Source organism: Lacerta agilis, chromosome Z (assembly GCF_009819535.1).
Source record: "Lacerta agilis isolate rLacAgi1 chromosome Z, rLacAgi1.pri, whole genome shotgun sequence".
In the NCBI taxonomy this organism is placed as follows: Eukaryota; Metazoa; Chordata; class Lepidosauria; order Squamata; family Lacertidae; genus Lacerta; species Lacerta agilis.
This window is the reverse complement of record NC_046331.1, coordinates 19214181-19358359: the sequence shown is the minus strand read 5'-3', so window position 1 is coordinate 19358359 and position 144179 is coordinate 19214181. Positions and strand designations below refer to the sequence as shown.

Here is a 144179-nt window from a genome sequence, read left to right as displayed (position 1 = left end):
AATAACCTTTTCCTCCATGAATTTGCCTAATACAGGCAATCCTCACTTTGCATGGAGGTTCCATTCCAGAACCCTGTGTGCATTGACAGAGTGTGCATAAACCCGCCCCTTCCATGATGCCTTTATGATGTTTTGGAGCGACTTCCAGGTTCGGTGCCATGCGCGTGAGCACAATCATGCATCTTCAGATATGCCTAAATTGGTTGTTGCCTGTACTCTTTCAAAGCCATCCAAGTTGATGGCCATTATGGACTCCTATGGGAGTGAGCTCCATAGTTTAACTATGTGCTGCGCAAATGATTTTGGAACCATTATGCCCTACCATTGTATGCAGAATTAGGACTAGCCTCAAGAATCATCATGGTGAAGCCGAGGATAGCCCAATGGACCTGCTTCTCCCTTTTGCCACTGCAACCTCTGGTCCAGGCAACGGTGGTGAGGAGGAGGAAGAGTGAAGCAGAAGGGGAGCAATAGAACCTCTGCCCAGAATGAGTCATCTGCACTTGGGTAGACGTCATTCTATGAGAGAAAGAGACATGCCACTTTGCAGATGACTCCTTCTGGGCAGAAGTTCTATGGCTGGCAAATGTGAGTCGAGTGGGTTGTCTGGCACAGCACAAGTTCAGGTTGCTGCAGGAGCACTCACTGTTGCTGCGGCTATTCTAAAAATTTTCAATGGCAAATAACTCCATACTGCAAGGATCTAGGCTTTCATGAGAATCTGTGGCTGCATCGACATGGCAGTTTATTAAATATTCCTCAGGTTTCATCAACTGTTGATTTCCACATTATATCTGAGCTTTCACACAATGTAAAAACCACTTCCAGAAATGTAGCGCAAATTTAGTGCTCATTTCTATGTTATTTGCAAAAGGTGTTTTTTTTTCCTTCCTGGAAGCAAATAACATGGAAATGAACTAGATTTGTACTATATTCTGCCACAGAAGTGGCTTTTATGTCATCTGAAATATATACAATGCAGAAATTAGCTGTTCAAGGAAACACTGGGAAAATGGAATAAACTGCCTGTATCTTGTTTGATACCCTACCCTGGTAACATGTATCAATCCTGTAAGTGTGATATGACACCTTCCAACTACACACTTTTCCCCTTCCACATGAAGCAGGTCCAGGTTGGGAAAACTCTGAGCATAGTGATCTCACATGCTGGTCATTATGGATTAATATACGTTACCAAGGGAGAAAGGATGTATGTGTGAGGAGACAGCCTTGCAGCTCTTCTCCTGTCTGGGGCAGGCCTAAAGCTGCAAATATGTGCCTGAAATTGTGCAGGCCATGTTCAAAGCACAATCCCACCACTGACACCAGTGTCTCATGGACTCCTATTGCCAAGCTGTGAGAGACTCCAAGGGTTCCAGCGCTGGCTCGGGGTTTGGTTTCTTTGGAATGAAGGCCAGAAGTGTCTTTAGGATATATGGTTTCATTGACGCATGTACAAAACCTGAGCACAGGATGGAAAGGCTCACAGCATCAATACTTCAATGGATTTTGCTACAAACTGGACCTGAAGTGAACATCAGATAGAGAACACCTTGACATAGAGCAGCCCATTAAATAGAAGACTGCCCCCTGTAAAGGAAATATCCATCCTAAATCTCAGGGAGAACAAAGCAATCTTCCTTGAAGTCAGTGTACGAGGCTTCAATGCCCTGATGTGGCTCATGCTGGGTGTGGAACTTGCTGCCTCCCCACGCAGCCCACCAGGGTGGGTATGTGTGGGAGAATTGTGAATGAAGAGGAAAACTTGTTTTTCTTTAGGGTGGGGGAAGAAGAGAAGCAGATTTGGGGCTGTCAGGATTCCCCCCCCCCAATGGTCACCTCCCTTGACTTCTGCAGAAGCAGGGGAGGGGGTGGAGAGAAGGGATGTTCTTGGCAAATCAAGAAAGCTTTGTTTATCTTTAGGAAGATGCATTATGCTTAAGTCTGCTCCCCCCTCAAAAAACAAACAAACAAACTCCAAATCTTTTCATGGTAGTTGATTTTAGTCTTGTCTCTTTGGAAAAGGAAAGAGAGTGTTGTTTGAGAATCCTTCCCTTCTTTTAAAGGAGAGGCAGTATGCACTTGAGCTAGTATTGTTCTGACACGCTGTGTTGTAAAAATCTAAATTCGGCCATAATATGATGTATTATTATCACCACCACACTATTGCATTTGCAGTCCTCCTCAGTCTGAGAAGCTCAGAGTGATGTGTTAGCCTAAGCTCCCTCACTATAACACTGTGTGGCTAAGAGATACTTTGGGCAAAGCCTCTGAATGCAATATTCCATGGACTCCCACAACTAATAAAAAATTGTTTGGGGAGCGTGTTTGCTTCAAACAGTAGTATATGGTGCTGAAATATGAACATCCTTTGGAAGTCGGCAAATGTGTCCTCTTTCTTGCTCTTCAAAATATGGTAACCCTACTGTAGTATGCAACAGTGAGCACACAGTGAGCAGGCACACACTTTGTCCTCATCACTGCCACCCAGTGGGCATCTTGATTCACTGATCACTTGATTCCATCATGCAGCCCTTTGCTAATACAGTAGTGTACGAAGCCCAGAATATCTTAGTATACAAAGCCCTGAACAGCAACTGCACTCTTTTTGGTGCCTACAAAAAACCCTGTCCAGACATGTAGAATGTTGATATACGTTTTAATCCATTTTTAGCTGATTTTATGGTTTGAATGTTTTCAAGTGTTGTTTTTACAGATAATTTTACTGTTCCGTTCCCTTTGTAAATCATTTTGAGGCTGTGGGGGTTGTTGTTGTTGTTGTTGTTGTTGTTGTTGTTGTTGTTAAGCAGTATATAAATTTTGTGAAATAAATAAATAAACGTTTTAATGGTATTGTACAATTCACACTGTAATACAATAAAATGCAATATGTAATTTTAAAAAATGTGCAAGAAATAAAAGATGCGGTAAGAATACAATTAAAAACATCCTGCACTGTTACCATCGCTGTGACAAGTGAAAAAAGCATTAAGTGGTCTACCTAACAATTTTTGAATGGGGGGGGGAAGTTGGGGGTCTGCTGTACCACTCTGTTGTTTACACATCTTAGGATTCCAGTAACCTTTTTGTTGTTGCTACTGCATTGCACTGCAAAAAGGCATGGAGGGGGAGATGGAGGGCACTGCGAGCGTTTAGAGGTTGCACAAGGATGGAAAAATGCTACCAATATTACCTTGGACAGGTGCTTTCTAAAAAAAAAGCTCTGTACATTGCTAATGTTAGGAAACTGCCCTATCAGCTGAAGGTTTTGAAGGGTAGAGCAGAAGCAGAGGGCTTTGCTGCTCTCTGGTGGACCTGTGTAATGCATATGAATAAGCAACTTCACAAAAACCTTGGGTGAGCTAAATATGGCACCTTTTGGAAATACTCTCAGTGTGCTTTTATTTATTTTATTTTTTGCTGTGAGCTCTCTAGAACCTGCTGTTCCTTCTTTTGTCTGATTAAGAGAATTGGAGGAAGCCAATCTCTGCATTTCTATCTTCCCAACCTGCAACAAAATGATAGGTTTTGTTTTCTTGTTAATTATTATTATTATTTTGCCATTTTTACACTGCACTTGCCTTTTGACATCATTATATATATATGTATGTACACACACACACACACACACACACACACGAAAGCCATCTTATTACAGAACTACACAGGGCATGTACTTGCTTACCACTGTACCATACCATGACCTCCATTGTGTGTCCCGGTCCTCTTGCTATCTCGAGCACCTGGCTTTTCTGTGGTGGTGGACTCTCCTCCCTTGTAGATTTTTAAGCAAAGCTTGGATGACCATCTGCCACATATGATCTAGTTGAAATTCCTGTATTGCAGGGGGTTGGACTAGATTGCCCTCAGGATCCCTTCCAACTCTACCATTCTATGATTCCCCTTCAGTGCTTGGTATGAGGATTGAGCGATGTTCTGCAGGGGACACCTGGCTCTCCATTCTAAAGAATTGAAAATAATTTGACTTTGTTTTGCTTTATAGTCTGTTGGAAATATTCAAACATGGAATGTTTTGTAATCTGCTCTAGTAAGGCATTATCCAAGTCTTCAGTCTGGCTTGGTGGTCTCTAGCAGACACCCACAGTAAGGTCACTGTTGTTTCTCTCTCCTACAATTTTTACCCTCAATCTGCTTTCCATGCTCCAGCTCATGTCATTGATGTCGTCACACGTGTACACATCCTTTACATACAGTGCTACGCCTCCCTCCTTCCTGTCTGGTCTATTCTTTTTGAGCAGGTTGTACTCTCAATTCCCAGATTTCAGTCACGAGTCTTACCCTACCAGGTTTCAGTAATGCCTACTAGCTCATATTTGCCATCTTGTATTAAAAGCTCCCATTTATCTTGCTTGTTTTCCATACTCTGTGCATTAGTACAGAGACAACTGAAACCATGAGTCATTCATTCCAGCTGCTTTCTTCTTGTAGTTTCTTGGTGGTCTATAGCAGACACCACAGCAAGGTCACTGTTGTTACTCTTTCCTATAATTGGTGTGGTGGTTAGAGCACTGGACCAGCACCTGGGTGACCCGGGTTCAAATCCATACTCAACTATGAAGCTCACTGAGTGACCTTGGACCACTCACCATCACTCAGCCTAACCTACTTCACAGGTTGCTGTGAGGATTAAATGGAGAGGAGATGGACCACACATACCACCTTGAGCTTCTTGGAGGAATGAATGCCATAAATGAACAAATTCAAGCCGAAGGGCAACACTTTCCACTCCTATGGTTTCCAGCAACTGGTACTCAGAAGCATTGCTGCCTCTGGAGACAGAGCATAGCAGTAGCAGTAGCAGTAGCAGTAGCAGTAGCAGTAGCAGTAGCAACAACAACACCAACAACAACATTATTTCTATGCCGCCTATCTGACTGGGTTGCCCCAGCCACTCTGGCTAGTAACCTTCAATAGCCCTCCTCTCTATGAATCTGTCCAATCCTCTTTTAAAGCTATCCAAGTTGGTGGCAATCACTGCCTCCCATGGAAGCAAGTTCTGTAGTTTAACACTGCACTGAGTGAATGACTTTTTATCTATCCTGAGAGATCCCTATATTTCCTGATATTTCCTGATACTGTCAGCATACCCTCCAACATTCCTCAGATGAAAATAGGAAAATTTCTTACTCCCCCTGCAACGGACACTCCTCAAGCCCCCATTTTTGTTCCCCGTCCTGTAGAGCATTTCCTATCAGAAGATGGGCAAGTGCCACCACCACTACGTCAATGGGACACAGCACACCCACCCACCACTGTCCAGAGAAAACCCCTTAATCCCATTTTTAAAAAATTCTTTGGTAGATTTACAAAACAAACAAACAAACAAGCCTTCATTATTATTTTTTTAAACCAAGACTCCTTGCACTCCTCTCTGCTCCCCCTTTCTTCCCACCCAGGATAGCCCAGCTCTCTGCCTGCCCCTCACAGCAAGCATGTCATGCAGGGCTGGGGCTTGGCAGCAACAGCATCTCCTCCTCCTCCTCCTCCACCCACCCTCCAGTAGCCACTACAAGCTGTCCAAGAGAGGAGGTCAGCAACGGCAGCCATGGAGAGACCATGAAGGGGCCATAGAGAGGTGAAAGGATGCTGTCTTGCAGCTGCCACAGCTGCTGCCACCACTTGGGGCAAGCATTGGTGGCACTGGTTTGTGCTGATGCGAGAAATAGGGACATTCCAGGACTAAATCAGAAGCCGGATGACTTTTGTAATTCCAGGACTGTCCCTGGAAAATAGGGACACTTGGAGGGTATGCGTTAGCTTACAGAGCCTTCCAAAACTGTGCTTTGTCTATGTCCCACTTGAAAAACCTGTTCTCCACTTCTTTAGCCTTCTCTCTTGCAATAAGAATGAGTTGTTTCCTTCAGCCATCTGCTAGCCTTCTTGGGATCAAGAAACAATTGTCTTTACCTGCATCAAGAAACAATTGTCTAGGAATTACTTCCTATGGAAACACAATGCCTATATATCAGGCTACTGATACTCCTTTGCCAAAATCCAATACTCTGACCAGCTGTTGTCTTAAGACTTAAGGCAAGGGTGGGTAAATTTCAACCATCCAAGACTCGTCAAAGGCCTATTGTCCCTGACCATTGACCATGCTCTTTGGGGCTGATGGAAACTTGGAGTCCAGTCCTGTCCTGAAGGCCATGGGCTCCTCATCCCTGCTTCAAGGCTAGTCAAATAAATCGTCCTATTAACAAAAATCTGATAGCAAACATTATTGCAATAATTGTTTTTTTTGTATAATAATAATAATGTTGAAATTATCTACCTTGGAACATGAGAAATGCCTCTGATGAGTAATAACTATGGACGCTTTCAACTGAAATCTATTAGTATGATGTCCATTTAATTTCTGAAATGCATCCTATGAAGCATCTCTGAAGAATTTCACAATGCAATAAAGCATATCTACACTTATATAAGGCAATTTTGAGATGAACTGGGGACTCAGAAGAGCTCGGACACCTTATTACCTGTACTATCGAGGCAAAATGAAAGCGGGCACAGAGGGGGTGCAGAAGCCTGCCCCCCCCATTGCCAACGGTATGGCTGTTTCAATGAAATTCAGAGCCCCCTGTGGCTGGATTAAAGCACAAACAGGAAAGCTGGGAGACTGAATTGTGGTAAAGGGTGTTGTTTAAGCTGTCAATTTCTGTAATTTTTTCAACCCCATGACATTCTTTTAAGACCAAACTAATGCACAACATTCTAAATGTGACTGCACCATAAATTTATTCTTACATAATCATCCCCACTTATATAAGTGTTTACTGGCAGAGAACAGAACAGGAAAGTCCTAGAGGGAGGTCAGTTTTGGAAGTTTGCCGATTAGTTGGAGAGCTGGGTTGTTGCATTAACTAGCGCTCACTGTGCATTTACAATGGTGTTGCAGGTCCTTCCTGTTTATGTATAATTAGCTCCAAATAAGACAATATTCAAGGCTCAGAAAGGACAGGGCTTCAATTCAAGGTAGGCCATCACTCTAATGAAAGGTAGTATCCTTCCATATTGAAGTGTTCTGACTTCGTCAAATGAGAGCTCTTCTAAGTGGGAGCTCTGGGAAAGGCCAGAGCTCAGCTAAATGAACAAGACATTTGCATAAAGAAGGTCTTCACCTCCATCTCTAGCACCTCCAGATAGGACTGGGAATGTCCTGAAACCCTGAAAAGCTGCTGCCAGTTAGTGCTGAGTTAGCTGGACCAATGTTCTGACTCATTCATATCGTTGAGTTCATCCGCACTTTGGCTTGGGCCCCCCTGCATTTTGCTTGTGTTGTCCGAGAGCTTTTCTCATTGTTCCATAGCTGTGCCATGTGAAAATCTGATCTAATCCACAGAAGTGGATCTTAGCAGATGCATGGGAAATCTGAAGAGTAGTTTTGCTTAACAGAGCTCCAATTCAGCGGGTGAGGTGGGATTTTTGCAAGGCACTGCAGTGAAAGAACGAGAAAAGCTCTTGGACCCAAGGGAATTAACTGAGCAATACGATCTAAATATGGGTGGTTAAACAAAAGTGTGGGTGAGACCTCAGTGTAAGGCTGAGCATTGCTGAGCGTTTGTTGTTCCTGCTAGAGAAATGTAACAACCTTGGGTAATATATCCCCCACACAAAGGCTGCTGTTTAAGGTCTACTTGCAGGGTCTCACTCTGATTTACTTCGTGCCATTTTCCATGAGTCAGGCAGTCCTTGGGAACATCCAGTCAGTGTGGATGTTTATGAACCCTTTGAAAAAGAGGGATGTGACTTGTTCCTGAGTCACCTTGGCAACTCTTTGTGAATGAAGGTGAGAGCCAAACTGGAGTCCCTCCTCTCTCATTTTTAACGATAGCAAAGCTGTGAGGAGCTCAGAATTGGATTGGAGCAGCTGTGGAAGCTTAACCATTCTTTTGCACCAACTGGTGCCCACAAAGAAAGCCACCTAGGACCTGTTTCCACACCTGCAGGAGCAGAGGTGTCAGATCAACATATCAAGAGTAACGGACCAGGGTTCAAATTCCCACTCGAGCACATGAAAGCTCAATGAGTCTGGTCTTGGGCCAGTTGCTGCCTACATCACAGGATTGTCATGGAGATCAACCAAGGAGGGAGAGAACCACCTGCACCATCTTGAACTCCTTGCAGGAAAAGGTGGACATCTTATGCAGGGGTTCGTTCCAAGGAACATACATGAAAATTGCCTTTACCAAAACCCTTGAAGTCACCAGGATCAGGGGCAACCCCCAAACCAGCTAGGGATACAGTTTGCCATAGTTTTTAGCACCTCCACAGTTGTTGAACGTGGCTGTTGTCAAACTGGCTTCTGTTCAGGGCTGTCCCGAATCACCGGCGACTTACTGCAACAACTTCGTGGTGAGTTCCAGCACCTGTTTTTCTTGGGTGGGTGGGTGGGGGAGAGCACTGATTACAAACATAGCAAAAGCATTCATAAACATTACATAAAACATCGAAAGTACACAACCAAATCAAGCAATTTCCACAGAAATCATAATAAGATCTAAAACCATTCTCTACCTTAGAACGTATCTATACCATCAGGTGCCACAGAAAGGCATTAGATACATCAAGAGACCCATCGCACCCTGGTCACCGTTTCTTTGAGATTCTGCCATCGGGACGGAGATACAGAACAATGAAGGCGAGAACGAGCTGTCTCAGGAACAGTTTCTTTCCTAAAGCAATTTTGGCCTTAAATGGAAACTCTGGACTCTGAAGTCATTTTATTTTATTTGTTATATTGTCTTGTATTGTACTGTGTTTATTAGTATTATTAAATTATGTGGAGTGTCTTATTTGAGTTGATATAGGAACCGAGGAATTTTGTTGTTTCCCACAAGGGGACAATGACAATAAAGATCTATTCTATTCTATTCTATTCTATTCTATTCTATTCTATTCTATTCTATTCTATTCTAAAATAAAGATACAATAAATTAATATCAAAGCCAGCAACAATTCACCCCCACCCCAACCCCCCTAAACAATACCCCAACCCAAGAGTCTGTTCTGCAGCCTCAGCTTTCATAGCTGGAGTCAAACAGGGCCCCACCTTCCCAGACCAGGTTGTGGGGTGGGAGTAGGGGTGGGCAGCCTGCAAAACAGGGATCAGGTATTCCAGGGACTAACAGTCAAGATGGTTCAACTGCATATTGTTGAAACTGTGCAAGTCAAATCTGCGTAGGTTGTGATCACACTGTAAATAAATCAATATCTGGAGCGAATGTGGTCTCAGGCTGAAGAAGCTGGCTACTTTGTTTTAAAGGTTCTGCTGTGCTCACAGCCATAAGGGTGTTTTTGGTTTTTTGGTCATATTTCGCTAACAATTGAGTTTTATGTCTGGTTAACATCTGTCCTTGGCATATGCTGGCACCTTTCAAGTCTGAATGACTCAGCCAGACTCATCACCAGTCAGATACTTTCCTTAGGCATCTCTTAGGCAGAGGAAGCAGTGGAAGCTCAGGGTCAGGGCCAACTTGGCATGACATCTAAGAGTTACCACCCAAAAGCCCAAATCGTTTTTTAAACTTTGGTAAACACTGGAGGGGGCAGATTTTGTAGGCACACAGAAGCATATTGCTGAGGACACTTAGAGCAGGCCATGTGTTTCAGTTTATTGATTTACTTGGTCCCACAGGTTATAGACACAATTACCTCTAAAGTTAATAATTACCTCTAAAGTTAAATCTGCCAAGAGTAACCATCAAGTCAGAAAATTTTCTTACACTTTTTTTGCTGGGAAATGATGGTCTTCACCAGGTGCCAGGCATCCAACAGTAAAGTCCAAACCTTCCCCATACTCAGATCAGTTGAGTTGGGCTCTTCCATTAAGACTGCTCTGTAAACTGTGGTTAGAAAGCTTGAGAGTAAGTGCTGTGCTCTCAACCTCTTCCCCTCATGGTGAGTTGGTGCAGCTAGGACTGGATATTGGGGCTGACAGACAGAACACCCAATTTAGGCGTTAGATACCATCTAATGCCTGAAAGAATTGCCAAAATGAATAAAAGTAACAGTAACATCTGCTGGCGATGCAACTCTGCAACAGGCACTATGATTCATATCTGGTGGAACTGTGCAAATATAGTTTTGGGAATTTATCTATAACAAAATGAAAAAAATGTTCAGATACTCATTTAAGAAAACGCCAGAAGGTTTTTTTGTTGGGAATAGTGCCAGAAAATTCAAAGGAAGCAGACAAGGTATTATATTTGTATGCAACAGGGGCTGTGAGGCTTCTAGTGGCGGAAAATTGGAAAAGTGTCCTGATACCAACAAAAACAGAGTGGCATGGAATGTTATAATTTGACTAAGTTAATGGGAAATATTGGAAGGGTTTCAGAAGATAAAATGGAGAAGGAATGGAAGATGTTTAAAGGATATATACAAAATTATATTGAAAAGCCAGAACTTCTATCAGAATAAGAAAAGTTCCGTGATCAATATAGGGTGAAAAGAAAGAAGTAATCTAAAATATTAGAATATAAATACCAAAATATTAGTTAGTATTTATAATAATGAGATATAGAAAGATAAGAAATGTATAAAATTAGCAGTATGCAAGAAGAAGTAATGGAAATTAAAAGACATTGCAGCTGATGTGACTGGAAGCCTAGCACAGGGTGAGATGAGGGGTGGTGGTGGGACAAGGAAGTATGTATAATGTTTAATGTATGAATGTTTTTACCATATGTATGAAAGAGTGCTTGAATGAGTGTATATAAAATGTATGTAGAATTGTTGAATTTTTCATTTTTTTTAAAAAACAATTTAGGAGGGGGGCAAATGACCACCCAAAGGGCGGTGATTAAGGGAAGCCATGGGAAGCAGGTCCAATGTCACTTGCACTGATTACAGCACCATCTTTCCTATTTTCTTTTCAAAAACAAACAAAAACAAGCAAAAAACCGGGGTGGTTAACTTGTTTTCAGCCCAAAGGCTTGCATTGATGGTCTGTCACTCCAACGAAGGCCTTGGTGGAGGATGGGCCACACACACTCACACTACTAGACAGGCAGGAAGGCAGGCAGTGTTCTCTTGCCATGTCTTCATTTCACATAAATGCAACCTCTCACACAAAAACATGTACATACACACATGTCACACAGAGAGAATACATACCCTCCATCATTTCTCGGATGAAAATAGGGACATCCTATTCATTAATAAAAAATAATTTTATTATGGTTGCCCCAGCCATTCTGGGCATCTTGCAGCATATATAAAAACATAAGAAAAACGTTAAAAAAAATTACAGGGATGCCTTCTGATACAGGGATGCCTTCTGATATCTTCTAAAGGTTGCAAACTCATTTCCTTGGCTCAGGGGTTGCCTAAGTCTATATCCCCCAACATTTATCTGATGTGAAAACAGGGATGTCCTAAGGAATAACAGGCCATTCTGGGATCAAATAAGAAACCGGGATGACCACTGTAAATGTGGGACTGTCCCTGGAAAATAGGGACACTTGGAGGGTCTGAGAGAATAGCATTTCCAATGCTCCCCATTCCAGTGCTGGAAATGCTGTCTTTACTTCACACAGATTGTTCTGTGCAAAGTAAAAGACAGCATTTATATCTACCCCTCACAAACTCCAGTGCTGGGCTGTGCCCTTGTCAATGTTGTCTTTCAGTCTTCCAAGAGCAGGGAGGTTTTATTAGCACTCTGGTACTTAGCACTAAGTTCCAAGTGCCCATTAGAGAGAGCCTTAAAGCTGTGGGGGCAGGACTGGCCAAATACATGTTGTTGCCTGAGATGAAGGATAAGGCAGCACCTCCCACAGTTCATGTACAAAAGGCAGCCAGACAAAATGCTGGTGCAGGATAGCATCCTCCAATCTCCCTGAGGGCAGCAGGGCAGCTTAGAAACTGCAGTATGGGCCATGTGGCACACAAAGCCATGTCCCACCCCTCACCATTTGCTACCTGAGGCAGCTACTGTATATTCTGGCGTATAAGACTACTTTTTAATCCAGGAAAATCTTCTCAAAAGTCGGGGGTCATCTTATACGCCAGGTGGAGAATCTGCGGTCAAGTAGATCTCAAACTCTATATTTTAACTGGGAAAGTTGGGGGTAGTCTTATACGCCCGGTCGTCTTATACGCCGGAAAATACGGTACCTCACTTTGTCTCACTCATAGACGAGCTGGCCTTATTGTGGGGGCTGCTGGATCCCTTACTACTACTACTACTACTAGTTATGTCTGCAGGTCTCAGGGCAGTTCACAACATAAAGCCACAATATAAAAAACACAAAATGCATAATAAAAACAAGAACGACCCAACAATCCCCCATTCTTGTGGTTTGGGAGGTCGGGTCCAACCTGCAGGCCCCCAGGTTAGCTACCCCTGGTTTACTGTCAGGGTTATGTCAGGCAGGCATGCTCAAGGTGACAGCCACTGGCTTTATCGTTTTTACTTAAAATATGCATATTATCATTTTGTGTAGCAAAGCAAACATATGTAGCATCCAAGTAGAAGAAACAAACTCCACTTCATTCCTAGGTGGTGGTGCTGTGATTTAAGTGAGTTTGAAATGTGAACCTGCATATGATCAAAATATTTCTTGTTAGAAAAAAATCAGGATTGCCAAGACGGACCCCTCCTTCTGCTCTAATTTCTCATCAGCACTCAGAGGTCAGAAACTATGTGCTTATTTCTCATCTCTTAACAGCAGTGCAGGGCTGTATTACCTAATCATGGAAGACATTTAATCTTAATAATTTGGATTGCTGGTATTCAAGATTGCTGTTGTTCTCAGGTCCTGTTTGCCATCTTCCTATGTCCAAAATAGGATTTGGGACACAAGGTCTCAAAACTTTAGGTGATTTGTTTAATGTAGCAGCAATTCATGAAAGTACAACCATAGTCACCGTGCTGCCATTTCTTAAGAGAATGTTGCAAACACAATTCTTCTGGAATATGCCTTTCAAGGATTGCAACATTGATTTTTATTTTTATTTTCCCCCCACCTAAGGTGCTTGTGAGTTACATAATACCCACAGAGAGAGCCCAGAGCCTGCTATGATTGATGGTTCAGGCTGCAAGTTCTGCCTTTTCTGGGAAATCATTTTTAAGAGGTACACAATGGCAATTCTGAGCATCAGGTTCTGTCCAGTGCACAAAGAACATAGTTTCTTGTTTCTTTTTATCTTTTAAAAAATGTTATTGCTTTATTATTAGGGGGTGGGTGGGTGGGGGCAGAGTGTAAACACAGCAAAAAGAAAAGAAACAAAGAATCAAAAAAGGAAAACCAAAAAGCAGCATAGCCAGGTAGGACAAAAGTACAAACATACAGCACAGCTCCAAAGGAATAATAAAGTTTCAACTCATACAAATATCCTATTTACTCCACCTATATATTCTCCACCTATGAGTTCCATCATTATTACATACATACATACATACATACATACATACATACATACATACATATCTTTTATTCGACCGATAGTCAGAAGAAACATTTCTCAATACAAAATTATACAACTAAAAAAAAAACCATCAGAAGAATACCACCATTATTGAGAATAAAGGTTCTATATAGTCTTAATTAAGCCAGACGTTTGCATATACTAGTGGCCCTGAATATGTGCCTCAATATTCACATATGAAACAAAATTATATCATATATATATATGGGGGGGGGAATGGTCATCAACCTCTGTCCTTAATATACTTGTAGTTTATGAGGTATCATTTTAAGCAGGGCCATTTCAAGAAAGCTTACAAAATGTTATACAATGACCTAATTATTCACCTGCCACCACCTACTAGGTTGGAAATGGCCAAGCATTGGAGATCTCATTCCCACTTCACCTGAAAGGATGGTGGAACAAGGTGTGGCAGTTGGCAATTGTAGAAAAGGAGCAGAACAGACAGCTTAAGGCTTATCCACACTTAACTTTTCTCCACTCTCTCCAGGCATGGTCCACCATTTAAAGCTCTGTGTCAGAGTATCCATTTTTGCCCTGAACTTTCCCAGTGGAAACCTGCTCTTTAAAGCTCAGTCAGAGCAAACATCAATCCACAGAAAAACCCAGAAGTGACTTTTGCTCTGATTCAGCTTTAAAGACCAGGTTTTTGGACGGAAGGTTGTGTGTGTGTGTGGGGGGGGAATAAATGCTTTGAACTGAGTGTTAAAGTGTGGACCTCTGTCTGGAAAGAGCAGTGCAAAATATAAGTGTGGATAAGCCCTTTTGAGAAATCGAAAACATCCTTCTCTGCTGCTTGGTCTCCTTTCTTCATCTATTATGGACTGGTACTATATCTAAGCATTTTGACCTCTAGCCTAAAAAAAAAATTGTGAATTACCGTATATACTCGAGTATAAGCCGACCTGAATATAAGCCAAGGCACCTAATTTTCCTACAAAAACCTGGGAAAGCTTATTGACTCGAGTGTAAGCCAGTTCACCTTTGCTGCTTTGGAGGAGGAGGAGGAGGAACAAGCAGCCCGAAAGCAGCCCTTTGGGCTGCTCCTTTCTCTTCCTACTTTGCCGCTGTGGAGTTCACCCCATCGCAGGGATTCGAACCACCATTCTTCTGATCGGCAAGCCCAAGGCTCTGTGGTTTAACCCACAGCGCAATGTTCCCTTGTGTTATACAGAGAAGGCTGGGATCCTGTCCTGTTTAAGCAGGAGCCAGGGAAAGTGAGCACCTGTGGGGTTTTAATACTTCCTTAGCTGATAGGCTTTCTGTCTTCTGAGGTCTAAAGTTTGCATTTATGTGAGCAGTTCAGGAATGGAACAAGCTGCCTGGGGAGAGTAAAGAACCGCCATTCTTATACGCTTCTTAAGGAATGGTTGACTGAGGTGAGCAAGCGGTGGTGGTGGCACGAGCGGAGAGAAAGGGCTTCTTTCTTGCCGCCCCCACCGCCTGCCTCACTCGAGCATAAGCTGAGGGCAGCTTTTTCAGCACAAAAAATGTGCTGAAAAACTAGGCTTATGCTCAAGTATATAAGTACTCCCTTCAGTCTTCCAAATGGCTGTTTCTTCATCTTACATATTTTGTGATCTCTGGTTGCTTCAGTTTGCTCCCCTCCCCCATCAATGTGTGGTGCTGGCACCAATATCACAGTCAGTTCTTGTTGTATATAGTGCTATAAGGTTCTCATTTAACATTAATAAAAAGGGAGGGGGGAAGAAGGGTGATTTGCGTTCTTTCTGTCAGGTCCATTTGCTTATGTTGTTTTGTTTGCAGCACTGACCCTGGAATTATTTGTGGGCGTTGCAGCCAACAGGAGAAATTTGTTGTGTCACACCCTCACCGTGGGGTCTCTCAGTTGCTGCTCATTTCTACCAATTACATTCCAATGCTCAAATTATGACGAATATCTCATGCACAACTTCAGAAGAGCCAACGAACATAGAATGGCACTCAGTGCTTGCTGCTCAGCTAGCAATTTTGCTGAATATAAATTAAATTTACTATATTAAGTTCCAAGCCTCGTACTGTGCTTGCCTAATAAAAAAAATTACATTCATATTTTATTGATGAACTATTAAAAAGGCAATAGAAAAGTTTTTCTGTAGGTGCAAACACTTTTGTTAATCTCCCAGAGTAGATTTTGCTCAATGCTATGGGAAGCTACAAGCAATCAGTGTTGAGAATATGTGGTACTCTCTTCCCATAGAAACAAGGCAACACAGGGAAGGATTGGGTTGTTTTTGATTTTATTATTTTTTGTGTTTTTATATTGTGATTCTGTGTTGTAACCGTCCTGAGACCTGAGGGTATAGGGTGGTATAAAAATTTAATAAATAATAGTAATAATAGAAGGAACTGCTTTTGGCCCATACTAAAAACTTTTCTTCATCACCTATTAATACAGAACCTTTTTTTTGGGGGGGGGGTCCCAACTACCCCTGGTTTCACTGGTTCAGTAGGCTTCTTCTCATAGACACCACATACACAGGATCACATGTTTGGAAGGGACCCAAAGATACCATCCATACTGACCCTCCAAACTCATAACAGTATTTTTAACATCAAGTAATTTTAAAATATTTAAAAGTAAATTAAAAAAAATATTATGAGGGGGCATTAAAAAGGGCAAAGTTACTCAGTGTTGGAGGGGAGCTTTGTCGCATATGTAAAAAATCGGGGGGGGGGGAGATACTTAATGCTCCCAGACCTAAACATATTTCCTCTGAAGTCCTATTGATTTTGGTTGTCTGATCCAGCCTTCTGCAACCTGGTGCCTGTTTTGGACTACAACTCCCATCAGCCACTGCCAGACAGACAATATAAGGCCATGGCTGATGGGAGTTGTAGTCCAAAACATCTGGAGGACATCAGCTGGAGAAGGAGCATTTAAACATTTAAGCAAGCATGCTTAGGATTGCAGCCTTATTTTAATATTATTATTTGTTTATCATTTGATTTTGAAAAATGAACCTTTCCTTCAAGTTTCCACAGCAGTCCAAGGATGGGGTTGGTGAGGTACATCTGCTTCTCCTCAGGCTCCACCTATGCAAAATAATTAATCTTCTCGTTCCTCTCCCAGTTGCTGACCCAACATGCCAATCACTTTCCCACATGCATCCTTTTTTCCTATCTTGATCTTCAGTTTTGAGATACAGTTTTCCAACCAACCAATGTTCACAAAATGGATATATTAGGGGAAGGTGCATAAAATTGAATATATGTGAAAACAACATACAAATTAATATTAGGGAAGATTGCCTGCAGAAATTATGTCCATTAGTCAAAACTGCATGGAAAAATATGTTTATTAGGAGAATGTTGATGCATTTTCATGAGGATATTTGGGTTAAAAACAAACAAACACAAATTGCTGCAGAAATGTAGGGAACTGAATTTAAGATTAGAAAAAAAGTGAAACGGAGAGAACCAAAATTGCCTGATCCATCCATCTATATTCAAATCCCAGATGAATACCAAGACAACACAAGGACCCATCATGACTACAGCATGTTGGTTTGAAATTGTATTCAGAATTACGAATTTTATAAGAGACAGAAAGTGAAATTTGCTCTTATTATCCCTCATATTTTGCCTTATTATTTTTGAGTCCTTTATATGGGACATTTCTGAGGAAATGCTTCTGAGGCAACACAAAAAAACCCTTTATAAACTTAGGTCAATTTCCAGGATTGTTTGACATTTGAGAATTGACACAAGCTGTTGTCAAAGCAGATGATAATAAATTGTATGCTCTCAGAGAATGCATTTTTGACACAATAAGAAACTGGAAGCCAAAGCAAACTCATCAGATGTGTCTGTAGGAGTTTTAAGCAAATAAAGATTGGTTTTTCTGTTTGCAAAAATTACAGATAAAGTTGCAAGTCAAGCAACATTGATGTATGCAGGTTTGAGAATTGTAATTTCACACAATGTAAAACTGGTTCTATTGGCCATGCAGGCTGGAGCTGATGGACATTGTATTCCAACAACGTCTGGAGGACGACAGTTCCTTGCCTGTTTGACAAGCAAGGCCATATGGTGATTCACTTGTTCAGACAGGATGGGTGTGTTTTTGCACTTGGTTCTGGTGATCTGTGTGTAGGTATATTACATGCCTTGAAGGGGTTGCATTCCCCTTGAAGTACTGACTGTGCATTCTCGGGGTATTCCTAGATACAATACTGATGTTAGAGTATTGTTAGCTTTTACATTGGGTGGAGTATATGTGCATAGTTCTCTTCCAGGACTAAAAATGTCCTCCCCCAACACACACCTCCAGTAACAAGGGTTCCTTCCCACACCCCAGATGGGGAAAATTGTTGGGATCATCTATTGGTTGCAGAGTCTATCTGCACTGTATTCGCTGAAATGTTCAACAAGAGTTTGGAATGTTTATATACAGTGGTACCTCGGGTTACAAACACCTTGCGTTACAAACACTTCAGGTTACAGACTCCGCTAACCCGGAATTAGTACCTCGGGTTAAGAACTTTACCCCAGGCAGCGGCATAGGAAGCCTTTTCGCTGCCCGGGGCGGTGGTGTGGAGGCACCCCCTGGGGGCGGGGCATCACAGAGCATGCGTCGTGACGCCACGACGCGTCAGATGCACTGGGCATGCCCGGAATTTCTGGGCATATGTAGTGGATCCAGCCAGTGCTGCTGCGAGCCAGCAAGCAAGCGGCGGGTTGGGCAGCCCCACGACCCGCTGCTCACTCGCCGGCTCACCGTGGGAGCAGCAGTGCTGGTCGGATGCACTACGCATGCCCAGAATTTCTGGGCATGTGTAGTGGATCCGGCCAGCTCTGCTGTGAGCCAGCAAGCAAGCGGCGGATCGGGCAGCCCCACTGCTTGCTCGCCAGCTCGCCGCGGGAGCAGTGCCAGCCGGATGCATCCGGGCCAGCGCTGCTGCTCCTGCAGTGAGCCGGTAAGCGAGCGGTGGCTCGTGGGGTGCCCCGTCCAGACGGTGGGGGAGGGGCCGGGGAGTGTCACCCCCTCCCCTGGAACCTGGGGCGCAGCACCCCCTACACCCCGCCCTTCCTACACCACTGGCCCCAGGATGAGAACAGAAATTGTGTGGCTGCGGCGGCAGCAGCGGGAGGCCCCATTAGCTAAAGTGGTACCTCAGGTTAAGAACGGTTTCAGTTTAAGAACGGACCTCTGGAACGAATTAAGTTCGTAACCAGAGGTACCACTGTATATGCATCTGTAGTTTTAGATGTTAATGTTGCACAGCACAGGCCCAAATCAATCTTGCTCAAAACTGAAATCTATGAAGCTGCTCCTTTGAGAAGCTGTAGCTGTGTCTAGCAGGAGGAAAAGTCTCCTGTGAAGTATCCTTGTTTAGTGCTGAAGGCAGGCACAGAGGTTGTACAAAGGCTAATAGGCCACTAATGAGCTTTTCCAAGGCAAAGATTCCCATTAAATATAATGCAATTTAGCAATTCAGTTCCTTGAAAGGTCATAAATGCATTACAATTGCACTGTTTTTGCTTCTCAACAAATCAACAAGCTATTCCCTGGCAACAAAGAAGGGCACCTAGATACAGCGTTTTGGGAGGTATAGGGCAGAGGCACCAGGTCAGAGAAGCATTTACAGGAACCTACATCGGGCAGTCTTTCTCCATGAAGATCAACAGCAGGAATCTTGGGTGCAATCTAGAGCTACAAATTCAATAAATGCGTGAAATGAGAGATGCTGCCTGGAAGGAACAGCTTTTGCTCCCGGAATGCCTTTCCTCTAATTTCCAGTGTTTTGTGGCTGGTTTGGTAAGTGAAAACACAACTTACATTTCTCAAGGATGTGTCTTCTATTATGCACCAAGGTGCAAAGTGCCACTAGCAAGGCCCACAGGTAGCTCCTTTGGCCAAAGGACTTCGAAAGGTTGATGCAAGTGTGGTAGGGAAATGATTGGTATATACATACATTGACAGATAGTCTATAATGTATGGGAAGTAAAAGAAAGTGTTAGAAGGATGTTGTAAAAAGAGCTGAGATTTCTATGAAGATGTGTGAAGGAATTTACTAGCATTGATGGATAAATTTATGGCCTAGTTCTTCCTCTGTTCCTGTGATTTTATTCTGATTTTATTCTGTCAATCGATTGTTTGATTTTATATGTTAATGTATTGTATATTTTGACGTTAGCTGCCCTGAGCCCAGTCTTGGTCAGGGAGGGTGGGATATAAATATATTATTATTATTATTATTATTATTATTATTATTATTACCTTTTGCTATTCTGATAAGGTCATTGCGTAGACACCTAATTGTAACCTCTGCCTGCTACGTGACATAGAAAGTATGCATGTGCTTAGATGTGTTAATCTGGAAGCTTATAAAAGTTGACCTGCTGTTGGAGGCCTCTGAATTCATTCCCCAGAGGCTGCTGCTTTGACTGAAATAAAGGTGACTTAAACATCAAAGCTGGTGTAGTTAATTGAACAAAATCCACGGCACATGTCCAAAGTGAGTGACATCCTGCATTGACATAATGTAGCCGATGAATCACTCAGTCAGATTCATTTGCTAAAAGCCACTGATCATCGCCCAACACCCCCCCTAGTTCATGCATTGGTTATGGCAAGACTGGATTACTGCAATGGGCTCTATAGGAGTCTTCCCTTGTGCTTGATCTAGAACCTGCAGTTAGTGCAAAATGCTGCACCACGATTGTTGAGTGGAGTTAGGCCTTGTTGGCATATAACCTCCTGCACAGAGTGCTGCACTGGTTGTCAATTTGCTACTGGGGCAAGTTCAAAGTATTACTATTAGTATACAAAGTCCTTAACAACTTGGGATCTGTTTATCTGTGAGACCGTCTTACCTCATACATGCCCTCTCAATGTTTGTTGTGTGTGGTGCCCACAGTTGGCTCTCCAGTTTGCAAATGGGACAATGGGCCCCAAAGGTTTAATGACCCCAAAGACTTAGCAGTTTTACTTTTGTTGGGAGAATAGGCATAACTAAAGAGATGGTCAAGTGCAGGCTGCGTGTCACCATGGACACTAAATAGCTGGAGATTCTTCAGCAACAGTCAAGACAAAAAATCCACCAAAACAATTAATACAATTCCAAATTACAGTCAAGAGAATAGGGTCAAATGGTTGCAATGCAAGAACTTAAACATACCACGTTACAGTAATTTGTTTCAACTTATTTTTATATTGTAATTTTTAAAATTGTTTCAGCCAACCCCAGGAAATCTAAATAATGACAGCAACATATAATCCGTAGTGAGCAACATCTTCCATCTCTCTCTGACCAGAAAGGGATAGGCAACAATTTACAGGTATTGCAGTAGTGTGCACCTTCTAAGTCTGCTATGGCCATTGATTGAAATCCCAGGGCGGTAAATGACAGATAAATTGAAAAACAATAGGGTGGTATTTGACGCTAGTCCTACTCAGAGCTAGATGCATTGAAGTTACCGTACTGGGTGTGTCTAACTTGGTTTCATTAAGCCTAGTGGGTCTACTCTCAGTCTGGAATACCATAATCAAATTTAAAGTAATAATAACATGGCGAGAATTGCATTGTTTGAAGAGAACATTGACTTAACAAAATCCCCCACTCCTTCGCTCTACTTTTAATGCTCTCAGATCATAGTACAGTTGGAAAGCACCCAAAGGGTCATTTCCCTGCAATAAAGGAACCACAGCTAAGGTATATGATGGTCTTGTTGGTCCAAATTGGCCCAGGGGGCTATGTGTGTATGGAGGGAGCCTTGCCACAGAAACTCCTGGAACTGAAAACCCCTTTGTAGGAAGTCAGGATTCTGCTGTGTGTTTAAGGGCAGCAATGGAGACTCCAGAATCCAAAAAAAAGTGTGATGTGTCAGAGAAGGTCAGTATGGGTCTGATGAGCCAGAGTGTAAGTCATTTCTGGTTCCCCCTTCCACTATTTTACCTTGTGGTGAGATAACTTTGCTTCTCTAATGAACTTCTGGATTCAGAATGTTTGACTGCAGATGCCGGGGCCTGTTTGTTGATGTAAAGGTTGCTCATCCAATGTGGCTCTTTCATGTATTAAGGAGCACTCACCAATCCAGCCTTGGGTTTTGTATATACAGTTCATAGGACACCTGCAGCATAATGAATTGCTTGCTTCTGTGAAAAATGGAAATCCAGCGGAACCGATTCTCTGGCCAGCTAGTAAATGTGGATAATTGAGCCCATCAAATGCTAATATCCATTTGATAAAACTATTTTTATCAAATGGCTCAGACTTTCCACTCCAGCATCCAGAGGACTTTATTAAATGGTGAGGCTGATGTTTACAGGGTTTTCTGTATCATTTATGTAGGTAACTTCTGCCCCAGCCCACCCCCCCAAAACATTTTAATTATATAGCAACAAACCGTCCAGGTTTCCCCCCCCTTTTATTCCTATGGCTGGTAACTGAATTAGCAGCCAGTTATAGACTGTTTCCCATGTTGACTTGCAGAATCTGGATCCATATTTATGAGCTGATCAGGTCCCTCTCTCTCCAGGCTGTCCCTCCATTATTGAAGAGGATTTAATCAGATGCTAAAAGGGTTTATTCTAATACTGGTTTTGAACGAAGTGTGAATGTGAAAATGGTGTAGATGTATGCTAAGGAACATTTCAGTACATAGTGCTGTGCTCCTCAAGTAAACACCATTATATTAATTATTTTTACAGAAGACCTTTGTGCTCCAGTTCCTGACTGAAATTTTCTTTCAAACTACTTTCCAAAACAAATTTCTCTTTTACATAAGAGTTTGTGGTGGCCAGCCCAGGGCAAGCCTATGGCTAAACTTGTGCATGTCAAATTCCTTGGCAGCTGGTGCAGAGAACTTGTTGAATTACAGATTTGGCATAGGACATTTTAATTATTGGCTTTGCCTGAATTTAACCCCCACCAGTCTACTACCCCTAGTATTGCAAGACTGTCACAAGAGCACCTGGACTAAAATTGTCATCCAAAAGCTTTACTCCTCTGGTTTATCCCAACAGTTATTATTACTCGGCTTCAACAAAGCATATAATTTAATTAGACAGCACTTTATATATCAAATGACAGAATAATTTGGCCACAGTAAAGGAAATTTTGTCCATGGTATGATTATTTCCCACCTAGTCATCTTGACACATTGACACCCTACTTGCAAAATTTAACAGCCCCAAAATACAGATTTACTATCACTTATGCAAGATTGAACATACTGCCTTCTGCTGTTCTGCAGGGTCCGTTTCAAAAAATTCCACTGAAAAACCATTTATGTCCATGTGGAGATGGCAGTATTGAATCAGTAGCTCATGTACTGCTAGATGATACTCTTTATAAAGATATGAGGAGTTAGGTTATTACCCTTCTACTATACCAGGTTACTCAACCATTGCTTGCTATTATGTCTTTTCTTCTGACAGATCAAGATAACCAGGTGACAGCAAAAACTGCAAAAAACTAGCAGGTGCAATTAGAATAAGATCTAATATTTGATTAATTTTTAACATTGTTCAGCTCATTCATACACACACACACACACACACGATTTCTTGGTTTACAAAATTATGTGCAATGTCACTTTTTTCAAGTTACATTTTCTACAGATCAGTTTCATCTGTTGGGTCGGGTGGCAATGCTTCTATTCTACTTAGTGTGGGGTTTTGTGTCAGTGTCGCTTGTGTGGGTTCTCTTTACTATTCACCTGTATTCCTTTGGTGGTGAGAGATGTTGGGGTTGGCCTAGGGTGTGGTTGTTTGTTTGTGATTGGCTGTGGTGAACTTTGTATTGCTTTGGTGGTGGGTGTGTAGAAGCTTCTGGCTTCTGTGTGGCCGGAAGGAAGCCTACTTCACAAAGGCAAGAGTCACTGCTGCTACTCTGTCCACTTTCTGCCTCAAGCCCTGTCCAGATGGGAGCATGAGCAGAGCTTACAAATTGCAAGCCTCCTGCTACTTAGAACAGCAAATTAATGTGCACCTTCACTCATTTGCCCCATCTAATGTTTATACAACCACAAGCCATCAAACACTGATTCCTCCATTTCATTTAATTAGCAGTCATGACTATTTTACTGCAATGGCCAATTAGGAAGAATCACCTTTCCCCCCCACAACAGAGATAAACAGAAGTCACACTGTAAGATTTCCTTGTTTTTACTTTCCGTGCATGAAGGGATGGGAGGAGATAGAAGCAGATCAAAGCAGGGAAAAGAATCTGCCATTAGAAAAACAGTCCTATAGAGAAAACAGTCCCATGGAGTATTTGTTCCCTCCTCCCCCATGCTTCCCTGGGAAGATTCCTTCCCACATATGTTGTTTCTCTTCAGTTGGCTGATAAGTCCAGTTAGGCCTGCTGGAGCAGAGAGTAGCCAAGCAGACTGTCTGAAACAAACTGACTAGGAGCAGAAGGAGAGAGAGCAGCAGGATGGGTGGCTTCCTTGAGCAAAAAAAAGACCAAGGGAATGCTGCAGATCCAGGAGCTTTGTTCCACAGAATCATAGAATTATAGAGTTGGATGGGACCCCCAAGGGTCATCTAGTCCAACCCGCTGCAATGCAGGAATCACAGCTAAATAGTCCCAAACAGATGGACATCCAACCTCTCTCTAAAAAACCCCAATGAAGGGGAGTCGAATGCCTTCCAAGGTTGTCTGCCCTGCTGCTGCAGAGCTCTTCCTGATGTTTAGCGGAATCTCCGGATTGGTCCTTGCTTGTCAGCTGACTCCCCAAGTTCAGGAGGAACCCAGGATTATTGTATAAATATGCCTGATTGAACTTATTGTGGCTTAATTTGAGTCCTGAGTAGAAAGTAGAAAACTAGGCACTGGGTGGCACTTGGAGGTGTTTCTTTTTTTAATTTTCCCTAAGAGGACAACATCATGGGTGGTTTTGAAACATAGCTCCCAAAGTGATTTTTTTGTTTTGTTTTTATTTTGCAAAAGGCATTTAAAGGCACTTCCTCCTTGCATGCAGCTAAAAGGTCACAAAAACCTCCGCCACTCCTCTCCAGATGTTAGTGCTTTTTTGTAGACATAAGCTTGAACCCTTCGTCTAGTATGGACCTCCTGTTGCGTCTCAGCCTCTTTTGTCTCTGCAGGTAAATTATCACTCCCAGAAAGGTGCAGGCAATGAGGAACAGCAAGACACCAGTGACGGCAAGGAAAATAATGGTCGCCTCTACTTGGCTATGCGCCAGTTTTGACCCGAACAAAACAATGTGATGGCCATTGTCTTCATCTTCAGGAGGTGTCTCTGAGGACAAATGGATGATGAAAGGTCACTTTTTGTGGGTGGGGGGTGGGGAGGAAATGAGATTGCATACAGAAGTTAATAGTACAGAATGACAGCAGCAAACAACCAACCACTCTGCTCTCTTTTCAGTTTAAGAGAAAATTCAAATTTTCCAAGGAAAAACAGGTACCAAGTCTGCAAAACCTCTATGCAGTTAGATAGCTAGGTTAGCAATAAGGCTAGCAGAGGAATCTTTTTCATTATCAGGCCAAGTTCAACCTGTTACTTGTACCATGCAAAGAACTTGGAACCAGTCCTTAACCCACTCGACCACTTCGATCGGTGGAAATTATTTATTTATTTATTTCCCACCCTTCACTCTTAAGGTCCCAGGCCAGGTTACATCTTTAAAACACAGTATTAAAAACAATGTAAAACAACTTACAAACCATAAAGTAAAAAGGGGCCTGAAAACATACATGTCAAGTGTTTAAAAGCCAGGGTAAAGAGATGGGTTTTCAGCATCCTCTGAAAGGAAGGGAGTTACATGGCCACACAGAATGTTATCTCTCTCCCCCCACCCCACCCCACCCCCGGCTTCTGAGGGTGGAGGAATTTCCAAGAGGGCTCTCTCTGCCAATCTCAGCACCTAAGAAGGTCTGAAGCATGGGTAGGCAAACTAAGGCCCGGGGGTCGGATCCGGCCCAATCACCTTCTAAATCCGGCCCGTTGATAGTCTGGAAATCAGTGTGTTTTTACATGAGTAGAATGTGTCCTTTTATTTAAAATGCATCTCTGGGTTATTTGTGGGGCCTGCCTGGTGTTTTTACATGAGTAGGCTAGAATATGTGCTTTTATTTAAAATGCATCTCTGGGTTATTTGTGGGGCATAGGAATTCGTTCATTATTATTTTTTCCAAAACATAGTCCGGCCCCCCACAAGGTCTGAGGGACAGTGTACTGGCCCAGAGCTGAAAAAGTTTGCTGACCCCTGGTCTGAAGGGAAGGAGACAGCCTTTCAGATATTTCAGGCCTGGTTCACTCAGAACTGGCACTATACAAGATGCCACATAATACTCATTCCACATTTGTAAGAACTCAATCTTTTGGTGTGGTGGCACCTAAACTTTGAAATTCCTTGGGTATATGTGATTTTTGTGTATAATCAAACCTCGGTTTCCGAATGGCTCCATTTCAGAATGTTTCGGCTCCCAAACGCCAAAAACCCAGAAGTAAATGCTCTGTTTTTCAAGCATTTTTCAGAAGCTGAATATCCAATGTGGCTTCCGCTTGAGTTCAGGAAGCTGATGCAACCAATCGGAAGCCATGCCACGGTTGTCAAATATTTCGGAAGCCAAACGGGGTTCCGGAATGGATTATGTTCGACAACCGAGGTTTGATTGTATATGCATAGCCCTTGAAACTAACCCAGCCCACCCTCATATAAGATGCAATCAGGGCCGCAGCTAGGGGGTGGTGAGGAAGGCCCCTGCCAGGGGGCAGGTGGGGGGTGGGTGCACAAAATCGACTAAAAGATATGTCCATAAAAATTAAATATTGGATTTTCTGTGAAAGAATTCATTACAAGGTGAAGTGTGTGAGGAATTGAATGGGTGGGGGTGGGGGGTTAGAGGAGAGGTGGAAAGAAGAGATAATTTTCCAGTGGCAAGGAGGCGCAATCTGGACAGTTTTGCCAGGGTTGCAAGATCACCTGGCTACGGCTCTGGATGCTGTTGTATTGTTTTACAATTTGAATTACACGGAGTTTTACGTTTGCACAGATGTCAGCCATAACAACGGCTAACCGGGCTTCCATCTTAAGCAGAGTTTGAACACTGTTTGCAAACCATGGCTAAGAGGGAATCTTCTTAGCATTAGATGCAGTTAGTCAGTGAAGAGGTAATAGCAAACCATGGTTAAAGCTGATAAGATAATGCCTGCTTACCTGGGAAGCAGCAGTTTGCAGCCTGGTGCAGACATGGCCCAATTTGTGGGCCATCTTTGGCACAGCACAACCACTGAGGGACGTTAGCACCTCCCCTCATGGCCATGTGGCTTGGCACCCAAACTCTTTCAAATGGGCCAATTAGGAGGCTGTGTGTGAGAGATTGGTTGTGGCAACAGGCCTGTTTTCACTCAGGTCTATCCCTTTAGTATATATCCAGGCCACAACCAGACCCCTCCAACTCAGATTGCCGTGGAATTTCATCTTAAGTCTGAACATAGTTTGCAAACCATGGCTAAGAGGGAATTTTCCTAGCATTAGCTAGTCAGAATCAGTGAAGATGTAACAGCAAACCATGGTTAAAGCTGACAAGATAATTTGCAATGGTTATGGAAGAAGGGAGCGGGGTAGAGTGCACACAGAGAACACTGACTCCCAGTTTGTACTCATAGAATCATGGAGTTGGAAGGGACCCAAATGGTAACCTAATCAACCCCATGCAGTGCATGGGGTTTGCAGGGAGCCAGCAGCACTGGACCATGGGGTGAACTTCAGGAATGAAAGAAGAATAATCATGGACAAAAGGGGTGCCTTGCTAGGCTTCACACCAGGAATTGTCTTTATTCAAGGATGCTCAAAAGGGGTATAAACCTGAGATGCAATGACAGTCATACCTGTATAGGAATTGGTCTTCAGAAGCACTGAATCTGAAAAAAAGAAGTACACAATTTAGTAGGAAGCTTCTGGGAAGCACAAAAGGATGGCATAGGATGCTGTGTTCTACTTAGACCAATGGTGTCCATCCAATGTAACAATTACTGGAAACAGATCTCTAAGGTTTCAGACAGGGGACAACTCCCAGTCCTACCAAGAGATGCTGGGGACTGAATCTGGGACATTCTGCATTCAAAGAAGATCTTCTAAGCACCAAACAGTGTCCCTAGTACTGGGACACTGTACTAGAAATATTTTTATGGGGGAACGGTTTTTAAATGTTCACATTGTTTTTAATAGTTTTTACACTTGCTTCTTGGGCTGCAAACTGTTTTATTTGTTTTGTAATTGCATATTTTAACCACCCTCTGACCCAGTGCTGAAGGGTGGGTAAGAAATGAGACAAAACAAATAAGCACAAGAGATCCCTGTGTTCAAGCCATATAAAATGGGTGTCTGTTGCATCACATTCTAATATTAAGAACACAAGAATAGCCTGCTGGATCAGGCCAATGGCCCATCTAGTCTGGCATCCTGTTCTCACAGTGGCCAACCAGATGCCTGTGGGAAACCAAAAAGCAGGATTCAAGCACAAGAAAACTTTCCCCTCCTGTGAGTTCCAGCAACTGGTTTTCGGAAGCATTTGCTCCCTCTGACTGTAGAGGGCAGGGCATAGCCATCAATAGCCCTCTCCTCTTCCACGAATTTGTCTAATAATCTTTTAAAGCAATCTAGGTTGCTTGCCATCACTGCCGCCTGTAGAAGAGATTTCTACAGCTTAACTGTGCTTTTGCACTCCTCTAGGGACTTCGTCCATGGCCACCAGGGCTGGCTCTGCTCTGCTTTTCCTCCTCCTCTTCTTCCATCAGTCCATCTGTCTGAGTGCATGGACAGGCAAGGCGGGCTCCTAGCCACTCGGTGCCAGAGTGGAGAGGCACGACTTTTGCGTGTCCCTCTCCCCCCCTGGACCTGCGCCCTTGGTGGGGGCCAACCTAACCAACCCCTAGGTACATCCCTGACAAAGGCTCTAAATAAAATAATGGTAATGGTAATGGTAATGATATAATGATAATGATGATGATAACCAACCAACCAACCAACCTGCTCTCTCCTTATCGTGCTTAGGAAAGACTGTGAAGAGGGTTTCCATTCCAGCATGGATGTGATCGGCCACGTGGCAATGAAGCAGCCATGTTCCAGGATTGCCAACCAGCATCTCCACCACTTCAAAGGTCCCAGGGAAGAGGTCCACCACATCTGCTCTGTACGTCTTGCCACTCTGTCATGTGGAGAGGACCCAGAGAGCAAACATTACTTTGGAACAGGGAGGACCCTGCAAAGCTACTGCCTGCACCAAGAAAAGCTGGGTTTCTGGGCCAGGAAGGTCGAATCATGTGACTTATACCTATTAGGTAAGGTGTTTTTTTAAGGTAAGTTTATTCTGCAATCTTGTTGATTTTTAGGTAAAGGTAAAGGGACCCCTAACCTTTAAGTCCAGTTGCGGACGACTCTGGGGTTGCAGTGCTTATCTCGCTTTACTTTTGTCCGCAGACAGTTTTTTCAGGTTATGTGGCCAGCATGACTAAGCCGCTTCTAGTAAACCAGAGAAGCACGTGGAAATGCCATTTACTTTCCTGCCAGAGCGGTACCTATTTGTTGTTGTTCAGTCGTTCAGTCGTGTCCGACTCTTCGTGACCCCATGGACCAGAGCACGCCAGGCACGCCTATCATTCACTGCCTCCCGCAGTTTGGCCAAACTCATGTTAGTAGCTTCGAGAATACTGTCCAACCATCTCATCCTTTGTCGTCCCCTTCTCCTTGTGCCCTCCATCTTTCCCAACATCAGGGTCTTTTCCAGGGAGTCTTCTCTTCTCATGAGGTGGCCAAAGTACTGGAGCCTCAACTTCAGGATCTGTCCTTCTAGTGAGCACTCAGGGCCGATTTCCTTGAGAATGGATAGGTTTGATCTTCTTGCAGTCCATGGGACTCTCAAGAGTCTCCTCCAGCACCATAATTCAAAAGCATCAATTCTTCGGCGATCAGCCTTCTTGATGGTCCAGCTCTCACTTCCATACATTACTACTGGGAAAACCATAGCTTTAACTATACGGACCTTTGTTGGCAAGGTGATGTCTTTGCTTTTTAAGAGGCTGTCTAGGTTTGTCATTGCTTTTCTCCCAAGAAGCAGGCGTCTTCTAATTTCGTGACTGCTGTCACCATCTGCAGTGATCATGGAACCCAAGAAAGTGAAATCTCTCACTGCCTCCATTTCTTCCCCTTCTATTTGCCAGGAGGTGATGGGACCAGTGGCCATGATCTTAGTTTTTTTGATGTTGAGCTTCAGACCATATTTTGCGCTTTCCTCTTTCACCCTCATTAAAAGGTTCTTCAATTCCTCCTCACTTTCTGCCATCAAGGTTGTATCATCAGCATATCTGAGGTTGTTGATATTTTTTCCGGCAATCTTAATTCCGATTTGGGATTCATCCAGCCCAGCCTTTCGCATGATGAATTCTGCATATAAGTTAAATAAGCAGGGAGACAATATACAGCCTTGTCGTACTCCTTTCCCAATTTTGAACCAATCAGTTATTCCATATCCAGTTCTAACTGTAGCTTCTTGTCCCAAATAGAGATTTCTCAGGAGACAGATGAGGTGATCCGGCACTCCCATTTCTTTAAGAACTTTCCATAGTTTGCTGTGGTCGACACAGTCAAATGCTTTTGCGTAGTCAATGAAGCAGAAGTAGATGTTTTTCTGGAACTCTCTAGCTTTCTCCATAATCCAGCGCATGTTTGCAATTTGGTCTCTGGTTCCTCTGCCCCTTCGAAATCCAGCTTGCACTTCTGGGAGTTCTCGGTCCACGTACTGCTTAAGCCTGCCTTGTAGAATTTTAAGCATAACCTTGCTAGAGTGTGAAATGAGTGCAATTGTGCGGTAGTTAGAGCATTCTTTGGCACTGCCCTTCTTTGGGATTGGGATGTAAACTGATCTTCTCCAATCCTCTGGCCACTGCTGAGTTTTCCAAACTTGTTGGCATATTGAGTGTAGCACCTTAACAGCATCATCTTTTAGGATTTTAAATAGTTCAGCTGGAATATCATCACTTCCACTGGCCTTGTTGTTAGCAAGGCTTTCTAAGGCCCATTTGACTTCACTCTCCAGGATGTCTGGCTCAAGGTCAGCAACCACACTACCTGGTTGAGTGCATGAGACCTCTATATCTTTCTGGTATAGTTCCTCTGTGTATTCTTGCCACCTCTTCTTGATGTCTTCTGCTTCTGTTAGGTCCTTTCCACTTTTGTCCTTAATTGTGGTAATCTTTGTACGAAATGTTCCTTTCATATCTCCAATTTTCTTGAACAGATCTCTGGTTTTTCCCATTCTGTTATTTTCCTCTATTTCTTTGCATTGCTCGTTTAGAAAGGCCCTCTTGTCTCTCCTTGCTATTCTTTGGAAATCTGCATTCAATTTCCTGTATCTTTCACTATCTCCCTCGCATTTTGCTTGCCTTCTCTCCCCCGCTATTTTTAAGGCCTCATTGGACAGCCACTTTGCTTTCTTGCATTTCTTTTTCATTGGGATGGTTTTCGTTGCTGCCTCCTGTATAATGTTACGAGCCTCCATCCACAGTTCTTCAGGCACTCTATCCACCAAATCTAAGTCCTTAAACCTGTTTTTCACTTCAACTGTGTATTCATAAGGAATTTGATTTAGATTGTATCTTACTGGCCCAGTGGTTTTTCCTACTTTCTTCAGTTTAAGCTGGAATTTTGCTATTAGAAGCTGATGATCAGAGCCACAGTCAGCTCCAGGTCTTGTTTTTGCTGAGTGTATAGAGCTTCTCCATCTTTGGCTGCAGAGAATATAATCAATCTGATTTCGATGTCGCCCATCTGGTGATGTCCATGTGTAGAGTCGTCTCTTGTGTTGTTGGAAAAGAGTGTTTGTGATGACCAGCTTGTTCTCCTGACAGAACTCTATTAGCCTTTGCCCTGCTTCATTTTGAACTCCAAGGCCAAACTTGCCAGTTGTTCCTTTTATCTCTTGACTCCCTACTTTAGCATTCCAATCCCCTATAATGAGAAGAACATCCTTCTTTGGTGTCATTTCTATAAGGTGTTGTAAGTCTTCATAGAATTGGTCAATTTCAGTTTCTTCAGCACTGGAAGTTGGTGCATAAACTTGGATTACTGTGATGTTAAAAGGACTGCCTTGGATTCGTATCGAGATCAATCTATCATTTTTGAAATTGCATCCCAGTACAGCTTTCGCCACTCTTTTGTTGACTATGAGGGCCACTCCATTTCTTTTACGGGATTCCTGCCCGCAGTAGTAGATATGATAGTCATCTGAACTGAATTCGCCCATTCCCGTCCATTTTAGTTCACTGATGCCTAGGATGTCAATGTTTATTCTTGCCATCTCATTTTTGACCACATCCAGCTTACCAAGGTTCATGGTTCTTACATTCCAGGTTCCTATGCAATACTTTTCTTTACAGCATTGGACTTTCCTTTCGCTTCCAGGCATATCCGCAACTGAGTGTCCTTTCGGCTTTGGCCCAGCCGCTTCATCAGCTTTGGATCTACTTGTACTTGTCCTCCGCTCTTCCCCAGTAGCATGTTGGACGCCTTCCGACCTGAGGGGCTCATCTTCCAGCGTCATATCTTTTATATGCCTGTTGTCTTTGTCCATGGAGTTTTCTTGGCAGGGATACTGGAGTGGGTTGCCAGTTCCTCCTCCAGGTGGATCACGTTTGGTCCAAACTCTCCACTATGACCTGTCCATCTTGGGTGGCCCTGCACGGCATAGCTCATAGCTTCCCTGAGTAATTCAAGCCCCTTCGCCACGACAAGGCAGTGATCCATGAAGGGGGTACCTATTTATCTACTTGCATTTTGACGTGCTTTTGAACTGCTAGGTGGGCAGGAGCTGGGACCCAGCAATGGGAGCTCATTCCGTCGTGGGGATTCGAACTGCCAACCTTCTGATCAGCAAGCCCTAGGCTCAGTGGTTTAGACCACAGCACCACCTGCGTTTATTTGGGTTCAAATCCCCACTTGGCATTAAGCTTTGGGGGCCAGTCACTGCCTCCTAGCCTAACCTACATTACAAGGATAAAATCAGGAAGGGGGAGAACAATGTATGCCACTTTGGGATATAAATGTGGGATTTAAATGCCATAAAAATAAAATAAAAAAGGTTTTCATCCCCCCCCCCCCCAGCTTATAAATAAAAAAGGTAAGTTCTCATTAGTGGCATCTAGAAGCAACACAGGGATTGCCATAAGAACATAAGAGCCTGCAGCTGCATCAGGCCAATGGCCCATCTAGTCCAGCATCCTGTTCTCACAGTGACCAACCACATGCCTGTGGGGAACTTGCAAGGAGGATCCGAGCACAAGAGCCACTCTCCCTTACTTTATTTCCAGCGTCCGGTATTCAGAAGCATGGCTGCCTCCAGAACTATGGAGGCAGAGCACAGCTGCTGTGGTTAGTAGCCATTGATAGCCCTCTCCTCCATTAACTTGGCCAATCATCCTTGGAGTCATCTTCCAAGTTGGTGGCCATCACTGCCTACTGTGGAAGTGAGTTCCACAGTCTGTGTGCTGCATAAACAAGGCCTTTCCTGAATCTCCCAACATTCACCTTCATTGGGCATCCAGGAACTCTGGTGTTATGAAAACTTTCCTCTGTCCACTTTTCCTCCATGCCCTGTATAATTTTATAAATGCCTGTCATTTGCTTGCTTTTTCTTTAAACAAAAACCTTTCATGTTAACTTCAGGGGAGGGGGTGAAGCTGAGAAGGACACTGACCCCACAGTTCTACATATATGGGCAGAGCACTGCATGGATTCATTACACTGGAAAGCTCTGCAGACTGACATTACATAGTGTCATAAGGTTATTCAAGCAACAGCTTCAGATGCTCACCCGATAAATGAAGGTCTCAGCATGGAAATGAACCGTGTGGATGTCAATCTCCTGGCCCATTCCCAGCAGGTACCAGTTCACCCAGTCGCCTTCGTACATTGTCAGCCCAGGCAAGTTTGCATAGAGTTTACCATTGATGGCTAAGCGGGAGGAAGGAAGGAAGGAAGGAAGGAAGAAAAGGTCTGCTTATTGAATGAATGGAATCCACCCCTCTTTGGTTCATGAAATATTGCAAACTGCTGCTAGGGGGCAATGTTGGGATTTCCATGGGTTCATACAAGCAGAAAGATGGGGAAAGTTGATTTCTGCAGGTTACATGCCTTGTAATGGCACAGAGCTGCTATCCATAAAGATGGTGGCAACTCACCTTGAAGCCTAAAAGTCAGAAAAGATTACAAGGTTTCAATGCATCCTAACAACATACATTTTTTTGTCCATCTTATACCCACAGGGGTACAGTTATTGACTGGGGCTGGTGGAAACGGTAGTCTAAAACAATTATGGGGGCTAATAGGTTGGGGAAGGCTGAAATATTTGATCTTAAGATCCTCACTTCTCACTTCTGAGACACCAGGAACTATTACAATCTCTTGGGATGCTTCTGTGGGTGGGATATCCCCCCCCCCAATGGGATCTGGTTGACCACCCTATCTGGGAATAAAGAGGAACCTCCCTATAATGTAGCTACATTACATTACATTACATTTATATCCCACCTCTCTTCCAAGAAGTTCAAGGTGGTATACGGTACATAGTTTTATGTCTCCCTTTCTTATCCCCACAACAACCCTGTGAGGTAGGGTAGGCTGATAGACAGTGACTGGCCCAATGTCACCCAGTGAGCTTCATGGCCAAGTGGGGACTAGAACCCCAGTCTCCAAGGTTTTAATCCAATACTCTTGACCACTATGCTATATTGACTCTTCCCTCTCTTCTTTACAGAAGTCATCTCAGGTGCTTTGCTCCTGCGTGTCCTCCTTCCTGCAACACCCCTGCTCTCCCTCCTGGCAAGGTTCGGGGGTTCTGGGTTGGGTTGTTTTGGTTTCATTAACATTATCAGTGGATTCTATCTTACTCAGAAAGGGCATCTAAGGTGCAGCCAAAAGTTAAATCCTAGCAACTTCTGAGTCTTTCACGGATTACTTCCAGGAACTAATCATGTGCAAATTGCCACACAGCAGGCTTTTTTTCTTCCACAACTTAGCAACAATTAGAGAGAAAAGCTAATGGCTGAAAGTGGCAGGTTCTGAAGTCTGTGCTGCTGCACTCTTCCTGTAAAAGGGCGCTCCCCTGTGAAGTCTGAGATCCTCCCTTACTCCTCCCTCCTCAGAAGGTGTGTTTAATGGTCCTGAGTGCAGGGTGCTAAGCAACACCTTTTCGACTCTTGAAACACTGGGTGAGGGCACAAAGTGGAAGTGAACCTTACATAAAACAGTTCTCTTGAGTTCTCTGCCAAGCTTCCCCAACACAACAGGTAGTTGGTGTGACCAACCTCATCACACCATTGTGCTGTGGGCCTCCCCCTCTACCCTCTGAACATCAGAAGAGCCTGCTGGATCAGGCCAACGATTCACCTACTCCAGCATCCTCTTCTCATAGTGCCCAACTGTATGCAAGCAGAATTTGAACACAAGTCCGCTCACCCCTTTAGGTGAGGAAGCATTGCAAGACGGCAGAGGCTTCACTGCTCCCCCCCCCCGCCCACGAGGGAACTGGAACAGCGGTGCCCTTCTTGATAGGAACTGGATCCTAGCTTGCACTCGGCTTTTTGATGGGGATGCACACTGGGACGTGGGCTGTGCCAGGCGGCGGAGCGGATGGAGCTGACAGTGGGCTTCCCTTGGATCTGCCCCTTGCCCATTTAAGCAGCCCACACCTAGGGCACTACCCGTTTGTTCCTTCGCCAGGTTTTTCACTTGCCCACCCACCTTTGGTCAATGACTTTGCTGTGGCTATGGTGGTTGCTGTTCTTTAAGGGGCCGGGTAGGAATTTGCCCACCGGGCTAATTGGCTCTGACCCGGTAGTTTTGCCTACCTCATAGCAATCGTCATGACTGCTTGGGCATAGGGGCAATCCTTTTGTCTTGGATGGAGGCGAGGTTGTAGTTTCTGCCTGCCTCTCCAAATGCTGGGGTATCCTGTTAAAGGGATCTGGGGGGAGTGGCCATGTCTGCGTGCCCAGAGGGGCCAGGGTCGAAGGCATTGCCCCAGATGGCGGTCCCTGTTGGGGTCACCCTATTTGATGTAAATTTTAGGAACCCACATCTGGATTGGCCTATGCGTCACTTCAGGTGGGCAGGCTGGAAGTATTTTGATTGCCCCATGCTGAAGCCAAACCTCTTCCATCTGTATTCAATAAAGTTGTGGCCTGTTTTGACCCCCCAGAAAACCCCAGCCTCATTGGTCTCCTATTTGCATGGGTTGGGGTAGGGGAGCCTGATGCCTGGTCCTGAAAGAGCATCTCTCCCCTACCCTCCAGGGGCTTCAGAAGTATTGCTGCCTATCTTATAAATATTATGGTTATTGCTGCTGTTATCATTTATTTATTACTAGCCCTTCACCAGCATGTCCTAAGACAGTTTGCTAAAGTTTAAAGTTAAATACTAAAACCAATTAACACAAATTACAGTCATCAGAATAAGGTGGGTTCTGAAAACACATAATACCTTGGTTGAAAGGCGGTAGAGAGGTCCCTTTCTTTCCCCTACCCCCATAGCCTTTCCAGTGAGAAACCCAAATAAATAAATGAATATGAACATTACTTTTGAAAAGATGGTGACAGTGGGAAATAAATGGCCCAGGTGTTGTTGTTGTTTTTTAAATACAAACAATTCTAGGCAACACTTTGCGATCCAGGGCAAAGGCAGCCAGCCATGCAGGAAGAAAAAGTAATAACACAAAGTCACCGTGCATTTTGTTGCTCTCCAGAAACTCTTCGTCCTCTCGGTGGGAATGAGCCCAGTCCCCTTGGGCATACTTTTGCACATTCTCCTCCAGGTACCAGGACTGATTTTCATCAAAAATCAAGAAGAGGAGTGCAAACTCCTTGTTGACACCTTTCCTTCTCCCATCTAAATCCAGCGTCCCTTTACGGCAGATCTTTAGGGGGCCAATGAGACCACTGAACACATCCTGGGGGTGAAAGGGCAGAGAAAAGTTGGGAAGCCTACCCTTGGCTCTCACATGCAGCAGTGTTAGTTACAGACTCCTGTTAGCTGGGGCAGCTTCTGGAACCAAAAGAATTCTCCAAAGGACATTTCTACAGGCTACAGCCATGGATTTCTATAGACCAGGGTTTCCCACACTGCCATATGTCTGGATTTTCCCAGACATTACTGGGATTTCAAAGGTGGAATTGACGTCTGGGGGTGGGTGGGGGGTTTTCTGAAAGATGGCACTTAGTCTTTCTTTGGCATTTTTGTAAAATGAAAGCTCAACAGCTTTGGGGTGTCCTGGTTTTTACTTTTTAAAATATGGCAACCCTATTGCCAGGCGTGAGGAATTCTCTCCCTCTCCTGATGGCACCAAGAAGCAGGGAGGAAACGAGAAAGTTCTTTCTTGTGATTCCCCCCCCCCAGTCATCACGGTGAAAGGCAAAGAATCCAGTCATTCCTCAATGATGGCATTGCTCGCACTGTGCTCCTCCCTCCTTCCCTCCTAGCAACAACACCTGCCTCTGTGGCATACATCCACGGTCAACTTTGTTCTTGCACCCTTAACAAACGTCGCATTTTGGGAGAAGGGGGGTTGGTTATGCTGTCCAGTGACGTGTCAGCTAACTGTTCTGCCTCCCCTCCTCCTTCTCCTAACACCTCATAACTCTGCTGTTTGCCTCTCTCTAAGCTGTTATCTTGCTCAAAGTCCTGCTGTAATTCGAGACTGCCATCCTCTTCTCTGGGAGGTACAGGAGAAGGGGGGGGGTGACCTTCACCATCCCTCCTCCTCTGCCTAGTCCCTGAAACCTGTACAGTGAACACAGATCTTTTGCTTGAACAGTGTAAGCTTAGTAAGAATAAATATCCTGGTGGGGAGCTCCATCGCACGGTGGTATAATCCTCTTACAAAAGCTAGAGAAAAACTGCAAACCTTTACAGGATCCACACTGGAATAGTAGATCCAAGAGACACAGGCAGAATCATTTGGTCCTGGGCCAGACCTTTCAGGAACATCCCATCGATAGGTGACAATTTCACCTGAGACAGAGACAGACAGAAAATATTATTATTATTATTATTATTATTATTATTATTATTATTATTATTTTAGAGAGAGAGAGAAATTGACATCTTTCTACTTCTGTTCGGAATCTCAGCAACTTATTTTTTTCATAAAATTTATACTGTAATGGTAAAGGTAAAGGTAAAGGACCCCTGACAGTTAAATCCAGTCATGAACGACTCTGGGGTTGCGGCGCTCATCTCGCTTTTCTGGCCAAGGGAGCCGCCGTTTGTCCACAGACAGCTTCCGGGTCATGTGGCCAGCGTGACTAAGCCGCTTCTGGCGAAACCAGAGGAGCACACGGAAATGCCGTTTACCTTCCCACTGGAGCGGTACCTATTTATCTACTTGCACTTTTGACGTGCTTTCGAGCTGCTAGGTTGGCAGGAGCAGGGACAGAGCAATGGGAGCTCACCCCATCGCGGGGATTCAAACCGCCGACCTTCCGATTGGCAAGCCCTAGGCTCAGTAGTTTAGACCACAGCGCCACCCACATCCCTTATACTGTACAGCGCTTAATTATATTTTTAAAAAAACACCTCAAAAGGGTTTGCAAAAGAAGGATAAAACAATACAATTACCAATGTGGAAAATTAACAATAATTTAACATTTTTGAAAAGTTAAAATAACAATAGACTAGAAGAAGATTAAAACTTGTATCACTTTCTAAACATATCTTACAACTAAGTCGTTTAAATATCCAGTTATGAAATGTTTCTTATTGAAAATCAGGGGCTTACCCACAATTACCTTTTGCCCTGCTCTTCCCAGGCACAGGCCTGCACTTTAAAACTCTGTGTCCGAGCACACACACACACCCCTTCCTTTCCCTCTGGAGCTTTCTCCATGATATGCACTCTTTAAAGGAGCGAAATGGCTCCTTTAATGGGAGGAAATGGCTATTTGGGTTTTCTGTGGGTTGCCGTTTGCTTCCATTGGGCTTTAAATAGCAGGTTTTTATGGGGAAAGCTCAGGAGCAAAAAACAAAACAAAACAAAACCCTCCTAGGAAGGAGAGTCTACCACCTTCCAAGGGTGTCTATTCCATAGTCGAACAGCTCAGAAAGTTCTTCCTGATGTTTAATCCGAATCTCCTTTCTTGTCACTCTAGTCCATTGGTATGGGTCCCAGACTGTGCAAAATGATAGGGAGCCCATCCAGCCTCTAACCATACAGGTGCCTGAGGATGGACTCCAGGTGGTCTCTGTGAGCACTGCGGGGGGGATAAGAAGCATGGCCGCTATACATGACAGAGTAGTCTAGACAAGGCAACTCACAGCAGAGGGCTAAGACTCACCAGGCACTGCTGCTTCTGAGCCTTTGTTGCTGTTCCTCTCCAGGACTCCATGGGCATGAAGGGAGTAAGGCCGTGTGGCGTTGTTCTTGAACACAATATTGAGGACGTCTCCCACTTCTGCCCAGATGAACGGACCTAGAGGCAAGGAGATGCTTTAAGGAACAAACGCTGTTGGGAATGTGACTAGGAATGGATGAGAACAACTTAAAAAGATGTACACTTGAAAGCAGTGCATTGAAAGCAATACGTGGGTGGCAGAACAGTGCTCATACAGTGATGTGCATGTGCTCATGCAGTAGCTGTGGCTATTGCTGGGTCAGTACAAAGAATTATCTCAATGTTTCCACAGTCCAAGCTATTGGAAGAAGTGGGTCTACTCAAGCCTGCCAAGACGTGTAGGGTGAATTTGGGACCCAGAGCGCCCCCCCACTTGCTTGCTTCCCAAAGTAAGTCCCCACTCACTAAGTAATGAGAGTTCTGAAGTGAAATACACAGGGACTATTTTAACCTGCTGCTTTGGGAGAAAGCAACTCCACAGGCCATGCCTCTCAGTTCTGCACAACCCTGCCTGCTTTTACCTGAGTGTGCTTGATTTAGCCTGCTATACATGGGCATATCCGGGGGGGGGGCAGGCAGGGAGGGATAGTTGCACCCCCCAAAAAAATCAATAAAAATACATAGCTAACTGAGGTTCTGTCACCCCAACAAAAGGCCTGCCCCCCCAAACCTTGCTACACCCATGCTACTATCTGAAGAAGTGTGCATGCAAACGAAAGCTCATACCAAGAACAAACTTAGTTGGTCTCTAAGGTGCTACTGGAAGGATTTTTTTTTTAAAAAAAAATTTATTTTGTTTTGACTATGGCAGACCAACACGGCTACCTACCTGTAACCATGCTACTATACTCATCTTTGCAAACAATTTTAATTAGCTAAAACACTGAAAGGCATGAGGAGGCTGACTTCTCCTGAATGAACTGGTTAGAATGGTGCCTGAATATCTTGCTTCAGAATCCTCATTCTTCAAGGGGAAGAGACTTTTACAAAAGGAAAGGAAAGCTACAAAAATGGGGAAACTAAAAATCCCCCTACTGCAACTAATTAGCCAAGAAAAACCTGGCAAAGTACCTTAATGTATAAGAAACATGGATGCAGCACTTATTTTACTCCTCAGATTAAGAACATAACCAATAAGAACCACATCCTCCATTTATTATTGGCAGCTAGATTAGTGATCACAAAGATTTGGAAAACTTTAAAGGCAAATCTTTTTGAAGGCTGAAGTTTGCAAGTATGGGACATCATGCTTATGGACAAACATTTCACAAAAGGAATATTGACATAGCTGTCAAGTTTTGGATTTGAAAATAAGGGATCAGCAGTCTCACCTATCCTGGGGACAGTCACATGTCAGTGGTGGGCGGAGCCAGAAGCAAAAGTGGGTGGAGCAGCAATGTAAACTCCAAGCGGGCTCGGGCTCGGAGCGGAGCAAAGAGGAGGGCAGCCATGTGCTCTGCGCAATGGAGCCCCATCGTCTTCTTGTCTGATCCCATCTAAACAGGACAGGAAGCAGCAGCTGCTCAAAGGCAGCCAGGCTCCGCCCGCCAGCTAACCCTATTGGCCGGCTGAGGGGCTTGGCGGCAATGGATAGGGGCTGATGCAGGGGGAGAAATACACCCCCTTGTAAGCACGGGAAACGGCTCCCACTTGCTTTGAGGACTGAGGCTTTTCTCTCCAAGTAGGTGAGGTCTTCCCACCCAGTCCCTGCCCAGCAGGGGAGGAGCTGCTTCCATTAAAAACGGGAAATTTAAGGGAAATAAAAAATAAGGGAGAGCAGCGGGAAACTGCTTAAAATAAGGGAGAATCCCAGGGAAAATGGGATACTTGACAGCACTGAATATTGATCCAGTGGGATGGGAGGACTTGCACTTTCTATATATTGGCTTTGTTAAAGCAATCATACATGGTTTTCACTCTCTACAGACTCAAGGAAACGTATGGCGAGACACTTTCATTTGATTGTCTTTCTTGGAATGTTTAAAAATACAACCATCAGCTGCTATTTATCTTTCCTTTCTGTACGTCTACTGAGCCTCATTTTCCTTGTTTGGGTATGTTTTGTTAATTGAAATTAAAAAACCAATTACCAAAAAAAAAACCGAAGAAAGAAAAAATGCAATTTGAAATAATTAAGAAAACAAAATGTATTGAGAAGTTCTTACATTTCTGGATGACAATGTAAACGGATGACATTTTTTCCTTTTATTAATTGCCCCATAGAATTTTTTTATTATATTATCCCTTCCGCCTTCCACATCTCATGTTCTCCCCCCCCCCTTTCTAGTTAATTTGTTTTCTTTTTTCTTCTTAGGAAACAAGAATGCTTGATATATAATAGCTATGGCAATGAATTGCAATAATAACGTTAATAAAACCATTTTTAAAAAGAAAAGGGAAATAGGAAAGCTGAGAGTCTGGGCCCCAGATTTGTTTTGTGCCTAGTACAGCTGTGCTCCCCTGCAATTATTGTCAGTCCTGAGCAGACCCATCTCTTCTGATGGCTTGCGCTGTGACTAAGCTGTGATACGTTATTTGTACTGACCCAGCTACTGTATTTTCCCATGTGAGGGGGAAAGGCATGGGAAGAAAAGAGTGGGCACGGACAGAACAGTCCATAATACGCAGCACGTAATAAATTTCCATCTCTACCCACAGTACACCAAAGAGCCACGGAGGGGGGAAAGCAGAAAAACTTCTCAAAAGAACACAGCACTACAGAGATACAGTCCACGTTCACGCCATGCCATTAAAGTTCTATGATACCAGTTTAAACAGTCATGGCTTCCCCCAAAAGAATTCTGGGAGTTGCCTTTAAAAAAAAAAAAGAGAGAGAGAGAGTGCTGAGAGTTGTCTCAGACCCACCCACCCTTCTCATTTCCCACCACAGAGGTACAATTCCTAGAACTCCTTGCAGAGAGAGATTGATGATCAAACCACTCTGGGAATTGTACCTCTGGGAGGGGAATAGGGGCTTCCTACCAACTTTAAGCACCCTTAACAAACTACAGCTCCCAGAATTCTTTTTTTTGGGGGGGGGCTGTCGTGACTGTTTAAAGCGGCATGGTGCTCAGATGCTGCTTTAAACGTGTGTTGTGAAATGTGTGAATGTTGCCAGAGAGAGACTCCCATCTACATCTGGAGAGGCATTACAATGGGGGGAAAGACCCTCGAGTGCCTAGACATCCTCAGTTCTTAAAGGTAAAGGTAAAGGGACCCCTGAACATTAGGTCCAGTCGTGGACGACTCTGGGGTTGCGGTGTCCTTCTCGCTTTACTGGCCAAGGGAACCGACGTTTGTCCGCAGACAGCTTCCGGGTCATGTGGCCAGCATGACAAAGCTGCTTCTGGCGAAACCAGAGCAGCGCACGGAAATGCTGTTTACCTTCCCGTCGGAGTGGTACTTATTTATCTACCAGTACTTGCACTATGATGTGCTTTTGAACTATTAGGTTGACAGAAGCAGGGACCGAGCAACGGGAGCTCACCCTGTCGCGGGGATCTGAAACTCCAACCTTCTGATCAGCAACCTTCTGTGGTTTAGACCACAGCACCACCCGCGTCCCACAGCGCCACCCGCGTCCTCAGTTCTTACTACACATTTATAATGGGAGCCTAAGAACATGATCATGGTGATAATTTGAAGTCCGAGGCTGTACATCAGGCCCAGTGCTATTTTTCTTTTTTTATGTAATAATTTTTATTAGTTTTCAGTTACAATAACCCAATAAAAGCCTTGTTGTCAATACCAATTTATAATACCAAATCATAATACAATTAATAATGCCAATTGTTCAGATGCCAAATTACATTATTTTGTTGGCCCCCTGCGTGCTAGAATTGATGATTTGATAATTTACTTTAACTCTGCGTTCCAATTACACACCAGTCAGAATAACAAACCCTTATGCCTCCAGTGCTGTTTTTCTAGAAAAAGAGGTGCCAGAACTCATCACAAACACCTCCCCTTGTTCCCTTAGAACGGCAATGGCGCCCACCTAGGAGGTTCCAGAACTGGGTTCCGGTGAGCTCCGGCTGGAAAAAAGCCATGACCGGGCTTGGTTTACACACACAGACATATGAAGTGTTAACAGCATGGCAGGGTTTTGAGGTGGTAGAATACAATGTACCATTTCAGACCACAAGGCATCCTATTATTTTTTGAACACTCTCCTAGAGTATCAAACTAAACCAAACCATTAAAAACCCCACCTCTTATTAATTAGAAAACTGGTAAATCTAGCAGGATAGCTGAGTTAGCCTATTGCTGTGAAAAATGAGAGAGTCCTGCAGCACCCTACTGCATTAAAATTCATTTGCAGAAAATGTTTTTACAAAGGGGCTGATTCAGAAGTTATACCCCCACCTGCTGTCTGAAACGGTGCAGTGCACTCTACCATCTCTAGCTTTAAAACATCTAATTCTGCTGCACGTGTAGACCAGGTGCATCTGGACGGGTGTTCATTGTGGGTTTTTTTGCACAGTGTTTTGTTTTGTTTTGCAGTGTCCACGCAATGCTGTTTTCACCAAAGTGGCAACTGGCACCCCACCAACCCAGATACATTTAATTTATATTCACCCTTTTCTATGGAAGTAAAAAAAAGTAAAAGCAAAAGTAAATAAAAAAAGACCCCTGTGGCCAAAGGCCTGTTTCTGATTGTGCTATTTAACAAATTTGCTTGCAGGTTAAACCCCAACCTTGTTTGAATGGAACACAGGAACAAAAGGAGAACCTGCTGGATCAGGTCACTGGGCCATCTTATAAACCCATCTAAGTTGGTGGCCACCACTACCTCCTGGAGAAGTGAGAGGAGCAGCACCTACTTTGTGTACAATCCTTCTCCTTACCCAGGATCCCTAAGTGTTCCTCGCCATCTGTCCTGCTCTTTGGGGTCTTGAACGTCCCATTCGTGTATTCCCTGTACACTGCTTTCTTGTACCGGGAGCCAAGGAGTCCGTTCTTGCCACTCAGAAACACATCGCTATACCTGTGAATGTTGAAGTTCCTTTGTGCGTTAATGATGCTCTGTTGGCATTAATAAAATAATAACACACGTCTTGTCTGTGCTGGGCGGGTCATGGCTCTAGGGAATCTGGTTTCTGGAGATGTGAAGCCCGCTGAGATGAAAGGCTTCGGGAGATGCCTGGGAAAGGCTTAGCATAGGGGGACCTGGGTACGGGTCAGCTATGAACTAGCAGGGGAACTAAAAGTGGTAATATTCTGGTGCGTGCCCTTGGTGTTGGTGGTGGAATAGTTTTGTGAGATCCCTCCAGCCAGGGATTTCAGGGCTGCATTCCCACATGAGCAACTTTCAAGGGGCCACATTTCAGGGATCAGCAGGGCCAGAGAGGCAAAAGTGGATGTGGCTGTTACCTTTCTGCAATCAGCTGCATTCTAGCTGTGCAAAAGTCGGAAGCTTTTACCCACCCACATGTCTTCCCAGCCTCTGTTCCGGCAAGTGGGAGGCATTCTGTTGAAGGACACATTTCACTTAGGCAAAAGCACTCAGGAGTGTGCGGGACTGAGTGGGTGGTTGGAGCCCTGGCTGGTGAGGCCCAGAGAGGGCCTCCATTGCCCTTCAGCCTTAGGTTCCCCACACTTTTCCTTAGGCCATATTGCTGCGATCCGCACATTTAAGGCCTCAAAAATCTTCTGTTAAAAGGCCAGAGGGCACACCATCCCTTTTCTGTGCAGATGTTCAAGAGGTTTGGAATGGTTTGAAACACCAGGAAGACTGAAGAGGGCAAATGCCTGGGATTTCAGCAGGAGCAAGCAGCCAAGTTGGGAAGGGGCAAAGAAAAACAGGGGAAAGGAGAGGAATCTGCCTCATTTTAAACTAGGGAGCAGGAGGTGGGATGGGGTGTGTGTGAAATGTGTCCCAGAATGTTATCTGGGGAGGGGGGACTGAGGAGGGGGGGGACTGTGATTCAGCCTTGCCTGGTTTTTGGATCACTTGGGGTTATTACTCAGGAACCACCCCTAATTCTTGCCTGCGTCCTTGTTCTACTCTCTGAGCATTGCGACTAACCACTCTTTGGCCTGCATTCCCAAGGCTTAGTAAAACAGTCTCTTTCTCAAGAGACTTTCCTTGGGCTGCGCTGCTACTGATAAAAGACAGGCACCTTCACCGCTGTCTTATCGGCACCTACAAGATATGTATTTTGTTTAGGCTAGCCTACCCATGCATTTACAAAGTCAGTGTGAGTCTCAATTTGTTTTTAGTTTATTGTCATTTTGATTTGGTTCTGCTGGATCTCTCAGCGGCCTTTGACACCATCGACCATAACATCCTTCTGGACCGCCTAGAGGGGTTGGGAGCTGGGGGCACTGTTATACAGTGGTTCCGCTCCTTCCTCCTGGGCCGAGTCCAGAAAGTGGTGGTGGGGGTGCCTCAGGGTTCCATCCTCTCCCCCATGCTTTTAAATATCTATATGAAGCCGCTGGGAGAGATCATCAGGGGGTTTGAGCTGGGTGTTCATCAGTAAGTGGATGATACCCAACTCTACCTCTCTTTTAAATCAGAACCAGTGAAGGCGGTGAAGGTCCTGTGTGAGTGCCTGGAGGCTGTTGGAAGATGGATGGCGGCTAACAGATTGAGGTTGAATCCTGACAAGACAGAAGTACTGTTTTGGGGGGACAGGAGGTGGGCAGGTGTGGGGGACTCCCTGGTCCTGAATGGGGTAACTGTGCCCCTGAAGGACCAGGTGCGCAGCCTGGGAGTCATTTTGGACTCACAGCTGTCCATGGAATTGCAGGTTAATTCTGTGTCCAGGGCGGCTGTCTCCCAGCTCCATCTGGTACGCAGGCTGAGACCCTACCTGCCTGTGGACAGAGTGGTGCATGCTCTGGTTATCTCCCGCTTGGACTACTGCAATGCGCTCTACATGGGGCTACCTTTGAAGGTGACCCGGAAACTGCAATTAATCCAGAATGTGGCAGCTAGACTGGTGACTGGGAGTGGCCGCCGGGACCACATAACACCGGTCCTGAGAGATCTGCATTGGCTCCCAGTACGTTTCCGAGCACAATTCAAAGTGTTGGTGTTGACCTTTAAAGCCCGAAACGGCCTCGGTCCTGTATACCTGAAGGAGCGTCTCCACCCCCATCGTTCAGCCCAGACACTGAGATCCAGCACCGAGGGCCTTCTGGTGGTTCCCTCACCCCGAGAAGCAAAGCTACAGGGAACCAGGCAGAGGGCCTTCTCGGTAGTGGCGCCTGCCCTGTGGAACGCCCTCCCATCAGGGGTCAGAGAGATAAACAACTACCTGTCATTTAGAAAATACCTGAAGGCAGCCCTCTTTAGGGAAGTTTTTAATTTGTGACTTTGTATTGTATTTTAATATTTGTTGGAAGCCGCCCAGAGTGGCCAGGGAGACCCAGCCAGATGGGCGGGGTATAAATTATTATTATTATTATTATTATTATTATTATTATTATTATTATTATTATTTCCATATACAGTTCCTTAGCTTAGAATCACTGAATTGTAGAGTTGGAAAGGGCCCCAAATTATTGCAGTTAATTCTTCTTACTTATAATTTTATTGCTTTAGCTTTTTCATAAACAGCTTTGGGGTCGTCGTCCCCCAGAATAAAGCAGCATAGAATTTTTTTTTTTATGAAACAAATAAAAACGAACAATATCACAATAATTATAACCACCACAGCAACTGCGCTTAAAACACACTGCTGTTGTTGTTACTATTATTAATAAACTGACATGGAATGTATGTTTGTGCTCTTTGCCCCAAAGACTGTCAGGTCAGGAGCTTCACAGACCCTTATATTTCAAGGCCCAAACCTGGGACGCAGGTGTGGGCCCCAGTGATGTCATGGGGGGAAAGGTCTTGGTGACATCACTAAGTCTATGCAATAATTTTCAAAGACAGAGTCTAACTAGAAAAGTGGGGGAGGGAGGGGGGAAATGAAGATATCCCCAGAGAGTTTGTGCAATGATTTTCAGCTGGCTCCTTCTAGGCTGAAGCTTGCAAGCTGCACTCACAGTAGTAATAATAATAATAATAATAATAATAATAATAATAATAATAATATTATTATACCGGGTATTTTTTTCAGGTGGTCTTGTCCACCTGGAGATTCAAGCTGTCCCATCCCCCTTCCCCCTGCCACCTGGTAATGGCCAAGTAAACCTGGGAACTTCAGGAAAGTCCTGGGGGTCTGGCAACTTCATTGCCCCATTGGGTTAAAAGGAGAAGCTGGGTTTTAAGCTCTGTTTTTAAACTGTAACATTATTTTGTGGGTATGGACTACTAATTGTCTTATGCTGTCTCTTTATAAAATTGCATATACCGTATATACTCGAGTATAAGTCGACCCAAATATAAGCCGAGGCACCTAATTTCCCTACAAAAATGTGGGAAAGCTTATTGACTCAAGTATAAGCCGGTTCACCTTTGCCACTGTGGTAGAGGAGGAACGAGCAGCCCAAAGCAGCCATTTGGGCTGCTCCTTCCTCTTCCTCCTTTGCTGCTGTGGAGCTCACCCCGTCGCAGGGTTTCGAACCGCCATTCTTCTGATCAGCAAGCCCTAGGGCTCTGTGGTTTAACTCACAGCGCAATGTTCCCTTGTGTTATACAGAGAAGGCTGGGATCCTGTCCTGTTTAAGCAGGAGCCAGGGAAAGTGAGCACCTGTGGGGTTTTAATACTTCCTTAACTGATAGGCTTTCTGCCTTCTGGGTTCTAAAGTTTGCATTTATGTGAGCAGTTCAGGAATGCAACAAGCTGCCTGGGGAGAGTAAAGAACCGCCGTTCTTGTACACTTCTTAAGGAATGGTTGACTTGAGTATAAGCCGAGGGCAGCTTTTAAAGCACAAAAAGTGTGCTGAAAAACTAGGCTTATACTCAAGTATATAGGTATATATATGAAATTATGACACTGACTATTAGCCTCCTTATGGAAACGTTTGTTTTGAAAGGTGGCATACAAATCCATAATGTGAGAGGAGCCAGAAGAACAGAAGAGCCTGCTGGATCAGGCCAATGGACTATCTAGTCCTCCTGCTCCTTTCTGAAGCAGACCAGTTACCTCTCCTCCGCAGAGCTGTTGTATCTTTCCAGCGCCCAATGGTGATCCATGGCATAGTCCCACTCCACTTCTTCTGCCATGATGTAAAGGGTCCTTGCTTGCTCATATTGCTGGTCCGGAAACAGTGTGTTCTTCCCACACTGCTGAACTGAGTAACGTCCCCTCATCCCAGACTGGTAGTGGTTGCTAGTCTGACAGTATACTTCAAAAGTCCCTAGTGGGCAGCATAAACAGAGATGTGCAAGATGGTGGCAAACAGGTCCCTCCAGATGTTTTCAATCAAAACTCCCACCAGCCCCAGCCAACACAGGAAAACTCCCCCCCCAGTACCATATGGCTGCATTGGCTGTGGCTGATGGGCTTTGTAGTTCACCACAGGGAGCTCTACAGTTCAACCCAGTCAGATGGGGTGGGGTATAAATAATAAATTATTATACTGTAATATTATGATTAACTGTCTGCTTTGCGAAGGACTTCCTTTCATCTGTCTGAATCTTCCAACATTCGGCTTCATTGGATGTTCACAAATTATAGATTCACGTGAGAGGTAGAGCAACTTTTCTCTATCCACTTTCTCTTTGCCAGGTATAAACTTCAGTCATGTCACCTCCCTTCCCTTGGGTTTGCATTTGCAGGACAGACTTGTGTTCTATCATATAAAGCCATGGGTCTAACTAACGAACCCTCATTTTATCCTCACAACAATTCTGTGAGGTGGGTTAGGCTGAGAAGCAGGGAGTAACTCAAGATAGCCCACTAAGCTTCATTGCTGGGTGGAAATTTGAACCCTGGCCTCCCAGGTTCCAATTCAACTGCACTATGCTCTACAATTCTGTGATTCTACCACACTGACTTGTGCCTCAAGCACATTACAATGTTGATGTTTTACTGAGCTCGAAAGCAAAACAAAACCCACAAAAATTCGTTGGTGGGGGGGAAACTGCAAAACTTCTCTAGGGATTCAGGAGAGGGATCTTGCATATCCAAGGTCACTATCTGTACATGGCTTTTGTTGAAAGCTTTCATAACTCTTTTTCCTTGGACAGGAAAGGTTATGATTAGCTTGAACATGTTTACTGTGCTTCTAAACTGACTACACTGGTCTACACCATACATTGGAAGGACACACTTTCCCCCCATAGCGTCCTGCAAAATGTAGTCCATGCCTCACAGAGCTATAATTCCCCAAGACCCTTAACAAACTATAGTTCCCAGGATTCTTTCGGGGAAGCCTTTTGCTTTTAAGCAAGCATAAAACTATATGGTTTGGGCATGACCTGTGTCTCCCTTGATGCTGAAAGAAACCCCATGATAAGCCTTAGAGAGAGAGAGAAAGCTTGCAAATGGGTTGAGGCATTTACCTTCGCTATCCGGCCGCATGAGGGCTGTGGCAAATGTGTGAGGGAAGAGACTGGCTCCGTCTCGCCTCATCCCATTCATCAAGACCGTATTTCCCTGGAAGGTTGCGCCATGGACGTCGGCTTCACTGCCAAAGCCCAAGAGATGCCAGGAGACAGTTTCTTCCCTGCAGACATCTAGGAGAGGCATGTTGCTGAACAGGAACCCATTAATGGCTTTAAGGAAGAAGAAGAAGAAAAAGAGTTTGGATTTGATATCCCGCTTTTCACTACCCGAAGGAGTCTCAAAGCGGCTAACATTCTCCTTTCCCTTCCTCCCCCACAACAAACACTCCTTGAGGTGAGTGGGGCTGAGAGACTTCAGAGAAGTGTGACTAGCCCAAGGTCACCCAGCAGCTGCATGTGGAGGAGCGGAGACACGAACCCGGTTCCCCAGATTACGAGTCTACCGCTCTTAACCACTACATCACACTGGTGTAGCAACGACAAACAAACCCAAAGGAATAGAAACAAAAAGGGAGACATTTATTTATTTGATTCATGCATAAACCATACCTTTTCATATACTTCTTTGAATTTGGGGGCACTTTTTTTTTTTTGCAACCAAGCGGAGTATAAATTTTACAAAATAAATAAATGAAATAAATAATAACATTGTAAGAGCCTGCTGGATCAGGCCAAAGGGGCCCCATCAAATCCAGCATCCTGTTCTCAAAGTGACCAACAAGATCCCCCAGTGGGAAACCAGCAAGCAGCACAAGAGCTACACTTTCCCCTCCTGCGGTTTGCAGCAACTGGCATTGAGAAGCATTGCTGCCTCCAACTTGTTAACGCAGAGCATGGTCATCATGGCTTGTAATAATCATATCATAATAGTTAATTATTTATAGGCTGCCCATCTGGCTGGGTTTCCCTAGCCACTCAGGGCGGTTCCCAACAGAATATTAAAAACATGATAAAACAGCAAACATTAAAAACTTCCCTAAACAGGGTTGCCTTCAGATGTCTTCTAAAAGTCACATAGTTGTTTGTTTCCATGACATTTGATGGGAAGGCGTTCCACAGGGCGGGTGCCACTGCCGAGAAGGCCGTCTGCCTGGTTCCCTGTAACCTCACTTCTCGCTGGGAGGGAATCACCAGAAGGCCCTCGGAGCTGGACCTCAGTGTCTGAGCTGAACAATGGGGGGGTGGGGAGACGCTCCTTCAGGTATACTGGGCCAAGGCCATTTAGGGCTTTAAAGGTCAGCACCAACACTTAGAAACACAATGGGAGTCAATGTAGGTCTCTCAGGACCGGTGTTATATGATCTCAGCCGGTGGCGGAGCAAGCCCAGATTGCACCCGGTGTGGAATTTTTTTTTGGCACCCCGTACGGAGTGCGCATGTGCGGCTTCCACGCATGTGCATTCCGTATGGGGTGCTGCTCGCGATGGCAGCCTTATGAGTTACCGCTCGCGAGCGGCAACTTGTAAGGCTGACGCGCGCACTCCGTACAGGGTGCTGCTCACGCATGGCAACACCCGCCCTTAGCTTCTGCCCGGGAAGAAGCAAAGCGCACGCCAGCCAAGCAGGTGAGCGAGGAAGCCAGCCGCCGCTGACTCGAGCGAGGCTTTTTGCTGGGCGGTGGGGCTTGGCTTGGGAGTTGCGGGTGGCGCGCCGGGTGTCACCCCCCTCCAGGGTGGCACATGGGGCGACCTACCCCCAATGCACCCCCTTGCTCTGCCCCTGGTCTCGGCGGTCACTCCCAGTCACCAATCTTGCTGCCACATTCTGGATTAGTTGTAGTTTCCGGGTCACTTTCAAAGGTAGCCCCACGTAGAGTGCATTGTAGTAGTCCAAGCGGGAGATAACTAGAACATGTACCACTCTGGCAAGACAGTCTGTGGGAAGGGAAGGTCTCAGCCTGTGAACCAGATGGAGCTGGTAGACAGCTGCCCTGGACACAGAATTGACCTGCGCCTCCATGGACAGCTGTGAGTCCGAAATGACTCCCGGGCTGTGCACCTGGTCCTTCAGGGGCACAGTTACCCTATTCAGGACCAGATAGTCCTCCACACCTGCTTGCCCCCTGTCCCCCCAAAACAGTACTATAGGTTGTAGCCATCAATAGTCCTCTCCTCCATGAATTTGTCTAAACCTATGGGTTAGTGGCCCACCCTTGGCTCTTCTGGGAGCAAGTTCTGCAGTTCAGCTATGCGCTGAGTGAAGAAGTCCTCTCTTTAATCTGTTCTTAATCTTCCTGCATTCAGTTTATTGGATGCCCATGCGTTCTGGAGTTATGAGAGAGTGGGGAGGGGACTTTCCTATATCCATTTTCTCCATGCCATAGATTGTTTACAAACTTCTACCATGTTGTCTCTTACATGCCCTTTCTCTAAACTGATTACAGAGGGGTTGCTCCATACCCTTAATCATTTTGGTTGCCCCTTTCTGAACCTTTTCCAACTCTATAACATCCTTTCTGAGGTGATAGCTCAGAGTAGATATTTCAGACAGGTGCTCCAATTAATTTCTAGGTAATCCAATGTTCGACCAAGAGTGGGTGTGATGACATACCGTGCATCCTGTTGGATTCCTTGAAGTCTTGATCTTGAAAAGGATGGTCCTTTCTCAAGAAGTACTTCAGATTTGCATCCAGACACCAACTTAGATTTTCATCAAACACACCAAACAAGAGATAAAACTCCTTCTCAACACCTTTCTAGGATAGCAACAACACACGGGATGTCAGGCTTGAAAAATACAGCCTGACATCTGAAAAATACAGATTCTCATGCACTAATCATTGTTGGTTATAATTGCAAGAGCATCACTAGTCGTTCCCTGAGTTGGTGAGGCTCATTTGACAACAATGAGAAACTAAGCCTTGAGTGTTATTGGTCCTCTCCTGAGAGGATGGGCAAGATATAAGCAATAAAATAATCCCCATCATGTTCCAAGTCCACCCACCTAACCACAACCCACTGTCAATCAAGTAGAGAGCCAAGGAATTCAGACCCTGTAGGACTGGCGGTTTTGATGGTGGTCACATGGGAGTACTAATGTAGGTTGAGTCTCAAAAAATTACCCATCTCCACTCCCTTCTGCTGATACTGGTCAATGGCACAATGGCAAAGCAACAAAGCATACCTGCTTATTATGTTCATCGAGAGTCCCAGGTCGACATATAAGCAAGGGCCCCACTAAGCCAGAATTGGTGTCTCTGACCGGGTCTGCTGCAGAAGAGTACATCCAGGTCAGACAAGGAGGGTCGGTGGCTGTAGGCCCAACATGCTGAGGGACAGTCCAGTGGTACACAAAGCTCCTCAGAGGCTTCACAGCAGCTCCATTCCTGGATAAGCCTTTGAAAAGCAAGGAAGGTTATGCAACTCCTTGTATCATTAGAGCTAGTCATGGTGTAGTGGTTAGAGTGTTGGAGAGACCAGGGTTCAAATCCGCACTTGGGCATGAAGCTTGCTGGGTGACCTTGGGTCAGTCACTGCCTCTTGGTCAAACCTACCTCACAGTTGTGGGGATTTGATGATGATGGGGAGACCATGCACACCACACCTCAGGCTCTTTGAAGGAAAAGGTGGGATATAAAAGCAAAAAATAAATAAATGAAAAATTAAAGCTGTTCATAGCAGCTGGGGGGAGATAGCATGGACCAGGGAAAGCCTGCTTAGTGTCCTCCAAATACTGCGGGACTCCAGTTCCCATGAGTCCCCACAAAGATGGTCAAAGATGATGGGAACTATCTGGAAGGCGCCAAGCTGGTGAGAGACAGTGCTGTGAGGGGGTTAATTTCATGTTTGGTTAGAAATGTTTTCTCTTGTCAGTCTGGATCTTACTGACCAGTGCTGTTCAGCAATCTCCTGAGTCTAAGAATTATGATAGGCAGACACTAATTTCTCAAGCTACATTTTCCATACCATCCATCATTCTATAACCTCCACTATTTCCCCACCTGCCTTACCCTCAGAGGCCTCAGAAACTTTCACACCCACTCTTAGGAAGAGTTCTCCAATCCCTTGACAAATTGAGTTGTTCTTTTGTCCACCTTTTCGTGGCATTGTGTCTTCTTAATTTTTGTGGTTTGGCTCATTTCCCCCACTTCATAACCAAGCTGTAAGCGCAGCTTGCAACAAGAACACAATGGGGTGGGGTGGAGAAAGAGAAACCCCTGAGCTCTCAGACCCCATGCTCTGAGTGGGCCTTGCTCCCTCCCCCAGCTTGAGGGCTGCATTCTCTTCCAATCAGGTTTCCAGGAGCCACGTATCAGTGGTGGGTGGGGCTGGAGGCAAAAATGGGCAGGGGAGCTATTGATGGCTCCTAGGCTGGATAGCCATGCTCTGCCTCCAATGCTTCTGAATGCCAGCTGCTAGAAACCGCAGGAGGGGAGAATACTGCACTTGTGCTTTGATCCTGCTCGTGGGCTTCTTCCCATTTTGAGCCAGGTCCCTTGGAAACTCTAGCTGAAAAAGGTTTCCTCATCTGGTTCCCAGCAACTGTTATTCAGTGGCAGTGACACTAGAACATTGCAGGTCACTCGGCCGCATGCCTAGAAAGCACAGGACAAGAGGAAAACCACTCGGTCTCATACTTTCTACACATGGGACAAGTGGGAGCATGAATGAGCCCTATGTGTCAACTTTCCTCCATCCACTTTCTCCGAAATGCCATGCACAATTATGCCGACTTCTATCATGCCATCTCTTAGGGCTCATCCACACTTATCAAGCCTCATGCTTTCCAGGCAGATGTCCACACTTTAAAAGTCAGTGTCAAAACATTTTTTAAAAATATGCTCTGCTGCTTTCCACAGAAAGACCTGCTCTTTAATGCTGAATCGGAGCAAACAGAATCCTGTGGAAAATCCAAATGGCTGTTTGTTCAGATTCAGCAGTAAAGAGCAGATTTTCACGGGGAAAGCACCAGGGGGGAAAGTGTCAGACATGGAGCTTTAAAGCAGAGACCTGATCCTAAAATATGTGGCACAAAAAGGAAGTCTGAATGATACCTCACTCCAAACTGGAAAGCTCCAACACTGCAACCCTTTCTCATAGGGAGCTCTTGTATTAAAAGCATTGTGAAACCTGCTCTTTCTGAAATAACTGAAAACAATCTCTACTTTTTCACCCCAAGAGATATATCCTGGTCTTGCTAAGCAAGTGAAGAGCACCGTTTTTAAACAGCTGTTGCTAAAATGAAAATGTGCATGTAAGAACTAACCATCCTGGTAAGCAGTTCCTTCCCATTCCTTTTCATAAAACGCACCATGGGGCTGAATGCTAAAAGGCCAAGAGGCTTTGTTTGCAAACGTAACCTGGATAGTATCTCCGACTTCAGCTTTGATCACTGGTCCTGCAGGGAGAAAGAGAGGAATCATAGGTCATAGAATTGTAGAGCTGGAAGGGACCTAGTACAACCCCCTGCAATTCAGGAATCACAACTAAAGCACAACTAAAGTTTGCCCCTTCTGCAAGCCATTTTGTTTTCAAACAGCATGAGCATGCCTTATTTCCACTGAACACTGCATACAGAAAGCACCTATTTACGAGAATTCTGGCATAGGTAAATATCAGTATTGTGCAAGAGCTCTATATAAGGGGTCAGCAATCTAAGGCCCATGGGCCAGAAGCGGCCCACAGAGGTAGTTTGACCGGCCCACAAGCCACCCACAAACCGAGCCGCCAGCTTGAGTGCCGTGCTAAACCGGCGCAGCACGGTGTGGTGACTTGCTTCTGTGGCACCGAAAATCGTGTTTACGCAGACGCCGAAAATTGTGGGCACACACGTGATGTAGCCCACAGAGGGATCTCCGTGGGACCGATCCGGCCCAGGCAAGATAAACCTTGCTGACCCCTGCTGTCTATTAAAAAGCAAAAAAGGAAACGTGTGTCCCAAAATAATAGCACAGGTCTCCATAATAACATAAGCAGAGCCTACTGGATCAGGCCAACGGCCCACCTAGTCCAGCATCCTGTTCTCACAGTGATCAACCAGAAGCCTCTTTTGGGAAAACTGCAAGCAGAACCTGGGGCAAGAGTACTCTTCCCTCCTGTGGCTTCCAGCAAAGGAGGCAGAAGCATTTACTGTATCTGGCCATGGAGGCAGAGCATAGCCATCATGGCTAGTAGACATTGATAGCTGTCTTCTCCTCCATGAGTTTGTCTAATCTTCTTTTAAAACCATCTTAGTTAGTAGCCATTGCCATCTACATTTTGCCTGTAGTGAAGTATGGTAACTAGGAGCTGGTAACATTTGCTGTTTTCCACTTGCACATTTCTGGTTTTGTTTGTTTGTTTGTTTGTTAAAGGTGTTCGTGCACAGGTGCAGAAATACCTCCATGCATGCCCAGAACAGGCAAAGGTAGTAGAAAACAGGAGAATAATGACTGAGGGTGGGGGCCAGAAAACATTGTATCAGATACTATCTATTGCTGTGTGGACAGGAACTAGCAGAATGCATATGAATAATCTAAGATTAAAAAGTAGTGTGTATGTTAAAGTTTGTAATTAAAGACAGCTGTGAAGAAGCAATTGAGAAGCTGTCAGGCAGCCAAATTGGCTGGTGCACGTGACAAGGCTGTTTGCCTAAGCCTAGCAACATGCTGTGATTGGATGAAAGTTCCTAGATAAGCAGCATGACTCTGCAAGGTTGTTGTTGGGTAGTTTTTGGAGATAGTTGGTGTGTGTCAGATGAGAGAGCTGTGTATAGAAACTGTGCATATAGTGTATATAGTAACTTGGAGAAAGTTGCTCTTTATCCTGCTGTATATAATAAAGACAACTACAACTCAAGTTACTGTTCCTGAAGTCGTGTTCCTGAATCGGTATCCTGGACTGCAACATCTCACAGAAGGTAGCAGAGGGCTTGGTCTAGATCCTTCAACAGTGTATTGATAGTCAATCGTGCACACAGAAAAACTGGATTTTGTTTGCAACAAAATGTGATTGTCCCCAGATTGTTGGACTCTGCCTGCCTAGGGAGGGTTGGCTGATTCGTCCTTGGTGGTTTTCCACTGCCTTGTGAATACCATTTTTTTTTCCTAGTAGGCATTTCATCTTTGGGGCTGCTCTTGTTTTTAGGTTTTTGTAACACTGCACTGGCTTTTGAATGACTATACCTGTTTCCCAGATCATAAAACATTTATAGTTGATGTGAGCAGCATTGAGTGTCTCTGTTAGGACAGAAAGAGTGAGATACAAATCTTCCAGATAAATAGATAAAACTTCCCACCGTGCCTCTCAAAACATAACAAGTCATAGCCCATATATCTGGCTGGGCAGGAAAGTTAATTTTGATGTATTACCAAGTATTCCAAGATGCTTTTCTTCTTTTGTCCGCCCCTTCTCCACCTGAAAAGTTCCATCCATGTATTCAGTGTATTGGACCTTCCAGTATGTTCCCCCAATCCTAGTGGAATTCTGCTTGAAAAACTGCTCTGAAAAACTAAACACAAAGAAGCAAACATGTGATTCTAGGATGCAACAACAACCAAATCTTCAGCTTTTGCAGCTTTTGTTGATGCTTCTGCAAATCCAGCTGCATCAGCCAAGGTCCACAGTAGCTTTCATGCTGAACTATGCAAGAGACTTGGCAAAAGAAGACAGTTTTCATCGTTAACGCTGTCTTTTTGGGAAAGTGGGAAGGGTGTTTATGTGTCACATATAAAGGCTGATAGTGCAGCTGGGCTGACAAAAAATCCAGCTAATTGTCTTTGGGGAGAAGGGCCAGAGAGGCTCAGTAGCAGAGCATCTCCTTAGCAAACAGAAAGCCCCAGGTTCAACCAGCATCTCCAGGTGGGCCGGGAGGGGGGGCAGACAACAACGACCCACCTCTGAGATGATAGAAAGCCTCTCCTGCCAACCACTCATCCACACTTCCGCTTGTCCCTTGCCAAGAAAGCATGAGTCTGAATGATTTTCTGCTTGTCCTGCACTTTCTAGCCACAGGTCCAAGAGGTTTTGCCTTTGCTTTGCTGCTTTCCCCTGGAAAATCTGTTCTTCAGCACTAAATTGGAATAAAAGGCAATCCACAGAAAACCCAAGTGCTGTTTGTTCTAATTTAGTGCTAAAGACTGGATTTCTCCAGGGGAAAGCAGCTGGGCAAACAGAGGTGTGGACAAGCCCTAAATTAGATGGACCAATAGTTTGACCCCATGAAAGTTGGGTTCCTAGGAAGTAGGGAGCATTTCCCCTTTGCTAGTCAGCTCATGCCAGAGGTGGATAATGTCATAAGAACGTAAGAAAAGCCTGCTGAATCAGGCCCTGTGAGATCTTGCAAGAATCAGTGGGCGGCTGCCTAAGCAAGGCAGAGAGCTGAAAACTCTCTTTGTGAAGGGAAAACCTGGTGCTAAAAGAGCTTTATAGCTCTCTGCCTTGCTTGCATTTAAATTGTGGCATTTTAGCCAGTGGCTAAATTTTAGCCAGCTGTGTGTGGTTGAAATGGTGCGAGTTAAATGCGCGTTAGATGTGATCGTGCTGTTTATAAGTAGCTGAAATCAAGGTGACTTTGGGTGGTGTTGACAGAACACTGTGTGTACCCAGTGATCCAAAAGCAAGACAATTAAGAGAAGTAGCTCTCACCAAAATCAAGATTGAGGTAGGGAGGCTCATTCAGAACCCCCAGCTTTAAATGAAGAAGCCCAGATAATGGGCAGCTGGCAGATGAGATGAGAAAGCGCAACTGTTCAGTAATCATAAAACACCACCAAAAAAGCAACTGCAGAGCAGCCCCACTACTGGCAAGGAGGCAGAGCTGTTGTTTTGTAAACATGTACCTTTACCTTTTACCTAGTGTTTTGTTTCCCAAGGAAGCACAATCCATCCCATTATTTCATTAAAAAAAAACACTATACCCAGGTCTACAATGCAGAAAGGTTGCAGCATCTGGGCCAGGTAAGAGGTGACATGATAGAAGATTATAAAATTATGCATGGCCTGTGGAAAGTGAAGAGAGATAAGTTTTTATCCCTCTCTCACAATTTAACACTAGAACTGGCTGACATCCAGTGAAGAAGAATATTGGGAGACTCAGGACAGATAAGGACTTCTTCACACAGTACAACTGATAGCTACCAGGCAGGATGACTATGCTCTGCTTTCAGTTGGAGGCTGCTATGCTCCTGAATCCCAGTTGCTGGAAACCACAGAAGGGGAGAAAGTGATCTTGTGCTCAGGTCCTGCCTGCAGGTTTCCCTTTGGGGCATCTGGTCAGAATACGGTGGTACCTCAGGTTACATACGCTTCAGGTTACAGACTCCACTAACCCAGAAATAACGCTTCAGGTTAAGAACTTTGCTTCAGGATAAGAACAGAAATCGTGCTCTGGCGGCGCAGCGGCAGCGGGAGGCCCCCATTAGCTAAAGTGGTGCTTCAGGTTAAGAACAGTTTCAGGTTAAGAACGGACCTCCGGAATGAATTAAGTACGTAACCAGAGGTACCACTGTAGTATGCTGGACTAGAAGGGCCACTGGCCTGATCCAAAAGGCTCCTCTACCTTGGGACACAGGAAATTAAAAGAGATAGAAGACTACAATTCCCATGATTAGGGGTTTGGGGTATTAGGGGTTTGGGGTATTATCACCATCATTTTTATTTAGTTATTTCTGGGTTAGCGGAGTCTGTAACTTGAAGTGTCTGTAACCTGAAGTGTCTGTAACCCGAGGTGCCACTGTACAAATAAGCTTGGTTCAAAAATATTTTGGTTTCTTGGGGCAATGTGCCACACTGTAGCATCTTGAAAAGTGCAGGTTTAGTTACTCTGTTGAAAAGTTAAAGTCTCCTATGCGATGGGGACCCCCTTTCAGCACAGTGTAAATGCATTCTCAAGCAGAGCAGGAAATCCACAAATAAAAGCCCCCTTACCTGTTTGGCTGCAGCAGGCTTTCCCCAGTGCCCAGGTCTAATCCTGAGGGTCCGTAATTCCACTGAACTTCCTTTGCCGCTATGTAGTATTTGCGAAGTTTCCCTTTCAGGGCAGGCTCTGAATTCTGATAGGAGCAATTCCTGACTTCATAGAGAGCCTCCATCCCAGCTGTAGGAAGCACAACAGAGCACAACACACTCAGCCTGGCCTGCTTGTCAAAACAGCCTACAGGTTGGGAGTGATCCTGTTCCCCACCACAGATGCAACTTCCAAACTCTATTTCACTTAAAAAAAATTTTTTTATAGTATATATACACAAGGGAATACAATATGATCACATCTTGAGAGTGATCAACATGCACAATTTCATTCTTAAAAGGTTGAACCCAGGCTGGTTGAAACTGTGCAAATTAAATGTATTCAAGGCAGAAAGCTTAAACGCTCCTTTTGAGCTGTGCTTTCCTAGTGCAAAAAGAGCTTCTAACCTCTCAGGCTTGCCTGCTGGTCTCAGGGGTTCAGGGATACTCTTGGGAGACCTTGTGGGAACTCGGATGGCCCCACAAGATCCCGGAAGAGACTCCTAGAACACAGTTAGCAAGGCAGAAAGCTTAAACATTCCCTGCCTTGCTTGTGGGGCAATGTCCATTTGGTGCACCAGCTCTAGAAGGTAAGATTGTTCATGCAGGGGCCGTTCCAAGGGGGTGGTTCGAGCATAGACATTTTTGCATATGCACGCCACCCCTGGAACATAACCCCTGTGCAAGATGCAAACATGCTGTACTCATAATGTTACAGCAGGTCGAAAGCAGCATTAGGTGGAACGCTACCATTAAACTTACTGTTCCAAAACATTACTAATTTTTCCCACCATAGGCTGGTTTACATATATTCTTTTGTGGTAGATTAGCTTAATCATAGTTATTAGAGACCAATTTTTCTCAATTTGTTCACGTGTAGTAAGAGATATGCAGCTTTCAAGCTTGGTCCTGTATGAAAAATCCATCCTTGTACCCTTAGTGATTGCTGGTATCACACATATATTCCTATCTTGGCTCCCACACCCACACAGCACTTAAAACTTACCTTCTCTAGACACAGGTCCATGTTTTAAAGTGCTGCGTTTGAGCCCCCCCTTTTTTGTCCTGCACTTTCTCCAGGAAAACCCACTCTTTACAAAAGAATCAGAGCAAACAGCAAATCTGCAAAAAACTCAATTGCTCTGATAAAGAGCAGGTTTTCTTGGGGAAAATGCCAGGGCAAAATAAGTTAAAAAGTTAAAAAAGGTGCTTGGACGTGGCACTTTAAAAAGTGCCCAGAAAACACAGGATGAAAGGTAAGTGTGGATGAGCCCTCTCCGCTTAATTATCCCTGAAGGTATGATTCCCAAAAACTACTGCATGGCATATACCTAGATCAGGTTACACATTACACAGTTCAGGAATTCGAAGTGGAGTTCTGAAGTACATGGTTGAGCAGAAGCTAATATGGTGTCTCAGCCATGGCTGCAGTTTAGTTGAGCTGGAGTCCTATGTTTAAGAATGTAATTTTTTTAATAAAAAAAGCCTGCTGGATCAGGCCAGTGGCTCACCTAGTCTAGCATTCTGTTCTCAGTGTGGCCAGCCAGATGCCTACAGGAAGCCTGCAAGCAGGATTCAAGTACAAGAGCCCTCTCTCTTCCTGTGGTTTCCAGCAACTGGTGGTCTTCATAAGCATTTACTGCCTCCAACCACAGAGGCAGAGCATAGCCATCCTCTCAGCTATCAATAGCCCTCTCCTCCTCCCTGAATTTGTCCAATCCACTTTAAAAGCCATCTAGAATGGTGGACATCACAGCCTCCATCGCTATCTGGTGATGAGAGCTATAGTCCAAAACATCTGGAGAATTCCAGGGATGGCTGGCCTATTTACATCATCTGTGAAAAAGGAAATGCTGATCCAGCCAGCCATATGCCCACTTTCTGTTGCCATGGGCAGGGAATTCAGCAAAGAACTAGTGATGACAATTGCAAGGGGAACTCGGTCTGGGAGACTGCCTTACCTTGCAGGTGATCATGGACCTCACAGTCCAACAGCCATTTCCCAATGTGGCGAGGGATCATTTCTGCTGCCACAAAAGTGGCTGGGAAGAGGCTGGCCACGTCAGTCCTGTGGCCCCGGACAATCAGGGTCTGTCCGTGGAAGAAGACGGTGTGGATATCGATCTCATTGCCCATCCCAAAAAGATGCCATGACACATGATCCCCAGCACACATGGTCATCTCGGGGAGGTTCCCAAACACGTAACCATTAATTGCTGCAGAAATAGAGATCAAGAAGATGTTAACGTGAAAAGGGGGTTTAGTATCAGTGTGTGGGTGTACATATATGTAGCATCCTATATTCATAAAAATGTAAGGCTGTTACTGTGCAACTGGAGAATTTACAGTGCCTCGTCACAATCCTGTATTTGCATAAGGTCAGGGTGGGAGAGGGGAGAAAAACAGAAGGGCAGTTTAAAATGGTGGTTTCAAACAACAGCAGAGGTTTGATTAAAGCAGACAGAAGTCCACAGGTTCAATGTATCCTGTTAATGTGCACATAATTTAAAGACCTTCTGTCTACTTTTTTTTTTGTAATGCTCCAATATAAATGAAGATTTGCTTCATTTTCCTTCTGTTTTGCAATTTGGAGTCACATTGTGGCTCGCCAATTTTGCTTTCAATGGCTGTGTAACTCCTGTGAAGTTGTGTAACTGAGTGGCTTGGGTTGTATTGTTTCCCAGTACAGCATTCCCAGGCTCACATTTGCTTTCATAAAGTATTAGGCATGGGTTTCCCTATGGCAGTACCCATATGAGAAAGCTAGTTCTACATGTGAAAGGACGAAAGCTGTGGCTGAGGAGGCTAGGGTGGAAGGTTATCAGAATGGCCTGTCCAGATGATGTTCATTCACTGGTGCTCCAGTGGCAAACCTGTGGACAAGATACAGTTGCTAAGGATAGTGAGAGATCCCACTTGCCACCCTTGTATTGTGTTCCCTACTGTCAAGTCACGTGAAGTGACTAACACATTCCTCCACTCTCAGAGGCTTGGGGAGGGGTATCCCAGGGGGAGGGGGCCTTGTAAGCTGCAGGACTCCGTCCTCACAGAGGCTCCCCTGGCACTTTGCTATACAACTTCCATAGGATGTTGAAAACACACCTCTTTACCTGACACCTGAGGTGCATATTTTTTAGGAGTCACTTTATTTTTATGAATGCAAGTTGTTTCAAACTGTTTTCAGTGTTGTTTCAATGTTGTAACATGCCTTGGGAACTTAGGGTTAAGGGCAAACAATCAGTCAGTCAGTCAGTCATTTTAATCAGTTGTAATTCTTTCAGTGTTTGACAGCCCTGAAGTTAATACATCTCTGTTCTTTATGATCTCTGAGTTTATTTGATCCAGAGAGAGTGTGCTACAGCTGTCCCTACCTGAATATAAACAGAGGTCAAGGAAGGGTCCTGCCCAACTGCACCCACCATGCATCTTGTTGCTCTCCCTGAACCCCTCATCTTCCTCATCAACAGCACTTGGATCTCCGCAGAAGGAGGCAATGTTTTGATCCAGGTGCCAGCTCTCATTCTCGTCAACCACGCTGAACATCAGAAAGAAATCAAGGTCCACGTCATGCCGCCTTTGAGAAACACTCTTCAGAGTCCCTGGGCCAGGAGAAGATAGGAGTGAATGGAAGGAGCCAGGAGTCCTGATGCTGTAGGGGGAGCATGCTGGATTTCTTCCTACTTTCAAGAAAACCCACCTCTCTTAGCCCTGAGGGAACACACTTCTGCTCCCAGAGCAAGTCTGGTGAAGAACTGTGGGGCTGGTGGCTTCACACAGTGGTGAGCAGCATCCCTCCTCCAGGAGGCAAGTGCCACCATATGGTGCAAATCCACTTCATACATTTAAATCACATTCAGTTGAGAGCCAGCGTGATGTAATGGTTAGAGTGGTGTTGGCCACTCTAACTGGAGGAAAGTGGCAGGGCAAATGGAACTGTGGCTGAACCCTGATATCTTGCCACCTCTGTAGGAGTCCAAAACCCAATAACACCCAAACAAGAAAATATAACAACGGATTATATATATTTATCTTAAAACAAGGCCTTTGGGCCTTGCCTCTTTCATTTCCAGTTCTGCAAATGACATGTTACAACCCCTGTCCTCTTTCTTTCATTTAAACTCCCAGGCTGAATATGGTCTAGAACAGGCGTGTCCAACTCACAAGAGACTGTGATCTACTCCCAATATTAAAAAAAAAACTTGCAGGGATCTACCCTTTTGTCATTGGAGGGATGAGAGGCATGTGGGGGTGGGTGGATTGCCCAGATTTGTTGAGCTTTTTTTTAGGAGTGAGGTGCCCAGAGTTGTTGAGCTTTTTGGGGGGGAGGATTGCACAGAGGTTTTTTTTTACTCCCCCCCATAACTTTTTTGTACACGATAAGGATCCTGCGATCTACCAAGATCAGCCAGGGATCTAACGGTAGATCATGATCTACTGGTTGGACATCCCTGGTCTAGAAGCTCGTTTAAGTCAATTTAAACCTGAACTGAAGAACAATTCGGGACATGTACTTGTGGCCTATTGCACTGTTTGTGATATAATTTCAAAAATAAGCTATGAAACTAAGCAATCTTTTCCCAAGGGCAGCCTTACCTTCTCTACATATCAGCAGTGGCCCAATTAAGCCAGTGGCAATGTCTTTTGCTGCATCAACATGAGAATGATAGATCCATGTTAAACAGGCTGGGTCATCATCTGTTGGGCCATGATCCTCAGGAACAGTCCAGGTATATGTGTGGTTCCTGCCCGGTGGGATGGCATCATCCTTCTTAAGGTCTTGGGAAGAGGACTCATCAGGGTAGAGGGATCCTGGAAAAAATGAGAAATTGTAGTATCCATTCAGTACAATTTCCATTTAATGCAGTTGCATTAGCCTTGAGAAGAGCCTGCTGGATCTGGCCAGTGGCCTATCTAGTCCAGCATCTCACAGTGGCTGATCAGACACCTCTTCTGGGAAACTCACAAGCAGGATTCAAGTGCAGTAGCACCCTCCACTTTGGTGGTTTCCAGCAACTGGCATTCAGAGCACAGCCATCATGGCTAGAAGTCACTGGCAGCCTAATCTTCCATGGATTGTATTGTTGCCCACAACCCCCAACTCCTGAGTTTCAAGAGACTGCAGGGGTGCCAGTACTTACCCAGGGTTCAGTTCCATTGGAATGAAAATAAACTGAGACTGTGGTGTTGTTAGGATATATGTTTTTATTTACACATATATACAATCTGAGCATGGAATGGAGGGGCTCACAGCATTAATGCTCCAACCTATAACAGTATACTTTGAGAGCTTCCATTTGGACAGCAGCCTCTCAAACTTAACACCCAAACATGAATTGCTTTTAAATTGTCCAATGATTGGCGAGCCAGGGGTTAGAGCAGGGGTCAGCAAACTTTTTTCAGCAGGGGGCCAGTTCACTGTCCCTCAGACCTTGTGGGAGGCTGGACTATATTTTGAAAAGAATATGAACGAATTCCTATGCCCCACAAATAACCCAGAGATGCATTTTAAATAAAAGCACACATTCTACTCGTGTTAGAACATCAGGCAGGCCCCACAAATAACCCAGAGATGCATTTTAAATAAAAGGACACATTCTACTCATGTAAAAACACGCTGATTCCCGGACTGTCCGCGGGCTAGATTGAGAAGGCGATTGGGCCACATCCGGCCCCCAGGCCTTAGTTTGGGGACCCCGGGTTAGAGTGTCTGACTAGGACTTAGGAGACCACAGCTCAAATCCCACTTGGCCCAAAAGCTCACTGGATCACCTTGGGCCAGTTATTGCATCCCATGTACACTTTGAGCTCCCTGGAAAAAAAAGGTGGAGTATAAATACAACAAATAAACATATAGATAAATAAATAAAAGCATCATATGCAACATGCCAACCCATGTAGAAACATCCATGAAAGCAGAGGTGAAAGGAAACTTGTTTATTATTATTTATTCAATTTATATACTGCCCTTTATAAAAATATTTACCTTCTGAGTCCTTCTTGTAGAAGACACCATGAGGGTGAATGGTGAATGGTCGCCTGCCGAAATTCTTCAGGTGTACAATGATGGTGTCACCCACTTCTGCTCGTATGATGGGCCCAAGGAATCCCAGCCAGGGGGGTTTGGGTATTTCTGATGTGTATGTCGCATCTAAGTATTGCTTATACACAGATTTCCTGTAGATGCTGCCAATTCTGTTCTTGGCAGGCTGGAGGAATCTAGAGGCTGTCCTGAAAAGGAAGGGGGAACAACAATAACAATATTGGTAGCAATGTCCATATGTCCTGATGCTAAAACATCCCATTGAGTTTCTCTCCTGCTATCTGTATGCACAGCTGATTGTTTTTAAGGCAAGGCAGAGAGAAGAAAATGTGTTTTTTGTTTGTTTATTAGTCATTTTATCTTGCCCAGAGCAACCCAGAGTGGCTTACAACCACCCAACCAAAACCCCCCACATAGATACATTAAAACCAAGAGGGGAAAGAAATACATTAAAAACATCTCACACACTTCTAAAAGCAGGTTTAGTACAGCGATTCCCAAAGTGGATGGTACCTTCCCCGGGGGTGGGGGTGGGGGTGGGGGTGGGGTGGGGATTCCTAGCTGGATGCTAAGAGGCAAGAAGCTGGCAGGGAGGCAATGGAGGTGGAAATGGATATCAGACTTTGAAAAGTTGGCATCACTGGATCAAGTTTATCAGTTTTGTTGAATCAATCAAACTAAAAAGTTTTAATTGGGTTTCAAATAAATGTGCAATTAATGGAACTAAACCATTGGTTTAATGAATCCTGAGCATGTTCTTGTTCCACTTAAGAAACTCAACTGTGCTTTACTACATCAGATTATGGGTCACATACCCCTTGGCAAGAATTCTGCTCTGGCAGGTAACTATGTGGGCCCTTTTATCAAAGTTAAAGCAACCAGTGGGAGTCCTAAGTCCAGCCAATCAGTGACGTGCTTTTTATCTCTATTTGACGGTGAGAGGTGCACAGCCATTAATGTGCACAGCAACATCTTGGGAGGGGTGTTTCCAGCTACCCCACCCTTTGCCCTTGGAAACTGCTGCAGGAGATGGGCTGTGAGCAACATCATGGGAGGGGTGTTTATTAGGACTAAGGTGAAAGTGTAAAGCTACCTTGTTATTCTTGCTATCGGATGATGCATGCTGTTTAAGGAATCTTGTTATATGTATAGTATTAGAATATGGTTTTTCGGTATGTTATTATATTTGCTATTGTTTTGCTAGATTATTGTTGTTTTTGCAGTGCTTGTTCGAAATGCATCTGTTTCTTTGTTGCAAGCCACTTTGAGCATGGGGTGTGTGTGTGTGGTGTGTAAAAGCAGGATACAAATAAAATGAATGAATGAATGAATGTCAGACTATGGAGAGTATTGGATGCAGAGGGTGGGGTGGGGTGGGGTGTTTATGATGATTCCAGACAAGTGGGGAGAGGACAGAGGTGAAACCATTGTTTTCCCCGTGGGAAAGGCAATCTCGTGTATCTTTCACTGATACAGAAAATTGAATTCTAATGGATACAATTTCTCTCCCCCCATTGCATAACAATCCACACCAGCCAAAAGTCCTGTATACCAATGTTCAGAAGTGCAGCCATTCTCCACTAGGCTTCTCTAAGCCATCTAAAACATACATGTACCTGAAGAGTGGTTGGACATGTACAACTCATTCATACTTCCAGATGTTGGACTCCCAACTTCTATCAACTCCAGCCAGCAGAGTACCCCTTGAACCAGCTGTGCAAATGCTTGAATTGATATTTTTTAATATAAAAATAAGGGAACTGAAAAAACTGGGGGGGGGGAATCCAGAATTATATTGCCTTTGGGGAGAAACACCAGTGTGTTAATTTCCTTTCATATTTTCACAGATGGCTTCAGGAAGGTTATTTCTGGGCTAGACCAGTGTCTCCCAAAGTGAGCAATCCCGGGATGGGGGTTCCCTGAGGGTGACAAAAAGGCATGGGGATGGCAAGGGGGGTGTTGGAGCTATAAATGTCTATCAGACTTTGAAAAGCTGGTATCACTGGATCAAGTTAGTCAATTTTGTTGAAATAATTAAATTGAATAGTTTTAATCAGATTTTGAATAAATGCAATTATTTATTACTGTTTTGAATAAAAAAATAGAAAAAATTAAACCGTTGTACAAGCCACTATTATGAATGATGCTTTTTATAAGGAAGGGTAGGGGGCACTAGGGATGAGTTTATGGAACCAAGAGGTTGGGACCCAAAAAGGTTTAGGAACATCTGGGCTAGAGAATGTCACAATGACTGCTGTCAATAACTCTCCCATGGAGTTTCAGCACCCACTTTTCAAACAGGGAAACCCAACCTGCTGGTGAACATTGGACAGAAGGAATTGTCCCCCAGTTCACAACCTGGTGAATACATCAGCTCTTAAATGCAATGGCAGTGGCATCAGTGCCACACACAGAAATTCCTGCTTGTGCATGTGTGTGTGAGAGAGAGGCAGCATTGCCGATAAGGCACCATAGCAGAACTTACAGCTGCCTCATTATGGCTGCAATACATGACTGATTCCCTATCACCTTCAGGTTATTTGGGTACATAGGCTTGACCAGCCTTTCTCAACCTGGGACCTTCCAGACATCTTGGACTCCAGCTCCTATCAGCCCCAGCCAGCATGGCCAACCATCAGGGATGATGGGAATTGCATCCAACATCTGAAGAGTCATAGGTTAAACACATCCTGGTATTTTGTATATATAAAAAAATTCTTCCAGTAGCACCTTAGAGACCAACTAAGTTTGTTCTTGGTATGAGCTTTTGTGTATCTGAAGAAGTGTGCATGCACACGAAAGTTCATACCAAGAACAAACTTAGTTGGTCTCTAAGGTACTACTGGAAGAATTTTTTTTTTTATTATTTTGTTTTGACTATGGCAGACCAAAACGGCTACCTACCTGTAACTAGTATTTTGTATGTCACACTTCTGAAGCTTGGTGATTCTCCTGTTTCTTAGGTAACGTGGCATTAACCATTAAACCAACCAAGACCAGATATAAATCAAGAATGTATTATCTTCCTTTTTTTTTTTAATATGCGACTCTGAAGTGGCTAGAGTTAACTAAGTTATTAAGCCAGGACCTAGTAAACCAAGAAATGAAGCTCACAGATCATTTGCTATGCTTTGTCCTGTGATGGTGTTCTTCCCCAAGGGAGCATAGTTCCAGTCCACTTCACGGATGCCCAGGTAGTAGACTCTGGTGGCACCTTCGGCCAAGACATGAACAAGGAGGTGGAGGTGGAATGCAGTGTGCCATGTTTGTTTACAAGACAACATATCAGTTCTTGGAAGGTCAGTTCAGGTGTCGAGATCTTCAAAAAGGGAGGAAATAAAAATAAAATATTAGCACAAGTGAAGTAGGAACAGAGAAGACTGGCTTATAGTGACTCAGGCCATGAGTCCAACCAGTTTGGTACTGGCCTTGCTGATGGACAGCACCCCTGCATGCTTTCTGACATGGCCTGTTTTCTAGCCCCACCTGGAAACACTGGGGGACTGAACCTAGAACCTTCCACATTCAACTCCTGCTCTCTGCTGCTAAGCAACGGACTTTCCATAAGAAAGAAAGGCAGGAGACAGTACAAGGCCATATAAATCTGCTGATTTTATTTTCCAACAGATGGTACGTGTGGGCGAATGAAGATTAGGTGATGTTCTCGGCATGTACAGGTAATCCACACCACTACTGTCCATTTAATTAAGTGCCAGATAATGTCAAGATGACATACAGCTTCAAGGACTCCTTCTCTTTGATGGTGGAGCAGGGGTTGATGGAACTGAATCAGCTAGGATTCAGACTTCAGTCCTCCTAGTCTACACACAACCATCACCCTTCATGGGGGACCATGCGAGGGTGAAGATTGGAACAAAAGTCTGCATTGTCTTCCCAGGTTCCATCACCAACATGTCCTACACAGCCCTTTGGTTCCTCTGATCCCAAATGGGCTATAAATGCTTCAAAGTTGGGGCCTTCACCTGGGCAGCAGCCAAACTCTGGCCCTGCCTGCCTTTGGATGGACTTATCAGCCTGCCAAAAAAAAGGGTACCAAGTTAGGGAAGTCCGGGATAGACTCTCAGTGCCCAATTCAAAGCAGTAGCCCATTCCAAATATGACTAAAGCCTGCTAACAATTTTATTTTATTTTGTTGCTGGCAAAAATAATTATATGGAATGAAACGAAAACATTTGTTTGCATGCCTATAGCGTGAAGGTTAAAACCCCTCAACAATAATCAGTTGCCTGGTTTCATATTTTTAGTTACTGGCTCCCTTGGCCAGTAAAGCAAGATGAGCGCCGCAATCCCAGAGTCGTCCATGACTGGACCTAATGGTCAGGGGTCCCTTTACCTTTACCAGCAACAAGAGCAGAGGTACATTTGAAGTTAACCTGCTGTTATTTATTTTTATGTAGGAGAGGGCTATTGATGACTACCAGCCAACTTTTTAGCCAAAGTTATAGAGCTTTTTTCAGTTGTTGAGCCGAATGCAGTAGCCCCTGCGCTTGAATCCTATATGTTTGGCCACTGTGAAAATAGGATGCTGGACTCTATGAGCCAATGACTTCCACTCTGAGGAGGACCTGAGTGGCCCTATGGATTTGAAAATTATTTTTAATGTGTAATCATTGTCCAGTTCCCCCCCCCCCATCCCTTTCCCCTTGTATGTGCTGCTCTTTTAGACTGTAAGGCCTCAGGTGGGCAGGGGCATAGCAAGGGGGTGGGGTGGGCCACCCCGGGTTCCATAATGGAGGGTGTGACAAATTACCAAGGAACAATTTTTTTTTGGAAAAAAAAATTGAAAATTTTATTTTGAAATTTTATTTGAATTTGGCCATGCTGGCTAGAGGTGGCAGGATTTGGACTTGGTTCCAGAACTTGGGACTTGGTTCCAGAACTGAAAATTAATTCTAGCCTACCGTAAGTATATTTTGAGCTGTGTGCCATTTGTGAGCAAGCACACTGACCACTGAACTTTATTATGGATCAATCAAACTTGCATAGATCCCTTGCTCATATATACTTCCACAGTGCCAGTCCTATGAAAAGCACCCCTAAGTATAGATTCCACCCTGTTCAGTGGGCCTTATTCCCAAGTAAGTGTGCACAGAGTTGCAGCCTTAACCTCTGACATGTTGCTCACCCTTGAACAAAAGCTGTTCCCTAACTCAGCATGTTGAATTACCTTGGTCTGCTACCTTTATAATAGGACAACATACACGTCTTTCACCATGGGTTGCTAAGCATCCAGTAACGAGATGCAAGGACATCAACATACAAGAAAACTATTGTATGCATGTGTGTTTTGAGACCCAACTTGTTTTTATGACTAAGTTGTTTTTAATATTGTGTTTTAATGCAGAAACACTAGGGTTGCCATATTTCAAAAAGTGACAATTGGGACTCGAAAGTCGTTGAGCTGTTTTCTGGAGAAGTTCTTCCAAAATTTCAGGACGTATGGCAGCACTAAGCAACACATCCTAGGATCTTAAGGTGAAGGACATGGCATTATTAATAATAGCTCTGTTGTTTGCCTCTTTTCAGTGGCAGAGACTGCAAAACACTTTAGACGTCCAGAAACTATGAAGAAGATGATCCCAGTCTTTAAATACTGCTTGATAAACAAAAACCCTAAGTGGTCTACTTAAAATACAGTTAAGACCATAAAAGAAAATTATAGGCAAACGTACATACAAAGTTATAATCAAAAATACAAAGAAATACATCAGCAAAAACAGAGTATCCATCAATAAAACATTAAATTAAATTGCAACAAATAATAAAACAGAGCGGTGTTATTAATCTTATGAGCAAGTGAAATCCTGTTTAAATAAGTGAATCTTCAGGAAGTACTGAAAGCTTGCCACAATTTCTGCCTATTATCTAGTGCATTCCAGGTGTCCTGAACTATTGCTCCCACCCTAAGTAGCCCCCAAAAAACTGGAGGCAGACCAGGATAGCGAAGAAGACCGTCTTAGAAGTCACCTGCTTCAGATATAATTCACCTCCTTATCCTCCCCACATCATACGTCATGTCCCATTGAGAGATGTGACCCACTTGTACATGTGCAATTTGCACGCTTCCTAAGAAGTAAGTCCAAGCAGAATTTACACTCAAGTAAGTCTGCCTAGGATTGCGGCCTCAGCAACCTCCCCCTTGCTAACAAAGTATTCAATTAAATAAGTTCACAAATCCCTTACTTTGATACAGGAGAAGAGCTGGTTAGAAGCTGAGACCATGGGAAGGGCTTCAGAAGTGTTCCCCGAACATTTTCTTCCTGAATCTCCAAAGAAGCTATATGATAGTTACAGACGCCAAGAGGGGGCAAAGTCTAGGCCATAAAAACCAGCTGATCCCTGGGCCCAAGCCACTGGCCTATCTGGAACATGCAATGCTTTGGGAATGCACTAAATAGAATAAATACCTGTACTTTGCAAGCTGATTGGCTGCTGAGCAAGGTATACATGCTGTGGAAGAGCCCTACATTGGTCAGTTCAGTGTCATTAGCATATCTGTATGCCGCCTACATTTGTTTAATTTTCAAGCTTTAGATGGCAAGGGCAAGCTGCTTGTGTAGCTTGTCACTCCCAGGTCAGTTATGACTGGATATTGCTTTATGGCAGGGTGGAAAAACAAATGGTAATATGTTGTTCGGAATTAACTGTGTGATAAGAAAGTAGAAATTGACCAAAATGGAGTAAACTGGGGAACTGAAATTTTGTAGGGTCATGCTATACCAGCTCTGCCTCCACAGTTGGAGGCAGCCATACTTCTGAATTGCTGGGGGAACTACAGTAGGGGAGAGTTGCTCTGGCGCTCAGGTTTTGCTTGAGGGTTTTTCACAGGTATGGGATTTGCCAGTGGGAAAAGTGAATGCTGGATCAGAAGGGCCATTGGCTTGATCTAGCAGGGATCTTCCTCTGTTTTTACATTCCCAAATATGTTTGAAGAGCATACCTAGAATTGGAGTGTGAATGTGCGTGCCACCTTTTGGTTCTTGGAGGAAAGCTGGTACAGTATATATAAATGCAGTAGATAAATGAATTAATCTGGTTGGACAGCAGGCAGCAGCTGGCAGAGCCGAAAATGGGCAGGGATGGTCTGAGCAAAACCACAGCTTTAAAAAAAAACCACACACACACACAACAAACTGAAACAAAACTCCCAGCATTCCAAGCTAAGAGCAAAAGGAAAGAGAGTGGTTTCATCGTGCATATACAGTGAAGAACCTACAATATACTGTATTATCTTTTTTATTTATTTTCCACTTGATTCCAAAACAACAACAACACAAATGTTCAGCATGCTTATATTAATTAAATAATATACAAAATTGCCTTACCGCATGCATGTTGTCCACTTCACTGCTTCGATCAGCAGAACTAGCGCTGTTACATTTGCATTTGCGAGAAATTGATCTTTCTGTGTGGTGTTGCCTGCACTCTGGAACTCCCTGCCTGTTGATATCTTTCAGCATTCTCTTTTCGGCACCTGCTAAAAGTATTTATTGTTTAGCATGTTTAGCACTGTCAGGATTTATGTTGGGGGACAGGCTTCATGCTGTGGGGAGCGGAACCTCGGTCAATTAAGTATGTAGTTTTACTTGGGGGGGGGCATCTCCTCCTCTTGGCTATGTCCAGGTTGTTCAGATATGTTATTTTAACGTTTGAAAGTTTTAATTTTGTTGTTGTTAATCCAATTGCTTTATTATTATTTTGTAAAATACATTGAGGTCGGGTTTTTTTGCGTATAAATTCTTCGAAATAAATTAATACGTGAAAGGGAAAAGGATGCACCGCTCCCGATGCACCGCTTTTGGCGCACATACGGCTGTGACGCCCCGCCCCTGCCTCTGAACTCCTCTTTTTCTGAATAGCTGGACCGCTCTTCCAGCACGTGTGTGCGTGTTTGTGTCGCCTTCGCTCCAGGGGAAGCCAATGGGCGGCCGAGCGCGAGGCCCTGCCCCCTTCAAGCGAAGTTAAACTAATGCGACCGCCCCATCTCTCTTGCCAGCAAAGGGATTCCCTCTAGCATGCCTCTCGGGAACAGCAGCCGCTCTACAGGTACCATGAGGAAGGCGCAAGCTGCTCCTGCCGCGGCTGCCGCGGGGGTCTCTGCAGGTCCCGCAACCCCGCAGCTGCCCCCCTTCCTGATGAAGCTGTGGGATATCTTGGAGGATGCTCGGAACGACAGCATAATAACTTGGAGCCCGGTGAGGCGGGGAGCGGTGGGGTTGGATTGGGGATGGAGGGTTCCGCGGGACACATGTGCAGGTCGGGGGAAAGCGCTGTAATAGACTTGTTGCGCTTCTTCCGAACTCGGACTTTAATGCCCAGAAGCTACAGGGGCCAATACTATATTCTGGCGCTTCTGCATCAGACGAGTTCGTTGAACTTTTAATTTAAAAAATAAAAATTTTTTATCCCACCTCCAAAGAGAGTAAGATGCGACCTGATAGAAGTGTATTATAACCCGAAGTCCCAGAGTATGTTACAGCGTTAAAAACAATTAAGAGCAACTTATAAAATGATGCACGGCATGGAGAAAGTGGATAGAGCCGTGGTTCCCAACTTACGGCACACGCCGCACAGGAAGGCAATTTGATTTTTAAAGGTGGGGGGTGTCCATTTGGAAGCTTGTTTAGACCAAGTTAATGGCATTTTAGGCTTCGTCCACGTGAATAGGAGTTCACTTTTTGAACAATAAGAATTAAATGTCATGGGATTTTAGAGATGCCTAGGTGGGGCTTGGCCAAAAAAAGTTTGGGAACCACTGCGATAGAGGGAGGTTTTTTGTATTCTCGCGTAACACTAGAATGGTTCCCAAATAATTTACGGCACACGCCGCACAGGGGGGCAATTTTATTTTTAAAGGGGGGAGTCAATTTGGAAGCTTGTTTAGACCAAGTTAATGGCATTTTAGGTTTCGTCCACATGAATAGGAGTTCACTTTTTGAACAATAAGAATTAAATGCCATGGGATTTTAGAGATGCCTAGGTGGGGCTTGGCCAAAAAAAGTTTGGGAACCACTGCGATAGAGGGAGGTTTTTTGCCTTCTCCCGTAACACTAGAACTCTAGAGAAGTTGAATGTTGGGAGAAGGCAGAGAAAAGAAAGTCTTAACTTCACACAGCGCAGAGTTAAACTGTGGAACAGCTTCCCGCGGGAGGCGGCAAACATGGTCCCCAGCCCGAAACAGCTTTTAAAAGAGGATTAGACAAAACTCACAAGGAGGAGAGGGTTATCTGCTGCAAAGGAACTAGTAGGATACCAGTTGCCAGAAGCCACAAGTGGGGAGAGTTGATCTTGTTCTCAAAATCCCGCTTGCGGGTTCCCTAGATAGGAATCTGTTTGGCCACTTTGCGAAGAGGATACTGAACTAGATGGACCATTGGCTGGATCTATCAAGCTCTTCCTATGTTCTTACATTTTTCCAGGAGGCATTTTAAATCCGCCAGGTGCATTTTGCACCTGGCTATTGGCCACTTACAACCAAGTGAAGATGCTGAGGTGCCAGGATGGCACCTGACATCTTCACCAACTGGATGTGCGTGCCTGGGGATTCTTGGGCCAGAATGCACGCTAGCAACACATCCTTTAGAATTCTATTCCTTATATTTTATCTGCACAATCGGAAGGAATTTCAGGAACCAAAAAGCTGCATTGAAAAATACAATTTTCAAGCTGCATCGCCTAGAAATGGCAACTTTTTGGTGACTTTCCTTTTTGGTGACTGTAACACTGGTTTAAGGAGCCATTTCGTGTCTAGCTTATTATATATCTGAGTTTCTCTGTTTCCAGGGGTACTCAAGGCACCTGCAAATCAGCTGCTGACCAATATAAAACAGGTGACAAGACACGCACACACAGAATTAAATCACAGTCAAAATGTTAATGTAAAGCTAAAGATGAATGTAACAATTCCAAAAACTACAAAATAAGCACAGAGTTCAGCAAAGAAATTTAATTTGTTATCCAAGTGCCTTTTCAAGATGCCATCCCTTCACCAAGTGTCTAAAGTTCTATAATGGTGGGGTTACTTCAGCCATGCCCCTTGCAGACCCAGGGCAGAGCTGCCTGCTTCCTTCCCCAATGCAGCAGGCTTCATGTAGGGAAGTTAGGAACACCATAGCAGGAACTCATGCAGAGATAGGTGGGTAGCCGTGTTGGTCTGCCATAGTCAAAACAAAATAAAAAATTCTTTCCAGTAGCACCTTAGAGACCAACTAAGTGTGAAGAAGTCTGAAGAAGTGTGCATGCACACGAAAGCTCATACCAAGAACAAACTTAGTTGGTCTCTAAGGTGCTACTGGAAAGAATTTTTTATTTTGTCATGCAGAGATGTAATAGGCAGCCTCCTCTTTGTTCTGATAACCTTGGCTCATCTAAGCTCTGTGTTGTTTACTAGCAGTGGCTGCTGGAGACTGAATTTGTGAACTGACTGGGGTCCTTTTCTGCACAATCTTGTGCATGTCTATCCAAAAGTTATTCCCTTAAAAAAATTATTTGGTTTTTCAGATTAATATTTTACAATCACATATCCAACATACAATATAAAAACAGGATTCCAAAGAATCTCCTGGACTTCCATCCTCCACTTTCTGGGTCCTATTGTTCATCATTTCCTCCTGCTTCTTTTATGATAATCCAAATCTTTTACCTCTCTATTGTGTCCAAAATTCACCATTAAACTGCAAGTGTTATTTCAATCCTACCAGGGTGGATTTGATTTAAATCAAATCGATTTAAATCACTAGTCAGTAACACTTGATTTAAATCATTTTTTATTTTATTTTTTACAGAAAGATTCGTTCTTACTGATATAATCTTAGTATTTACTACTAGATGAAGGTTTCATTTTTGGAATAATAAATTTTCAGAGTAGTTTTTACAGTCGTATAAAAAATTACTGATATGATTATACTATTAGAAATACATCGATTGATAATTATGAAATTATTGTGAGGTTTAATAAGTTAACTTTATATTTTGACAACTTTTCTGCTGTACTTTATTGGAAGGAGAAAAATAATCATTTCCTTAATAACAATTTAAACCATTTATTTAGCTAAATAACATTATAGCATGTGTACCCATATTTGTTAACTGATGTGGTTAAACTATTTTAAAAAAACTTTGAGTTTTAGCACACATGAAAAACTTAAACAAAACTTTATTTCCTGTTGAATAGCCTTTGGACTATAATATAACTTAAATAAAATACTATATTTAGAAATATTTTTTTCTCCAAAAGCATTTTATTTTAAAAATCCAATTTAAATAAAAATCTGATTTAAATAAAGCAAATCAGATTTAAATTTTAAAAACCTGATATTTTTATTTATTTATTTATTTATTTAAAAAAAAACATTGATTTTTGTCCACTCTGAATCCTACCAGTGATTTTAGCTGCTTACAATGGTTTTTAAGATAAATTATAAATTTTCCCCATTCCTTATTAAAATTTTGGTCTTCCTGGTTTCTGTTTCTTCCAGTCATTTTAGCCATTTCAACATAATCTATCAATTTAATCTGCCATTCTTCTCTGGTAGGGACTTTATCTACTTTCCATTTCTGGCCAACAGCATCCACACAGCCGTGGTCACATACATGTATTTATGTATCCAAAAGTTACTCCCATGCATTTAGGATTGCAGTAGTAGTTTTGTTTTATTTCTTCTAGTTTTCTAATAGTTAATTAGTGTAATAGTGTTAAAGACAGTGGTCCCTCGACTTACAAATTTAATCCGTTCTGAAAGCACATTCGTAGGTCGAAAAGTTCGTAAGTCGAAAAAGCGATTTCCCCATAGGAATGCATTGAAGCAGTTTTTAAAAAGAAATATTCGTAAGTCGAGGAAACTGCATCTAAAATTCGTAAGTTGACTAAACCGCATCTAAAATGCCAACGGATTTCCATTCGGATGTTGAAAAATTCGTTGGTGTGTGGCCACTTTTTTCGTTCATAAGTCGAAAAATTCAGATGTCGAGTATTTTGTAAGTCAAGGGACCACTGTAGTTAAATAGTTTAATCAGGTTATACTCACTTGATGTGAGTGTAACCTGATGTGTGCACATGTTTCTTTTCTGGAATGCATGAATACATTCCGTATGTGTGCATGCCCATGTATGTTCATGCAAAGGCATATAATCTGGGTTGCAAAAGTTTGCATAATTCGCAATGTGGCACATCTTGCCTGGTTGTATCAGTCCGTATTATCTTGGTCCCTTGCTCAAAGGAAACTAGGCATATTTGCATTGCAATTTGCAAACTGGAGAATTGTGCAGTAGTGAACAAGCCAAATGCCAATTTCATGGGTTCCACTGGTCTGAAATATTATTACTGTAATATGAAAAGTGCATGTTTTCATGATGTTGCTAATGCATATTTATTTGTTCTAGTGAGGGTAAACTGGTCCTAGCCTGTAAAATTGTACTTTTTGCATTGTTTAGTTTTTTAATAGGTCAAGACATGCTGTAAATTTGGTGCAGTGGGCAAGTAAATGCCAGCATTGGAAACTAGCTGACTGCACACTGATATTTTGCCCATGTAGTGGTAAAATCAGAAACAGTTGAATGGTGTGATATATATGTAGGGAGACTGAGCCCTTTCAAGATGCATAGCCAAGTTGCATGTGTGCCTTAGAGAATGGGAAAGAATGCAGAAAATGCATGTTAGGGTTCGCTTTTTAAGCTGAGGATACTGTACTTTTGCTTATAACATGGCCATGAAACATGGTGCAATGAAATTACAGCTATGTGTTTTCTAAGTTTGTAAGTTTTCAGTTCATACACCTGGGTCCACGGATGTAATAATAATAATAATAATAATAATAATAATAATAATAATAATAATAATTTATTTGTACCCCACCCATGTGATTGGGTTGCCCCAGCCACTCTAGGCGGCTTCCAGCATATATTAAAACATAGAAAAACCTAAAACCTTAAAAAGCTTCCCTAACTTACTGCAAAAGAATACATATAAATCAGCCAACAGGTTTATGGGGGAAATTGTATTTTTTGAAAGAAAAAAAACTGAGCAAGAAGTTTAGAGATAATGCCCAAACTAATGCTGCTTTCAACTTGCTGTAACAGTATGCTTTGGTTATTTCGTTTATTGGTAAATAAATAATGTTTTACAACATTTAAAAAGCATACCTTCATTTTCTTTGAAGCCTGACTATTCAGCCATCATGGCAGGTGGTAGGGCTGGGCACATTCAGCTGAGTGGGACCTCAGATTTTGCCCCCCAGGCAGGGGCGTAGCAAGGTAAATTGGTACCCGGGGACAAAAAAATTTCCCCCCCCGGCATGGGAAGGTCAGGTGGTACCCAGTGCGGAAAATTTCTTGTCAACCCCCCCTCATTGATCCCCCCCGCAAAAATTGTTTTACGTTATTTCATATTTTCTTACAAAGGAATAATAACAAGTAATAATAAAAAAACTTTTATTTATATTTTACCCTTGACATAACAGCCAAGTGAACAGCTATTTTGGTGGAGGAGGGTCAAGATATTAACCGATATGCATGAAATTTCATATATAGCTATATATAATCCCATGTATAGTAAGATAAGACCTTCGGAGCAGGCATTAAAAAAAAATTCAAAAAAAATTGTTCCTTGATAATTTGTCACCCCCTCCATTATGGAACCCGGGGCGGCCCACCCCCTTGCCCCCCCTTGCTATGCCCCTGCCCCCAGGATTGTGTCCTGACCAAACAAATGACTATAGATACTTACTTTTTTGTTCAATGAAGTATCTCTGCAGTTCTGTGGTTCCACCACCAGAGGTGCATTTAGGGTTTTAGAATGACAGATAGCCTAGCATTGGACGATGTCTGATTATCAAGATCATGGTATACCAACAGCTAAACATTGCGATATACCACTATCGCACAACGTCTGAAATAACTACGTTCACCTGTACTAGTTCTGTGCTTATCACCTGGTAACTGCTAGTACTTAGTGGCATAAAACGGATAGCTTTTTCCTTGCCTTTCACATATAGCTGCAACTGTGATTCTGTAGTACGTATAATTTTTTAAAGACTTTTTCTCCAAAGGTAAGATGAGTGAATGTTCCCTAATAGACATGAGAGAAACACAGGGACACATCTGTATGTTGGGGAGCAACATGGGGGTGCATTTGGGGAGGCGGGGTGGAAATGGCTTATTGTTCTTCCAAGGGCCCCAGGAAGGTTTGGGTGTCCAGTGATGCAGGGTAAATAAATAAACGAATGGAGAGCAGAGGAAATCCATTCTCCGTTTATTTATTCCCCCCTGCCCATGAACACAATCACCTGTGCAAACCTTGCTCCACCCTCCCAAAGACAGACCTTTCATACCTCAGTTACTTAAAGCAGGGTGTTAATAACGCCATGATTGCGCATTTGATCCCCGTATGGGACAGCTGCATATTCCTACCTTCAGGAGGTTGGGCAAGATGATGCTGGGGGTCCCTCCCTACTCCAAAATCCTATGATTCTATGGTTAATATTTATTTGTCATTATTTGGCGCCCTCAGGTGGATCTTCTCTATTATGTAACTGACTGCTGACGCCTTTCTGGCTCTAGGAAGGAAGATCCAGGGGGCTGGCTTGGTCCTAAAGCCCTTCCCCCCTTTCCAAAGATGAGCAATCACTACTTAGGCTTCTGCTTAGGGAAGGTGGTGCCAGGGCTCCGGCAGCATCCCAGAGCTTTTGTGCCGCCCTCTCCGGGGAAAGCCAGACAAAATGGAGGCACTCTGTAATCTTTCATAAAATGGCCGCCTTTGGGAGGCCGCTATTTAGCGCCCCCAAGTGGACCTTCATTATTTTGTGCCAGCTCTGCTTGGTACCCTTTGTGAAGAAACTGCTATCACCTCTCCAAATTTTGCACTGCAGCAGAGCAAGGCTCCTGGCTCAGGGAATTCAGGTCCTGGACTCTGGCAGTGTCCTATAGCTATTCCCTCCTTCCTAAGCCTGGGCAAACACTTACTGGGCTTACCAAAGTCAGGTAAGCAGCCCTGTACATTGCTGGGGACATATTTGTGGGCTGTTACTGACTTTACTCACTTTTGACACAGATTTTATCCCCCAGTGCAGCGTCCTGCCCTGACAAAACCAGTGATACATAATTTTTTACCTTTTTGTTCAATGAAATATGAGATAGCATAGCACTGTGTAAAAATGAGATCAGGAATAATGGAGTGGAAATAGCGTTAAGTATCTTGGGAAGAATATAACCTATAAGAAAAGCAGGTCCTGCATGCCCTGTATTAGATTATAGATGTGGTTCTGCTATGTCAAAAGGCAAGGGAACTGACCAACTGAAATGAGCATCCTACATGAACACAGGTCAGAAATTAAAAGGGTTGCAGGTACGGCTGGGCAATGTCTGGTTCTAAAGATTGTGATATATCAGGAGCTAAACATTGTGATACACTGACATCGCATAGTGTCTGAAATAAGGGTGGAACTATGTAGAGGCGAATGGGTGATGTCCTGACAACTGCTAGTACTCAGCACTGGCGAATGGAGCCGCTTGGCCGCCCGGAGTGGCAAATGCGGGGGTGGGGTGTCACTCCGCAGCGTGCATGTGTCATGCATCGTGATGTCACGATGCGTGCATGCTGAGAAGCGCAGTTCGTCTGGGCTGCCAGGCACAAGCGGAACCCTGTCCGGATGCAGGGGCGTAGCTAGCCGCTGGGCTGCCGGGGGCGGCAAGCCCAGCGGCACCCATGGGGGCAGGGCGTCGCTCCATGCGCATGACGTCATGACGCATGCGCATGGAACAACGCCTCCGCGCAGGCCAGTTGGCCCGCCCCTCTCCCGCTGCGCTCCGTGAGCGGAGCCGTCCCGGGGAAAGGAGAGGGGTTGGGCCAGCTGGCCTGCCCCTGTCCTTTCCCCCGGGCTCCGCTCCCTGAGCCCAGCGGGCAGGGAGCGGAGTGGCGGCGTGTGGGAGTGGTGGGAGGGGCCACCGCTTGTCACTGGAGAGCCAGTGTGGTGTAGTGGTTAAGAGCGGTAGACTCGTTATCTGGGGAACCGGGTTCGCGTCTCCACTCCTCCACATGCAGCTGCTGGGTGACCTTGGGCTAGTCACACTTCTCTGAAGTCTCTCAGCCCCACTCACCTCACAGAGTGTTTGTTGTGGGGGAGGAAGGGAAAGGAGATTGTTAGCTGCTTTGAGACTCCTTCGGGTAGTGAAAAGCGGGATATCAAATCCAAACTCTTTTCTTCTTCTTCTTCTCCATGTGCCGCCGTTCGTTCCATCGCCCCGGGAGCAGCAGCACCGCACACACTGTGCGCTGCTGCTCCCACAGCGACGGAGCGAGCGGCGGTGCATGGGGGTGACATGCGGCGGCCCCTCCCACCACTCCCCATGCACCACCGGTCACCCTGGGAGGAGCAGCACTGCACGGATGGGGTGCTTGCTCGGCTGAGCGAGCACCCCGTCCGTGCAGCACTGCTGCTCCCGGGGTGACGGAGGGAGCGGCGGTGCATGGGAGTGGCAGGAGGGGCCACCGCTTGTCACCCCACCCGCCACTGCTCACCCTGTCACTGGGGGCGTACCGCCCCTACCGCCCCTCCCCAGCGACGCCCCTGTCTGGATGCCGGGCGTGAGCAGCACCCCATCCGGGCTGCTGGGCGTGAGCAGCACCCCGTCCATCCACACGCGCAGGGAGCGGTGGGGGCGGTACACCCCGGGTGCCAGGGGAGGGGGGTGACAAGCGGCAGCCCCTCCTGTCACTCCCCAAGGGGAGCCCCGCCACCCGGCACCCTGTCTGTGCAGCATTGCTGCTCCTGGGGCAACGGAGCAAGTGACGGCATGTGGAGAGTGGCAGGAGGGGCTGCTGCTTGTCACCCCCACACACCGCCGCTCACTCCGTCACCCCGGGAGCAGCAGCGCACGGCCGAGCGAGCACCCCGTCCATGCAGCGCTGACTGGCGGTGCGCGAGGAGTGGTGGGAGGGGACGCCGCTTGTCACCCCCACACGCTGCCGCTCACTCCGTCGCCCCAGGAGCAGCAGCGCACGGAATGTGCGGTGCTGCTGCTCCCGGGGCAACGGAGCAAATAGCGGCGCGTGGGGGTGACAAGCAGCAGCCCCTCCTGCCACTCCCACACACCACCGCTCCCTCTGTCACCCCAGGAGCAGCAGCACACGGCCCGACGACGGAGTGCCCCTTCTGCGGCCCCCTTTTGAGGCACAGAGCAAAAAGGCAGCTCGGCAGCCCCACGAGCCGCCTTTTCACTCTGCGGCTTAAAAGGGGGCTGCGGAAGCGGCCTGCCAATGGAGTGCGCCTGTGCAACATTTCATGCAGGCACACTCTGCTGTGACGTTTCAATGTGACGTCATGACACCCCGCCCCCAGGGCGTTTCCTTTCGCCGCCCCGGGTAGCGCGGAGCCTTCCTCCGCCACTGCTCACGCGGCAACTTGTAAGGCTGCTGGGTGTGAGCAGCAGCACAGATGGAGTGCTGCAGCCTGTCTGTGCTGCTGCTTGTGCCTGGCAGCCTTGCGAGCAGTAGCTCATAAGGTTGCCGTTCATGTGGCAGCCTGGACTGACTGCACATGTGCGACATTCCATCTGTCCGGGATGCCATGCGAATGGCAACCTTACCACCTCTCTGGGGTGCCGGGGGCAGCTTGGGAGTTGTGTGGGTGGTGCCAAGTGTCACCCCCCTCCAAGGTGGCACCCTGGGCATACTGCCCCCAAGTGGCATAAAACTGATAGATTTTTAATTATGTTTTACATACTGCTACAACTGTGATTCTTTAGAACAGACAATTTTTGATTAGCACTTTTCTATCACAGGTAAGGTGAGAGAATGCTCCTTAATAGACAAGAGGAAATCATAGGCACAGATCTGTATGTTGGGCAGAGTTGGGCAGCAACATGGGCTGCAATTTGGGAGGCAGCTTCCTATTCCTTCAAGGGTGTTGGAAGGACCAGGTGGGAAGGAATGAACAAATGGAGAGTGGAAGAAATCCACTTTCCATTTTTTTAATTCCACCCCCACCCCACCCCCAGTGCACATACCTTTGCAAACTGCGAATTTATCAGGTTTAGTCGGCTTTGGGAAGGCAGCAACATCCCAAAGATAAATGAGACAGACAGACTTTGATAATACACCTGTGCTCTGCTCCCTGTTCAGAAAAACTGCCAGGCTTCCAGCTTAGGGGAGTGGATCGTCTTAATTTTGTGGCATCTGGCTCTGGGAAGGAAGATCCAGGGCTATGGCATGGTCCTAGAGCCTTTCCCTCCTTCCCAAAAATGGGCAAGCACTTTCTGTGCTTCCGTCATTGGATGGGCAAGCACTTTCTGTGCTTCCGTCATTGGGAAGGCAGTGCCAGGGCTCTGGCTACATCCCAGAGCCTTTGCGCTACCATCCCAAAGCTAGACAAAATGGAGCCACTCTTGTGATCTTTCATAAAATGGCTGCCTCTGGAAGGCCGCTATTTAGCGCCCCAAGTGGATCTTTATAATTTTGTGCCAGCTCTGCAGAGAAACTGCTAGCACCTCTCTGAATTTTGTACTGCAGCAGAGCAAGGCTCCTGGCTCCATGAATTAATGTCTAGCGCTCTGACAGGATCCTAGAGCTCTTCCCTCCTTCCCAAAGCTGGGAAAGTGCTTGCTGGGCTTTGGGAAGAAGGCAGGAGGTTTCTGGAAGAATCTCAGACCGCCTCTACCTCCACCTTCCCAAAGTCTGGTAAGCAGTCCTCCACCTTGCTGGGGACCCTGTTCTGGGGATTACTGGCTTTGTGCATTTTTTGGCCTCAGATTTTATCCCCCAGTGTCCTGCCTTACTAAAACAGTGGTGAACATATATTTACCCTTCTTTTCAATAAGGTGTCTATGCATTTCTGCTTTTCCACCACTAGAGGTGCATTTAGGATTTTTGAATGACTGAGATAGTATAGCACTGTGTAAAAAAACAACAACCAAGAACAGCAATAATGGAGTGTAAATAGCGTTCTTATATGCCCTTTATTAGACCATCAATGAAGTTCTGCTCTGTGAAAAGGCAGGGAGGTAGAAGGACTGAATTGAGCATCTTACACGAACAACGGTCTGAAAGGGAAAGGGCTGCAAGTACGGCTGAGCGATGTCTGATTTTCAAAATCGTGATATGTGAGCAGCTAAACATTGCGATATATATACCGAAATAGTAAGATGCCTGAAATAAGGACAGAACTACACAGAGGCGGACAGAGTAACGTCTTGTCAACTGTTGGTAGTTAGTGGCATAAAACTGTTAAATTGTTACTTATCGTTCACTTATTGCTACAATTGTTACTTAGTAGTGCAGATAGTTTTTAAATTGACACATTTTATCCAAAGTTAAAGCTGTAGAAGTAATTAGTGGCATATATGTCAAAGGTAAGGTGAGAGAATGTTTCCTAATAGACAGGAGGGAGACACAGATACACACCTGTATGTTGGGCAGGGTTGGACAGCAACATGGGGGTGCGGAAATTTGGGAGGTGACTTCCTGCTCATTCAGGGGTGTCAGGAGGTGTTAGTGGGAAGGGATGCAGGAACATGCTCTCCATTCACTTCTCCCTCTCCCCATACACACACCTGTGCAAAACTGTGATTGCTTCAGGTTTTGCAGGGCAGCGGGGGCAGCATCCCAAAGATAGACTAGATATATGGACATTGGCAATCTTTCAAAGCTGATATTTGAGTCCCCTCTGCGGCACCTCTGCTCTTGTTCCCTGTGCAGAAAAACAGCCAGGCTTCCGGCTTAGCGAAGGTGGTGCCAGGGCTTTGGCAGATTCCCAGAGTGCTCACACCACCGTCCCAAAGCCATACAAAATGGAGGCACTCTGTAATGTTTCATAAAATGGCCGCCTGTGCGAGGCTATTTGGCATCCCCATGTGGAACTTCGTAATTTTGTGCCACTTCGGTTAGCACCCTGTGCAGTTAAACTTTCTCTGCTGGCATCTTTCAATGAGCAAGGCGTCTAACTCGGGGAAGGTAGCTTGTGGGATCTGGCAGGATCCTAGAGTCCTTCCTCCCTTCTGAAAGCTGGGCATCTGCTTAACGGCTTTGGGAAGGAGACTGCCAGAGCCATGGTGCTACCTCCCCAAAGTTGATTAAGTAGCCCTCCACCTTGCTGTGGCCCTATTTCTGGGGTTTTCTAAGTTTACACCTTTTCTTGCATACCAGATCCTTCGGCACATTCAGCTGAGTGGGGCTGCAGGTTGTACCTCCCCAGTGTCCTGCTGCCGCAAAACCAGTGATGTGTATATATACCTTTTTGTACAATGAAGTATTTATGCATTTCTTGGTTCTACCACTAGAGGTTCATTTTGGTTTTTGAATAATTGAAACAGCATAGCATTATGTAAAGATGCTATGGCAATAATAGAATGGATATGGTGTTAAGTGCATCAGAAGGAATATAGCCTACAAGAAAAGCAGGTCCTACATGCCATGTATTATATCATAGATGACTTGGGCATCTGGAGGTGTGTGGGGGATAAATAATTGGAGAGCGAAGGAAAACCACACTCCATTTATTTATTCCACACCCCCATACACACACCTGTGCAGAACTGCAATTAATAATTTTCTTTTTCCCTTTCCCCCTTATTCTTTATAATAATAAAAGAAAATTATTATGAATTAGTTTGGAGATGGTATTTAACACCAGTCAGATTAAATCAAATAAACAAGGAATGTTCGGTGTTATTTTGGAGGGAATGCCTGGAAACCAGGAATAATGTTCACTTGTGGTGGGGGTGTAAATATGTTCATTATTATTATTTTTTGGCAAGAGGGTGTTTAATGAGATAAGAGAAATCACTGACCAAAAGTCCAGAGGTAGCATTATTATCAATTTACAATGGGGTGGAAGGTTTGCAGGCTATGAAGGACTTGCTTGCAGATTTATTGACAGGTGCATGAATTACTATAGCTAGGAAGTGGAAGGGGCAAGGTGAATATAAAATGGAAGAATGGTATAAAGGGGTGTAGGATATAGGTATTAATGATGGTAACATGTGCCATTAAGGTAAGATGGGGAATATGCAGGAGAAATGATTTTGAGGAGATATGGAAGGTGTTTGTAGAATTTGTACTGTTAAAACGGAAAGGAGACAAACCATCACAAGAGGTGTTGAAATTTTGGGAGGTTGGATAGTTATAATGAAATGGTCTTGGGGTGGGGTGCACATTTTGATTCTTATTTATTTATGATTATTACTTTGTCATTATTATTTTTTAAGGAACTGTGATTAATCTTCTCTATTATGGGTCTTACTGCTGGTACCACTCTGGCTCTGGGCAGGAATCTCCAGTGCTCTCGCATGGTCCTAGTGCCCTTCCCCTAGAGTCTGGCAACAGACCAGAGGGCTTGCTCCGCCCTCCCAAAGCCAGACAAAATGGAGGCATTCTGGGATCTTTCATAAAACGGCAGTCTGTGGGAAGCTACTATTTGGTAGCCGCAAGTGGATCTTCTTAAATTTGCACCACCTCAGCTCTGCTCCATGTGCAGAGAAACTGCTGGCATGACTGCTGCAATGATCTGAATCCTGCACTGAGCACAGCGTCTGGGTCCAGGAATTAAGGTCTAGGGCTCTGGAGGTGTCTGAGAACCCTTCCCTCCTTTCCAAAGCTGGGCAAGTGCTCACTGGGCTTTGGGAACCAAGTGTGAGGGCTCTTCTCATGTCCCAGAGCCATTCCGCCACCCTTCCCAAAGTGGGATAAGTAACATTCCACCTTTCGGGGAATCTAGTTGTAGGGGTTACTGGCTGTATTCATTTTTGCCTTAGATTTTATCCACCAGCGTCCTGCTCTGACAAAACCAGTTATGTATAGATCCTCACCTTTTTGTTCAAGGGAGTATTTATTTAATTCTGGGAATTCAACGGTGGAGGTGCATTTAAGATTTTTGAATGGCTGAAATAGGATTGCATAGTTCAAAACTGATACAGGTGTTTCCAGTCCATTTTTGCTGTTAATTGCCTCAGGAGGAATATGCTTTACAAGAAAAGCAGGTCCTACATGCAGTGTATTAGATCATAGATGCGGTTCTGCTGCATGAAAAGTTATGGAGGCTGACAGGCTGAAATGAGCATCCAACATGAACAAACATCAAAAAGGAAAAGGGCTGCAAGTACGGCTGGGCGATGCAAGATCGTGATATACCAGGAACACGATTTGAAGCCGATATTTGCCGCCCCCAAGTGGATCTTCTTAATTTTGCATCACCTCAGCTCTGCTCCATATGTAGAAAAACTGCCAGGCTTCCAGTTTAGGGCAGGGCTCTGGCAGCATCCCAGAGCCTTTGCACCGCCCTCCCAAAGCCAGACAAAATGGAGGCACCCTGTAATCTTTCATAAAATGGCTGCCTTTGGGAAGCCGCTATCTAGCGCTCCCAAGTGGATCTTTGTTATTTTGTGCCAGCTGTGCTTAGTACCCTTTGCAAAGAAACTGCTAGCACCTCTCCAAATTTTTCACTGCAGCAGAGCAAGGCTCCTGACTCCAAGAATTAAGGTCCATGGCTCTGCCAGGATCCTAGAGATGTTTTCCCCTTCTCAAAGCTGGGCAAGTGTTTATTGACTTTGGGAAGAAGGCAGGAGGTCTCTGGCAGCTTCCCAGAGCACACCCACACACTCCCTTCCCAAAGTCTGGTAAGCAGCCCTTCCTTCACCTTGCTGGGGAACCAGTTTTGGGAATACTGGCTTTTTGCATTTTTTGCCTTGGATTTTGCTTCCCATGTCCAGCCCTGACAAAAGCAATGATGTACATATGCTTACCCATTTGTACCATGAAGTATTTCTGCAATTTTGAGATTCCACCAGCAGAGGCACATTTAGGATTTTTGAATGAATGAGATAATGTAGCGTTGTGTAAAAGAAGAAGAAGAAGAACAGCAGCAGCAGCAGCAGCAGCAGTGGACTGCAAACAGTGTTAAGTGTCTCAGAAGGAATATGCCCTACAAGAAAAGAAGGTCCAACTGGAGCACTCACAGGCCAGTGTTTCCCAGTTGTCAATGTTTATACTACATTTTTAAAAGATTTGCCCTGAGAGTCTTTAAACCTCTTTTGTTGACCACCAGCATTATACTTTTCTTTTTAAAGTTCGGAATAGAGTAGTTGCTTTGGGAGACAATAATCAGGCATCCGCACAACATGACCAATCCAACAAAGTTGATGTTGAAGAATCATTGCTTCGACACTGGTGATCTTTGCTTCTTCCAGTACGCTGGCATTAGTTTACCTGTCTTCCAAAGTGATGTGTAAAATTTTTCAGAGGCACTGTTGATGGAATCTTTCAAGGAGTTGGAGATGGCATTTATAAGTGGTCCATGTTTCACAAACATACAGTAAGGTTGATAGTACAATAGCTTTGTAAACAGGCATTTTGATTTTCCTGTGAATGTCACACCCCTGTGTAAAGGTTTAAAGCTGTAAAAGTAATTAGTAGCATAGCTATTGCATAAAGCTGTAGGAAACCCGCTCTCCCTATATTCCCCACTCAAATACACACACCTGTGCAAAACTGCAATTACATCAGGTTTAGCTGCCTTTGCAAAAGGGGTAGCATCCCAAAGATAGATAAGACAAGACAAGAGAGACTTTGGTAATCTTTTGAAGCTGATATTTGGCTCCCCCAAGTGGACCTTCTCATTTTTGCAGCACCTCCACTCTGCTCACTGTGGGGGGGGGGGAACTGCCAAGCTTCTAGTTTAGGGAGGGCGGTGTCAGGGCTCTGACAGCATCCCAGAGCTCCATCTTCCCAAAGCGAGACAAAATGGAGCCACTACGTAATCCTTCATAAAATGGCCGCTAGTGTGAGGCTATTTGGCACTCCCAGCCACCTCAGCTTGGCGCCCTGTGCAGAGACTGCTCGCATGGCTCTTCATCCTGCACTGCAGCAGAGCAAGTCACCTGGCTTGGGGAATGAAGGTCCAGGGCAGAATCTTAGAGCCCCTTTCTCCTTCCTAAAGCTGGGCAAGGGCTTACTGGGTTTTGAGAAGAAGGCGGTAGGGCTCTGGCAGCATCCCAGAGCCACCACCTTCCCAAATTCAGGTAAGCAGCCTTGTACCTTGCCAGGGACCCAGTTGTGGGGTGTTAACTGGCTTTATTAATTTTTGACTCAGATTTTGTCCCCCAACAGTCTGCCCTGACCAACCAGTTATGTACTTATAGTTTACCTGTTTGTGCAATTCAGTATTGTTGCATTTCTGGGTTTCCACCAATTAGAGGTGCATTTAGGATTTTTAAATGTCTGAGGAAGCATAGCATTGTGTAAAAAATGAGAACAGCATTAATGGACTGGAAACAGTGTTAAGTATCTCAGGAAGAATATACCTTACAAGAAAAGCAGGTCCTACATGCAGTGTATTAGATCATAGATGCGGTTCTGCTGTGTGAAAAGGCAGGGAGATTGACAGACTGAAATTAGCATCCTACATGAACATAGTCAGAAAGGAAAAGGGCTGTAATTAGGGGTGGACGATTTTCAACATCGTGATATATCAGCAGCTAAACATTGTGATATACTGATATTGCACAGTCTGGAATAAGGCCAGCACTACATAGAGGCAAACAGAGTAATGTCTTGGCAACTGCTGGTACTTAGTGACAGAATACTGATAGATTTTCACTTACTTTTCACATATTGCTACAAGTGTTGTTTCACAGTACAGATACTTTTTAAATCAGTAACTTTGCTCCAAAGTTAAAGCTGTAGAAAGAATTAGTAGCATAGCTGTCAAAGGTAAGGTGGGAGAATATTCCCTAATACAGTGGCACCTCGGGTTACAGACACTTAAGGTTACAGACTTAACTCAGGTTAAGAACTTTGCTTCAGGATGAGAACAGAAATAGTGTGGCGGCAGCAGGAGGCCCCATTAGCTAAAGTGGTACCTCAGGTTAAGAACGGACCTCCAGAACGAATTAAGTTCTTAACCTGAGGTACCACTGTAGACAGGAGGAAGACACAGGCACAGGTAAAAAAGGTAAATGAGCCCTGGACGGTTAAGTCCAGGCAAAGGGGACTATGGGGTGCAGCACTTACTTCAGGTGTGTCCACAGACAGCTTTCCGTGTCATGTGGCCAGCATGACTAAACCGCTTCTGGCACAGCGGGACACTGTGCTGTTCAGGAAGCCAAAGAGCCTCAGTGTTTTAGACCACAGTGCCACCGGAGTTCCTAGTATTGTCCCTAATAGACAAGAGGGAGACACAGGCATACATCTGTATGTATATTTGGGAGGACTGGGCAGCAGTATGGAGGGGCAATTTGGAAGGCAAGGCGTTAATCACTTCCTGCTCTTCCAAGGGTGTTGAATAAATGAAGTTGTGAGTGGAGTAAACCCACTCCCCATTTATCTCTCCTCCTGTACAAAACTGATATTGCATTAGGGGAAGCGGTAGCATCCCAGAGCGCTCACGCTGCCCTCCCAAAGACATTGGAAATCTTTTGAGGCCAATTTTTGGTGCCCTCAAGGGGATCTTCTCTATTATGGGTCTTATTGCTGGTACCACTCTGGCTCTGGGCAGGAATCTCCAGGGCTGTCGCATGGTCCTAGAGCCCTTACCTCCTTCCCAGAGATGGGCAACCCCTTACTGTGCTTCTGTCATAGGGAAGGCGGTGCCAGGAGTCTGGCTTGCTCCGCCCTCCCAAAGCCAGACAAAATGGAGGCATTATGGGATATTTCATAAAATGGCAATTTGTGGGAAGGTACTATTTGGCAGCAGCAAATGTATCTTCTTAAATTTGCCCCACCTCAGCTCTGCTCCATGTGCAGAGAAACTGCTGGCATGGCTGCTGCATTAATCTGAGCACAGTGTCTGGGTCCGGGAATTAAGGTCTAGGTCTCTGGAGGTGTCCGAGAACTCTTCCCTCCTTTCCAAAGCTGGGCAAGTGCTCACTGGGATTTGGGAAGGAGGCTTGAGGGTTCTGGGATGTTTTACACATTTTCCCTCAGATTTTGCCCCTCATGTCCAGCCCTGACAAAAGCAGTGATGAACATATACTTACCCTTCCCCCCAATGACGTGTCTATGAACTTCTGGTGTTCCACCACTAGAGGTGCACTTAGGATTGTTTCAACGAGTGAGATAGCATAGCGCTGTGTCAAAATAAGAACAGTAATAATGGAGCGGAAACAGCATTAAGTATCTCGGGAAGAATATACTCTACAAGAAAAGCAGGTCCTACATGCCCTGTATTAGACCATAGATGTGATTCTCCCATGTGAAAAGGCATGGAGACTGACAGACTGAAATGAGCATCCTACATGAACACATGCCAGAAATTAAAAGGGCTGCAAGTAGTTCTGGGCAATGTCTGGTTCTGATGATCATGATAAACATCGCAATATACCGATATAGTACGATGTCTGAAATGAGCAGAGAACTACATAGAGGCGAACGAAGTAATGTCCTAGCCACTGATAGTACTTAGTGGCACAACACCGATAGATTTTTACTTACCTTTTACATATTGCTAAAACTATTATTTTATAGTACATATAATTTTAAAATTAGCACATTTTCTCAAAAGTTAAAGCTGTAGAAGTAATTAGTAGCATAGCTGGCAAATATGGGAGACTGTTCCCTAATAGACAGGAGAGACACTCTCCATTAATCTCCACCACCCCATACACACAACTGTGCAGAAGTGGGATTGCATCAAGTTTAGCCAGTTTTGGAACGGCAGCATCCCAAAGATAAGATAGACAGGCTTGGGTAATCTTTCACAGCTGATATTTAGCTCCCCCAAGTGGATCATCTTAACTTTGTGGCACCTCAGCATGGCGACCTATGCAGAAAAAATGCTGGCATGACTGCACAGTTTGCAGAAAAACTGTCACCCCTTCTGGCTTAGGGAAGGCAGTGACCAGGACTCTGGCAGCATCTCAGAGCACTCACACCGCTCTCCCAAAGCCATACAAAATGGAGGCAGACTGTAACTTTCACAAAATGGTGGCCTTGTCAGTCTACTTGGCGCCCCCAAGTGGATCTTCTTAATTTTTTAATTAGCACATTTTCCTTAACATTAAAATTGTAGAAGGAATTGGTAGCACAGCTATGAAAGGCAAGGATAGCAAGTGTTCCCAAATATACTTGAGGGAGACACAGGAACACATCTGTATGCTGCACAGGGTTGGGCAGCAACATGGACGACAATTTGGGAGTTGCGGCAGAAATGGCTTCCTGCTCTTGCAAGGGCCCCTGGAACATTCGGTGTCAGGTGGGGTGTGGGGGCAATAAATAAATAAATGAAGAGTGGAAGAAACCCAATCTCCATTTATATTCCCCATATACACACACCTGTGCAAATGTGTGATTACATAAGATTTAACCAGCTGGCAGCAACTACAGCACTCCTGCCAGCTGGAGCTTTTCATACCTCAGTTGGCCATAGCGTTCTGCTGAGGTTGCATGTTTGATCCCCTTTTGGGACAGCTGCATATTCCTGCATTGCAGGGGGTTGGACTGGATGATCCTCAGGGTTCCTTCCAACACTACAGTTCTGATTCTATGGTTAAATTTTCTGCTGCCAATATTTAGCGCCCCCAAGTGGATCTTCTCTATTATAGATCTTATTGCTGGCCCCCCCTCTGCCTCTGGAAAGGAACATCCAGGATCTTGGCTTGGTCCTAGAGCCCTTCCCTCCTTACCAAAGATGGGCAAGCACTTCTTGGGCTTCCGGATTAGGGAAGGCGGTGCCAGGGCTGTGGCAGCACCCCAGAGCCCTTGCACAACCCTCTCCAAAAGCCAGACAAAATGGAGGCACTCTTGTGATCTTTCACAAAATGGCGGCTTTGTGAGTGTTTTTAGCGCCCCCAAGTGGAACTTCTTAATTTTGTGTTACCTTGGCTGACATCCTGTGCAGAGGAGCAGCTGTCATTGCTGTCAATCCTGCATTGAGCATGGAGACTTTCTGGGGTCCCTCACTCTGGCAGGTTCGAGCCCTTTTCCCATTCCCAAAGCTGGACAAGCGCTTACTGGCAGGCAGGAGAACTCTGGCAACATCCCATAGCCCCCACCACACAACCTTTCCTAAAGTCAGGTAAGCAGCCCCGTACATTGCCGGGGGCCAGTTTCGAGGGTTACTGGCTTTACTCATTTTTGCCTCAGATGTTGTCCTCCAGTGTCCTGCCCTGACAAAACTAGTGATGTGTAGATGCTTTACCTTTTAGTTCAATGAAGAATTTATGCGATTCTGTGTTCCACCACTAGAGGTGCAATTGGATTTGTGAATGACTGAGATAGCATAGCACTGTGTAAACATGGGAACAGCAATAATGGACTGGAAACCGTGTTAAGTATCTCGGGAAGAATAAATGCCATGTATTAGAGAATAGATGTGGTTCTGCTATGTGAAAAAGGCATGGAGAGTGACAGACTGAAATGAGCATCCTACATGAACACAAGCCAGAAATTAAAAGGGCTGCAAGTACAGCTGGGCGATTCTCAAGATCGTGATAAGTCAATAGCTAAACATTGCGATATATTAATATTGCACAAAGTCTGCAATAAGTACCTTTAACATATTGCTGCAACTGTTATTTCATAGTACAGATAATTTTAGCCTAGCACATTTTCTCCTAAGTTAAAGTTGCAGAAATAGTAGCATAGCTATCAAAGGTAAGGTGAGAGAATGTTCCTTAATAGACAAGAGGGAGACACAAGTACACATCTGTATGTTTTGCAATATTGTGGGGGGAGGGCAATTTGGGAGGCTATGCATAAGGGTGTCAGGAGGTGGAGGAAGAAATAGTAAGTGGAGAAAAAACACTCTCCATTGATTTCTCTCACACCCACCCAGTACACACACCTGTGCAAAACTGTGATTGCATCAGGTGTAGCTGGCTTTGAAAAGGAGGCAGCTTTCAAAATGGAATATTTGGTGCCCCCAAGTGTATTGTCTTAATTTTGCAGCAACTCAGCTCTGTTCCATGAGCAGAAAAGTTGCCAGGCTCCTGGCTTAGGGAAGGCAGTGCCAGGGCTCTGGCAGCATCCCAGAGCCCTAACACCGCCCCCCAAAGCCAAACAAAATGGAGGCACCCTGTAATCTTTCATAAAATGGTGCCTGTCCGAGGCTATTTAGCGCTCCCATGTGGATCTTTGTAATTTTGCGCCACCTTGGCTTTTGCAGATAACTTTTAAATTTGCAGAGTTAAAGTTGTATAAGAAATTAATACTCTACTTCTCAAAGGTAAAGTGAATGTTACCTAATAGAAATGATGGAGGCACAGGTACACAGCTCTGTGTTGCACAGTGTTGGTCAGCAAAAGGGGGGCAATTTCAGAGGTGAGGTGAAAATCGCTTTCTGTTCTTGCAAGGGTGTTAGGAGTCATGTGGGGGGAATAAATAAACAAATGGAGAGATGAGGAAACCCAGTCTTCATTTATTTATACACCCCACACACCTGCCTGTGCAGAACTGTGATTGTGATAGGTGTCTTTTAGAAGAGAGCACTCGTGCTTCCCTCCCAAAGACGAATAAGATGGGTGGACTTTGCATAGCTCAGTCGGTTAGAGTGTGGTGCTGATAATGCCAAGGTTGCACATTTGATCCCAATATGAGACAGCTGCCTATTCCTGCATTGCAGGGGGTTGGACTGGATGACCCTCAGGGTTCCTTCCAACTCTACAGTTCTATGATTATATGGTTAATTTTTCTGCTGCCAATGTTTAGCGCCCTCTAGTGGATCTTCTTTATTATAGATCTTACTGCTGGCACCCCTCTGGCACTGGAAAGGAACATCCAGGACTCTGGCTTGGTCCTAGAGCCCTTCCCTCCTTCCCAAAGATGGGCAAGCACTTCTTGGGCTTCCGGATTAGGGAAGGCGGTGTCAGGGCTGTGGCAGCACCCCAGAGCCCTTGCACCACCTTCTCTGAAAGCCAGACAAAATGGAGGCACTCTGTGATCTTTCATAACATGGCGGCCTTGCGAGTCTGGGTCCGCTATTTTGCGCCCCCAAGGGGATCTTCTTTATTTGGCACCCTGTGCAGAGAAACTGCTGGCACCACTCTCAATCCTGCACTGAGCAAGAAGACTGACTCTGGAAGGAAGGTGTAGGGTTCTTTTGGCAGGGTCCTAGAGCCCTTCTCTCCCTCCCAAAGCTCGGCAAGCACTTACTCGGCATTACTTTGGATCATAAAACTGACAAGATATTTACTTACCTTTCACATATTACGGCAGCTGTTATTTCAAAGCGCAGGTAATTTTAAAATTTGCACTTTTTTCTCTAAAAGTAAGGCTGTAGAAGTAAACAGTAGCATAGCTAACAGAGGTAAGGTGGGATGTTGTTACCTAAAAGTTTAATTACATTAATAAACAAGGGGGGAATGCAAATTTAGTGAAGTGAGGGAGACATAGAAACACACACACACACAGAGAGAGAGAGAGAGAGAGAGAGAGAGAGAGAGAGAGAGAAGGGGAGCAATGAGAAAAGAGACTTAAACAACAGGCCAAGTTTTATTTATTTTATTTAACTCAAAAGTTTATAACCCCAGTTAATTTTCCTCCAAAACTAGCAATGGCTTCCAAGGAAGCTCCAGCCGAGGGCAGCAGTCGTTCAAAAGGCAGGGCTGGGCAGCCACAGGGCAGCTTTTGTGAGGCTAGACAGAATGGGCTTCCTGCATCGGAGACCTCCCTCAACCACCTAGCAGCCTGGCCTCTGAGCTTAAATACAAGAAGCTCATGGCCTCAATATTACTGAGGAAAGTTTCCGGGTAGGCTCTTTTCTTCAGCGCCTGCTCTCGTGGATCGCTCCCATCTGCAAGAGGCAGGAGAGAGCTGAGGTGCCAGAGCAACAGATGGAGAAGGAATCAGGAGAAAAGCAATGACTTGCTTCAGTTTTCCCCACATCATGATTTTTACACAGCACACAGAGACATCATGGATTGCAATATATTGCCACATCACCTGTTATGAAACCGTTACTGTGATGTGGACTTTAAACTGTTTTTGGATGATGTAGCAATTCATCCCCCAGCCCCTTTTCAGATTTATTCAGCATGTATCCTTTTTCTTAAAATAACACTTTCTGGCTGCAAGAAAGTATTGTATATGCTGCTTTAAAACTTTACCCTTTAAAGATACTAATTTTTTCCTTTTAGTGTTTTACAGCGGTGGAGGAAGCTGGCAGGGTGAGCTGCCCATAGGGGTGGGGTGAGGGTGGGGCGAGCTGCCCATAGGGGCAGGGTGCACTGGGGGGGGCCTCCAGAGTCTGTCTGCCTCCTCCCACTCAGCCGCCCTACAGCTGAGGGGGAGGCAGTGGGTGGACCATTTGGGCAGTGCGGAGTCTGCACATGCCCAAGCCACTGCGTCTCTCCCATGACAGACGCGTGGCTCAGGCGCGCTGCAGGCCCCACAGTGAGTGCCGCCCAGCATTTTGTCACCCCCTTCAGTGGTGTCATCCGGGTCGGTCTGCACCCACTGTACCCCCCCTTCCTCTGTCCCTGCTTACAGCTGTCTTGTGTCATTTGAGTGGGAATCTATGTTTTGCAGCTACTTGCTGTGGGGCTGATAATGGGAATCAGTCTTGCTGAGCATTTTCTTATCCAATCCAAACCTTTGTAAAGAAGTCCACATGTTATTAGCCAAACCTCCCTGCCCTGTGTTAGGCACGTCAGCACCCTGAAACCATGAAAAGAACCCAAATATCTTCTAGTTTATGTGTAATTGTTTGGCTGCTATCTTTTAATCACTAAGTGACTCTTTACGTGCCTGTTCCATACACCATTCTGGAACCTGTTGCCATTTTCTGGGGCCTGTTGCTGGGCTACGGCTCCTGTCTTCCCTGCCCCTTGGCCATGCTGGCTGGGGCTGGTTGTAGTCTCAGTCCAACAATGTCTGGAGGGCCAGAGTTTCCCCATCACTGCTCTAAGATTAGGCAAAAGAGGATGGGAGCTTGACCACAACCTACTGAATTTGTGAGTGTGAAAAATCAAATCTAGGATTTCTGCATGTAGTCCTAAAGCATTAGGCATTGTGCCATACTCTTCCTCCTGCTTCCACAATGGCTCTTACAATAGCACTCCTTGTGTGTCTAATATGTAGGAAGCTCAGATTTGTTGCTGCTGTTTCTTACTGTGCTGTTCCCCACCTTTAATTCTTCTAGGATGGGCAAAAAGTTTGCATCTTGGAGGATCAAAGGTTTGCGTATCAGCTGCTCCCAAAATACTTCAAACACTGCAACTTGTCCAGCTTCATTCGTCAGCTCTACTTGTGTAAGTACCAGATCTGTGTGTGTTTACTGTTTTCTGTGCATTATTTTCAGTTAGTTCACAATATAAACACAAATGATCCAAAACTGTTCTCTAAATAAAAATCAAATGATTCTCCATTGTAGTTGAACAAAACTGAAATTGTGGAACAATTAAACATCCTTTCCCAAAAGTTCCTTGTAGGTGTTATTCCAGATTTTTTTAAGCCTATTATTCCAACAGTTGATATGCCCAATTAACTAGGATATACAATGCACAACTCTTAAGATTCATGTGAGTTGGCAACATGTGTTGGAAACAGTAGCAATTCTCTCAAACTCTCTCTATCCAGATGATTATGTTGCTTAAAGCTCAGGTGCAGGGAGCAAGGCCTAGTCTGAGGCAGTTAAACCACCACCACCAGGGGAAGAAACAAAGAAAGAGGAAAAATAAAACAATGCGTCTCTCAACAAAAGTAGTTTTTTAGGCTTCAAGTAGAATTAGATCAATTACAGGAACTGAAGGCAACAACTGCTTTCTCTGTTGCATGTTTAGAGTGAAACATATTCTGTGAAGTATCCCCTGTGATGCATTGCTGTGAAGAGGGTTTCCTGTGAGGGGAATGTTTTGAAAAGCCCTGCCGTAAAGATAACCGTAACTTTAAAATGGGGTGGGGTGGGGAATAGTCCCAGATCCCTCAACAAATGTTCCTGTATTGAAATACCAATTTCTAGCTAAAATTAGGGAAACACAAAGAGATGATCTCGGGAAAGATTGCAGGCATTGTTGAGTTGGACACAATAATAGTTTCCTAGTCTTGAAACAAAACAGGGGAATGGCAGGAGGTGTCCCAATTTGGAACACTGGTGGCATAATTCGTGGATGAAGCTTGTCTTTATCCAGCATCATTAATTGCCTCCTCTTTTGAAATTTAGACTTGTGACTTAAAAGAAGTGAAGGGGAATAGCGTTTCACCACTCTGTTGTGAAGTTCACTGACACTGTTGGGTGTTCTCAGCCCAATCTGCTTTGCAGAGCTGCTACAAGGGTAGGACCACCTCTGTGTGATGTTCTGAGCTCCTTGGAGGAAGGGTGGACTAGGAGGGTATGCAGGGGCGTAGCAAAGGGGGGGCGGTCTGCCCCGTGTTCCATAATGGAGGGGGTGACAAATTATGAAGGAATTTTTTTTTGAATTATTTTTTTTGAAAATGCCTGCTCTGAAGGTCTTATCTTACTATACTAGGGATTATATAGCTATATATGAAATGTCATGCATATCGGTTAATATCTTGACCCTCCTCCACCAAAATAGCTGTTCACTTGGCTGTTTTCCTTTGTCATAAGGGCTGAAATTTTAGTTCAGAGAATACTTTACTGTTCCCAACCCTAACCCTGTGGAAAGCCATCTAATTAGACTTTAATTTGATTTTGAGATGTTTTTAGGAAGTAATATAATTATTGTTTTATTTTATACCAATGCTATGTATCTGATGTTAGCCACCCTGAGCCCGACATTGGCCGGGGAGGGTGGGATATAAATAAAAGTTTTTATTATTATTACTTGTTATTATTCCTTTGTAAGAAAATATGAAATAATGTAAAACCATTTTTTTGCGGGGGGGGGATCAATGGGGGGGGTTGGCAAGAAATTTTCTGCACCAGGTACCACCTGACCTTCCCATGCCTGGGGGGGGGTGACAAATTTTTTTTTGCCCCTGGGTACCAATTTACCTTGCTACGCCCCTGAGGGTATGGATGGACTAACTAAAAGCACCACAAGTAATACTGGTTTCTAGAGATGTAGCCGTGCCAGTCGCTTGCAGCAAAACCCTCAAGAGTCCTGTGGCCCTAGTCAGGTGCATCTGATGAAGTGGGTTGTGGTCCATGAAATCTTGCACCATAATAAATTTGTTAGTCCTGAAGGTGCCACAAAACTCTTTGCGTGACAGTACTAAAACAGCAATCAAAACAAGCAAGCCTAGATGCTGAGGTTCTTGCTGTTAGAGGGCATGATGAGTGGCAGGTGAGGTTCCCTTCGTTGCTTCACTCTTCCCTTACCTGTTTACCTTCTATAATCGTTGGTCAAAAGAAATGACCATGGGCAGGTTTGTTTCAATCAGGCGGACCTCCTCTCACTGAAAAGTATGTTTTCAGTTGTCTTATTCTGTGTTGTTATTTATTTCATAAAATTGAAACACTGCTTGATTGTAAAAAAGTAAAGACAAAAACCCAACACAGTTTACAAAAAAGATAAAACAATAAAATTATCAGTAAGAAAAATGAGTAATTTAAGACATTTGAAAAGTTAAAATAGCAATAGACTAAAAACTGATTAAAACACACACCAGCTTTTTTTAAATGGAAGGACAGGCTTGTCTAAACAAAAATGTTTTTAGCAGGTGCCAAAAAGATTACAGGGAAAGTGCCTGCCTGATGTCAATAGGCAGGGAGTTCCAAAGTATAGGTGCTACCGCACGAGAAAGATCAAGTTCTTGCAGATGTGGAACAGGTGTTATATGGCAGCTGTAAAAGTACCAGTTCTGCAGATTGAAGCCATTGAGTAGGCTTATATGGGGCAAGGCAGTCTTGCAGGTAAATTGGTTCCAAGCTGTTAAGGGCTTTGTATACCAATAGCAACACCTTGAACATGGATTGGTATATTGTTATATTCTTACTAAGGAAGGTGAACAGATCTAGAATCATACCCGCCTCTTGGGAGGAGAAACTAAAGAGCATTCTTCTCCTTTAATGCCTTCACAGATGGCTTCAAGAAAGTAATGTCAATAAGGAATGGAACAATGGCCGCTGTCAACAACTCTCCCATGGAGTTTCAGCACCCACATTTCATGCAAAGGAAACCTGAACTGCTGGCGAACATCCAACGGAAGGTATTGTCCCCTAGTTCACAATCTGGTGAAGACCTCAGCTCTTAAATGCAACCACAGTGATGTCAGTGCCACACACAGGATTCCTGCTTGTACGTGTGTGTGTGTGGCAGCATTGCTAATAAGCTACAATAGCAGAACTTACAGATGCCTCATTGTTGCTGCAATACATGACTAATTCCCAATCACCTTCAGGTTATTTGGGTATATAGGCTTGACCAGCCTTTCTCAACCTGGTACCGTCCAGACATCTTGGACTCTAGCTCCCATCAGCCCCAGCCAGTATGGCCAACAGTCATGGATGATGGGAGTTGTAATCCATCAAGGTGTGGAGGGGCCAGGTTGAGGAAGCCTGAACTTTACTGCGACTGGCTATTACAGCCATCTATAGCAGTCATTTTTGTATGCCGCCTTCTGAGATTATTAAGAAATTGCAGTATTTTATTAGAAAAATATCTTGGTTATACAGGCTGAAATATACAGATTCCAAGTAATGTTCAAGGCTTCCAACTGTTTTCACACATCTGTGCAATAGGCTTGCAAGGATGGCTCTTGTTGTTTGAACAGTCAGGGGTCAATAATTTTTGGCTGGCCTTAGCAGCCTAGTTCTGCTGCTGCTTCTGGACCGGTGTTGAGGCAAGTTCTTCACTGTGCCATCATTCTGCATCTCTGAGGGGGCTCCTCTGACCTGTTGGGGCAATCCTCTCCTTTCCAGGAGTGAACAGGGCACTCACTGTTCCTCTGATATTTTCTGAGGGTCAGGGCAAAGTTGATGCAACCCTCCACTTTCCTTCCAAGCCTGATTTGAGACCATGCTAGTGGGTGCGTCTCACCATGATTCAGGACAGAGCCTTCTCTGTAGTTGTGCCTCAGTTGTGGAATTCCTTCCCCTGGAGGTGCAGAAGGCTGGTTCAAGAGGAGGGGAGAATGACCTTGCATGTGAACCCGTGGCTCATCTGTGGGGTGGGAAGCTGTGGTTTTCCTTTTGTGCGAATCAGGCCTGTGCGAGTGAAATACTAGTGGCCTCTCAAGTGTTCCCTAAACATTTTTTCCAAACTGCACAAACCCACTTAAAGGGATCACTTTTGAATGATGCTTGACTGAACCTGCACTGGCGGTTTTCTTACTGAGGCGCCCAGAGTCCATTTGTTTCCAAAATTATAGAGTTGCAGTTGTGTTTCTGCTGCCAGCTGAGGTGGCATATGCACCAGATTTGGGATTTCTCCTGCGATAGATAGAGGTGAGGCTGGAGGGCTTCCAAAGTCCTTGCTCTGCAAAAGCCAATCCCTTAACTGCATTTGTTCCCTGCTTAAACAATAACTTGTCTCTAAAAAAAGTACCTGCAATCTGATTCTGTCACAGGTGCCTACACCCAAGGAGCCCACAGCCAGCTCAAGAGACCTGCAGGCAATGCTCTCCGAATTGCAGGCAATGAGAGAACAGCAGAATAACATAAGCATCAAGCTGGATGCCATGGCAAGGTGTCCACATTTCTCCTGTTGAGCCTGTACTGTCTTGTAATGAGAGCCACTCTGCTCATTTTAGGTTTTGCAACATCTTCAACTTATCTGCATTTGCAAAGCTACAGGTAGGGTGGGGGCTGCATAGCAGGATTTGGCACCACAGTGAGTGCAAAAATAAGCAGAATCTGGGTAATTTACACACACTTTTCAGTGCCTTTTTTACCATTATGGCTGAGTAGCTTGTAGGTACCATGAAGCTTCTATCTGTGCTATGTTTTGAGCTTCACTTGTGTGCCATATTATCTGTTTGTAGAGCTCAATTTAGGGCAGAGTCTGAAATGTCCTGTTTAATTTCTGGGTAATTCAGCAGCATTAGTACTTTTACACTTGGCTGTTTCTCACTTGCATTTAGGCCAGGGGTAGGCAACCTAAGGCTCGTGGGCCAGATGCGGCCCAATCGCCTTCTCAATCTGGCCCGCAGATGGTCCAGAAATCAACATGTTTTTACATGAGTAGAATGTGTCCTTTTATTTAAAATGCATCTCTGGGTTATTTATGGGGCATAGGAATTCGTTTATTCCCCCCCCCCCAAAAAAAATATAGTCCGGCCCACCACATGGTCTGAGGGACGGTGGACCGGCTCACGACTGAAAAAGGTTGCTGACCCCTGATTTAGGTGGTTCTGAAGTAGCTGTTAGGAAGAGCCATTCTGTACCATTGGCATCTGTCTGTCTTGAGAGACAATGGAGTCTACCTCCAGGGGTGAAGTCAAACTGCTGGAGAACCCATAGCTCATTTCTAATAAGGGCATGTGAGGAATCCTGCTGGATCAGGCCTAAGACCCATCTTGTTCAGCATCCTGTTCTCACAGTGGCCATCCAAATGCCTCTGAGAGACTCAGAATTGTGAGCAACTGATATTCAGAGGCCTGCTATTTCCAGTACTGGAAGCACACCGTCATCCTGATAACATTATTTGTTCATGACCGATAGACCAAATAAATTTATCTGCCATTAATTTGCCTAATCCCACTTTAAACCAGGCACATTTGGTGGTGATCACTACATCTTGTGCTTAGCAGATTTCATAGTTTACGCACTGCGTGAATAAATAATAGCTTTTTTCTGTCTTGAAGGAAAGTGCCTTATATCGAACCATACAATTTCCCTCAGCTATGTCTACACTGGTGTAGCCAACATTGTGCCCCCTAGATGCCCTATGCAATGTAGGCCCAAACTATCTGAAAAACCTTATTCCCTCATATAAACCTGCCCTGAACTCTAGATTTAGAGAGGCACTTCTAGGATTTGAAGCTCTCTCCCCCCAAAATCTAGACTGGCTCTCATGTTGTCCTTCCACTGGTGGGGGATGATGGTTTTATTCTGACAGTCTTTGGGGAACTGTTTTTTTTAAGGAAGTGTTTTTAACAGTGCTGTTGTGTTTTTATTATCTAAAAGATAATCACTAAAAGGTAACTAAGTTCTTACAGAATTGAAACAATAAAAAACAAGTCTATTAAGAGTTACTTTTGAATGATTATCTTCTCTGTTTTTAGATTATTTTTGTATTCTATCTGTGTCATTGTGTCAGTCTTGGTCAGCAAAAGAATGTGAGATACAAATAAATGAAATAATAATTAATAATGGATATTTTTGACTACAGTTCCCAGCAGCCCCAGCAAGCATGGTCTAATATTAAGGGATGATAGGAGTTGTGATCCAAACATCTGGAGGGGGCACCACCTTCTGCTTTAGAAGGGTACAGTACATATGCATGTCTAATATTTGCAATTTCAACTTTATGCTGTTGAAGACCAGCTGGTTGAAATCAAACAAATTAATTGCACAGAAGCTGGAGAGCTTAAAAGCTTTTATTGCACAGGGGTTTTTCTGGCGCGGAAAGAGCTTTTAATCTCCCTGTCTTGCTTACCTGGCTCTCATGAAATCTTGGATGGCCCCGTGAGATCTCACAGCCCAGCAAGCAGAGAGCTTAAAAGCTCTCTGCCTTCCTTTGGTGTGCTGGCTCCAGGAGATTGCTCATGCGTGCACTTCAAGCATATGTGTTTTTGCATATACACACTATCCCTGGAATGCAGCCCCTGCGGAAGATGCAATTGTACTGTACCTTCCAACATGAGGACTGGATGAACAGCAAGGGAGGTGTATGTGAAATTCCTCAGAACCAACCCAGCAGGCCTGGCATCATGAGGAACAAGAGCTGCTTAACTCAAGGGTCGTCACGTCAGGACCAGCGGTCCAAGTACTTAATCACTGTTTTTTCTGACACATCAAGCTTTGGTTTTCAACTGAGTGCGGCACTGAAAAGCAGCTGTGTCTACTATGCTTGTATGAAGCAGGTACATTGCCTTCCCACTTCTTGTTTCTGGTTCTATCTCTGAAAAAGCAGCATGAAATGCCCTCTCATGTTGTGCCATCATAAGGCAGGTATGTGACCATCTTCCCCTGTGAGCTATTTGTAAACTAGAAAGCTGGTGTGAAGTGAACCAAGTTCCCTCTTCCTTAATTCTTTTTACCTCCCTCTGTGCCTGTTCTTTCAGGGGCAATACATCTCTTAAGAAGGGAATAGCCTCTCTGCAACAGAACGACAATCAGCAGAAGCATGTCTTATCTCAGGTAAGAGAAAAAGACTTTGCTTTCCTCCTGATGTTCCAGAGCAGCCTTTGCCAACTAACTGTCCTCCTGATGTGTTTTGGACTATGGCTTCCATCAGTCCTGGTCAAATGGAAGTGGCATCTGGAGGGCACACCCCTGTTTGCAAAGGCTGCACTATGGCATACCAGAAGTAGATGAGTGAAGTACACAGAGATAGATGGTAATCTTTATGTCCTGTTAAGGCAGGGTAATTTAGGATAGTGGCTAAAGCTGAGCTGTGAACTTGGAAGTCCCCCCCCCCATTCATAACTCTCTTAAATGCTCTAGAGCCAGTGTGGTGTAGTGGTTAAGAGCGGTAGACTCGTAATCTGGGGAACCGGGTTCGTGTCTCTGCTCCTTCACATGCAGCTGCTGGGTGACCTTGGGCTAGTCACACTTCTCTGAAGTCTCTCAGCCCCACTCACCTCACAGAGTGTTTGTTGTGGGGGAGGAAGGGAAAGGAGAATGTTAGCCACTTTGAGACTCCTTCGGGTAGTGAAAAACGGGATATCAAATCCAAACTCTTCTTCTTCTCTAGGAGGATTATGCAAACAATTGCCTGCCTTGCCTCACCTCCATAATATGCAGTATGGGGACAACACTCGTTTGCTTTAAAGTATTTATGTACCATCCAATATTTTCAAAAATCTAAACAGTAAACAAGACACAATCTAAAACCAGTAAATCAGCAATATAAAAACAAATGAAACAGATATTCAGAGGATTCGCACACATGAATATGCTTCCCTGAAAGTTGGTAAATGGCAAGCAAAGTTTCAGGGATCGCAACTTCTTCAATTTATTTAGAGCATTTTCCCCCTCTCACTTTTCACCCCCCAAAAGCTTCCGAGCAGCTTGCATAAAATCATTAACAAATGAGGCAGTCTCTGCCTGCAGGCTTGCTATCTAAAAGACACAACACAAGAAGAAAAGGCAGGCAGACAAGATGGAGGAAGAGGAAAACTAGCATACTTGGGTCACTAGTCCTAAATGTTACTGAGTAATTACTGCAATGACTAGTCTGAATGGAGCTGAGTGGAGCTGGTCTTTCTTTGATGCACCCTGATGGAACTGCTTCTGCCAAGTGGCAGTTGATGGGCGGGAAGAGCCCGTGCTGGCTGCTGCATGGCAAATGCTTTTTCAAACTCAGGCCTTCTGAGAACATGGCAGGTGTGTCTTGATAGCTAACTCTCAGCTGGAAGTGTCCCCTGGCCCTGTGGCAATGGCTAAAAGGGATATATGTGGCTCTAACATTCATTCATTCTCTTTTTCTCTTTGACTTCAGATCCTCCAATTCATTGTGAATTGGATGTCTGAGAAAGGCAGGGAGGATGCCCAAAGGAAAAGGTAATTCTTACTACTTTCTTCTCCCATTGCCCAAATGAAGCTATAAAATAATTTCCCCTATTTAGTTGGGGAAAGAAGCCAAAGCTTGTATTTGCAGAATGCAACGCTTTGACCTCTGGAAAACGTCTTATACAAGACGGGCAGAAAGGGGTTTGCCTAGGCACTAAGACCCCCAGGTACCCTCAGTGGTGCTTCTTTGAAACATGGCACTTCCTGTTCATTTTCACACTGTCACCACACTATTTTAAATATTGTGGCTTCATCTCTCTGATTTCTTATATCTGCTTTTGTGAAATATTTGTTGTGGGCTTGTATGGAGATACTTAGTGTTTAAGCTGTTTAGGGATGCTTTAGATACTGTGGCTTTCTTGCTTACCTGCAAAGGTCACATGAAGCTGCCACATACCAAGTCAGACCATTGGTCTATCTAAACCAGGGGTCAGCAACCTTTTTCAGCCGTGGGCCGGTCCACCCCCCCCCCCAGACCATGTGGTGGGCCGGACTATATTCCTATGCCCCATAAATAACCCAGAGGTGCATTTTAAATAAAAGGACACATTCTACTCATGTAAAAACATGCTGATTCCCGGACCGTCCGCGGGCTGGATTGAGGAGGCAATTGGGCCAGATCCAGCCCACGGGCCTTAGGTTGCTTACCCCTGATCTAGACCAACATTTTCTATATGTTGGCTGGCAGCAGCTCCCTGAGTTGTTCCCCACCCACCCAAGCCCTGCTACCTGAGAATCTTTTAACGGAAGATGCTACAGATTGAACCTGGGCCGTCCTGCATGTGTGCACCTCACCACTAAGAAGCTCTTTCCCCCATGGTCCATGTTCACCTGTTACATCCTTGTCCTTTTCTCTGTACGCCCTCACCTTTTAAAGATGCTTGGGGAGCCATAGCTCCCAAGAGCTTGCTATTTTTACTTGGAGTGTTTGTGCCTGGTTCTACAGCCCAAGAAGCTTCCAGAGTGGCTTACATATAATCAAAACAGGACAACAATGACAACCCTGACAACGAAGAAGGGAAAAGGGAAGGTGGGGCAGAGAGGAAAAACAAAACTCAGACACCATTCTAAACAATTGTTCCTATAATGCCCAACTGGCACAGTTGAGGACCAGCAGGTGTCTGGTGGAACTGGGCCTTCAGCAAAGCTGAAGGAGTGAGCTTCCAGCTTCCCTTCTCTCTCCCAACTGAGGTAGCCTGATGGAAGGGCTGCCCACAGTTGATGGCTGAGGGAAGGGAAGGCCGGAGGTGCTGGCCTGTCCCGTCCCCCCGCCCAAAAGAAGAAGAAGCTTGGTAGGAAATTATGCATTTTTAATAATTTCACAAGACTGGTTTTCAGATTTTACTGCAGAAATCATACACGACAGGAAGCCTTTGTGAAGATACCTTATCAATCATCATAATATGATTGATATTAACAATACAGTAGTAAGTGTAAAGGGATCTCCCGTGCTGCAAAAGAGGGCAAAATCTTGAGCAAGTGGATAAGATTTAGGCCAACCTATCTGTACTTCTGGGTTTGCCTCCTCCATTTCTTCTGCAGGTTAACCCAAGTAAGGATTGCCTAATGTGGAAGACACCTTGAGTTAGATGTTTTGGCCCCTCATTTCTTTCTAAGCATGTCATAAGAATCTTGTTATTTGTGTGTGTGTGTTTGTATTTTTTTTTTTCTCTCTCTCTCTCTCTCTCACTCACTCACTCAGACGTCAGAATGATGCTTCAGAAGCCCCTCCTCCAAAGGACAGCCGTCCACAGGCTCATAGTGCTATGGAGAATCGTGAAACAGTAAGCCTTTTAAAAAATTAAAAAATAAATCTCCTGTTTTACTTTGTGTACAATAGCCCAGGTAAAAGATTTAACCAGTATGAGACTAGTCAGACATTTTATTTATTTCATAAGATTTATACATCTGCTTGATGGTTGTTGGGGGGGGGGGAGGAGAACCTCAAGAGAAAATTAAAAATATCATATGTAAAAAAAGCACTTAAAACCTTCAAAGATGAAAATAAGCTAAAAGCATATTAAAACATATGTCAACATTCTATATGTCTGGGTAGGCTTGCCTAAACAAAAGCGTTTTTAGCAGGCAGGCCGAAAAGAGTACAGTCGTACCTCAGAAGTTGAAATTGTTCTAGGACCAATCAGACTGCTGCATTCTGAATCCTATGGTTCTAGGACCAATCCTATTCAACTCAGTACATAACAGTTCCGGAGTCTGTTCGACTTCCAAAACACTCGGAAACCAAGGCGTGGCTTCCGATATGCTGCTGGAAGCTCCTGCAGCCAGTCGGAAACTGCAGAAGCCCCACACCGGGCGTTTGGGTTCCAAAGAACATTCGCAAACCGGAACACTAACTTCCACCTTTGCGGCGTTCAGGAGCCAAAACATTCGAGTCACAAGGCGTTTGGGATCCAAGGTACAACTGTATAGTGAAGGCACCTGCCTGATGTTAGTGGGGAGTTCCAGAGTGTAGGTGTTGTCACACTAACACATCAGTTTCTTACTCTTGTCTCTTGCAGGCAGCTGTTCCAGGACCCAGTGCAGACCGCAAAGATTTGATTGTGACCCGTAACAACATGGGGGGTGAAGCAGGGGGTGCTGTTGGTGCAAATAGTGGGCAGGCTGTAGTGCATGAGCGCCGTGGGACTAGGTGAGGATGCAGAATTCAAAATGTGCATTGTGCTTTAGACAGGCAGGTTGGCTGGCTGTTTCTCATTAAACAATTCAGAGGCTGAAGATGGTGCTGCAGCCCTTTTTCCTTTGGGTGATATATGCATAGTGTGTCTCTCTTTGGCTGACTGCTTGGAAACCCCAAAAATGCCGATAAATTCATAACATGATTCCCTGCCTCCCAAAGATTTGATTGTTGCTTCTTGCATAAATAAGTGAAAACAATCAATATTCAGCAATCCTACATAGAAGCCGCAAACATCTATTTAATTACATTTAACTTTACAGTCATTTTAGTTTTTAAATGAAGGCATCATTCCATACGTTGCTGTGTGTTCTTGGAGGCCCTAAACCACATTCTGTCAGTGTTGCATATGCAGTGCATTTTTTCTTGGGGGGCGCAGGGGGACGCATACCCCAAAACATTTTGTGAATCTAAGTTTGGCCTCATTGAGGGGCAGTATTTCAATATGTTAGGAAAATGAGAGTATCCCTAAACATTTTTTTAAAGAAAAGAAGCACTGTGCATATGTAAAGAGAACTATGTCAGGTTGATTGAAAAGTACCGGTATTCAAACATGGGTTGTCAGTTTTTTCTGTTAACGTTAAGTATGAAAGTTGTGGAGTGTTTTATTTTTGCAGAATACTGTACTTTCTAGTTGCTTCTACTTTAAAAGAAGCTTAGTAGAGCTGGCAAAGTATGCAAGGAAATGAGTAAGTACAAAACTGAGTGGGTTTTCCTTGAAGAACAAAGCTTGGAAAGATCCTAAACAGAGCCTTCCCCTGTGTTGGAGATCCTTGTAACTAGAGATGCTGAGTACTGAATCATGGGGCTCTTTGGATGGAACCCTGTGCTTTGGTGCTGGGTTAAGTACCCACCTCCTAAGATTATACTTACAAAGTGTATAAACTAGTGTATAATGGAGAAAGTAGTTACTGAACTGAAGTTACTGAAAATACAGGCATGTGGGGGATATTCAGAGTGAATGAACAAGTGGCTGCCAGCGAATGGAAGCACTTCCTCATAATCAATCTTTTTTTATTATTTTTAAGTGAGTTCCATAAGATTTGGTCATAGCCGCTAGGCTCAATTCCTTGTTGAAAGTATTAAGTTAACCTCTGGCAGCCAGCAATGCGGTGTTTACATTCAGAAGCCTCAGGAAAGCATTGATGCTGTGGCACAACAGGGGCTGGAGATAATCATTTTAGGAGGCCTGTGGATTTTCCATGGGGTATCAAGTTAATGGGCCAGCAGTCTTAGCATGGCATTTATGTTTTGGCTTGCTTAGTTAGCTTTGTATAAAATGAAATAGTAGTGGTGGTATGTTGGTTTGACTATATTATATGCTAAGAAAAAGCAGCAAGGGTACCGGATTCTCATCTTGTGCCTGTGGCATGTCCCTTAGGGAGGCCCAAGTGCCTGCAACAGGAGACACTTCTGCCAACAAAGGACCTCAGACGGTGGACACTCCACGCCAGACCACGGCAGCACAGATCGGTGCTATGAAGCTGCTTTCTGCCTTTGCCGCCTATGTCAATGGAAAAAAAGCACAGAGCAGCTCTTCTCCTGACAGGTGCACCTAGTTTTATTCCTCCCATTAGGTTTCAATACCACTGTTCCACCTGTGTGTTAAATTTACAAAGCAGAAGTCAAGTGCCTCTTCAAGATCTTTACACAGTTAAGGCATAATTCAACCAGGGTTAAGTGATGCTTATGTGTGTGTGCTTGCTTAAAAGCAGCCTGCCTTAACGTGGTGCCAGCGTAGGTTGGGAGAGACTGCCTGAAAACATGAAGAAGTGCCTTTCTGAGATCACATTTAAACCAAGTTGAGTCCTCTTGGCAAAAATCCCAGCTTTGTTGCTGACCCACAGCTAAGTTCATATGGATATACATATTTCAAAGCAGGTTCTCAACCACTGAGCTGTGGCTCTACCCATTGAAGCTACCCTTTGTGCCTATTTTCATTGTTAAGGCTGTTTGGGAAAGGGCCATAGCCCACTGGTAGAGCACTGACTTTGCATGCAGAAGGTCCCCAGGTTCAATCCCCAATGTTGCCTCCAAGTAAGGCTGAGGGAGATTTCTTGTCTGAAACTCTGGAGAGCCACTTCCAGTCAGTGTAGACAACACTGAGCTGCATGGACCTGTTTGGTTTAAGGCAAGCTACCTGTGTTCCTTTGTTTTCTATTGAAAGGTGGGACATAAGCACTTTGTTTAAAACAACAACAACCACCCTGCTACTCCACATTCCTGCCATTGAATCAAAAGATCATAGAATTGTAGAGTTGGAAGGGACCCCCAAGGCTCATCCAGCCTAATCCTCTGCAATGCAGGAATCACAGCTAAAGCACCTCTGACAGATGACCACCCAACCTCTGTTTCAAAACCTCCAAGGAAGGAGAGCCCACCACATTCCAAGGGAATTCATTCCACTATGAAACAGCTCTTTGATCAGGGTGCTTGTTTCCTTTGGCTTCTCCCACGAATGTGGTAACGCTTGCCTTTTTTTCTTCTACCTGTTGTTTAATTTTAGGCTTTCTGATTTTCTTTATAGAAAGAAGATGCAAGACTTCTTGAATTTCTTCAGTGCAAACACTGTGGAGTTGGGTGCGCTGCTGAGTGAGAAGTTTAACTGTATCTCAGAAATAGTTACTGAGGTAAGTTCATCTTCATGTGGGCAAGTTCCTAGATTTGTAATAGCAGCACTCACTCATGCAAGGATAGGTTCTTGTAGCACATATGTATTTATATGTCACATTCTAACAAAGGACGAAAACAGCATTTGTGGATTTTAAAAAAGTGGTTTGCCATTGTACTACCATCTCGGTTGTGAGTCTTGGGGGAGAGCAAGATCCTGACTGACTGCAGATTTGAAAGCTGAGGCAGCTGAATAGACATTTGGGTTGGGGTGCTTAGCTGGTTTCAGTTTTGTTATAATACCCCCATTGTCTAAAACATTTTAAACAGTTTTAAACTGTTTTTGTCTAGCATGTTTCTTGTTTTCAGTGCAATATGTCTGGGGAGAGAGGAGCTGGGAACAGCAGCCCCACCCCATCACAGTGGTTCAGGGTAGGGGAAGGTATGATGTAGGAGGTGGGTCAGGCAGGGTAAAAGGCACACAGCACAGGCAGTTGGTGACTCTGCCATGTGCCAGCTCCTCCTTGAACTTGAAGACTTATCTTATCAACCAGCCCTCAGGTCTATGGCTGCTGTTGCTGAATGTGAAGTTGGCTCGGAGTGAGACCATCCTCATCCATTGTTCCACTGTGGATGTGGAGGCTCGTCTGCACGATATAATTGAGACCTGGGTGGGTGAGCAGGGTGAAGTTGGTCTCACCCAGTTGTGCCTACCTGGATACTTGGTGCAGCATCAGGGCAGACTTGAGGGTCAGGGAAGGGGGAGTTGCTGTGATCTATAGAAATTCTCTTTCTGTCCAGTGTCTCTGTCCAGTGTGGGGCAGGGATCAAGAGTGTGTGTTCCCTTGCATTGGGCAATCACAACAGATTAGGGATTCTGCTGGTTTGCTGCCCACCTTGCTGCCCAGCAATCTCCCTGCCTGAGCTGACAGAGCTGGTCTCAGTGTTGAGGACTCCCAGACTGGTGATTCTGGTGAATTTTAACATCCATGATGAGGTGACTGGCTCTGGAGTGGCTCAGGACTTCATGGCTGCCACGATGACCATGGGGCTGTCCCAACATTGGGGTTGTCCCAACAAGTCACCAGCCCAACACTTGTTGGACCTTGTTTTCTCAACTGGGCAGGAAGAGGGTGATTTGAAGGTGGGGGACATTGACATCAGTCCCTTGTCATGGTCAGATCACTTCCTGTTGAGGTTTAGGCTGTCAGCATCTTTCCCCCTCCTCAGAGGTGAGGGTACTGTGTGAATGGTCCACCCTCAAAGGCTGATGGACCCAATGAGTTTCCAGAAGGCTCTGGGAGATTTTCTGGCTGATATGAGTGGCTCTCCTGTTCAAGCCCTGGCCCACCTCTGGAACATCCAAATGACAATTGACACAATTGCCCCTGAGCACCCTTTTCCACTTCGTGGAGCCCACTTGGCTCCATGGTATACCCCAAAGCTTAGGGAGAGGAAACAAGTGAGGCAGCCTTAACACAAGTGGAGGGAAGATCTGGTTGAATGCAGTTGAACATGTGTGAGGGCTCATCATCAAGCCTACCTAGCAGCAGTGAAGTCAGCAAAGAAGGCATATTTTGCTGCCTCCATTGCATCCTCACTATGTCATCTGGGAGAGCTTTTCCTGGTAGTGTGGGGCCTTGTTACAGTCTGAACCAAAGGAGATGGTGTAACTGACGGTAGCTCGCTATGACTTGTTTGCAAAGCATTTTGTGGATAAAATTGCTTGCATCCACTGTGATCTTGACTCCACTATTATAGCAGATGAATCTCATGGGGTGTCTAGACCTGATGTGTTGGATGAGTTTAAGTTAGTAAGGCTCAAGGATGTGGACATGGTGCTTGGATCAGTCAGGGTGACAACTTGCACTCTGTACCCTTGCCCCTCTTTGCTGATGAAAACTAGCAGGGAGGGGACAGCAGTCTGGGCCAGGGATGTGGTTAATGCCTCCCTGTGAGAGGGGCTGGCAGTGACAAAGCCAAAACTCAGGAAACCCTCCCTGGATTTGGAAAATCTAAGTAACTACCAGCCAGTTGCTTATCTTCTCTTCTTGGGGAGAACAGGATGCTGGACTGGATGGGCCACTGGCTTAATCCAGCAGGCTCTTCTGATGTTCTTATGTTCTATGTGAGAATCAGGAGGAAGATAGTATTTGTCATCTTTAGTTGCCCTATTTAAAGCCTCTTGCCTGATTGCTTGGCAGGTGGAACCTTATTTGGGTTGATCAAAAGTCTATGTAACTGATTCACAGAAAAAATGCTGCATCGCTGCTTAATTGACAACATCTTTGATTTTCTTGGTTTGTGCTTTCAGACCTTCGTTCCTGAGCTTCAGGATCTGGATGTGGACTCTGCAGGAGCTCTAGACTGTAGCTTGGAAAACGTAAGTGGCAGAGGCTTTTTCACTGACTGGCAGAGAGACGTGGGGCAGTGCTATGGGGAGAGGTGGCTCTGAGTTCGCAGTCACTTTTTTTGTCTCTTTTGGGGCAGTGAAATTACCTGGACCCAGTGGCCCTATCCCAACAGGTTTGCCAGATATAGAGCTGTAGGAATAGTATCTATGAGGGGAAAGCTCTCGGGCAGGGGTCAGCAAACTTTTTCAGCCGTGGGCCAGTCCACTGTCCCTCAGACTTTGGGGGGGCGGACTATATTTTGTGGGGGGAAATCAACAAAATCTATGCCCCACAAATTACCCAGAGATGCATTTCAAATAAAAGCACACATTCTACTCATGTCTGATTCCCAGACCGTCCGCGGGCTGGATTTAGAAGATGATTTGGCTGGATCCGGCCCCCGGGCCTTAGTTTGCCTACCCATGCTCTTGGGCATGTGGCAAATGCAGTCTTTTCTGGAGTTTCTACAGGACCTGCCTGCTGTACGCAGCTCTGCCTTAACTCTCACAGCTTCCAAACAAGGAACTCTAAATAGGGATGGAGGGTCATATTTTCCGTTTTAAAAAAGATATTCCATATCTGCCAAAATAAAGGAGCAAAACAGATATGTAGCGAAGAACTTGAAAAGCAGAGATAGTCTGACCTACCTATCTCTAAAACCCGGATAACTGTCATTTGAACAGAATGGTTGGGATTCTTCCCCACCCCCTCCCAAAAAGCAGTTTTCTGAAGAAGTCACAGGAGTTGAGCTGATTCAAAGTGCTCTAAATCCTTGATTTCACCTGGACAGAAAACCTCCGTTTCTGAAAGAATTGCAGCCAGGGGGCGTGTGAGGAGAAGGCCCTCCTATACCTGAATGCTTGTTAAGGATTATGAAAAGTCCAAAAAGCTATTCCCCAGCCCCCAGCTTTGAATAGATTCTCTCCCACCAACCTCCCACCACCTCTGCCCAAGGAAATGTCACTCTCCTGTAATGGAGGAAAGGGGGTCCTGTGTGGTGGCTTTCCCCCCACATTAGAGAGGGAACTACTCCAGGGATTAGCCGTAGGTGCAAAAAACCTATCATGGTAGCTACAAACATCTGCTTTTCTCTTTAGCCTTTAAGTGGCACCAAATAGTTTTCTTCAGATTGTTGAGTGGCTTAAGGATGGTTACCAAACTAGACTGATTATGGGTGGCCTGGGTGGGGGAGGCGGGTGATGTGCTGATTCTTTTGACTGGCCTTGAGTTGCTTTAGCAATTGCTTTTCTTCTGAGCATATCTGATAGGCTGGGAGATTAGATGAACCTTCTGGTGAGTTTTGTTGCTATTGGCAGCAGCTCAAGCTCAGTGTTCCTGGCCGAGGCCCCTTCACCTACTCATATGCGTTACCAGTTTGTGGTATCGGCTCTGTGCAACTTTTGAGACAAGCTCATCTGCTGTTTGAGCTCCCTGGCTTAGCTTAGAAGCAAATGGGACAGCATTTTTAAGGGGTCTCCTAATGAGTCCAAACCTTTTTTTTTAAGTTTAGATTCAATAAAAAAGAAAGAAAAATTCATAAAGATAAAAAGCAAAGCCAAAACTTACACACATTTAAAGTTCTAGGATTTAAACGCATGGCAATAAAAAATAAAAAATAAAATAAAAGGCAGAGGTTGCAGGATAAATAGCACCCAACCACCACTGGGTTTTTACTGTACACAATTTTGGCTTTAGGCGTGATCTCCAGAATGTAACCCCTGTGTAAGTTTCAGAGAGGCTTCACTCAAAATATTGTTCCAAAACATTAACACCCACCTCCAATATTTCCAGAAACCTGTTAGGCTGATTCTAACAGTATTCTTTTATGATAAGTTAACTCAACAATTGCTAATATAGTCCAGATTTTTTCAACCCATCCACATATTGTAGGAGATGTACTGCCTGCCCCCCAATTATTATTATTATAATAATTATTAGTTTTCATAATCTTAGTAGAAGTTATAAGACATAATACTGATTATTGATCATTTTCCAGGATAGCATGCTTTAGACAGGTCAAACAGAACTATTTTAGATTCCAAGGGTATACGGTTATCCTAACATGTCAGAAATATTATCCCAAACAGATTTTAAAAATATTTGGACCATCACATTGATTCTTCATTTGAAGCGTCTGTACATCTTTCTGCAAATCAGATTGGGTGGGGATGTTGAGTTCTTTCATCCTGCACATGGAATGGACATTCTGTCATGGACAGAACAGGGAGGCTGGGTCTACTCTTAGGTCAGGGAAAAGGAGCCCAGTGGATGAAGAATGATCCCTGATAAGTTCAAGGCGTTCCACACACACACCCTCCCACAGTGGACCCTTAAGTACATCCACTTTATGTCCTGTTTTCATGAACTCTGTTTAACTTCCCTTCAATATTAGTTGGGGTCCAGTACCTTAAAGCCTCCTGTGTTATACTGCAAGCATCTGCCTTTGACTTCTTGAGAAGTTTTCCTCCTCTCCTCCCCCCCCCCTGCCCAGCCTCCCCCTCCCCCCCACTCCATTCCTGAAGCTCTTCTCTGTGTTTAGAGAGACAGTGGGGAATATCTCTTCCCCAATATTTTCTGCCTTCTCTTGTTTGATCAAGTTATTAAGACGAAAACGTGTTCGCTTTTTCTTTCCGAATAAGCTCCTTTTCCAAGATGTTTTGGGTTTTGCTAATTGGAGTGATGCCGCGGCTGCGTCTACCAGCAACATCAGCTCTGTAAGTGTTGCTCAAAAGTGTGGTGTGGAGTCTGACTTCCTGGAATAATGCCCTGTGCAGGTTTCTTAAGGGAGAATGGCTGGTTCGTGATGGGGAGGCTCTCTTGCAAAATGCAGTGCAGCAGGGATGCTTTGGTTGGTCTTGTTTTGGGAGCGTGGGCACTTCAGGCTGCTGCTCCTCGATTCTTGAAGAAGCTGCTTTACTGGGTGGAGGGATCATTGCAAGCTTGGACTCCTGGCTTTCATGCAAATGTAAGATAAAATGGTTTCAGGGTGAGGGATAAAATTGGAGCGATGTATTTGATTATTTCCTCTATATTCCCACCCTTCCCTGCAAGGCACTCTCATTTTATCCCCGCAACAACCTAGGCTGACATGCAGTGACTGGTCACACCCAATGAACTTCATGGCTGAGTGGGGATTTGAACCCGGTCACCCAAGGCCCTGGTCCAACACTTGAACCACTACACCATGCTGCCTCTCAGTGAATGAGTTGTATTAAGAATTACACTGGAGGTGCAAAAAGAAGAACAGGATGCATTACTATATGCAGTGAACCTATAATTCTGCACAAAAATACTGGAAGATGATTATTAGAATAATAACAAAAAAAGAAAAAAGAAATCTGAAGTTCCCTTAGATCCAGTCTGATTGCCGCTTGGCAGCCAAAGCTGGCTCTCAGTGCTTTTTAAATTATTTATTTAAAATGTGTATACATTGCAGCTAAGCAGAACAGAATTACCAGGGTAACAGACTCCCCCCCCCTCCCAAAAAAAGTTACTTTAGATCAGTGTTTTTCAACCACTGTTCCGCGGCACACTAGTGTGCCGCGAGATGTTGCCTGGTGTGCCGTGGGAAAAATTGAAAAATTCAAGAGAATTACTTTATATATAGTCAATATAGGCACAGAGTTAATTTTTTTAACATTTTCTAATGGTGGTGTGCCTCGTGATTTTTTTCATGAAACAAGTGTGCCTTTGCCCAAAAAAGGTTGAAAAACACTGCTTTAGATGCCTTAATGTTTTAGATGACACACATAGAACATAACAAACACATACTGGGGACAGCTGCAGCAGTGCCACAGGTGAGATTCTAGAGTCTAAGCCAGGGGTCAGCAACGTTTTTCAGCCGTGAGCCGGTCCACTATCCCTCAGACCATGTGGTGGGCTGGACTATATTTTTTGGGGGAGGGAAATGAACAAATTCCTATGCCCCACAAATAACCCAGAGATGCGTTTTAAATAAAAGCACACATTCTACTCATGCAAAAACAAACCGATTCCCGGACCATCCGCAGGCCGGATTGAGAAGGCGATTGGGCTGCATCCGGCCCATGGGCCTTAGGTTGCCCACCCCTGGTCTAAGCAGAGTGTCAGTGGCAAAACATGAGGAAATGACATGCATGAATTTGGCCTCTAGGACTAAACAGATGAAGTATATTAGAGTAAAGAAGAGAAGACCTTTTTCAGTAGATTAGTAAACGACATTCAAAGATTTATTGATTCCTGATCAAATGAACTATGCACAAGCTGTGTGTTTTATTATACTAAATACTTTGCAAACCAGACAAAGCTAAGCAACTGTCACCTCACATTCAGATTGGTTTTTAAGCATCTGCCCTGGCTGCTCATCTACTACTGAGCCAGTTTTATGGTGGTTGAACTAATTTACAAGGCCCTGAGCTACTTAGGTTCTGGGTACTTCAGGGACTGCCTAAACCCTTATATCCCAGCTCAGTCACTGAGATCACCCTCAGGAGCGTTGTTGGTCATTCCCCAAGTTGGTGAGGCTTCTTTGACAAGAATGAAAAACCAAGGTTTTCATATCATTGGCCTAGTGCTATGGAACACCCTGCCAATAGAGATTCAGCAGTCACCTTCTGTGCCAACTTAAGTCCCTGCTCAAGATGTTTCTATTCTTATTATATAGGCAGTTAAGAATACAACTTTCCATAATGTTAGTTGATTCCTGATTTTAAATTTTTACATGATCTTTGTTGCATGGGCTTTATATACAATTGCCGTAAACCACTCTGATTTCTTTTTAATGGAATAACAAAATATAATTTATATATAAATTATAATTTATATATAAGTAAGTGCTCATCCTTAATAGTTTCCTTGTATGTTTTCTTGCACCTAGATGAATGAGCAGGAGGCACCAAGGAGGAATGGTGAGCTATTGGAAATAGGTGAACTGCTTTGTTAGAAAGTTTATTTATTCCCAGATGTCGATCAATGTGGTGTTGGCAGCAGTGCAGGGAGATGATTCCCCCCACACATGTACACCTGGTGTTCCAGACCATGTGATAATGGGAACACTTTTATCTCCATTTAGAGAGCTGTTTTTTACAGACTATATTGTAGAAAATAAAAACTGCTCCCTGCACAGCAGAGGCAGGCCCAGGCACACATTCCTTGACTTGAGATAAATGAAACAAAGGGTAAGAACTATTGCACCAAGTGTAAGCTGTGGCATCATACCATTTGAAAGTTTCCTCCTTTTAAAATAAAAATAAAAATGTTACGTTGAGTGTATGCGAGCAGGTCTTCAAACTCTCATAGCATTGTAGAGTTGTAAGGGAGGTACCCAAGGGTCATCTAGTTCAGCCCCCTGCAATGCAGGAGTCGCAGCTTAAAGCATCCCTGGCAGGTGGTCATCCAACATCTCCAGTGAAGAAGAGTCCAGCACCTTCTGAGGAAGTCTGTTCCACTCTTGAACGGTTCTAACCATCAGAAAGTCCAGGTCTCCTTTCTTGTCATTTGAATTCATTGGGTCAGGTCCTCCCCTCCGGAGCAGCAGAAAAGAAGCTTGCCCCATTCCCTATGTGACATCCCTTCAGATGTTTGAAGGTGGCTATTTTATCACCTCTCAGTCTTCTCTTCTTCAGGCTAAACACCCCCTTGGTTGCACTCCTCTGCACATGTTCCAGCTTGCCTTAAATTGTGGCACCCAGGACACAAGACTCCAGGTGGTGTTCTGACCAAGGCAAAATAGAACAGTATTAGGACTTCCCTTGATCTGGGTACCATAATCCATTAATGCAGCCTAGAATTACTTGACTAAGAATCCTGCGGCTTCCAGCCCCTGAAATGATGAAATATAGGCTAAAACTGCACATCCGTTTCTCAGTTTAAGCTCATTGTTCCCCTAAATCCAATAGGTAGTCAAAGTCCACTCCTGCAGCACTTGACTTCAGAATGCTGCTGGGTTTAGCTTTGCTTTTAACACAAAGGTTGTAAATCAAGTTAAGAAGAAGAAGAAGAAGTATGATGCTTTGAGTGAGTTTGTATAAAAGCAGTGCTTTTTCTAAAAAAAAAAAAGTTTAGAGGTACTCTCATTTTGACTCAAGGAAATCACCATTTTATAGTTCAAATCGGGGAAAATAAATGGACAAAAGTACAAAGATTCACAAAATGTTTAGGGGTATGCATACACCTGTGTCCCCCCAGAAAAAAGCACTGGATAAAAGTATTTATTTATTTATTTATTGGTGGGTTTTGATGGATTTATATCCCACCTTTTTCTCTGAGGAATTCAAGGCATCCATGGTTCTCCCCCACCTCATTTAATCCCCACAACATCCCTGTGAGGTAGGTAAGAGTGAGAGGCAGTGACTGGCTCAAGGTCACCCAGTGAGCTTCATGGTTGAGTAGGGATTTGAACCCTGATCTCTCCCAGGTCCTAGTCTAAAACACTAACCACACTGGCTTCTCCCCACCACCACCACCACCACAAAAGGAATTGTAATAAATAATTGTTGTTGTTCAGTCGTTCAGTCGTGTCCGACTCTTCGTGACCCCATGGACCAGAGCACGCCAGGCACGCCTATCCTTCACTGCCTCTTGCAGTTTGGCCAAACTCATGTTAGTAGCTTCGAGAACACTGTCCAACCATCTCATCCTCTGTCGTCCCCTTCTCCTTGTGCCCTCCATCTTTCCCAACATCAGGGTCTTTTCTAGGGAGTCTTCTCTTCTCATTAGGTGGCCAAAGTACTGGAGCCTCAACTTCAGGATCTGTCCTTCTAGTGAGCACTCAGGGCTGATTTCTTTGAGAATGGATAGGTTTGATCTTCTTGCAGTCCATGGGACTCTCAAGAGTCTCCTCCAGCACCATAATTCAAAAGCATCAATTCTTCGGCGATCAGCCTTCTTGATGGTCCAGCTCTCACTTCCGTACATTACTACTGGGAAAACCATAGCTTTAACTATACGGACCTTTGTCGGCAAGGTGATGTCTTTGCTTTTTAAGATGCTGTCTAGGTTTGTCATTGCTTTTCTCCCAAGAAGCAGGCGTCTTCTAATTTCGTGACTGCTGTCACCATCTGCAGTGATCATGGAACCCAAGAAAGTGAAATCTCTCACTGCCTCCATTTCTTCCCCTTCTATTTGCCAGGAGGTGATGGGACCAGTGGCCATGATCTTAGTTTTTTTGATGTTGAGCTTCAGACCATATCTTGCGCTTTCCTCTTTCACCCTCATTAAAAGGTTCTTTAATTCCTCCTCACTTTCTGCCATCAAGGTAGTATCATCAGCATATCTGAGGTTGTTGATATTTTTTCCGGCAATCTTAATTCCGGTTTGGGATTCATCCAGTCCAGCCTTTCGCATGATGAATTCTGCATATAAGTTAAATAAGCAGGAAGACAATATACAGCCTTGTCGTACTCCTTTCCCAATTTTGAACCAATCAGTAATAAATAATAACTATTCACTAAAAAAAGGTGAAATGTCTTACTTCATGTCACGAGAAGTGAAGCTCCCCACCACCACCACCCCACATTGAAAGGTGTCGTGAAACAGTCTGTTCCCATCCACCCTCATTCCTTTTGTTCTTCCTTTCCCTACCCCACTGGTTGCTCTTAGCTCTGGGATACACACAGCCACACATTGCTCAGCTTCTCTGTGCTTGGCGGGCAGCTGAACGCATGAAAGGAAAAAAATTAGGAAGGGTTATGGACTGGTTATTTTTCCCCAGGGAAACCCTTAACCCTGAACCTGAGCAAACATCAGTCCACAGAAAACCTGATTGACATTTGTTCCGATCCAGTGGTAAAGAGCGGGTTTTCCCAGGGGAAAGTGGTGGGGAGACTGGATGAGCTCATAGATGTGTAGTATGGGGAGGAGCCAAACTAGACAGTTTTGATGTGGACTCCATATGTTGTTGTTGTTGTTGTTTGTTGTTTTGTTTTATATAAATAGGGAGAGTCACATAACTACTCCTCCCAGTAGTTACTCTTTGTTATAGCTGGGCTATATAGATTCATCTTAAAATCTTGGGTATGTGCAACTGCATCTCTTTATTTTTATGCTCGGTATGCATATTTGCTTGGTCATGTGCTAACAATAAATAAATAATTGGAAAGAAAAGAAAAGGATTACGGTTCAGGCAGCATGGAATTCTTTTTTGTAAACCACTTTGAGGTTTGTTTGTTTTTGTTTGTTTGTTTGTTTACAAAAGCAGCGTACAAATTTTATGAAATAATAAAAGGAATAAAGTCCACTCTGGTGGTGTTACATCTGTGATCCATTCGGACATGCAGGCTATCCCTTGATGTTGCTTGTTCACCCCTTGATTACAGCTAAGTGAGACTCCACATGTATAATGCTGGTGGGTGTGTTTTCCCTCTCCGCAGACTTGTTTCAGAACCAAGTGAATCCCTTGTTGGGAGAGCCTCCAACTTTCAAGATGGAAGACGGCAGCAATGTTCCCCTGGGGGCTTCTCTAGAGAACAGACCTCCTGTTCTTTTCAGCGGTGAAGCACTTGAGGAGTTCCTTGACCCAGGATACCAAGCAGACGGCGTACCTACCCTGTTGCTCCTGGATCAGCCGCTTTTCTTCGGAAATGTGTATGGGGACTACTAAAGAGGCCCCCCCTCTTGCTCCCCAGCCCAGTTGCAGATTTCATAGAGAAAGCTACCTACATGTAGCTTTCAGCACTGAAGGCTGGTTGAGATCCTTTCTGCGGTTTTCTATAAGGGGAGGATTTATTCTTCTTTTTCTAAATACCACAGCCAGGGCAGCTAGAAAACTGGAATTGTGCCACAATGGTTTGTTTGTTTGTTTGTTTTTTTATATACAAGTAATTTTTCTAGTCTTAGCAACTTGTAGCTACTGTAAACCTTTGCCTGTCAAATTGTCTAGTCTCATGATATCCAATATTGCAAAACTGCAATAATTTAACTCTTGTTAAATTTTGACTCAGAGGTGGTTTATACTGTACTCCCGTTAGGATTGGTTAACTTTTGTGAACATCAAAACTGAAGAGGCTGTTGCCTTGCCTCTTCTGTTATTTTGACTACTGTTGTCAGAATACTGTTGTATTCTTTGGTTATGTATTCTTTGGTTTCACCTCTATTTTTTATTATTGTTAAATTTATCATCATCATCATCATCATCATCAATCATCATTATTAAATTTATTAGTCACTTTTTCTTTGCCACAGCAACCCAGAGCAACTAAGCAAATCAGGCAGGCGGGTGAGAAATACATTAAAACATCCCACTCACTTTAAACGACCACAGATAGAGGCCTGGTTGGAAAGCAAAAATTTTGTCTGACACTGAAGATATACAGTATAACAATGGCACCAGGTCTGCCTCCACAAGAGCACCCCACAAGAAAGAGTCACATTGAGAAGGCCCTGTTCTCATGTTGCCAACCTCAGGAGCTCCCATGGTCCTCAGATGACCATTGCAGGGACTGTGTTGGTTCATATGGGAAGGGCTGGTCCTTGGGGTACTGGGGTTCTGAGAAGCATAATACTTTAAATATCAAAACCAGCACTTTAAACTGGGCCCAGAAACCTATTGATAGCCACTGCAGTTGGGCTAGGGTCAGTGTTATATGCACAGAGCATCTTGCCACAATGAGAAAATATCAATGTAAGCAATTTGTTTCCTTTGGAAAATTGTATTTCTAATTCCTATGTGTGAAATGATGCCAGTATGTAGCTACAATACTGTGTATAAAGACTACACTTCAAAAAGCTGGTTTCTTCTGTGCACTGTCCACCAAATCCTCTCAATAAATTTGTAGCAATAAGCATTAAGATTGTGTTTGTTTGTGTGATTACATTTTTTTCTTTTTAACTCCTGGGCCCCAAGTTTGACTGATTCCCACCTGCACATCTCTGGCAAATGACGTGTGACCTGATGCTTGTTTTCTCCCAGAGCTCTTCACAAGGCTTCAAAGTTTGAGGTTGGGGAGGGGGGAGAGGAGGCAGCAGGGAGACTCCTCCCTGCACTCAAAAGCAGTGATAGGAAACAATCTAACATATTGCTTTGTTTTAAAGTTACACAATCACTTTCCATAAAGCCTGCTGTTTGCCTTGTGAGGTTGCTTAATGGTTCACTTTCCCAAAAGCAAAGCCCCTCTGTAGTCCCAAAGGTAAAGGTACCCCTAACCATTAGCACCAGTTGCAGACAACTTTGGGGTTGCGGTGCTCACCTCACTCTATAGGCCGAGGGAGCTGGCGTTTGTCCGCAGACAGTTTCCAGGTCATGTGGCCAGCATGACTAAGCTGCTTCTGGCGAACCAGAGCAGTGCACAGAAACACCGTTTACCTTCCCGCTGGAGCGGTCCCTATTTATCTACTTGCACTTGACGTACTTTCGAACTGCTAGGTGGGCAGGAGCTGGGACTGAACAATGGGAGCTCACCCCATCGCAGGGATTCGAACCACCGACCTTCTGATTGGCAAGCCCATGTCCTCCTCCATTCTGCCATTCCTGGATTTGGCCCTTGCACCATCCAAAGCAGGAACATGGGACAGCAAATGCAAAGGAGGATGGTGGTTTTGGTTTTCTGGTGAGCTGCATAGCAATGATGAGACCTAGCAAACTTCCTAATCACATGGAATACTTTTATTTACAAGTAATTGTATAACAGGCTAGGAAATCCTTTTGGGAATTTAATATGGCTCTTCTTGTTTCAATCTGGGCATGAGGAACAGAGGTTCTCCAAATAAGTGAATTAATTTTATCCTAAGCTTTGTTTTCAATAAATTAAGGACCTGTGATTTTCATATATATTAGAAAGTTTATATTGGCAAATCAAAACTCAAGTACATTCGCTCCTGCTAATTAGTGCTCATCATAGATTTTTGCATTCATTCCAGTCTTTTTTATTATTATTCTTTTGGTTCAACTGATGGTTGCAGATTTAAATTCTTGGGTTTCAGAACTGACGTTTAAAATGCCATTGACACAAATACTTAAAACACTTACACAGTACACAGAAACCACTTGCAGGACCAGGCATTGGGGTCCCCATACCCCAACCCATATAAATAAGAGACCAATACGACTGGTTTGGGGGTAAAAACAGGCCACAACTTTATTGAATACAGATGAAAGAGGTTTGGCTTGGACATGGGACAATCTAAATGCTTCTGGCCTGCCCACCAGAAGTGACGCGTGATCAATCCAGGTGGGGGTTCCTAAGACATACATCAAATAGGGTGACCTCCACAGGGCCCGCCATCTGGGGGAGTGCCTTTGACCCTGGCCCCCCTGGGCATGTGGACATGGCCACTCCCCTCGGATCCCTTTAACGGGATACCCCATCATTTGGAGGGGCAGGCAGAGACTACAACCTCGCCTCCATTCAAGATAAAGGATTGCCCCAATCAGTGGCGTCGCTAGCCTCTGCGCTGCTGGGGGCGGCGGCAGCTCAGAGGCACCCCCTGGGGGAGGGGCACGACGCACGCGCCGTGACGTCATCATGACGTCACGACGCACGTGTATACAGAAAGGGGGGATTTCCCCCTTTCCGAGGCTTTTTTCGGCGGGGGGGTGACCAGCGAGGAGGGGGTGACAAGCGTGACCCCCACCTCACTGGTCGGCCCCCCCCCGCCGAAAAAAGCGGCGGAAAGCGGAAAAAGAAGCAGAGCGGCGCTTAAACGCGCCTGCTCTGCTTCCTTTCCAGGCTTTCCCCGCCCCCCCGCGGTTTTTTCAGTGGGGGGTGGTGACCAGCGAGGAGGGGGTGACAAGCGTGACCCCCACCTCCCTGTTCGGCCCCCCCCGCCGAAAAAAGCGGCAGAAGCACCCCATCCGTGTGCTGCTGCTCCCGGGGTGACGGAGGGAGCGGCGGCGCGTGGGAGTGGCGGGAGGGGCCACCGCTTGTCACCCCACCCGCCGCTGCTCACCCTGTCACTGGGGTCGTACCGCCCCCACCGCCCCTCCCCAGCGACGCCCCTGGCCCCAATGCTCAACCAGTTGTGATGATTGCGATGAGGTGGGCAAAGCCACCGGGTCACAGCCAATTATCCCAGTGAGCAAATTCTTACTCGGCTCCATGAAGAACAGCAACCACCGTAGCCACAGCAAAGTCATCGACTATCATCATAAACCAAGGGTTGGCGGGCAGGGAAACCCAGCAAAGGAATGAACAGGTAGTGCCCCGGGTGCGGGCTGCTTAAATGGGCAAGGGGCGGATCCGAGGGAAGCCTACCTGCTCCATCAGTTCTGCCCCCTGGTACAGCCCATGTCCCCAGCCTGCATCCCCATTAGCCAAAGCCAAGAGTAGGCTACGATCCTCTTCCTGATAGGCAGCTGGGGCTTATGCCTCCACTGCCCATCAGGAAGGGCACTGAAGTTCAAGTTCCTTCGTCGGGGCCCCGGTGAAGCCTTTGCCATCCTGCAACGCTGCCACACCAAGAGGACGTTGCAGCATTTCTTTCTTTTAGCATATGCTAAAATGTGGAACTGCTTAACGAGAGAAACTTGCACAAGTCATTAAATTTCAGGATTGTCACAGCAGCAAATCCTTTACATTTCTCTCTTAAACCAAGAGAAGTGAGACGAAAGGGCAGGGTCAGCTGCAAGGGCTCTAGCTGAAGCCACTCCTTCACCAGGGTGTTGCACAGTTGGAACACACAGAATGGTCCAGGGGAGGCATGAAGGAAAGAAAGTCTGCCCATGGGCAACAGCAGCACCAGGGGCCTTTCCAACCTTACAGTACTGTTGTCCTGTTGTAGTCTCAACCACAAAGGAGATACTGTAAAATTGGAAAGGTTTAGGAAAGGGCAACCAAAATCATCAGGGGGGTGGAGCGACCTCCCATCCGAGGAAAGGTTGCAACATTTGGGACTTTTGGGTTTAGAGAAAAGATGAGTAAGAGGTGACATGGTAGAATTTTGTAAAATTATGCACCGCCTAGAGAAAGGGGATAGAGAAGTGTTTCTCTCTGACATAACACTAGAACTCGTGAGCATCCCAGGAAGCTAAGCAGTGGAAGATTCAGGACAGGTAAAAGAAAGGACTTTTTCATGCAGCACATCGTTAAACTCTGGAACTCCATCCCACAGGAGGCAGTGATGGACACCAACTTGGGTGGCTTTAACAGAAGATCAGACAAATTCATTGAAAGGGCTACAAAGGGCTATGCCAATCTTCTGCCTCCACAGTCAGAGAATGTTTCTGGATACTAGTGAATTTGTCTACCCCATATTTTAAAATTAGTCCATGAAAAAAACAAACCCATGGACACAAGAGCTCTCTCCCCTATTGCAGTTTCCAACAAACTGGTATTCAGAAGCATTATTGCCTTTGACTTGAGCCAGAGCATAAGAATCGTGCCTAGCAGTCTTTCATAGTCTTATGATCTTTCATGAATTTGTCCAATACTCTTTTAAAGCCATCTAGGTTGGTGGCCATCCTGTGGAAGTGAGTTCCATAGTTTAACAAGGCACTGTGTGAAGGACTTTTCTTTCATCTGTCATGAATCTTCCAGCATTCAGCTTCATTGGATGGCAGAGGCTTCGGGGGATTTAATCTGGCTCTACTTGCATCAATAGGCTGGCTGCACGATGCAAAACCCTGAACAAAATCAGGGTTCTAAATCGCCTACATGAATACAGGAGGCTCCCTGCTCCACAAGGCTGCCCACCAATTCCTGGAGGAGGGTGATTTGGAATAAGGGTGGGGTGGGGGTGCTTGCCTCCACAACCTTCAACATTTGTGCATTTGGTTAAAAATATGGAGCTGAGTCAGAATACCTCCGCACAGAAGTCCTGCAATTCTACAGGTCCAGTTCCTGAAAATATGTGCTGATATGTCTGATGTATCCACAGTGTGTACAGTATTGTATTCCCTCACCACAGTGATGTGTCCAGACAGAAATTATACAGGTGCAGCTCCCCCCCAACAGCTGCTATGTACATACCCAACAATGTATGCCTGATGCATCCACAAAATACACAGTGTTCTTTCACCATGGCAACATGTGAATGTCAAGACAAAATTTGTATAGGCGCAGCTTCTGCAAACGCAGCTAAGAATTTCTACCTGATGTGCGCCCTTAAAATTTCTGCATGCACAAAAGACTGTTACCTCACCAGAACAACATGTAGTGAATGTCCGGGCAGAAATAATACAGATACACTTCTCCCAACAGTTGCTACAAATGCAGGTGAGGAATTCCTGCCCCAACACATAGCATACTCTTCACATAACAAACTAAGCCCTATTTTCAACTGAAAGAAGATACGGTGTAAGTGAAATCTGGCCAAATTATACACTGCCTCAGATCCTATATACCAAATTTCATACTGACACAGTCAATCGTTTTAATTTTATAAATAATAGAATTTAGAGAGAGTGATGAATTGGTTATAGCTTTAGAAAAGAACCAAGGGAACCAGGGATTCAAATCCCCACTCAGCCATGAAGCTTGCTGGGTTACCTGGGGCCACTAATAATCTCTTAACATAACCTACCTCACAGGGTGTTTAGGAGGATAAAATATAGAGGGAGAGAACCCCTTTGACGTTCACGTGAGGAAAGATTTACAGTGTTTGGGACTTTTTAATTTAAAGAGAATGCAAGTAAGAGGAGACATGACAGAAGTTTTATAAATTATGCACCGCCTGGAGAAAGTGGCTAGAGAAATGTTTCTCTCTGCCATAACACTAAACAGGATTAGACAAATTCATAGGGGATAATAATGTCAAAGGCTACTAGCCACAATGGCTGTGCTCTGCCTCCACAGCTGGAGACAGCAATGCTTCTGAATCCCAGTTGCTGGAAATCACAGAAGGGGAGAGGGCTCTTGTACTCCGCTCCCTCTTGGTGGTTTCCCATGGAGGCAACTGGTTGGCCGCTGTGAGAACAGGATGCTGGACTAGATGGGCCACTGACCTGATCCAGTAGGATCTTTTTACGTTCTTATATTCTTAACCAGTCCTAAGCAAACTATCATTGAAGGGCTTTGCCAGATGTTTTGCTGAAATGAAGATACATTACAGCATTACCACAGTCTACTAAACTGAGCACTCTTCAGGTGTTGTGTTGAGTGTGTAAAACAAAAACACATGCAGGGTGAGCAGGGACAAGTATCCCGAGTGCCCCATTTCTCACCATGACACAGTGGGCAAACATATGAAGCAGAGAACCTCCTATGGTCTGTGGGGATTCCCTACACAATTTATAGCCCTGAAATATCAGGCTTCTAAATTGCACTAGAAGTCTCTGCAAATCCAGGAAAGACTTCATTTCAGAAGATTCTCCATGGAGGATACAGGGGGTAGGTTTTATTACACTCGTATCTCCTCACATGTTGCTTTTACCCAAGCAGAATGTCTGAAAAGGGCTTTTGTATAACCCAGTGATTCTTAAAATGGGTGGTACTTCCCCCTGGGTGCCAGTGGGGTTACCTAGGAGATACTAAGAAGCAAGGGGGCTGCCAGGGGTGGTGATGCTGAAGGTAGTGATATAAGACTCCTGCTAAGTGACTTTAAACCAGACATTTAGGAAACTGGTATCACTTCATCCAGCCCATCCCTCACATTAAGAATTTGCTGACCAGTGAAGTACCGGTAGTTACAAAATGGTGTGTCCAAGACTATCATACTTTGAACACCATGTTATGGCTGGATCAAGTTCATCAATTTTTTTAAATTAATTAAGCTAAATAGTTTCAACTGGATTTTAAATAAATGTGTAATTAATTGTTACTCTTCATTATTTTCCTTAGTGGGTCATGCAAATTGCTATTCTGAATAATGCTTATAAGGTTGGCTAGGATTATGAGTGTATGGAACTAAGGGCTTGGGCCTCCAAAAAATGTTTCGGAACTATAATCCCTGAATACCGCACCTTCAAGAAAAACCTCGTGCAACTTGCTTTTGCAAACACAGCTGCAGCACCCATAAACACATACTTTCCCTCTAGTTTATTTGTGAAAAATCAAAGGCACTGCTTTAGAAGAAGAAACAGTCCATTGCCCAGCTCCTGACTGTCTTGACGCCAGAAAAAAAAAAAGGAATATGCAGGCACAATCTGCCCGTGCAGTGAAGTTCAGTGACCCTCCAGAAATTTCCCGTTTGCTTTAGCATAACTGCATGTTGTAATGTTATTTTGTTTCTTGCACCACTGTGCATGCTGGTTTGGTAATAACAGCCTTGGTGGAAGAGACCAGAACAAAATTGTTAATGCTGAGAATCTGGAACTGCAAAAGCAGATAGCATCTGAGCATTTTGCTACTGCATTGCTACTCCATGAATTTTCCTAACCATGTTATGAAAGCTCAAGTCCAGGCTTTTTGTCCTGATGGCTGTCATCTGTCTGCCAACATGATTTAAGGGCACCTCACTCTTAGATCTTTCATTATTCACACATGTGGACAACTGCCATCTGGGTTCAGCAATTGCTGCAGTGAGAGCAGTGAAGCCATATTTCAAAAAGTGAATATCCGGACACCAAATTTGTCGAGCTTTTTCTTTTTAAAAAAATCTAAATCTCAAAAGAAGAGTTCATCATACACCCAGGTTTTGCCAATTTTTTGAAATTTTCCCCAGATGCTATTTTGAGCAGACGAATCCTGGCTATGTCCGGGAAATTCCAGATGTATGGCAGCCCTAGTATAATCCGGGTTGCAAAAGTATGCATAGTTTGCAATGTGGTGCATCTTGCCTGGTTGCATCAGTCTGTATTATCTTGCTCCCCCAAAACTTGCTCAAAGGAAACTAAGCATTGCAATTTGTAAATTGGCATAGTGAACTGCAGTAGTGAACAAGCCAAATGCCAATTTCATGGGGTCCACTGGTCTGAAATATTATTACTGTAATATAAAAAGTGCATGTTTTCACAACGTTTCCAACGCATATTTATTTGCTCTGGTGAGGGTAAACAGGTCCTAGCCTGTAAAATTGTGCTCTGTGCATTGTTTAGTTTTTTAATAGGTCAAGACATGCTGTAACTTTGGTGCAGTTGGCAGGTAAATGCCAGCATTGGGAACTAGCTGACTGCACACTGATAATTTGCCCACGTAGTGAGAGCAGTGGCGTAGCAACGGGGGGGGGGGGGGCGGTGTGCTCCTGGTGCCGCGTCTCCAGGGGTGACAAGGCATGCAGTTTTCCACCGCCGGTGCTCCAGTGCCATACGGACGGTGCAGGGATCCTCTGTTCGCAGCTGCAGCTGCATGTTGAAGATCCTCCCTTTGTGGCTGCAGCCGCAAGCAGAGGATTCCGGCACCATCCGTACAGCACTGGAGCGGCGGCGGCGACAACCCGCTATGTACAGTGCATGTGCGGCGGCGCTACGTACAATGCATGTGTCATGCGTAGCGACGCTGTGCAATGCGCACTACGTAACGACGCCCTGCCCCCAGAAGCACATCATGTTTTCTGCTCCAGGTGCCCGAGTGGCTTCCTATGCCACTGGGTGAGAGAATCAGAAACAATTGAATGGTGTGATATATACATAGGGAGACTGAGCCCTTTCATGATGCATAGCCAAATTGCATGTGTGCCTTAGAGAATAGCAAAGAATGCAGAAATGACCGCTCCACACATCAAATGAGGGGCGACATTTGCGTGGTCGTGCGCAACCCCCTGGATCCCAGAGCGGCTCCTGTTAGCTCGGAGCTGGCTTCGCCTTCCCCGGGCTGGATACCTGTGGTCTCCGCCTACCTCAGCCAGCGCCCAATCCCGCCTGGGGGAGGCGTTGCCAGGGGGATTGGCCAGGTAAGGGGAGGGACTACCCAGCCCACACAATAGGTGTAGCTTACCTGGGAAATGGCAGTCGGGCTCCAGAGCTTCTCCCACCCTCCACTCCCTTAAGTTGCATGTTAACCTCTTCTCCACAGGTACGCAGGCGCTGCTATGTCAAGGCCGCTGTTGAAGGGCCAGAAAGGAATTTTCCTGCATTGGCAGGTTTTGCCTTTCCCATAGCAAAACGTCACAACTTTGGCGGTTTCAGGCCTTGGGCGGAATCCTTCAGTCATGTTCCTAAATGGGGTGGGGGTGGGGTGGTGACCCCATGCCCCCAGAGCGACGACGATATCAGGGTTCCCATTAAAGGGGTATTGGGGGGGGAGCATTGGCCATATGCCGAGGGGTTGTCGTTGCTCTCCCCCACCAGTGGCAGCGAATGGAGGGGGGGCTCTCTGCTGCTTGAACATATGTTCTCCAGAGCCAGCCCAATCCCCATATTTTCTGGATAACTCTGAAGTTTCCCAGATCCCCAGCTGGGGGTTGGGAAGGATAAATGCCCAATGCCTGAGCCAAGTTCTCCCTACATCTGAATCTTAAATTGTGGCCAATTTTAATCCCATAGCATGTTGTCTTGTGCCATTATTCCATTATTATGTCCAAGGAATTCTGGATGTATGGTAGCCCTAGATCTGTCTAAACAAGACAACCCCAACATTGGTCATGTCACCCAGATTTTTTTCCAGCTGGAATCTCACTGGAACTCAGTTCTGGCACCTCTCAGGTGGGCGCCATTGCCATTCTAAGAGGACAAGGGAGGTGTTCATGGTGCACCTCTTTTTCTAGAAAAATAACACTGCCCAGCACCCATTTTCAGCGAAGGTATCTGTCACAACCTCTTCTGCTGTTTTTACTGGGATACCTTTGCACAGGATTGCAAAGTTATAGGGTTGTGTAGGGTGACTCATGCTGTGTTTGCAAATGAAGGAAATTAAGCCATAGCAAGGCAAACACAAGCTGCTATAAACAGAAGAAATGTGGAATGTTTGAAGGGCATTTCCACAGAAACAGGTGGGGAGAAGACAACACATTTCTGCAGGAAAGACACAATTCCACAGCAACTCACAGATAGGATATAGACTAAATTGTACTCTCCACCATATACATTTTCTAAGAAAACATATTGACAGCACTTCCTGGGGTTTATTTTTTAAAAAATATGATAACAGTTAAAGATGTTTATTTCCGAAGTTGCTGTCCTGTACTGAGTGTTTCATAACATGACTTCTATCCTTCATTTTGCTCTAGTCAAATTGAGAACTCAACTGCAGGAACTAAAAACATAAGGAGACCCAGTCACATATCCCTGGAACAGCATGGAATTTGGCCTTCAATTTTTATGTAGCTAGCTAGATACAGTGGTACCTCGGGTTACAGACACTTCAGGTTACAGACTCACAAACCCAGAAATAGTACCTCGGGTTAAGAACTTTGCTTCAGGATGAGAACAGAAATCGCGCGGGGCAGCAGTGGGAGGCCCCATTAGCTAAAGTGGTACCTCAGGTTAAGAACAGTTTCAGATTAAGAACGGACCTCCAGAACGAATGAAGTTCTTAACCCGAGGTACCACTGTACATGTTTTTCTCTTTCTCTCATAACACCACAACTCATGTACACCCAGGGATTCTAAATGTCATAAGATTCAGGACAGACAAAAGGAAGTCATTCACACACTGCCTTGTAAAACTATGGAACTCATTCCCACTGGAGGCAGTAATGACCACCAACCTGGATGGCTTGAAAAGAGGATTATACAAATTGCTTAAGATCTTCTTACTGAATGGAAACTGAGGGCTGTTATCTTTACACCCTGCTTGTGAGTTTCCTTGGGGGATCTGGTTGGCTCCTGTTAGATACTGAGTGTTGAACTAGATTGGACACAACATCTGACCCATTTGTTAACATGCTGGAGAATGGCACGTGGCTATCAATTCCCTTGCTTTTTGTTGTTTGCAGCCCTGCCCCAAGGCAATACAGTCGTACCTTAGAAGTCAAACGGAATCCATTCCAGAAGTCTGTTCGCCTTCCAAAATGTTCGGAAACCAAAGCACAGCTTCTGATTGGCTGCAGGAAGTTTCTCCTGAAGGGAAACTTATGACTACTTTTCCTCACCCAGACAATCTAAATAAGGATAACGAACTTTTAGAACACAACAAGAACTTTTATCTCCTTACGCTCAACAAGGTTATAGCTTAGTGGTTACTTTAAAAAAAATATATTTTTATTAAAGATTTTCTTGATTTACAAAGGTAGTACAATGTCTCTCTTGTATTTTTCCATATAACATTTTTACAAATCAGTTTTTGTTGTTGAGACATTAGGAAGAAAAGGGGAAGAGAGGTGGGTGGGATGGGGAGATGGGTGGGGTGACGATGTTTCTTTTTTACTTGATATGAGTAGGGTTTGGTGTCAGCATTGTTTGTGTTAGTGGTTACTTTTGAAAGGCACAACCCTCTGGGGCTCATGCACACCTCTGCTTGCTCTACCATTTTCCCAGGATTGCAGCTGAATTGGACCAAACAGCAATTGAGTTCTCCATGGATGGCTTTTTCTTGCAATTCGGTGGTAAAGAATGTGTTTTCCAGGGGAAAGCTGCAAGGCATGTGCAAAATCACTTGGACCCACGTCTAAAAGCACAGGGCAAGCAGGAAAGCACAGGGCAACTGGAGCTGTGCAGCAGCCCTTTGTTTCAAACTAACACTTTGCAGAGATATTTAGTCACACTTTAAACTTGTCACTGGATGGTTAAATTGTTTCTAGCATGGCTATTGACTTGCACTACCCAAATAAACACTCCCAGGCCCTTCTAGAATCCTAACCCTTCTGTCAGGGAATCAAAACTGGTTTGTCCTGCCTAGGCTAACCCCACTCAAATTGTTCAGTCTTGTCTACCCACAGACAATCCCTAATTCTAACTGAGAGCCAGTTTCAGAAGAAACCTATGGCACATCTATGGAACCATAGACCCCTTCTGTCCAGCTAGGTCAAAAGTCCCTATCTGTCAGCATCAAACTGTCACTCTCACTCACCTGGCTATCTAATGGTCTCACCAACTCTTACTAGTAGCTGCATCACCAGGAAACAGACCCATGGCCTGCCCTTCACAGAGGGCTTCCTTATTTAACAGGCCATGCCTTTGTTATGATGGGATATGTGAATGAATGTATAGGATTGTAGATTGAAAGGGCTCAGGGAGTATCCAGGAGACAGATTAATGCAGGGGTAGGAGAAACAAGCTCGTGCACAGAGGCATATTGTATACCTCCAAACATATCTGTCAGTGAGGGTCTGGGCTACCCCCTGCCCTGCTTCACCACAGAACAGAGGGTAGATTTTACCCCTTAGGTGCAGGCACTTCTAGACATCCTGTTGATTGAACATTCATCCAGATTTGTTTGCGTAGAGATTAGACGATGTTGTCTATTCAATTAGCATTTACACTGATAGGTTTGCTGGGATGTTGGCTGATGGTTTACTAAGGATGCTGAGAAGTGGCTACAGTTCTCAGCATCCATCACTCCAGTTCCCAGAATTCTTTGGGAGAAGCTCTGAGAACTCAAGTGGTATCATAGGGCTTTAAATGCATGGTGTCAATGTGACTGGCCTTGCTGCTTTTCGTAGAAAGGTGCTACAGAGGTTTGTTCATATTTGGTTTTGAGGCAGAAGAATCCCACCCTGTCCTGAGGGAATAATGCTCTGCATCCACTTATTCACTTCATCTACTCCAATCCACTCTGGCAAAAGAGGAAAATTGGTACTTACTGTTAATTTCAGTTTGAAGAGTGGACTGGAGAACATTAACTCACCTCATTTTTTTCCTCTGCTTTCTCTTAGACTCAGAGTGGATTAATATGTTTTTGTTCTCTTGGTTTGAATAAAAATGTAACTGCTGTTATGTAATTTCCAAATGCTAGCTTTGTCTGTTCATAGAATCATTTAATTGTAGAGCTGGAAGGGATCTTGGGGGGGTCATCTAGTCCAACCCCCTGCAATGCAGGAATCTCAGCTAAAGCTTCCATGACAGATGGCCCTCCAACCTCTGCTTAAAAACCTCCAAGGAAGGAGACTCCACCACCTCTCATGGGAGTCCGTTCCATTGCCAACAGCTCTTACAGTCAGAAAGTTCTTCCTGATGTTTTGTCAGAATCTCTTTCCTTGTTCCTTGACTCCATGTGTCCTCCTTTTGAGCCCTTAAGTGCTTTAAGTTTTTAACTTTGAAAACTGTTTTCTTAGTTGCCATGACTTCAGCTCATAGGTTTACAGAGTTGAGGGCCTTGTCCTCTGGTCTTCAACTCATTGTTTTCCCATGAGGATAAAGTTGTGTTCTTCCCAACCTGAGAGGCAGCAGTGCGGCAGGTGGCGGTGCTGCAGTGCTGTGTGTGGCGGTCAGCTCAGCCGGTATCCCACCTTCGTCACCAGTGAAATATACTCAAAGTCAAGTGTGCATTTCATGCTCTTTATTCAGCTCATAGTAGTAATGAATGAATATTTCCCCAAAATGTCTGCCATATATACATTATTTACACAATGTACCCCCACATGATTGGCTAATTCCGGGCTACTCCTGGTTGCAGATTTACTTCCACCTGGAGCTGGATTGGGTGGCTTCTGAGGACCAATCAGACTGCTGCATTCTGGATCCTATTGTTCTAGGATTCAGCTCAGTACATAACACAACCCCTTCTTTTTCATGCCCAAAATTAATTCAGTTTTTCATAGTACCCCAGACCAGGTCTTCTTTTCTCTTTCTCTTTCTCTTTCTCTTTCTCTTTCTCTTTCTCTTTCTCTTTCTCTTTCTCTTTCTTTCCTAGTCCCTCATACAGTCAGGGATGTAGATGGCATTTCCTAGATGTAAGATATGCCCTACTCTTCCCCCCCCCCTTTTAAGCAGAGCGATAAGAGTTCTGCAAGTTAGGTTCCCTGTTTATGTCTTACTTAGGTCCATTTAAGGAGAAAAAAGTGTCTTCATCCTCTGTTTTCTAGATGGCTTGAATTCTGTATCACTCAGGCATATGGGACAGTGGAGAAGGATCCTTCTAGGGCACGGGTGTCAAACACAAGGCCCGCGGGCCGAATCCGGCCCGCCAGACCTCGTCATGTGGCCCGTGTAGCCACCGCCGGCCACCAGCCTTCACCTTTTATTCTCGCTTTTTTAAAGCTATTTTTGAATATCTACTTGCCATTATTCTATGTTTCTGCTTTCAGAGCTAGTTATTACTTACATTATTACAAAAAACAGTAATAATTGAATGCAGTGACAATAATTTATGATAATAAAGAGTGGACACATAGTCCTACAGATACAACTGGCCCTTTGAGGGTGACCAAACTGCTGATGCGGTCCCCGATGAATTTGAGTTTGACACCCCTGCAATTGTGGGGTTGCACCATGTTTTTTGGGGAGGGAGGGGCTCCTCTCGCCAGGTCCAGAAATAGGTGGGCAATATATGTTAATAACATTTCTTCAAAATTGTTTATAAAACTCAGAAGTGAGCAGAGATTTATGTGCTTTCAAAATTTTAAGAACATTGTCAATTTCTTCTAAGGAGAGGAGGCTATCTTAAAAGGTTTTCTCATCATGAGTTGTTGATGTGGTATGGCTAAATTTTCTAAGAAATTGTGGGCATCTTTTATTATTTGGAGATTGTGAAACAAATTCTGAGCAGATGTCTTTAGGAGTGACATCTGCTCAGAATGTGATTTGTGCCATTGCTTTTTACATCTGTTTGCCAAAAGTCTAGAGTTTTTACCTCTAAAAGCGTTTTCATGTATAAGAGGTTGACTAGTGTTATTAATTTCTAAAGAGTCTATTTCTCGCCTCCTATTAGTTCTCCCAGCCTTCTATCTCGTGGCAGGAAGAATTGAGTGGTGTCTTTTATTTTCAGCTTTCCTGAATCCTTTTGCATTCCACTCTACTTTCTTCAAGGTTTGGGCTTTTTAGACAGTGGGGGCTTTTGCTCCAAGCTGTTTTTCTGGGCCTTCAAACAGAACTTAGGGTTTAAGCCAGGGACGAAAACTAGGCTTTCTTTCACCAGAGTCAAAGACTCAGTCTGTCACACACGTTTGCAGACACGCACCCCCCCCAACACATTTGTTCTTAAAGGGCATAAAAAAGTAGGCAACCTTAAGTATATTTTCTCAGAGAGTAATTGATCATTTGAGGAATCCTAAGAAGTATTATGACAGTATGACCAAAGGGCAAATGAGCATCCTTTTCAATAAAAGTAAATTGTTTGTCAAAAGTAGTGCTTCCATGTGCAGCAACCATCTATCTGAATACTGTAAGTCTTATTGAACTCAGTGGGGCTTCTGATTAAAAAATGCTTAAGGTTGCAGTATAAGACTGCACAATCTTTACACAGTTGCCTCCATTCAATTCAGTGGGACTTACTTTGAGTAGACATGTACAGTGGTACCTTGGTTCTCAAACTTAATCCGTTCTGGAAATCCGTTCCAAAATCAAAGTGTTCCAAAACCAAGGCGCGCTTTCCCATAGAAAGTAATGCAAAATGGATTAATCGGTTCCAGACTTTTAAAAACAACCCCTAGAACAGCAATTTAACATGAATTTTACTATCTAACGAGACCATTGGTCCATAAAATGAAAGCAATCATCAATGTACTGTACTATAAAATAAATAAGGAAGTATTTAGTTACAGGTGGGTAGCCGTGTTGGTCTGCCATAGTCGAAACAAAATAGAAAATTCTTTTTTTAAAAAAAAAAAAAAGATTTTATTGTTTTATCATAAAACAAAACAGAAACAACATTAAACATACATAAGCATAAAGAACAAAAACATAATACACAATCAACAATATAAAACACAACAATAACATACCAAAAAAGAAAACTTATACAAACCTTACCAAATACTTATCTTTGTTTCTCAACTTATTTTTACTTCTTAGGGGGACTTCCCCTGGTCCCTCCTCTGTCTTCAAAAACATATATACTCTTTAGGTAGCTTCATTTCTTTTCCCATTAACTTATACTCAATATCCTAATGTTCTTTAAATTTATCTAAACCAATATATTTCTTAACTTGTATTCTGTATCTTAACACCTTTTTATACAAATAGATCTATCACATCAAAATTTCTTCTATAACCATTATAACTAACCTTAAACTTCTAAAGCCGATTCTTTTATATATTTCTGCTCAAATATTCAAACATTCAGATTAACATGCTTAACTAAATAGTCCTTAAATTTCTTCCAATCTTGCGACACCTTCTCCTCCCTCTGGTCTCGGATTCTGGCGGTCAGGTCTGCGAGCTCCATATACTCCATCAGCTTCATCTGCCATTCTTCAATTGTCGGTATCTCTTCACCCTTCCAAGTTCTTGCCAATAAAATTCTAGCCGCTGTCGTGGCATACATAAAAAATACTCTATCCTGACTGGGTATCTCTTCGTTGGTCATGCTCAAAAGAAATGCCTCTGGTTTCTTACAAAAGGTAATTTTCATTACCTTCTTAAGCTCATTATAAATCTTATCCCAGAAGGCCTTTACCCCTGAACACGACCACCACATATGATAAAAGGTACCTTTCGATGATTTACATTTCCAACACACATCCGACATTTTAGAATTCATTCTGGCTAACTTAACTGGTGTCAGATACCATCTATATATCATTTTCATTACATTTTCTCTTAAGCTATTACATGCAGTAAAGTTGATACCTTTCCGCCACAATCTCTCCCAGTCATCCATCATAATATTATGACCCACATCCTTTGCCCAGTCTATCATTGTTGATTTAACCAGTTCGTCTTTCGTATGCCACTCTAGCAACAAATTATACATTTTGGAAAGGTTTTTAGAGTTCGATTCGATCAGTTCTGTTTCCAGTTTTGATTTTTCCACTTGAAAACCAATTTTTTTGTCTAATTTAAATGTTTCGTGTACCTGGTGATATTGCAGCCAGTCAGGGACTTGACGTTTGACTTGATCGTAACTTTTCAACTTAAATGAGTCCCCTTCCTGCTGCAATATGTCCATATATCGTAACCAACTTGCAGACATGTTTGGTCTCTTATAGGCCTTGGCCTCCACTGGTGATATCCATCTAGGAGTCTTTCTCTCCAATAGGTCCTTATACCTAATCCAAACCTGATACAGAGATTTCCTGATTATGTGACTTTTAAAAGTTCTGTGGATTTTAACTTTGTCATACCAAAGGTATGCATGCCAACCAAACATATTATCATGTCCTTCCAAGTCCAACACATCTACATTCTCTAATTTAAACCAATCTTTCAACCAGCAAAAGGCCGCTGCTTCAAAGTAAAGTCTTAAATCCGGTTTGTTCTTGGTATGAGCTTTCGTGTGCATTCAGTTGGTCTCTAAGGTGCTACTGGAAAGAATTTTCTATTTTGTTTCGACTAAGGAAGTATTGTAGATGATAAAAATTAAAATTATTTTTTTTCCTTAGCTGCACTGATGATAGTCACTGTTTGGGTGGGGGCTGTTATCCATTTCCGCAGACACACAATCAATCAATCAATCAATCAATCAGTAGCTGAACTGGGTTCTACACAGTCACAAAAACAAATTAACCAAAAAGGCCTTAAAATCAAAAAATGCAAAATAAATAGCAAAAACAAAAGCACCAAACCTAATCTGTTCAAGAAGCCCGTTTGACTTCCGAAATGTTCAAAAACCAAGGCGCAGCTTCTGATTGGTGCAGGTGCCCTGGAAACAATAGCTGACAGCCACATCGGATGTTTGGCTTCCGAAAATCATTTGAAAACCGGAACACTTACTTCTGGGTTTTCGGTGTTTGAGAACCAAGCCGTTTGAGAACCAAGGTACCACTGTAAAGGGTTACAGTGTAAGACTCTAAGTAATAAAATAGAAGAATAAAGAACAGAAGCATCACATTTCTTTCATTGCAGGTATTTTATCTGCAGTATAAACAAGTCTCAGTTTTTATAGCTGATTGTATGCCCTCTTTATGTATTCGCATGGTGTAAACATGTATGTTGTCCTCTAGATCCTAACACACAGAGAGAAATTAGAACACCTGTATTAGAAGCAAGCAATACTCCAAAGTGCTTGTGAACTTGCCATTTAATCATAACAAAAGATCCTGTTTCAAAAAAAGGACAGAAGTTGGTGGAGGCTTCACCTGGGGCAAAAAAACCACACAGCTAGCCCCCTCCCGCCCCCACTCCTGCCCCCGCCAGCTACAGCTCTGTTTAAGCAGCCATCTTCTTCCTTCAGCCCCCCATCTATAGCCTAATAATATACTTATATATACACCACTAATACAATACAATACGATACAATACAATACAATACAATACAATACAATACAATACAATACAATACAATACAATACAATACAATACAATATAATATAATATGTCTTGTTATAGTTAGCTTGCTTTCCAGGCTGTATCAAAAGCTTAAGGAAAAGAAGCCACAGTTAGTAGTACAGAGTAAGGAAAAAATTTCCTTACAGGGGAAAAGGGGACCTGCCAAGATGACCAGGGGCAAAGCAGAACTGGAGGGTGGGGCAGCTCCTTCACCTGGAAGAGGAGACAGAAGACTTGAAAGGCCCTGCCTAGCCAGTCCAGCAGGATGAGTCATCCTATTCAATGAATGTCCTCCAGTCCATTCCAGCAAAATTGAATTATTGGAAGAGGTACTATTTTTGTTGCCGCTGTCCTACCTAACATAGTCGAAATTCATGCCATCTCTTGAAATAATGTGTAATTGACTTTTAACACCTGAGTGTAATTATCTACAAAAAAAGGCTTATTAAGTTTTCCAGTGCTGTTTTTCTAGAAAAAAAGAGGTGCCGGAACTCAGCATGAACACCTCCCTTGTTCTCTTAGAATGGCAATGGTGCCCACCTGAGAGGGGCCAGAACTGAGTTTGGCTGAAAAAAGGCTAGAAGGGAATACAGTGGTACCTTGGGTTAAGAACTTAATTCATTCTGGAGGTACATTCTTATCCTGAAACTGTTCTTTACCTGAGGTACCACTTTAGCTAATGGGGACTCCCGCTGTGGCCGCCGCATGATTTCTGTTGTCATCCTAAAGCAAAGTTCTTAACCTGAGCTACTATTTCTGGGTTAGCGGAGTCTGTAACCTGAAGCGTCTGTAACCTGAAGTGTCTGTAACCTGAGGTACCACTGTAGTATGATCTTGGCTAGTATGACCATGCCACTGACCTCAGGGGCACAGCAAGGTAAAGGTAAATTGGTACCCGGGGGCAAAAAAAAAATTGTCAACCCCCCCCCCCCCAGGCATGGGAAGGTCAGGTGGTACCCGGTGCGGAAAATTTCTTGTCAACCCCCCCCATTGATCCCCCCCCCGCAAAAATGGTTTAAAGTTATTTCATATTTTCTTACAAAGGAATAATAACAAGTAATAATAAAAACATGTTTATTTATATCCCACCCTCCCCGGCCAAAGTCAGGCTCAGGGTGGCTAACATCAGATACATAACATTGGTATAAAATCAAACAATAATTAAATTACCTCCTAAAAACACCTCAAAATCAAATTAAAGTCTAATTAGATGGCTTTCCACAGGGTTAGGGTTGGGAACAGTAAGTGTTCTCTGAACTGAAATTTCAGCCTTCATGACATAGGAAAACAGCCAAGTGAACAGCTATTTTGGTGGAGGAGGGTCAAGATATTAACCGATATGCATGAAATTTCATATATAGCTATATAATCCCTAGTATAGTAGGAAAAGACCTTCGGAGCAGGCATTTAAAATAAATAAATAAATAATTTTTAAAATAAAAAATAAAAAAATTGTTCCTTGATAATTTGTCACCCCCTCCATTATGGAACCCGGGGCGCACCGCCCCCCGCCCCCCCTTGCTATGCCCCTGACTGACCTCCCTTTCACACAAACATCATGCCTTACCTATAAAAGAAAGCAAGAGAAAGTCATAACAACATTTCACTTTCAGAACATTATAATATAACTTGCACGTCTGTAAAATCATAAGAAATATGACACATATGGAGTTTCAGTATTTAATGTATTAGTGTGCTGCAGATGTATGGTTGGGAGTTTTATCCTGTTATGGTGATGAAGATGATTGAGGGTTGCTTCAAATGTTCTCATATATATTTTTAATTAAAAGAGGGCATCATAGGTATCATAGTGGGGGGTGGGGAGCACATTGAATAAACCTCCAGCTCTGCACACAAAAAGGAGATTTCAAGGAATACGTTCTGCGCCATCTCAAAGAAATGAAATGAGTTATCACAAGCATAAACAGATGGCACACAACTGTGGAGAAAAACAATGGAAAGACACATAACCCATGTATCAAGGACGCTTGCACATCGTTTATGGGAGGTGTGCAAGACTAACTCCCATTGATTCATGCCCATGAGCCGGGGCAAAGGGGGATCAAATACCACCCGGCTTTCAGGGAGCGGACTGCTGCTTAGCTTAATGAGATCAAGAGATTATAACTCTAATAACAATTAACATCACTAAGTGGAGGGGGGGGGAAGGAACAGCTTTGCAAAGCCTGACACTGACTGAAGCTAGATAAGTAATTAAGGCTTGGCTTTGAGCAGATTTCAGGATATTTGAATCTGATTTTTCCGTGCCCTTCAGGACTTGACGTCAATGCCTAGAGGACTGGTTCTTGTTTTCCGTAATCCACACCTCCGCCGTCTGATTTTCAAGATCTTCAGATTTCAATTCATCCTCACTCCGCAGGACTGAAAGGCCAAGAGGAATAAGAGTACGTATGAGTTGCTTCTGAGCAAGAGACAGCAGAGTGCATGATCCCACCCATTGTAACCAATAGTCAAAAGCATCGACGGTAGGGGGTCTTGGCCTCACACAATTTCTGCATGGCCAGAACTAAATATCTCCCACTTTTAAAAGTGTCGCTGCAGAGATTCTGTAGGACTGTAAAGGGAAATTAATTGTAAGTATTATTTTTTTTAAAGCAAACTCTGTGTAAGAAATCTTCCTTAGTAAGGTGGTAGGGAAAACAAACCACCACATCCTGGGGTTTGGCAGAATGCCGTATGCTTGCTCAAAGTCACGTAGGATGCCCCCCCATTTGGGGAACAGCTTAGACCACCAAGCGATCTCATGTCCTGCCCCTCAAGATCTCATCACCTCACTGCCCAGCAGTGTCTTTCCCTGAGCTGAAAGAGTTGGTTGTGGAAGTAGTGTTGAGGATGCCCAGACTGTTGGTTCTGGGGGACTTCAACATCTATGCTTTAACTTGGTGTTGAAAACTAAAACAGCGACACTTTATCATGTTTTGTCTTCTTCCGGCAATGTTAAAGAATGTGGGTTGTATTCAACTAAGTCCTACTCAGAAGCAGATCCACTGAAATTAGTGAATCTAAGTTAGTATTGCCCATGAACTTCAATTGCCTACTCTGAATACGACTACCATGTGTCCCAAAGAATAAAAATGCAATCCTTTTCCCCAATACTGGAGTGCTATACTCACAGAAACCCTCACCACCGGCCATGCCAGTGATTTTAACAATAAAATGCACAAATAGATAAATGCACAATAAATGCACTTTGTGCACAATAAATGCACAAAGAGCTAAACCTGATGAGATGAGGAAGAAAGGAGCACAAAATCAAGTTGTTGTTGTTGTTGTTCTGCCTACTGAAGCAATTTTGTGCTGGTTCCCACAGCACTTTTTATCAGTACAGTGGTACCTCAGTTTTTGAATGTAATCCGTTCTGGAAGACCATTTGAGTTCCGAAATGTTTGAAAACTGAAAACTCTATATGGAAGCCTCAATATGGAAAACTCAGTATCGAAGGCACGTGGCATGTTGAACTTCTGAGGCATGTTCGAAAACCGAAGCATTTACTTCGTGTTTACAGCGTTCGAAAAGTGAAATGTTCATCAGTGGAGATGTTTGAAAACCAAGGTACCACTGTATATGCATACCAGCACCTCATTTTTACCCCCCCACCCACCCACCCAAGGCACATGGGAAGACTACATCTATTTTGCTGCCCCACTAAAAATAATTCTGATACAGTATAGTTTTGCTTTAGATGGACCATGACGTTAATTGATGCTCATAAATATTCAGATGTCTATTAAC

The 144179-nt window shown here is 44.4% G+C and overlaps 2 protein-coding genes across 6 annotated transcripts; one reads left to right on the top strand and one right to left on the bottom strand.

Moving 5' to 3' along the window:
* Positions 1-24330: 24330 nt before the first annotated feature.
* HEPH (hephaestin) lies at positions 24331-71525 on the bottom strand. 3 transcript variants are annotated; one of them, XM_033137857.1, is made up of 21 exons: positions 71385-71525; positions 68295-68499; positions 65124-65368; positions 63734-63949; positions 62560-62739; positions 61102-61356; positions 59063-59231; positions 56506-56645; positions 54423-54554; positions 52341-52552; positions 51768-51912; positions 49215-49427; positions 47854-48067; positions 43656-43804; positions 38752-38886; positions 37323-37429; positions 36143-36368; positions 33237-33376; positions 28400-28577; positions 27259-27291; positions 24331-24660 (listed from the first exon to the last, which is right to left on the bottom strand). In XM_033137857.1, the coding sequence occupies exons 2-21, from the start codon at positions 68462-68464 to the stop codon at positions 24422-24424; spliced, it is 3498 nt and encodes a 1165-aa protein (XP_032993748.1). In that variant the 5' UTR covers positions 68465-68499; positions 71385-71525; the 3' UTR covers positions 24331-24421. The 3 variants fall into 3 exon arrangements, with proteins under 3 accessions (XP_032993748.1, XP_032993750.1, XP_032993749.1); XM_033137859.1 differs by having other exon boundaries at positions 28415-28577; XM_033137858.1 differs by having other exon boundaries at positions 43656-43795.
* Positions 71526-73292: 1767 nt separating this feature from the next.
* LOC117040366 (heat shock factor protein 3-like) lies at positions 73293-122149 on the top strand. 3 transcript variants are annotated; one of them, XM_033138093.1, is made up of 14 exons: positions 73293-73396; positions 97259-97367; positions 100103-100230; positions 101590-101708; positions 104248-104323; positions 105627-105688; positions 107400-107481; positions 108217-108347; positions 109774-109941; positions 110920-111022; positions 113317-113385; positions 116035-116109; positions 118251-118281; positions 121744-122149. In XM_033138093.1, exons 1-14 carry the CDS (start codon positions 73337-73339, stop codon positions 121971-121973), a joined length of 1443 nt encoding a protein of 480 aa, XP_032993984.1. In that variant the 5' UTR covers positions 73293-73336; the 3' UTR covers positions 121974-122149. The 3 variants fall into 3 exon arrangements, with proteins under 3 accessions (XP_032993984.1, XP_032993987.1, XP_032993986.1); XM_033138096.1 differs by lacking the exon at positions 73293-73396 and adding an exon at positions 93035-93196; XM_033138095.1 differs by lacking the exon at positions 73293-73396 and adding an exon at positions 95046-95353.
* The last annotated feature ends 22030 nt before the right edge of the window (positions 122150-144179 follow it).

Bases quoted from the DNA above. Each gene is read 5' to 3' on its own strand.
- HEPH (XM_033137857.1), bottom strand. From the start codon at position 68,464: ATGTTGTCTTGTAAACAAACATGGCACACTGCATTCCACCTCCACCTC. The intron at 65,369-68,294 runs GTGAGCTTCATT...CTTCCTTTTCAG, and splicing joins CAAAGCATAGCAAATGATCT to GACAGCCTCTAGATTCCTCC. The intron at 37,430-38,751 runs GTGAGTCTTAGC...TCTCTGTCTCAG, and splicing joins CTCAGAAGCAGCAGTGCCTG to GTGAAATTGTCACCTATCGA.
- LOC117040366 (XM_033138093.1), top strand. From the start codon at position 73,337: ATGAAGCTGTGGGATATCTTGGAGGATGCTCGGAACGACAGCATAATA. The intron at 73,397-97,258 runs GTGAGGCGGGGA...TAATTCTTCTAG, and splicing joins GCATAATAACTTGGAGCCCG to GATGGGCAAAAAGTTTGCAT. The intron at 109,942-110,919 runs GTGCACCTAGTT...TTTTCTTTATAG, and splicing joins AGCAGCTCTTCTCCTGACAG to AAAGAAGATGCAAGACTTCT.